This window comes from Oncorhynchus keta, chromosome 22 (genome assembly GCF_023373465.1).
Source record: "Oncorhynchus keta strain PuntledgeMale-10-30-2019 chromosome 22, Oket_V2, whole genome shotgun sequence".
Taxonomy (NCBI): domain Eukaryota; kingdom Metazoa; phylum Chordata; class Actinopteri; order Salmoniformes; family Salmonidae; genus Oncorhynchus; species Oncorhynchus keta.
Window position 1 is genome coordinate 11488923 of NC_068442.1, and position 144179 is coordinate 11633101.

Sequence of the window (144179 nt, forward strand, 5' to 3'; positions counted from 1 at the left end):
TATTCAACTTATAATACAGTTATTATACTGTAATAATAACCAGCATAATACAACAACAACAAAAAGGTAGGTGTGAAAGGTCAAACTTAAATGAATCAATCTCCACTCTACGCAATTATCAAAAATAAATCATCATCACGACTGCCTCTCACCTGCATAAAGTTAACACATGCAATACACCCTCTAGACATAAGATGCTATCATTTCATCAATCATATAAGATAATTGAGATTAATTTACACTATGACAGATCATCAATCTAGGAGCTCTACTGGCTTGGAGAGGCACTTCACACCATCTTACCTGTTGGTTTGTTGCCTCTCGTTCCCTTTCCCTCTCTGCCTGTCTGTCTGTTCATGGCTGTCACGCTCCTACCTTGATCAGAATAGCACCATACAATGTCTTAACATATGGAACACTCCTTTATGACCTATGATCACTGTGATGAAGTGAAAGACAACTAAGCTGAAACAACTCAAATTTGCCAGCTAGTTTTCCAGGGCTGGTGTGTGTGCAGTTGCCAAGAACTTTACTTACAGTCCTTTGCTCTCCTTTGAACAAAACTCCTAGGTCCTCTTTTTTCTCTCTTATTGATTGATGGCACATTGCTAACTTGCTGACCATATCATGAAGACTAAGACAGTGATTGTGCAAGTCATTCTGTAGCTAGCAAGTATTCTTGGCTTCACGTTCCAAGCAGCGGATGCCTGTTAAAAAGAAAAGTTCCTCAACTTTGTTGGGGGGGGGGGCATGTTACCGGCTTCTAACACTGCCCTCTGTATCACAATCTTCCACTGATAAAGTTAACCTGTGCAGAGAACCAAGGCAGTAGGGTAAATGATTCTCCAAAGCACCAGTCGTACACTAGACTAGCTTTGGACCTCACACATATTTTTCATACTCTACTGTTCCACCGAAGGTTTTAGAATGAAAACAAGTGATTCCACAAACATAGACAGAAATCAAATCAATGTAAACATGTATACAGTCCAGAAGTTGCATACCCATTCTCCACTGCAATTTAACATGCTTTCACCTGTGCTTATTGTGTGGATTCCAAGGGTGATTGTTCTTTATGGCTACTATACACATCTTACCAGAATACCAGAATCCACCCTTATGGTGTGATTCAATTCATGTAGAACTGTAAGAAAAATCTGTCTCAATGCCTCTGGCTCATATCCATAAGAAACTAGATGTTCAGATTGCCCCTCAATAAACCTGGTTGGTCAAACATAAGACATAATCATTATTTGATTTGATTTGAGAGAGAGTTAGAGAGAGAGAGAGAGAGAATGTGAATCAAGTAAATGATTCATGCAACATTAGGTAGATTACATCATCAACATGATCAGACAGTTTGGTTCTAGGCTCATCTTGAATTAATGTTTCAACCAAGAAAAAGAAAAAAGTATGTTTCGCCAGATCACCAAACCTCAATGCAAATTGATCTGAAGGTGTAGGGATAACTCACAAAATACACCCGGTATCCTGGAAGCCTTTGGGATTTATCCCTGTTTTCATTTAGCTGGTTAGTGTGATGTTATTACATCCGGCAGAGTAGAGATATTTATGGCTCTGTTAACCGGGAAGAGAGATGCCTGGACAGAGATCTCATCACAGTCATTGGACCTGACAGGGCATCCAACCAAATATAAACAAAGTCATGTCCAGTGTTGTTGCTTCAGTGGATAGTCCTAATTGTGCTTGTAAAGAAGGATGTTTGGAGGAGAGAGTAGCTTACCTTTAGTTTGAACCTATTTAGTCCATACCCCGTTAAAATGCCTGATTACTGTCATCTCTTTTGGGTTAGACAGAGTGAAACAAGCGATCCCTTATACATAAACAACATGAAGCTTAAGACGAGCCAATTTGAATGTCCTTCGACAGAAACATGGTACTACTGGGGCAATGTGTTATCTGAACTGTGTAAAAACTAAACCAAGGGGTGTCATGTCACACATGTCATGATCAAGTCAAGTCAAACCTGTGCAATTCAAAAGGCCACATCCAGGCCTACAGACCTAGACCTCACTTCCTCATCTCCTACCTTAGAGACTCGAGACTGTCAAGTACGATCTCAACTCCATGACAAACATAACCAATCGCCTCAGCAGTAAAAAAAAGAAAGAACTGAAGTAAAAAATATAATCTTTATGCCTTGCAAAAAAGTTGTATAAAAACAAGCATCTCAAGTGTAGTTACGTTAGATTGGTCATTGAAATCAAGAACGCCCATCTCATCAAACATTATCCTTGTAATGCAATATCACATCCATTCAATTAGTCTTTCCGCATTGATGTCAAATTCAATGTATTCTTAAACATGACCATGGTAGAGAAGACAGAACCACTTACACATGTAGAGATTATGCTTACAAACAGATGCTTTTACATCTAATATTCTGTCTAGTCTGTTAGGCAAGTTTGTAAGCCTTTCACGTCACCAAAAAGAAACCCTGTTATTGACGGAACATTTCTGGCCACACTTGTAGGATATAGATCATCCACAACCTTGTTATATTCAATTGGGAAAGAGGTTTTTGTTCTATCGATTTTTTATTTTTTTTAAAGATTCCAATAAGGACATAACAGCCATAGTTGAATGAATCTGAGCAAAATCAATCCTCATTATTTAAGTCCGAGTACCACAGCAATAATACACATCTTGAATTCCATTTTCAAAGAATGACCAAGAAACAATCAGATGATATCACATGCAAATTCAAATGAATAAATGGATGAACAAACACAAATCAATAAATAACCAGTTAAATAGATAAGTCAGCTAAATAGATGATAAATAATCATATAGATACAGGACATTGTTTAAGTCAATTTGTCACTCTGGTGTTTGCACTGCCGTCCGGTCCGCCAGTCTCTCTCTCGTGGACAGGAGGTGATGTTATTCCAGCCCAACCAATGAGGAGCATCCCGAACTTGCTCTGTAACCTCACCAACCGGGACAAAGTGTGGTATGTGGAGGAGAGGCTTGCTGAGGGGACACAAAGACTAGGCACCAGGATGGGGTGCCAAGTTGAGGGAGATGGGAGACAGGTGTCCTCAAGTGCTGTGTGCCTCCGTGAGGGCCGGGTCCATGGGTGTGGGTGCTTGAGTCCTAGGGGCCTTGGGGGCGAGGCTGCTGGGCCATTGAGGGGGACCTGCTGGAGAAGGTTGGTGTCTGGTCCTCCTGGAGGGCCGTCACAATGTTAGGACTCGGACTGCAAGAAAGACGGGAGGGAGAAGAGAAAAGAGCAAGAGAGGAGTGGAGAACAGGGAAAAAAGTCAAAAGGACATGTATGCCACTGGTGCTATAAAGTGCTCAGAAATGAACAAACAAACAAATGGGAGGGACAAAACTGTTCCCAAAAACAACAGAAATGGAAATTGTTCAAATTTCAGGAGGGGAAGAACATTCAAATATTTTGGGAGGAGAGTTGACTTGCTTAAACAACACTATGACCAAGAGAAGGAATAGTAGACAGGACATCAGTTACTTATTTGCCTGTAGGGATGATTGAGAGGCAATGAGATCTACTGTATGGGTGGGTTAATATAATAATAATAATAATATATGCCATTTAGCAGACGCTTTTATCCAAAGCGACTTACAGTCATGTGTGCATACATTCTACGTATGGGTGGTCCCGGGAATCGAACCCACTACCCTGGCGTTACAAGCGCCATGCTCTACCAACTGAGCTACAGAAGGGTTGTAGGGGGCTGGTTGGGGATTGTAGTGAGATGAACTGAGTTAGCTCTGTAGGAAATTGATCTAAGTAGAAGTAGATGATCTGCATTAAGTAGATGAAGCAAAGTGTTACTGGTGACAAAAGCTTCACGCAAAACCAATGCATGTGCTAACACTAATTATAGCCCTTATACTAAGCAATACAGTTTCAGTGTAGCTGTGTCATAAATACCAACACCTCGTGCTGTGAGTCAGAAAAATACACAAGTCTTCACGCCTTAATGAGTTTCTTAAGCTCAGGCTTCTGTGTGTGTGTGTGTGTGTGTGACTAGATGCCTGTTATGTAAATGTGTTTGATCCATCAAGTACAGTATAGTAGTGCGAATATGAACTAATATCTGTGGCTTAAGAACCAGCCGTGCGGGGCATGCTGCGTGTATCCTGCAGGCCCAAGTCACAAGGAGAGCGAGTGAGAGAAGCGGAAAGAGACAGGAGGTGATGTAGAGCTCATGCCTCTAGGACGTTACCTGTGGACTAGGGAGACTCTCCTTAGTGGTGGGGAGAGTGGCGATACTGAGGCAGAGGAAGCAGGCTGCTGACAATCTACAAGAAACTGATACATTAGATAGATATACAGAGTGGTGACAGTCAGGGTTTAGTGGGACAGACAAAGACATGGGTGGACAAGACAGGAGGAAAGACTTGTCAGGGACAAAGAGACACACGGGACTCGTCACGTAGTAACTCAACATGTCCGAGGAGAGGACGTCGGTTGTGGAACCTTTTGCTCTTTCAGAGTATAACATTAGAGCATACTGGCATTGTAGTGATTATGCTTTTAGTAGTCATGCTTGTAACCACTTTCAGCTGACTGGAATATCACATTCTGCAAGTTAATATCCTACTGTAATACAGTTCATTAATATAATCTGTGCACTCTTAAGTTTTTTCTTCTGATTTATTTGCCTAGAAAGTAAATGATTCGTGCTTTCTGCCGCCTGACATACCACAGTAGTTAATATTGTGTGAGAGAAGTTGTTTATGTTTCTATGAGAGAGAGAGAGAGAGGGAGAGAGAGAGAGAGAGAGAGAGAGAGAGAGAGAGAGAGAGAGAGAGAGAGAGAGAGAGAGAGAGAGAGAGAGAGAGAGAGAGAGAGAGAAAGAGCCAGAGAGAGAGAGAGAAAGAGCCAGAGAGAGATAGCAGGAGAAAGGGAGCTCGCTGTTCATTTTCCAAGGCCAATAAAGTACTTGTGTATCACTGAAAGACTGCTCGTTATTCAAAACCAGCCTCGTCTGACCCAACTGACAAGGCATTCCTCTGTCCATCCTTCGAGGAGGATGAACAGCACTGCTAAGGGGAAAAACACAGACACACATAGAACATTTACGCACAGTTTCAAATCCAGTACTGTATTTTTCTGTGCTGCACCAAAAAAGAGACATACAAACAAACAAAAACCTAATGGCGACTGTCAGTCACACGGAGCAATTAACTGCTGCTCATGTAAGCCTATGGGCTAAAAACAAAGCAGCATTTTTAGATCAGATAAGTGATAATATCATACACAATTGTAACACATTAATGAATGAATGACCCTGCAGTCTTGGGCTTTTATTTTATAGAGTCAAAGTGCAACCCATGTTATCCTATAAGGATTGGACCTGAATGTACATGGACATTCTTCACCTCAGATTGTGTCTATAAAAACATTTGACCACTGTAGGAGCCAAAAGCTAATAACCACAGAGAGGTGAGTGTAATTTAACTTGTTATCCATGGTAGGGACATGAGGGCCAAACAGCATTTGACAGGAATGACTCATTGGGAATTGTTAAGACACTGCCATCTGCAGGCACTACATGGCATGTGCATAGGGTTGCTTTGAACTGCTTGGGTGTTCTTTTCAGGGTGTTCTTTTCAGGGTGTTCTTTTCAGGGTGTGTTATCAGCGCAGTAGGTCTGGGTAGGTGGTTAGAGTGTCACAGAGAGGAGGTCACACTGGTTTCCATGCTGCTCTGAATGGTATATCTGCATATAAACCATGTATATTCTTCCTCCTGGATCTGACTGATCAAAGTCACATGCATGCCACAACAAAAAGCTATCAACATTGACAGAAAAAGCATCATAGATCAATCACTCAGTTTCTCTCTCTCTCTCTCTCACTTACTCACACACACACACACACACACACACACGGTTTTCTATATTAATAATAGACTCTAAGGACACAATGATGTCATGCTATAGTATGCTGTACATAGTATAGTGTAGAGAAGGGGCAATTGATTGTGGCACTGAATAGGGCTGTAGACTTGTGGAAGGGACTTCTGTCAAATGCTTTTTGCTCCAGATTTGATGACAATTCAAGAGTCATGTTATTATCATGGCTTGAACATGTTAAACAAACTAGAACGATTCCTTAAAATCATAAGACGCGGCAAAGGAGTCAACGTTGACCAGATTGGCCCACATTCAACAAATCTGATTTAACAAAGTGGATATTCGTCAAATCCGTAATGATTTATGTATTGTAACAGCCCACAATGTGGTTACTTAAGTCCAATTTGGATATATTTGGCTGTTTTTGCTGCATAACATGTAGAAATGGTCCCTCTTCAGGTTAAGAGGAAGTGACTGCTAAATGCTAACTTCCGTTTGTATGAGCTAGTAGCATACATGTCGCTATCATACAGAAATCGTTGATGGCAGTCAACGCTGTTTTTAACTGGAACCCAGTTGATTGGTAACGATGACATGTGTTGGTGTTGACATTCATACAAACATACTCCGATTTTTACCTCAACATAGTGTGAAATACAACGAGGAGAACCCCTGGATCTTTCCCCACGCGTTTCCGTGGAAATTCCATTGTTTTGGTCAAGTTCCATTGACCCCTTTACCGTGTCTATTTTGATGCCCTGAATTATAATATGATTTGCAGAGTCATCAAAACGGTTTCATTTCTAGACTGTGTCAGAGAGGTACTGTAAAGGCAGCCTACATAGTAAAGAAGCCTACCATAGAGAAATAGATATGGTGCCTTTCTCGGCTTTATATTTTCTGTGTCAAACATTCATAGGGATAGATAGACCAGAGATGAGCAACTTTGATGGGGGCGGGGGCCTGAGTTGCTTGCGGGTCTGCATTGCCCATCCCTGGGATAGACTGAGGAATTCCAATGGCTATTAGTGTCTGTGTTTCAACTGTGTAAATCATCCACTGGGTGGCACCCAATGAGACACACAGAACAGAGTAACAGTGTAGCTCTGCGCACAGTTTATGGATGGTCGGAAAAAGCAATGTGTATATTGACTACAAACAGACTTTGATTATACAAAGTGAATAATTAACATAGGCAATGACAACAACAGGGGAATTCAATTGCCTAACAATGGAAAATAGTGGACAATAATTAGGTTGTATGATATGAGGACTAGGCTACAGCACTTCACTTCTACTCTAAAAGCTTGCAGTTTATGTGCCAAGAGAGGAAGTAAAAACGTATGTCATACGGAATCACGGAATCTCCAAAATGTATAATTATCCTTCACTCCATCTTAGCTCATTATGCATAACAAATCCTCAGAAAAATTACTAAAACTTAACTTTATTTGTCATAAAAATGTCACATTTACTGGTATATTTCTAACATATATTTCATTTCTTCCCTAAATCCCTTCATTTACAGAAATGAGCCCAAAACTATAAACAGACTTGATTATTGTCCACAGATGGAACGAGCTGTGTTGGGCTCCTTCTCATAGCCAATTCCTGAGAAGAATGTCACAGTACTGCATAGTCATAGGTCAAGCCAGACACTGGAAACAGGAAACCAGTCTGTCCTCCTCCCTGTGTCCCACCCACCCACTTGGACTAGGGCTAGGGCATCTTGGAACTGTAGGCGTGAGGGACTGGGTTGCTGGGAGATGTGACCAGAGCAGAGGGGCGAGGTGCGTCTTTTTGGGTACGAGTTCTGACCGACCCCGGCGACAAGTGTTGCCAAGTCTTAGGAATGGGTGAGCGGTAAGGAGACACGGGGGCGGAGCTAGGAGAGTGCGGACTGGAGTCTCGACTGTTAACGAGTCGACAGCACTCTAAACTCAGCGACTCTGGGTCAATGATGAAGGTCTGAGTGCCCAGGGACCACTGGGGGTGACCCAGGGGAGGCAGAGAGGAGACCAGGGATGAGGTCTGGGAAGTGCCTCCGTCTGAGGCCGACCAGGGGTTGGAGGACAGGGGCAGCTCCAGGGAGGGAGGGCTGCAGAGGGTCAGGGAGGTGTTGAAGGTGTGGGAGCAGGTGGAAGAAGGGCTGTGTATCATGGTGGGACTGGGGGGAGCTGTGAGGGCGGCTCGTCGACTTACTTTGGGCGGGCTGCTCTTGATCTTGGGCAGCTTGGCGCCGCGGCCGCGGTCCCGGGTCTGCTCGGTGTCAAACTCCAGGTCCTCCAGGCGTTGGGTCAGGGCCAGCTTCTGTTGGATGGCCATACGGAGCAGGGAGTTCAGGGTCTTCTTCTCATCCTCCGCCGCAGCCAGCTGTCTCTGCATCTCATCCAGCTGAGTCACATACTCATCACACCTAGGAGAGGGAGGGAGGGAGGGAGGGAGGGAGGGAGGGAGGGGGGAGAGAGAGAGGGGGAGAGAGAGAGGGGGAGAGAGAGAGGGGGAGAGAGAGAGAGAGAGAGAGAGAGAGAGAGAGAGAGAGAGAGAGAGAGAGAGAGAGAGAGAGAGAGAGACAACACTAGGTCAATAAACTAAGAAACACCCTTGTGTAAGCCAGGGAATACACTCTCAAACAGTGAGATTGAATACACTCTCAAACAGTGAGATTGAATATACTCTCAAACAGTGAGATTGAATACACTCTCAAACAGTGAGATTGAATACACTCTCAAACAGTGAGATTGAATACACTCTCAAACAGTGAGATTGAATACACTCTCAAACAGTGAGATTGAATACACTCTCAAACAGTGAGATTGAATACACTCTCAAACAGTGAGATTGAATACACTCTCAAACAGTGAGATTGAATACACTCTCAAACAGTGAGATTGAATACACTCTCAAACAGTGAGATTTACCAGAGGCCTAACTCATCGTCTTTGCACAGTCTTTCACATCGGTGTTGTAATTGACTGCATGAGATCCCAGAATGCCACTCACCTGGTGGCGAACATGGCCCTGAGAGAGGAGAAGGTGGCGGCGTCCTCCTTCAGAGCCTTCAGCTCGTTCCTCAGCTTCATCATGGTCTCTGTCACCATGCACTTCTCATTCTCATACTTGCTCTTTAGATTAGCCAGCGCCCCCTCTGCAGTCTGGAATAGAGAGTGGGGTTAGGGTTAATTGTGTAGTTACTTTCATGTTATCAGATTATAAACAGTGTATATTAGCCACTTTATATCTCCAAACAAAAAAATAGGGCAAATTTAATGCACTATGCAAAGGAAAACTGATCAAACCTGTTGGATAATGCTGAGAACAGTGTGATGACTTTCCCAGGTACTCAGCCCTAGCCTAGTCCCAGATCTGCTTGTGCTGTCGCCAAACTCCTACGGTCATTGGCGAGACAGCACAAACACATCTGGAACTAGGCTAGGTACTCAGTTCTCTGCTCTTCTCACCTGTTTGTTGGCTTTGAGCACTAGCCTGAGCGTGGCAATCTGCTCCCTCTTGGTGCTGAGGAGGGACTTGAGCTTGAGGATTTCCTCCATGCAGGCCTCCTTGTCCTTGTCGAACAAGGGGGCCAGCTCCCGGGCGGCTGCCCTCTGTCGAGACAGCTGGAGGGAGCGGTCCACGGCTCTCTGCAGGTGTTTGATCTGATCCCTGATGATGGCGTTCAGGTTGTAGATGTTCATGGGCTCCTTACGCAGGTCTCCGCCCGCCTCGGGAGGGACGGAAGAGGAGGAGGGAGAGCCGTTGGAGCTGTTGATGACCGGGGAGCCAATGGGGGTGCAGATGGGGTTCCCCTGACTGCCTGGTGCTGGGGACTCCCTCCCTGTAGTCCCGTTGTCCCCACTGGGGGGGTCTTTGGAGGGTGAGTCCATGGGGCTCCGGGGGGCCTCTGAGAGCCCAGCGTTTACGGCGGCGAGGCGTCTAGCCAGGCGGGGGGAGAGGAGTGCCCGGGGATCCTCAGAGCCCTTGAGGCTGCCGCTGCGGGTGTTACGGCTCTGACGGTAGTAGTCCAGCATGACGCGGTTGGGCGTCTCATTGTTGCAGAGACACACGTGGTGGTAGAGCTGGGCCAGCTCCTCGCTGAATGTCACCAGCTCGTCCTGCGCCCTGTTCAGCATGTCGTGGCTCTCCGTGGCCACGCCCGTCGCCGCCTGTAGTTCCGCCTCCAAACGCGCCACCTTGTCGCGGGCCTCGCGGCAGCTCTTTTCCAGCCGTTTGACCTGCTCGTCCAGAGCTTGGACCTTCCCATCGCTGCTCCACTCCTCCCCCTGGCCCTCTACACAATGGTTAGATTTCTCCTTCAGAGCTTTTAGCTCCGCCTTTAGGTCGATCACCTCGGTTACCGCCACCTTGTACTTACACTCCAGAATCTCCATCCCGTGGATGTTCACCACATAGTCGTGGCAACCGGGCGCGGGCAACCTGTCGTGCGTCTCAGACTCCTGGGCGTCGGCCATCTCCTTGTCACTGTGGAGGCGCTTCATAGCATTGACGCGCTCGGTGAGGCGGTGGACACACTCGTGCTGCTCGGTCAAGGCACCCTGCGTGTGCTGCAGCTGGGTCTGGGCCTCCTGCAGGTTCATCAGGAGGCTGGACTTCTCACGCTCCACCTAGAGGACAGGAAGGACATACTGCAGGGTGAGGACCACTCAGACCATACCAGCATTACCACAGACACAAAGTTCTGAGGTTCACTTAACAGTGCGCTTCACTAAGTTCAGGAATAGTACGGTCAACTAAAAACACAGAATGATAGTGTATAAACGGTCAGGTCCAGTATACTGAAAGAGAGTCGCGGAAATACTGATGTCATTGCACTTCCTAGGTAAAGTACAAGGCTGTTGAGGCATATGGCAGTGAAGTACAATGTATCACGGCTTGCTTGTCACAAATTAAGCATTAACCCCCGCACGAGATTCCAGTAATTGAACTCATGTGCTGTTTAATGTCTTTTTGGTCAGAGGAGTGTGTCAGTCATCCGGTCCACCGAGTGCTGAGGCTTTGAAACCATATTGATCCCCAACGGCAGGAGGCCCAGGAACACAAATGTCAATGGGTTCAGCAGTACAGTACCTGCAAGCTAGTTCAATAAATAACCCTGTCGGACTATTGTGTGTGTAGGATGTACACTCTACAGACAGAGATAAAGAGACATCACAACACAGGCAAAGCACAACCTGTGAGTCGATTCATAGAATGTATCCATTGATCTGTAAGCATTCATGGCATCAGCCATCAGATCTCTCATTTTTCACCCATAGACTGTACAGTAGACTAAAACACATGCATCTCAGTGGATATCGTAAGGAATCATTACAAACCACTTTTATGCCTTACTTTTATATGTCTGCTATCTGAGATAAATAGAGTAAATCTAATGTAATGCTTGATGGAAACAGATCTAAATTACAACACAGTGAGGATGACAAATTAAAACCGCCCTCTCCTGAAAGCAATTAAGAGCCTGGTGTTGTTTACTTCAGCGACTTAATGGAACCTTGATTAATCCAAGAGGGGACATCCATTTGAAGACAAATTCAAACCTCTAGTGATACATTTTGCATCCACAAATCATTCATTTCCCCACTGACCTCAGCAAGAGAAACAAGTGTGGACCTTGGCATAGACTCATAGTGTCTGGAACTCTGTAGCAGGGATGCAACTCCATTCATCCTTGAGAAATTCCATCATTTGGTGTTTTGTTGATGGTGATGGAAAACGATGTCTGAGGCACTGCTCCAGAATCTCCCATAAGTGTTCAACTGGGTTGAGATCTGTTAACTGAGAGGCGCACGAGCACGCACGCGCGCACACACACACCTATGCTCCTTTGAGACCCCTCTTTCAAAGTCACCGAGATCTCTTCTTCTAGCCATGGTTGCATAAACAATGGGCAACTGGGCATTTTTCTACATGACCCCAGGCACGGTGGGATGTTAATTGCTTTATTAACCACACCTGTGTGGAAGCACCTGCTTTCAATCTACCCTGTATCTCTCATTTACTCAAGTGTCTCCTTTATTTTGGCAGTTACCTGTATGTACTGTATGTGCAGTATGTGTGTGTTGTCCTGTGTATCCTCCCTGTGCATATGTGTGTTGTCCCTCTGTGTTCTCTCCTTTCCCTGTGAGGGATTCTGTACGGAGCGTAGTAGCATTGCTCTGTCCCAGCAGCCCGTCTCTCTCCCTCTGCCTTCCACTCTCCTCTGGATCCACTGCCCTGACAGGCCTCCCCATGGCAGACGCCGTACACTCCTCCACGCCACCGCTCTGCCGTTCTACTCTTCCCTGTCTGCCAACATCCACAGATGTCCCTAAAATCTGCCAAATGAGCCCCTCTTGAGATGGAAGTCTTCAGAAAGACCAAAACAGCTCTGAAACGAGTTATTGTAAATCATACGGAGCGTGGTCACAGACTTATGGTCTGCTAGATAATAAAAGATGGACGACATCTGACAGGCTTTTTTGTTGTTGTCTTGTTCTCAAAATGTCACCACCTTGTGATTGGTTGGCTGCTGCCTGCAGTAGTGTGATGAAAGAGGCAGGTTGTTCGGTTGTCTAATCTGAAGGCTGACACTCCCATTCCCTAATGAAATGTGCTGTGGACAGAGGGGTTCGATAACCATGCCCTAACGCATTAGGTGTGCAGGCCAAATCGCTGGTTTTGTCTCTCTAAGTAAACCACATTGATTTGCTCAGAGCAAATGAGGAAGGTGGTCGGATGGAAGGGATTAAAAGACTCCCTGTTAACAACAAAGACCTAGGTACAACCTCCCAAGGACATTCACGTAGTGTCACAACAATCACTCAGCCTGGTACAAGATCTGCTTGGGCTGTCTGGCCAACTCCTATGGTCATTTTTACCTGACAACGACCATAAGAGGTGGCAAGACAGCACAAACAGATCTGGGACCAGGCTAACAATCACTCAGACATAGTAGTGAGAAGAAACCACTATGTTTCAGCTAGAGTAGAGACCCACCTGAAGGAGCTGCTGTTTGAGTTTCTGTATCTCAGACAGGTTGAGCTCGCTGAAGAGGTCTGACACAGGACCGTGCAGCCCTTCCCCCTTCCTGGGCAGCCGGTAGTCGGCGTTCACCTTAACCAGTCCCAGGTGGCCGTTACAGTCGCTGTTGCTATCCTCATTCCCATTGGTGCCATTGGGCATGGCTGTACCATTACTCCCAACCTCTTCTGTGGCAAACTTGAGCCCGTCGACCGTGGCGGTGAGTGCCAGGTGGGCTCCGGCCCCATATACACTGTCACTGAGGGTGATGTGGTGGGCCAGCTCCTTCCTCAGGCTGTTCTTCTGCTCCCTCTCGATCTTCAGGGCATCCAGGGCCTCCTCTAGCTGGGACTGAGAGATGTCCTTCAGACGCAGAGCATCTTCCAGCTGGCTGTTCAGCAGCACAGTCTCCTCCTCCAGAACCTTGATCTCATGCTTCAGACCCTCATACTCCACCTGGAGGAGAGGGGGAGCAGGGGACAGACAGAGGACAGGAGGAAAAGGGACACACAGATAGAGAACACACAGACAGAAAGGACACAGATAGAGAACACACAGACAGAAAGAACACAGATAGAGAACACACAGATAGAGAACACAGACAGAAATTAGACAGATAGAGAACACACAGACAGAAATGACATAGATATAGAATACACAGACAGAAAGAACACAGATGGATGACACACAGACAGAAATGATACAGATGGATGACATACAGACAGACAGGACACAGATGGATGACACAGACAGAAAGGACACAGGTAGATGACACAGACAGAAAGGACACAGGTAGATGACACACAGAGAGAAAAGACAGATAGATGACACAGAGAGAAAGGACACAGATAGATGACACACAGACAAATGACACAGATGGATGACAAGGATAATAAGTCATATACATTGTTAGTTGTTTTAAAGCCACAATCAGCAGATCAAACACTAACCAATCGTTATCCCCACCCCCATTTCAGTAAAAAGCTGAGGGATATGTAGCCACTCTCAAATTCATAGCCAGAGCTATGGATGCAATGACTGACCATCCATGATATCAACATATAGTTGTATCTCTGTTTTGAGGCTATATAGTATTCGTTTGTATTTACTCTGTTAATAAACATTGTAGTAAAATAAGTTTATATTTAGTGTTCTGATGGGGTACGAGAGTTGAACTAAGCTCATGGGGCATTTCTAAGTTATATTCTTCAAGAATCAATGGGTACATATCATTAATATATATGTCCAAAATATGTAGCAACTGCAGATTGCCTCTTTAAGGTCAGACAATAAGGAACTTGGATGAGCTGATTCAACATTTGAGTAACATCATTTGCTATGACTGTGTATGAGTCATTTTTAAGATGTATTGATGACTGTGCGAGGTAAACAATAACGGTAATGGCTGAGAGACAGGCGTGGCTGTCTGTACTGTGTGTGCACTAAACCATAACAGCAATGGTGTTGATGCTGACCTGGTTCTGTTTGAGTGTGGACACTAGTTTCTGGAGGGTGATGTTCTCCTCCTCCAGCTCGGTGTAGTCCTGTAGGAGACGGGCCTCTCTGAATTTACACTCCCTGATCTCCTCCCTCATCCGGCACCGCTGCAACTCCAGCACCTCATTACTCTGGGAGTAGAGAGGAGCGAGGGAAGGAAAGTGAGGGCAAAGTCAGGTCCTAATCTGCAAACAGTTGAACACATCAAGTACTTACTGTATAATCATTCACAAAACATGTTTAAATCACATAGAATCGTTTGACTGTGTGTAGATCCACTGCTGGCTGCCAAACTACCGCATCTTTACTGGGTAGTTACGACATGACGTAATTACTGTATATTAACTACAGTATGAACGTCTATGTGGCAAAACACAAACTAAAACAGTCTGGCATGTGTCGGCACTACTTTGTCTCTCTGTTGGCACCATAGTACGTGAATCAGTGGCACTTTGCTGCATGTTCTGAAACTCCTGGATGCAGTAATAACAGATGCCTTTGTTCTGCTGGATCTATAAGTTCAGTCCAGATACCTGGCCTCTTGTCTCTCTTTAATGCACCAAATCTAAATAGGCCACGCACACAGTATCTCCTCTGATGTGTTGATGCTAATCAGACTGAGACTCTGTCAAACAAATTGCCCCCCATTGAGTTAAAAGCGAAGACTCAGCACTCTCCTTTGCAGGGGGGGGGGGATCGCAGAGAACAGTAGCCATAGAGATCTGAACATGCTGTGGTGTATCAGATGATATATTAGGTGGGAGAAATTCTAGTAGTGACCCGAAAATGTCATAAATCTGGAGAATCGGTTAAAAGTCGGGAAGATGAGCCTCAGCAGCGAAAGCTCCGCGTTTTCATGTGGATGTCAACGCCAAGATACACACAAAAAGAAGAAAAGAAGACCACTTAGATATCAGAGCACTCTATCTCCTCTTGTTATCCCTTCCGGAAGACACCCACCCACCTCGAGACACACTATACAGCATTGTAGCGCAGCGTTGCAGCACTTCCCCCTGTTGCTACTCATCACGATGCAGCACTTCCCCCTGTTGCTACTCATCACGATGCAGCACTTCCCCCTGTTGCTACTCATCACGATGCAGCACTTCCCCCTGTTGCTACTCATCACGATGCAGCACTTCCCCCTGTTGCTACTCATCACGATGCAGCACTTCCCCCTGTTGCTACTCATCACGATGCAGCACTTCCCCCTGTTGCTACTCATCACGATGCAGCACTTCCCCCTGTTGCTACTCATCACGATGCAGCACTTCCCCCTGTTGCTACTCATCACGATGCAGCACTTCCCCCTGTTGCTACTCATCACGATGCAGCACTTCCCCTGTTGCTACTCATCACGATGCAGCACTTCCCCGGTTGCTACTCATCACGATGCAGCACTTCCCCTGTTGCTACTCATCACGATGCAGCACTTCCCCCTGTTGCTACTCATCGCGATGCAGCACTTCCCCCGGTTGCTACTCATCACGATGCAGCACTTCCCCCTGTTGCTACTCATCACGATGCAGCACTTCCCCCTGTTGCTACTCATCGCGATGCAGCACTTCTCCCTGTTGCTACTCATCACGATGCAGCACTTCCCCCTGTTGCTACTCCTCATGATGCAGCACTTCCCCCTGTTGCTACTCATCGCAATGCAGCACTTCCCCCTGTTGCTACTCATCGCGATGCAGCACTTCCCCCTGTTGCTACTCATCATGATGCAGCACTTCCCCCTGTTGCTACGTCGAGGCAACTTACCACGAAGACAATAGAATGGCAAAAATACATTTGGGAAAAACAGCTAACAAACAAACTCTTTGACATTACTGTTTATTGTATATGACCCCCGAGGGTTACTAATGGACAGTGTTTTCTCATGACATATTCGTCACAACGCAGGGCATAAGTCCAGGGGGATTACTGGCCAATGATCTGCCAGCAAGGGTCTATAGAGGCTGGGGTCTATCAGAGGCTCCTCCACACCCCCATAGGGTCAGGTCAAGGCCATAGGATCAGGTCAAGGCCAGTGCACCGTCAAACACCGGCACAACACAGCCACAGTGGTAAAGGACAACACTGAGGCCCATTCTACATCAGGGCCAGGATTCATTTCAACAATGCAGGTTAACAACTAGCGACAGGCCAGAGCTTATTTCATTTACAAACAGTATAATACACAGAGCCTACTATTAACCTAGTCTCTATCCTTTAGCCTCCGAGCCTAGAAAAACACTTTCTTCACTGCATTCCATTGGTTTTCCTAGATGCAACTACTGCTGAGACAGAAGCTGTTTGGAATCCACATGAAAGCAGCTGACTAGACGCAGTCAGAGACAAATGAAGCCCCTTGTGTAGCTGCAGCATCTGTCTCCCGCATTTAAAAAAAGAGACGGGCTTCTAATTGATATGCGGCGCACAGGCAAATGAGGTCTACACAGCAAGGCAACGGGCTAACCAACAGATCATCAAAGAGCCAAGGGCTGCCCTGGTCAGAGGAGGCAGAGACAGTGTATTGGCTTGGTTAAACTAGGCACAGTAAAAATGGGAGGCTGAGGGGCCGGTCATTTTAAAGAGCAACAGCCAGAATATCCTTTCATTCATTAGGAGGCTTTTCATAGGGCAGTACCAATGGTTTCTGGCCCAATTACATGTGTAGCCTATGTAATCTTTCAATATGTTTTAGACTTTGCTAATTGGTTAAATTATTTATAATCTTATACACCCGAGACAAATTATATTGGTCTTTTACAAAGATTTGAATCACATTAACTGGACTGACATGTTTTGGAAAGCTTGGTATGACAAGTGAAGCGGAAATAAACATTAACTGTGCGACCCCAGAGGTCCCTGCCAACAGCGCGTGGAGCAGCTAATCTAACTAGTGAATGAACTGCTGCGGCTCCAAGGCTGGGAGGGTACAGTCTGGCCTGCGCTGTGTGATGGGAGGCAGCCCGGCTCACTCTGGGACGCACATGTGCCGAGCTCAGGGCATTTCTCTTATTCCCTAGCTTAGCACAGGATTTGCCTTCCACAATGGGGTCGTGACCGCAGCAGCGTCTGACCCCGGCCAGAACCCCTCTGCGACTGCAGACACGCACGTAACCCCCTCCCTCCCTCACACACAGGCATGTACGCTTACGCACACACACACACACACACACACACACACACACACACACACACACACACACACACACACACACACACACACACACACACACACACACACACACACACACACACACACACACACACACACACACACACACACAAACACTCTGCATGGCCCCTATCCGCTCTTCAGAGTGGCCCTGTGACTGCTACTGTATCTAGCACAAACACCACCACCAATAAAACAGATCAGCAGGGAAGAAATGAAGACAAGCAAGATGCACCTCATGTTAATCTACAAATCTAAATGTGGGACACTACAGTACCGACTACAGGCTACATTGTGTACACAACATCACACTGTGGATTCACAGTAGCCCACAGTGTAAAAGTGAAACCATGTCCCAGCTCAAACTGTACTACAGCCTGATACTAGTCTGAGGTGTGAGTAAGTGACATCAGCGGTCAAAGGCCACTACTTCGCTGTTCTCCTGCAGCACGGCGTTGAGCCTCTCGCTCTCGTTGGACGCGTTGGACGCCACCGAGCGGCTCAGCTTCAGCTCAGTCTGCAACTCCAGCAGCCGGCCCATGTAGTAGGCCTCCTTAGACGCTGACTCCTGCAGCAGTGACTCCTCGTTGCTCTCGCCGTCCTCCGCCACTTTACGCTGGTTGGAGTAGGCCTGGCCAAACGCCTGGGGAGACAGAGAGGGAATAGATTAGAATAAAGAATAGATACAGTACTTGGTTAGAACGTAAATCGGTCTTGGAGAGGCAGAGGGTTAGCCGCGGTTAAGTGCCTTGCTCAAGGGCACAATGGTAGTGGTAGTAATGATCTGAAACCAGCAGCACTCAAGTAGCCAGTTCAGTCCACACCTTTAATGGCAAAACATCTTATACACTTTGGATATGGTTATGGAGAAGACTATGTCCCACCAGGGCCATTCTTATCACCTACAAAGCTCCAGGGTTGTCCCTCTTGGCATCAAGGGTATTGTGCGATGATATTTCAGCCCGTCTCAGATCAATAGACACAGTGTCCCCATTCTCCTGACACAGGTTTTCACACAGCGCTCCGAGCTGACTTGTCATGACAAAGGAATCCTGGCTTTGTGCTTGATTGAGGTGATCACAGCAGTGATCAACAACAGCAGAAACCACTCAGCCAATGACCCCTGGATACCGGCCATGTTCGAAAGGTGGATCCTGTTCACACCTGTAAAGGCCTCTACAGCACCAGGGTTGCATTCATTAGGAACCAAACAGAAGGAAACAGACTGAAATAGAGAGTGATTACGTGGCCTTGTCCACTAAGAAATGCTCATTTTTATTTACGTTGCATAGGCTACGATCTACAGGTAACTGCCAAAATAATGGAAACACTTGAGTAAATGAGGGATATATAGTATATTGAAAGCAGGTGCTTCCACACCACACAGGTGTGGTTCCTGAGTTAATTAAGCAATTAACATCCCAGCATGCTTAGGATAATGTATAGAAATGCTGGGCAGGCCATTCTTTTGGCTACCTTGGCTATGCCCCCATAGGATGACAATGCCCCCATCCAAAGGGCACGAGAGGTCACTGAATGGTTTGATGAGCATGAAGAAAATGTAAACCATATGCCATGGCCGTCTGTCATCAGATCTCAACCCAATTGATCACTTCTGGGAGATTCTGGAGTGTCGCCTGAGACAGCGTTTTCCACCACCACCAACATAACACCAAATGACGGAATCTTCTTGTGGATGAACGGTCTTGCATCCCTCCAATAGAGTTCCAGACACTTGAAGAATCTACGCCAAGGTGCATTGAAGCTGTTCTGGTGGCTCGTGGTGGTCCAACACCCTATTAAAACACTTTATCTTGGTGTTTCCTTTATTCTAAGCAGTTACCTGTAGGTCCCATGAGATGCGAATGAACACGTTCTACCTATTTACATTATGGCTTATCTTCCCACAGAATCCATGTAATGTAAGGTCAAGTGTAGAAGACTAGAGTATGAAATGAGATTAGATTGTACTTTTTGTCTACTTGCACAGAAATGATGCTTTGCAGGCTCCTACATGCACGCGTGCACACGCACAGCTTCTGCGACACTCCTACAGGCTCACTGAATAGCACGCAACACCATATCCCCCAGCAGGTCTTAGCCAGAACGATGTCGACGATGGGAGTTAGTACCTGCAGAGGCCTCAATGAAGCGCTTACTCCGAGACAAGACACCATCGTTTAGGAGGTGCAGAGGAACTTTTAAATTGTGGTGAGACTGAATAAATGTTATGGTTCTTGGAAAGACTTGGTTATACATTCATTTATCATTGTACTCTTTTTTATTTTTTATTGAGATTTCTTCATCCGAAATGAATATGTATTTTTTCAAACATTTGTGTATTGTACATAAAAATATAACATTTAGTTGTATTGCTAGGTGACTAGTTGTGCATGTCTGAGCGACAGAGTTCTGGACAGAGAGTTGGCTCCTCTCAGATGTAACAGTCTCAGTACCACACTCCCTCAAAACCATACCCAGATGGACGATTCCCCCAGAGAGCTTGAGATACTCTCTCTGATTGGTCAATTAATAATTCAGGAACACTGTTTCCACCTCATCGTCATCATCTCTCCAACATCCCAGAAGAGGAATGAATCATTCATAAGATATAAGCCTTTATTACTTGTAGTCATACTACCTTAAATTAACTTATTTCTCAATGCACCATTTTTCTACCACACTTAATTACTAATTGATTTCTGAGTCAACATCACAACTCAAAGTGTTGAATAAGCAGCGTGCAGCATTTGGAGATGTATTTGCAGACAGGGGTCATTTATTATGGTTAAATCCCTTGTGCTCCAGAGCAGATCTTAATGCAGGGAGAGCGCAATAGAGCTTCATGTGGATGAAGTTAAAGCTCCCCAGCAAAAGTTGTGTGTAACTAACTACAAGCTGATGATTTAGCAATTAAGTTACCAGGTTTGACCAGCTGTCGTGGTTTGTTGAGTTTGGCTATTCATGTGTGTGTGGAGGGGAATTGAGGGGAATTGTGTCTCTGCATTTACTGTACAGGGCCTTCGGAAAGTATTCAGATACCTAGACTTTTTCCACATTTTGTTACTTTACAGACTTATTCTTAAATTGATTTAAAAGAAAGAAAAAAAAGTGAACAGGTTTTTTGACATTTTTGCAAATGTATTAAAAATTAAAAACAGAAATACCTTATTTACGTAAGTATTCAGACCCTTTGCTATGAGACTAGACATTGAGCTCTAGTGCATCCTGTTTCCAATGACCATCCTTGAGATGTTTCTACAACTTAATTGATGTCCACCTGTGGTAAATTCAATTGATTGGACAGGAAAGGCACGCACCTGTCTATATAAGGTCCCACAGTTACCAGTGCATGTCAGAGCAAAAACCAAGCCATGAGGTCGAAGGAATTGTCCGTAGAGCTCCGAGACAGGATTGTGTCGAGGCACAGATCTGGGGAAGGGCACCAAAAAATGTCTGCAGCATTAAAGGTCCCCAAGAACACAGTGGCCTCCATCATTCTTAAATGGAAGAAGTTTGGAACCACCAAGACTCTTCATGTAGATGTGAGAACCTTCCAGAAGGACAACCATCTCTGCAGCACTCCACCAATCAGGCCTTTATGAGTAGCCAGACGGAAGCCACTCCTCAGTAAAAGGCACATGACAGCCCACTTGGAGTTTGCCAAAAGGCACCTAAATACTCTCAGACCATGAGAAACAAGATTCTCTGTCATGATGATGAAACCAAGATTGAACTCTTTGGCCTGAATGCCAAGCTTCACATCTGGAGGAAACCTGGCACCTTTCCAACGTGTAGCATGGTGGCAGCATCATGCTGTGGGCATGAGCATCATGCACATTTCTGAAAAACCTTTTTTGCTTTGTCACTATGGGGTATTGTGTGTAGATTGATGATTTTTTATGTATTTTTAATCAATTTTAGAATAAGGCTGTAACGTAACAAAATGTGGGAAAAGTCAAGGGGTCTGAATACTTTCTGAAGGCACTGTATATCAGTACTTTTCTGCTCAGGACTGTGTGTGTGTGTGTGTGTGTGTGTGTGTGTGTGTGTGTGTGTGTGTGTGTGTGTGTGTGTGTGTGTGTGTGTGTGTGTGTGTGTGTGTGTGTGTGTGTGTGTGTGTGTGTGTGTGTGTGTGTGTGTGTGTGTGTGTGTGTGTGTGTGTGAGAGTGTATGAGATAAGGAGGTTTAGCAGCAGAAGATGTATTCAACATTCATCCTTCCATTGACCGTTGACCACCTTCTGTGTCATACACACACACCGACAGCTGATCCCCATCCCATCTCTACGGAAACACAACAGCACGTCACGGTGGGTGGCGGTACAGGCTGGACATGCACGTGTGCCCACACACAATGAACCTGCTCAGAGACGAGAGGACTCTTTCATAGACAGAGAGCTCAACCATTCATGACTACTGAATAACTGGATTGAAAAGCCTCGGTCACGGTCATCATGGTCAATCAACCACAAACGACACAGTGTCACCCAATCAACCTTTACCGTCAGCATCACGACGACACTGATCAACTGGCTTGTGGGACAGGAGAGGATCCCTACGTGACATTTAGAATGTGTTGTCAATTTGTTGCCATTGACACTGATTACAGTATAAATCAGCTTTGTTTTCCCATCTGTTCACACCAATGCTTATATACACTAGATGACTGATAGGGGGCGCTGTGTTGAAGCCACCGCACCTCCATCTTGGCACTCTCCCACCATTGTAAAAAATAATTTGGAAGCTATAGAAATGCATTTATTAATGTCTACATTCGCTTTTGCCACGTTTAATATATTGTTGACATACTTTTAAAATTCTGTTATGTGAGGTAAACATACAAATAAAAAAATGTCCCTCATGTATCATTTTTAGAAATGAATAATGTTAATGTCACCAGTACAACAATAAATACTTCAATGCATGTAATTTTGTCCTTGAAGCATTTAATTGAAATACTGAAGAATTCCATTAGTATTCAATGGCCAATACATAGCATCAGCAATCCAGGGTTTATATACATAATTGGTTCACACCTTTACCAACAGCATGTGAACAAAACCCAACTTTGCACAGGTTCTAAATATTTCATTCTATTTCTCCAGCGAATCACATTTGCACACACGCAGAGCATAATCAACCCATAATCCCACACACTTCTGTCTGGCCACCACAAAAACATGAATTGATGTGAAGGTCTCTCTCTCTCTCTCTCTCTCTCTCTCTCTCTCTCTCTCTCTCTCTCTCTCTCTCTCTCTCTCTCTCTCTCTCTCTCTCTCTCTCTCTCTCTCTCTCTCTCTCTCTCTCTCTCTCTCTCTCTCTCTCTCTCTCTCTCTCTCTCTCTCTCTCTCTCTCTCTCTCTCTCTCTCTCTCGGTCCTTTGTGTCTCTTCTCCTCCCAGTGCACACCACAGAGTGATTCTGTAAGTGATTAGGTGGTAGGCCCCCTAGCTCCTAGAAAAAAAGCTGCAAGCTGGCATTGTTGCTTTTAGAGGAGGGCCTGTCAATATTCAGGCAGGAGGGCTCGGTTCTACAGGCCCCTCCAAAGTCCAGCTGGATCCCTGGAGCAGGAGCCTGGCTGGCCCCCACTCCGAGGCCCCTCTCCCCCAGACCCCTCAGGCCCCTCTCCCCCTGGCCCCTCTCCCCCTCTTTTGTCCCTGGAGGACAGAGGGAGGACAGACAGAATGGAGGCTGCCTGTGATTCAGAATCAGTGCTGCTCATCCATAGAGACAGGGGATCCTGGATGCATAATAGGAGAGGCAGATGGTTTTCAAACATCCCCCTTCAGAGGGAAGCTAGTCATTCTCAAAGCCTGCTCTTTCCATCTGCTTCCTGTTATTTTCTTTCGAGATCATCACACTGTAACACAGCTCAAACGCATGGGATGAAAACATGTTCCGGCTCCCTGTCAAGAGGCACCCTCTTTGACGCCCGGTTGTGACGCACAACATGTCTATACTGTAACTGTATGTGACGTCGGCATAGCGACATCTTCTTGCTCTGTCACATCAAACGTGGTGGATGTGAGGAGGTTTCAAGTTTAATGTCATATCCTGGGGTGAGAATAATAAGGGGTTAACGAGCAGGGTCCAGTACGGTATACTGCATTATGGATTCTTACCCTGAGGCCTTTAGGTCTGGCCCGTCTGCGATAGAATCCACAAAGACCTTTCTATAGATATTCATCCCTCGGGCAAAGGATGAGGAGCAGACAGATCTCCTGGCGACATAGGCTGGTGCACTGGTGTAAGGTGCGTTGTGGCTGCTGTGCGACCCTGAAATCCTTCCCCCCTGCGACAGATCCCGATTGGGAGGGGTGGGACAGCTATGGGACATTTTTAGACCCAGGGAGCTCAGCAGGGAGGAGACTGAACGACTTCTACAGTATATAACAGTGATTCATTTCCAACCTAACCTCCATGGTAGAGCCCTCTGTGACTTCCCTTCCGCTGTGATAGGATGCAACACACACTATAAAAACCCCAGACCTGTCAACAACCACCTCATTGCTTTGACTGGAAAAGCAACTTATAAACGTAACTACTTTTCCAGTGTCAGAGAGGTGAACTTGGTAGAGTAAGGTCAAAGGTAGGTGGATTGATAGTGGATAGATCAGCGGACTATGTAGATGATTTAATCCAGATTTATTTTGGACTCGCCTGTTTGGTCTTCAATTCAATGAATCTGGTTTTAACTGATTTTAAAACCTGGAGGATTTATTTCACAAATGACACCTAAAATATCCTTAATCAAATCACAGTGCCCATCCACCACTCTTATCTGCCTTGTAGTCCCTGAATGATGGAGACTGGGGGAAATAAAACATGTTTAGTGATGATTCCCGATATATTAACAGGAATTAGTCATGTAACCCTGACCGTATCGGTGAGCAGGGATGCTGTGCTTTACGGTACGGTAGATTGAAGCCAGTCTATAGAGTAGAGACAGACAGTGAGGCACTCTCCTGGCCAACATGATATCATTGTAAAGCGTCAATCGGGCACGTTTTAGCAAAAATATATTCTCCAAATTAAATGAAGCTGATGTAAATACATTGCATTCAATGGGGGGGAGGGGGGAATTAGTTTCACAATATTGATGCCTAGAGATAAGCATCAGAGATATGATGCATAAGTGAATATGAGATTGACGTATAGATATGATTCAACTAGTTGACACATACAGTATATCAATTGTATTCATGTCTGTCAGTTCTCCCTCCCTCCCTCCCTCCCTCCCTCCCTCAAGCTCTCTCTCTTTAATTTTTTGTATTTAACCTTTATTTATCCGGGGAAAACCCATTGAGTTTAAAAGGGTTCCCTAGGAACAATAAATCAACACGATCAGTCTCAATACAACACTATCAATTTACAATTACACATTACAACAAATCAAATTCAATCAAAACATGGTCCTTCTGTAGCTCAGTTGGTAGAGCATGGCGCTTGTAACGCCAGGGTAGTGGGTTCGATTCCCGGGACCACCCATACGTAGAATGTATGCACATACAGCGACTGTAAGTCGCTTTGGATAAAAGCGTCTGCTAAATGGCATATATTATTATTATTATTATTATTATTATTATATATTATCAATCAAAACAAGTGCAATTCTCCTTCACAACATTCCTCATCAAGTCCCCAACTGGCCGTTCGAGACCAGAGAGTCAAGCCTCCAAGTGGCCTGCAGGTCATTCCATCCGATAAGGGCACAATAACTAAAAGCATTCTTCCCGGACTCTGTGGAGACTTGTGGAACCTGTGGAGACCAGCCAGAACCAACCGTGTCTGATGGTGGGTCAGGTGAGGTGATAAAACGCAGTGCTGAGTGGTTTTAAAACAGAGGCTGCTGAGTGCATATAGATTATTTCAAGTACTGGGAGGAGCGATGCTTGAATAATCTTCCTCCTGTTTTAAAAAGTAAGACAGGATTTATTCCTACAAAGGAAACCGATCTTAATTCTCAGCCTCTTTGTTCATTTATCAATGTGTATATTAAAAGACAAGTTATCATCAATCCAAATTCCTAAATATTTATAATGAGGGACTTGCTCAATTTGGGCTCCCTTCAAGGTGCAAATACGCAGATCTTTAGGGTCAATTTTACGAAACCTGGAGAACAACACAAACTTGGTTTTATCAACATTTACCACTAATTTAAGATCGGCGAACGATTCTTGAATTGAATCAAAGCCAAGCTGAAGGTCGTTAACACAAAAAACGCTGGGCCTCAAGGGACCCCCCTTCAGGCTGATGAGCGGTCCTTTTGACTGCAACATTCTAACAGTGTAATTAATACATTTCATATATGCCATCGCAAAAATAACAATTTAGTTGTGTTTATGATGGTCTAAGCTAACATTATTTCAAATAACACATTAGCATTTTCATTAGTTTATGTTACTGTAGGCTATAGGTTACTGTAGGCTATAGGTTACTGTAGGCTATAGGTTACTGTAGGCTATAGGTTACTGTAGGCTATAGGTTACTGTAGGCTATAGGTTACTGTAGGCTTTAGGTTACTGTAGGCTATAGGTTACTGTAGGCTATAGGTTACTGTAGGCTATAGGTTACTGTAGGCTATAGGTTACTGTAGGCTATAGGTTACTGTAGGCTATAGGTTACTGTAGGCTATAGGTTACTGTAGGCTATAGGTTACTGTAGGCTATAGGTTACTGTAGGCTTTAGGTTACTGTAGGCTATAGGTTACTGTAGGCTATAGGTGTTCAATCAATTTTATTTGTGGAGTGCCTTTGTTACAACTATGAAACAGAAAGTGTTTATTAGGTTGAATTTATAATGACGAAATACAAAAAAATACCCCAAAATACCCCAAAAATACCCCCAAAATACCCCATCCACCAACAAGCATGGTCAGGAAGACGCGCGGTCAAATTATGAAAACATCAGAAGCCTAAACATCATTATAAGCACCAAGTGTGCTTGATAACTAGTGCAAAAGCAATAATGTCATTATAATGAACATAAGTGTTGATGTGACAGAATGGAGGTAACGCATCAAAATGGAGGTAACGCATGACTTCTCTGAAGCGATTCCGTGACATGGCTTCCATTACATGTATCCATTACATGTCTGACCAGAAGCTCTCCGTATACTGTACATGTTATTTCCACCAAATGCTCCATGGACATACAGGATTAAAACGCTTCCCGCTCATCAACAGACAGATCCCAGGTAGTGTCTCTATGTTCCGTGGGCGCCTTCAAGCCAATTTATGCTTGATCCCAAAATGTGGTCGGAGGCTTCGTGTGACGCAATTGCGGAGCCTCCAGAGGCATGCAGAGGTCAAATCAAGCTCCGTACTGCATCGCCGTGCACCTCTCAAATGTCGTAACAATGCAGAGGGCTCCCTGGCTCCGCATTGACATGACTGGTCGACGGTAGGTGGGGGCGGTACATCCTGTATAAACACAACCTCACTTCATTGACAACTTCCTTAACAATAGCTCGGCTCTGCTGCGCTAAGCGCAAGAAGTATGAAAGCCCTGACGTATGCGGAAGCTGCATTGCAGTAAATGCTGTCTGGCCATTTCAGATGTCAGATTGACCATGCAGTATAGTCCCTGAATGCTGTGGCATGTCCATGTCAGAGAAGCAACGAAAGCTGTCGAGTGCATTAATGTTGTCGTTTTTTGCTTGAGATGTAGGGCCTGCTCTTTCAGTGCTGCCATTTTTTTGTGCTGATAAATCGGCCTGTAGCATTGTCACAGGCTTGTCACCATCTAAATGGTGCCTTCCCTTCCTCTCTCCTGTCTCTGCTTCATTTGGTAGTGGCCGGGCACCTGCTCGGTGCGCACCGTTCTGGCTTTTTTGTGATTAGGCTTCGGAGATGTAGCGTATTCAGGCTGAGAAGAATCATCATCAGAAATGTCATGAATATTTTCTTCCCCCACCATCTGAGACATTTTCATTCAGATCTCGTAGCAGTGCTAACGCAGCATGTGCATCCACTCGTCTTGGTCTTCTTGCCATCGTCAATTATACACGCTCTCACTGTGTATTCCTAGTAGGCGAAAGTAGACTGATAAAACTGATTGGATTTGGTGGACTGATATAGGGTACATACCATTTTGAGATTATAATTAGAATATACCAATACAATAAAATGGCCCGCCCTGTTCTTCATTCACAATGAGTGATAACATTATGCATCGTTCACTTCCCCTCCCATTCTCCCTCTTTCTCCCCACCATACTTTACTTCATTTATTTAATCTGTTATACTTGTGAAATTAGTTTTGGTGAAGTTCAGGTTCAGTTGAGGCAATTATTGGGGTGATTATCAACTAGGCACCACACATTCCACTGAAGGAGCGGAGCAGGCCCTACTGTCAGGAGAAGGAGCGGAGCAGGCCCTACTGTCAGGAGAAGGAGCGGAGCAGGCCCTACTGTCAGGAGAAGGAGCGGAGCAGGCCCTACTGTCAGGAGAAGGAGCGGAGCAGGTCCTACTGTCAAGAGAAGGAGCGGAGCAGGCCCTACTGTCAAGAGAAGGAGCGGAGCAGGCCCTACTGTCAGGAGAAGGAGCGGAGCAGGCCCTACTGTCAAGAGAAGGAGCGGAGCAGGCCCTACTGTCAGGAGAAGGAGCGGAGCAGGCCCTACTGTCAGGAGAAGGAGCGGAGCAGGCCCTACTGTCAGGAGAAGGAGCGGAGCAGGCCCTACTGTCAGGAGAAGGAGCGGAGCAGGTCCTACTGTCAAGAGAAGGAGCGGAGCAGGCCCTACTGTCAAGAGAAGGAGCGGAGCAGGCCCTACTGTCAGGAGAAGGAGCGGAGCAGGCCCTACTGTCAAGAGAAGGAGCGGAGCAGGCCCTACTGTCAGGAGAAGGAGCGGAGCAGGCCCTACTGTCAGGAGAAGGAGGGGCAATGGGGGAAAACCATACAATAAATGACATGCCCTCATAAAACTGGTTATAACTCCAGTTCTGTTTGTGATATCAAGATTTTAACAACAGCAGTGTGTTATATAGACTTATTTAGGACAGAGGGGGGCATGACTTTAAATATGGCAAAATAATAAATGAATACATTCATGAGCAGTCAAAATGACTGCTTTAGCGGTTCTAGTGTTAATGGCCTGCTGCACTGAGGGGGCACAGAATAAATAAGAATGTGTCATCCGCATAGATATGTAGGCCCCAGTTACTGTTGTCCAGAGACAAACCAACATTATTAGTGAACAGTATTAGTGAATAGAATTAGTGAACAGTAAAGGGCCTAGTATTGAGCCTTGTGGCACTCCTTTAGACTGAACTCCATCAGCAGCTATACATTGACTTCTGTCATGCAAGTTTTAACCAGCTGCAGGCCGATTGGTCTAGACCAATTTCGGATCCGTAGCAGGAGTGCATGATCAACCGTATCGAATGCTTCCGACAGATAAATATAAAAGGGCAGCACAGTGCTGTTTCCTGTCTTGTCTAACTATGTCATTTTTGACTAGAGAAGCAGCCAAGATGGTGCTGTGACCTGGCCTAAAGCCTGCCTGGTGTGCATTGAGAATACAATTTCTATCTAAAAAGGACCGCAGCTGAGAATTTACCAAGAGCTGTAATATTTCTGCTAAACATGAAAGATTTGAGATTGGTTGATAATTATGAATTATCTCTATGTTCTAATCCCCCTCTCTCTTTCCCTTCTTAGCCTCCATCTGTCTCTCTCTCTCTCTCTCTCTCTCTCTCTCTCTCTCTCTCTCTCTCTCTCTCTCTCTCTCTCTCTCTCTCTCTCTCTCTCTCTCTCTCTCTCTCTCTCTCTCTCTCTCTTCTCTCTCCCACTTCTCTCTCCCACTTCTCTCTCCCACTTCTCTCTCCCACTTCTCTCTCCCACTTCTCTCTCCCACTTCTCTCTCCCACCTCTACAGACTGGATATTGGTGCATAGAAGTTAATATATTGCATTCAATGCAAAATATATGCGTCAACTGATTTGATGCATAAGTCAATACATTACATTTGAGGGAAAAAAGATGGTGATAAAGCTGAAATAGGTAAATTGGAGACAGACAGACAGACAGACAGACAGACAGACAGACAGACAGACAGACAGACAGACAGACAGACAGACAGACAGACAGACAGACAGACAGACAGACAGACAGACAGACAGACAGACAGACAGACAGACAGACAGACAGACTTATACACTCACATGTAACATTTGTAACACCACCCCAGAATTTAGTCAGTTGCCCTATCCATAATCTAACTAACAATGAATTAACTTTCCCCCCTTCCCACTGCATGGTAAAAAGTTAGGCCTCACTTGAAGCCTGAAATAGAGATACAGTGTTTTTGAGTGACATCAGTAGAACAGCTGAGGCTAGAAACACAATTCATGTATGGGATCGTTCAGCAGACGCTCCTGATGAATGCAAGCCTAAATTCTTCACAGTGAAAATGTGGTCCCACAGAGAACAAGGCCTTTCTACCATAAAAAGAACATGACCTACAGCCCTTACATAACCATGACGCCCTCGTGGACTGTGACTGAACTAGCTAACCTTATAGGGATGCCCTGTGTTGAGGTTCAGCTTCCTGGGGCAACATGTAGTGGCTTAATTCATCCTCAACATGGGCTCTCCCTGCAGTTACACATAAATGTAAAATTCTTAATATAACGACTTGAAACTCATGGCATTGTTAAAGAGTGTCCCCAGGAGGCCGTAGATTGAATTTCAGCATCATGTGATAACAGGGAGGGACTTAATTGTGGATCATAAGGGCTGTACTACTATGCCTGTTTCTGTAACACAAGACATTTCACTGAGCCTATCTGGTGTATGTGACAATAAAATATATGTATAAAAAATGAATAGTTAAAAAAGCTTCATGTACCAAATTGCACATATTTGTGAACGGGGGACTGTTATGAGAAGAAGGGGAGAATGGAAGAGAGAGAAGAGGGAGATGGATAGGGGGGATTAGAGAATAGATAGAGAGATAAAGAGAGGGAGGGGGATAGAGGGGAGAGAGAACGGGTGAAGGAAGGAGAGAGAGAGAGAGAGGAGGGACATAGTGAATACCAGGGCAGGTTTCTCAGATTTTTCATGGTGTTCTATTGTTTCCAGTACCTGTCTTATATTATCTCCAATGTACCGTCCACCTCCAACTCATTAATTACATGATGCATTTATATATCAGGCTCTCATACATTTTCATTCATCATCATGGCTCACATCAACACCATCATCCCGGAAACCCTAGACCCGCTCCAATTCACATAACGCCCCAACAGATCCACAGATGAAGGCAATCTCAATCGCACTCCATACCGCCCTTTTCTCACCTGGACAAATGGAACACCTATGGGGAATGCTATTCATTGACTACAGCTCAGCGTTCAACACCATAGTGCCCACAAAGCTCATCACTAAGATAAGGACCCTGGGATTAAACACCTCCCTCTGCAACTGGATCCTGGACTTCCTGACGAGCCGCCCCACGTAGTAAGGGTAGGCAACACATCTGCCGTGCTGATCCTCAACACAGGACCCCTCAGGGGTGTGTGCTTAGTCTTCCCTGTACTCCCTGTTCACCCACGACTGCGTGGCCAAACACGAATCCAACATCATCATTATGTTTGCTGACGACACAACGGTGGCAGGCCTGATCACAGACAACGATGAGACAGCCTATAGGGAGGAGATCAGAGACCTGGCAGTGTGATGCCAGGACAAGAACCTCTCCCTCAATGTGAGCAAGACAAAGGAGCTGATCGCAGACTACAGGAAAAGGAGGGCCAAGCACGCCCCCATTTACATCGACAGGGCTGTAGTGGAGCGGGTCAAGAGTTTCAAGTTCCTTTGTGTTCACATCACCAACAAACTATCATGGTCCAAACACACTAAGAAAGTCATGAAGAGGGCACAACAACGCCTTTTCTCCCTCAGGAGACTGAAGAGATTTGGCATGGGTCCCCAGATCCTCAAAAAGTTCTACAGCTGCACCATCAAGAACATCCTGACCGGTTGTATCACCACCTGGTATGGCAACTGCTCGGCATCCGACCGTAAGGCACTACAGAGGGTAGTGTGTAAGGCCCAGTGCTTCACTGGAGCCAAGCTTCCTGCCATCCAGGACCTATATACTAGGCGGTGTCAGAGGAAGGGCCAAACAATTGTCAAAGACTCCAGTCACCTAAGTTATAGACTGTTCACTCTGCTACCACACGGCAAGCGGTACCGGAGCGCCAAGTACCTAGTATGCCTAGTATGGTTCTCAATCAGAGGCAGGTGTCATTAGTTGTCTCTGATTGAGAATCATACTTAGGTAGCCTGGGTTGCACTGTATGTTTGTGGGTGATTGTCTATGTTGATGGCTTGTTTCAGCGCAGCTCGCATGAGTTTCACGGTTGTTATTTTGTTTAATGTTTTTGTATAGCGTTTCAGTGTTCAGTGTTTTCTTTATTAAAATTCATGATGAACACATATCACGCTGCATTTCGGTCCTCCGATTCTTCTCGCCTCTCCTCTTCAGATGAAGAGGAGGACGACCGTGACACTCTGCCAGTCTGCCAGGCTGAATAAATCCCATAATTAAACAACGAACGTGTACTCAGGCAGCGTTAGTCAGCGGGCAGCGTGGGATACATTAACCTCCAGTCAGTCACAAACAGGAAATAAATTAACATGCAGGATGTCGCATTTTCTCACTCATACTATTGGACCAAAATTAGTACAAACAAAAGCCTTGGGAAGAGGCATAGTACTTGATGTATTGAGTTCTGAGGTGTTTGAATTCAGCTATAGAAAACTCTGTCTAGTATTTCTAGGTGTTTAACATATACACATGCATCATCAACAGCAGACTTTCCAGACCAACAACATATATTTATGCCTATAGACAAGGGCATTCTATGTCCCCATGTGCCCAAAAAGTGATGAGCTTTCAGCATTCTGCCTCCTAAAACAGCAGAACACATAACGCATGATTAGGCTCTCCTCTGCTCTGCTCTAACCAAAATACAGGGGGTGGTCCGCCCAGGTCTTACCTAGTGTGCATAGACAGACTAAATACTACAGGTTATGTACGCCCGCAGGCCTCTTGCCTAAACACTCCCTCCCTCTGACAAAGGAACACGGGCTTTTATCAAACTGGAGAAGGAGTTGGTAATTGAAGAGACAGCTGTTTCCCCTGACGAGAGGGAGGGGTCAGAGCTCCAATCACCAATGGGGCCGACCAATCAGCTGCTTTAGGATTCCAAGAAGCCATTTCCTGAAATACACACACATACAAACCCACAACAACACAGCAACTGGGGAACGTAACACTGGTTGATGGAATGAGTTTGGCTGCGGATGTGTTCCGTGTGATGCTTGGACACTGTGCTATCTAAACTCCAAACGAGCTTCAATGCCATACAACACTCCTTCCATGGCCTCCAATTGCTCTTAAACGCTAGTAAAACCAAATGCATGCTTTTCAACCGTTCGCTGCCTGCACCCGCACGCCTGACTAGCATCACCACCCTGGATGGTTCCGACCTTGAATATGTGGACATCTATAAGCACCTAGGTGTCTGGCTAGACTGTAAACTCTCCTTCCAGACTCATATCAAACATCTCCAATCGAAAATCAAATCTAGAGTCGGCTTTCTATTCCGCAACTAAGCCTCCTTCACTCACGCCGCCAAACTTACCCTAGTAAAACTGACTATCCTACCGATCCTCGACTTCGGCGATGTCATCTACAAAATTGCTTCCAACACTCTACTCAGCAAACTGGATGCAGTTTATCACAGTGCCATCTGTTTTGTCACTAAAGCACCTTATACCACCCACCACTGTTACCTGTATGCTCTAGTCGGCTGGCCCTCGCTACATATTCGTCGCCAGACCCACTGGCTCCAGGTCATCTACAAGTCCATGCTAGGTAAAGCTCCGCCTTATCTCAGTTCACTAGTCACGATGGCAACACCCATCCGTAGCACGCGCTCCAGCAGGTGTATCTCACTGATCATCCCTAAAGCCAACACCTCATTTGGCCGCCTTTCGTTCCAGTTCTCTGCTGCCTGTGACTGGAACGAATTGCAAAAATCGCTGAAGTTGGAGACTTTTATCTCCCTCACCAACTTCAAACATCTGCTATCTGAGCAGCTAACCGATCGCTGCAGCTGTACATAGTATATCGGTAAATAGCCCACCCATTTTTACTGACCTCATCCCCATACTGTTTTTATGTACTTTTGCACACCAATATCTCTACCTGTACATGACCATCTGATCATTTATCACTCCAGTGTTAATCTGCAAAATTGTAATTATTCTCCTACCTCCTCATGCCTTTTGCACACAATGTATATAGACTCCCTTTTTTCTACTGTGTTATTGACTTGTTAATTGTTTACTCCATGTGTAACTCTGTGTTGTCTGTTCACACTGCTATGCTTTATCTTGGCCAGGTCGCAGTTGCAAATGAGAACTTGTTCTCAACTAGCTTACCTGGTTAAATAAAGGTGTTCTCAACTAGCCTACCTGGTTAAATAAAGGTGTTCTCAACTAGCCTACCTGGTTAAATAAAGGTGTTCTCAACTAGCCTACCTGGTTAAATAAAGGTGTTCTCAACTAGTCTACCTGGTTAAATAAAGGTGAAATAAAAATATATAAAAAAAATAAAAATGCTTAGATGATGAAGTTCGCATTTATCTTTTACAATAAAAGGTGAAATTGAGGAATACATTTGTGAAGACATTTACTTCCCATCAGTACAAAACATTATTTAGATGCTTTTCAGACAAGAATGCTGTTCAGATGCGTTTGATGCATCATACATTCTGTTGGTACTGTTGGAATCACATATTTGTACGCTGCAGAGACAACTCAACAATGATCACACACATGTGATCGTACGCGACAAAAGGGTAAAAAGCCCTATGCTCTTTTGTGACCCCTCTTTCAAAGTCACTGAGATCTCTTCTTCTGGCCATATTAGCCAAAATATTGGGCAACTGGGCATTTTTATGCACGACCCTTAGCATGATGAGATGTGAATAGGCTTGGGCGTGTACCGTATATACCGTATACCGGGGTATTTGGAAAAAGCCACGGGATGTTTTTCCAATACAGTCAATACCGTTGAAACTATTTATTTGAATATTTGTAGTTATTTTGTAAGTAAATACCTGAGGTCGTCTTGTGCAACACATTAGAACATTGCGTTCTTCATTTCACCTGACACATTATTATGTAGATTACAGTAGTCCCCAGTCAAGTGTCATGTGGTGTTTGTTTACAAGCACACAATGACGAGAGACCGGATACTTGTGAGTCACTGTCGTGCAGCATGTCGTGCAGCATGCGCCAGGTGATCTAATTACAGTATGGAATTCACAACTAAATGTTTGCCAGCTAACTATAACTATTAAGTTAACTGTCTAAAATGTGTTAAATGCTTTGCAGTTGTGCATTTAGTTTGCTAATTTGGTAGCTAGTTAGCTATCTAGCTAAATGGCTAGCTTCTTCCAAAATCAAGCATTCGCTTGGTAACAGCAGAGAATCCCCTCTTAGATCAAGAGCCTGGCTGGGTAATCTTCGTTTTGCGCGTGCATCAAACTGGGAGTAGAATGTTTTTGTTATTTGTATAGTTTAGGTCAGAAACTGTATAAAATTTTCGCAATGTGATCATTTAGAAAGAATTCTCTATGAGGATTCCTTAGTACTTGTTAGCATTTTGTTCGGATTCTGGTAAGTTTTTTTTAAAAAGTATTTTTATTTTTTATTTAAATAGCACCCTTTGTGTGCACTACCAATAATACTGTATATCCCGGGATGGCACAGGCACGGTATGGAAATCTGGATACCGCCCAACCGAAGATGTTAACTGCTTAATTAACTCTGGAACCACACCTGTGTAGACACACCTCCTTTCAATATATTTTGTATCCCTCATTTACTCAAGTGTTTCCATTATTTTAGTACAGTAGTTACCTGTACATCTATACATCTATTAATAGTTTCTGCTACCAGTAGCGGTGAGTACAATCCTTGGGCAGGCCAAACCAGAAAAAAAGCCATATTACAACCTATGTGTTGTGATAATAGCATTGTTTGCTCTATAACCTGTTAGTTCATTTGCCTTGCCACCGTTATATATAGGCCTAAATGCCGAGACAATAAAAGCACACAGCAGAATAAATTCAACCACACATTTGTTTCATCACAAAACATCTGTCCGTGGGAGTCCACAAAGCATATTGCATGTAACAAACAGTTACAGTGCATTCAGAAAGTATTCAGGCCCCTTGACTTTTTCCACATTTTGTTACGTTACAGCCTTATTCTAAAATTGATTAAATAGTTGTTTCCCCCTCATCAATCTACACACAATACGACATAATGACAAAACAAAAATAGTTTTTTCAGAAATGTTTGAATGCTAATTTACAAAAATAATGAAATATCATATTTACACAACTATTCAGACCCTTTACTCAGTACTTTGTCGTAGCACCATTGGCAGCGATTACAGCATCGCGTCTTCTTGGGTATGACGCTGCAAGCTTGGCACACCTGTATTTGTGGAGTTTCTCCCATTCTTCTCTGCAGATCCTCTCAAGCTCTGTCAGGTTGGATGGGGAGCATCCCTTGGACAGCTATTTTCAAGTCTCTCCAGAGAAGTTTGATCGGGTTCAAGTCTGGGCTCTGGCTTCCTGTTGGAAGGTGAATCTTCGCCACAGTCTGAGGTCCTGAGTGCTCTGGAGCAGGTTTTCATCAATGATCTCTTTGTACTTTGCTCCGTTATCATAGCCTTCAGAGCCTAGTGAAACATGTGTTCTTATAAACCCAGAGTTTTGACTGGCCACTATTTAAAAGAGGATCACAGCTTTCTGGTGATGCCATATTTATTGCTCAATTCTTAATATTAAACATTACATCTGGTGTAGCCTAACTGGCATACATAGGCGGCACGTGAGTTTCAATCTTTGGGGAAGCAACTCTATAATAAAGCATTGTATGCATAATCTAAATTGCAGACTTATGTAAGATAGCCTACTATTCATAATGTGATGAGTAGATTGGACAGTCATCATTTAGGATAATAATGTAACTCAGTCCATGTTTGCAAGAATGGACAACGCATGGCTGAGCCTGTACAGCATATAGAGTAGGCCGAGGCTATAACAGATACGTTTCTTCTTTCTTTGCATGTGGCCTGCTATAAACACATTTCATGCAATTCTACTACACTTTATATATGACTGGAGACATTAGCAGACTCCTTTCTATTAGGACAAAAGGTAGCCTACTCCGCTGACAGTGACAAACATATCAATACAAATGATGTCCATATAATAGGCCTACTAGAGGGGAGACACAAATAGAATATGACGTCCATCTAAACTGAAGGAGGAAATTATTGTGCAAAAACTAACTTGTAAGTAGCACTGTGTCAACAATGATAAATAGTGACTATATACTCACTGGGGGTATTTCTGATGCTCTCCGCTGGTGCCAATAAGACAGGCTATACTGTTGGTCTCTCAATTAAGTTGAGAATTTTGATAACTAAAAGACAGATTAGTCCTTTTCTTGTCTTCTCTTCACAGCAATAAACATAAGCTTTCCAAACTATGTTTTCCCGCAATTGTATTTTGAAATAATGATATGCCTGGCTTGGCCTACTTTTTACAGACAGCCGCAACTCAACAATAATCTGCCCAAATTGCACACAATTTCTTCCGACTACATGAAATGCGATTTTTAAAAATTCACTTAAATATCCTCTGTGGCCAAATCTTGCTCTAGTAGCCTATTTTGAATGACAGACAGGAGTAGGATAAATAGGCTATATCATTTTGGTAATGCCTTGTAGACGAGCTGCCTATGCTTGCATATTAAAGACGTAACTGCACGTAATCTCCATTTGCTATTCCAGTGCAGACTACAGATGACGTTTTGTTTTTGTAGGCCATTCTAATAAAAAAATGAATTCCACACAGTACCAGTCAAAAGCTTGGACACACCTACTCATTCCAGGGTTTTTCTTTATTCTTTACATTTACATTTACATTTAAGTCATTTAGCAGACGCTCTTATCCAGAGCGACTTACAAATTGGTGCATACACCTTATGACAACCAGTGGAACAGCCACTTGCATCTAAATCTTGTTGGGGGAGAAGGGGGGTGAGAAGGATTACTTACCCTTACTTACCCTATCCTAGGTATTCCTTGAAGAGGTGGGGTTTCAGGTGTCTCCGGAAGGTGGTGATTGACTCCGCTGTCCTGGCGTCGTGAGGGAGTTTGTTCCACCATTGGGGGCCAGAGCAGCGAACAGTTTTGACTGGGCTGAGCGGGAACTGTACTTCCTCAGTGGTAGGGAGGCGAGCAGGCCAGAGGTGGATGAACGCAGTGCCCTTGTTTGGGTGTAGGGCCTGATCAGAGCCTGGAGGTACTGAGGTGCCGTTCCCCTCACAGCTCCGTAGGCGAGCACCATGGTCTTGTAGCGGATGCGAGCTTCAACTGGAAGCCAGTGGAGAGAGCGGAGGAGCGGGGTGACGTGAGAGAACTTGGGAAGGTTGAACACCAGACGGGCTGCGGCGTTCTGGATGAGTTGTAGGGGTTTAATGGCACAGGCAGGGAGCCCAGCCAACAGCGAGTTGCAGTAATCAAGACGGGAGATGACAAGTGCCTGGATTAGGACCTGCGCCGCTTCCTGTGTGAGGCAGGGTCGTACTCTGCGGATGTTGTAGAGCATGAACCTACAGGAACGGGACACCGCCTTGATGTTAGTTGAGAACGTCAGGGTGTTGTCCAGGATCACGCCAAGGTTCTTAGCGCTCTGGGAGGAGGACACAATGGAGTTGTCAACCGTGATGGCGAGATCATGGAACGGGCAGTCCTTCCCCGGGAGGAAGAGGAGCTCCGTCTTGCTGAGGTTCAGCTTGAGGTGGTGATCCGTCATCCACACTGATATGTCTGCCAGACATGCAGAGATGCGATTCGCCACCTGGTCATCAGAAGGGGGAAAGGAGAAGATTAATTGTGTGTCGTCTGCATAGCAATGATAGGAGAGACCATGTGAGGTTATGACAGAGCCAAGTGACTTGGTGTATAGCGAGAATAAGAGAGGGCCTAGAACAGAGCCCTGGGGGACACCAGTGGTGAGAGCGCGTGGTGAGGAGACAGATTCTCGCCACGCCACCTGGTAGGAGCGACCTGTCAGGTAGGACGCAATCCAAGCGTGGGCCGCGCCGGAGATGCCCAACTCGGAGAGGGTGGAGAGGAGGATCTGATGGTTCACAGTATCGAAGGCAGCCGATAGGTCTAGAAGGATGAGAGCAGAGGAGAGAGAGTTAGCTTTAGCAGTGCGGAGCGCCTCCGTGATACAGAGAAGAGCAGTCTCAGTTGAATGACTAGTCTTGAAACCTGACTGATTTGGATCAAGAAGGTCATTCTGAGAGAGATAGCGGTAGAGCTGGCCAAGGACGGCACGCTCAAGAGTTTTGGAGAGAAAAGAGAGAAGGGATACTGGTCTGTAGTTGTTGACATCGGAGGGATCGAGTGTAGGTTTTTTCAGAAGGGGTGCAACTCTCGCTCTCTTGAAGACGGGAGGGACGTAGCCAGCGGTCAGGGATGAGTTGATGAGCGAGGTGAGGTAAGGGAGAAGGTCTCCGGAAATGGTCTGGAGAAGAGAGGAGGGGATAGGGTCAAGCGGGCAGGTTGTTGGGCGGCCGGCCGTCACAAGACGCGAGATTTCATCTGGAGAGAGAGGGGAGAAAGAGGTCAGAGCATAGGGTAGGGCAGTGTGAGCAGAACCAGCGGTGTCGTTTGACTTAGCAAACGAGGATCGGATGTCATCGACCTTCTTTTCAAAATGGTTGACGAAGTCATCTGCAGAGAGGGAGGAGGGAGGGGGGGAGGATTCAGGAGGGAGGAGAAGGTGGCAAAGAGCTTCCTAGGGTTAGAGGCAGATGCTTGGAATTTAGAATGGTAGAAAGTGGCTTTAGCAGCAGAGACAGAGGAGGAAAATGTAGAGAGGAGGGAGTGAAAGGATGCCAGGTCCGCAGGGAGGCGAGTTTTCCTCCATTTCCGCTCGGCTGCCCGGAGCCCTGTTCTATTCTTACTATTTTCTACATTTTCTACATTGTAGGATAATATTGAAGACATCAAAACTATGAAATAACACATTTTGTAGTAACCCAAAATAATTTCAAACAAATCAAAACATCTTTTATATTTGCGATTCTTCAAAGTAGCCATCCTTTGCCTTGATGACAGCTTTGCACACTCTTGGCATTATCTCGACCAGCTTCATGAGGTAGTCACCTGGAATGCATTTCAATTAACAGGTGTGCCTTATTAAAAGTTAATTTGTGGAATTTCTTTCCTTCTTAATGCATTTGAGCCAATCAGTTGTGTAGGGGTGGTATACAGAAGATAACCCTATTTGGTAAAAGACCAAGTCCATATTATGGCAAGAACAGCACAAATAAGCAAAGAGAAACAACAATCCATCATTACATTAAGACATGAAGGTCAGTCAATCCTGAACATGTTAAGAACTTTGAAAGTTTCTTAAAGTGCAGTCGCAAAAACCATCAAACGCTATGATGAAACTGGCTCTCATGAGGACCGCCACAGGAAAGGAAGACCCAGAGTTACCTCTGCTGCAGAGGGTAAGTTCATTACAGTTACCATCCTCAGAAATTGCAGCCCAAATAAATGCTTCACAGAGTTCAAGTAACAGACACTTCTCAACATCAACTGTTCAGAGGAGACTACATGAATCAGGCATTCATGGTAGAATTTCTGCAAAGAAACCACTACTAAAGGACACCAATAATAAGAAGAAACACGAGCAATGGACATTAGACCAATGGAAATCTGTCCTTAGTCCCAATTTGAGATTTTTGGTTCCAACTGCCGTGTCTTGTGAGACACAGAGTAGGTGAACAGATGTGTGGTTCCCACCATGAAGCACCACCATGAAGCACAGCGGAGGAGGTGTGATAGTGTTGGGGTGTCATGTTTCTTTAGACCTGTCAAAAATAACTAACGTCTTTATTGTGATGGTCTAGGCTATATTACATGGATTTATTAGAATTGTTCAAATGTAGACGTTCCAAAGGTGTGGAAGCAAGGAGATGCTAAACATGTTTATGTTAATTAAAGGTCAATTACCCTGATACTGGCAGTTAATTGCTTGATCACCGGCTCACAAAATGTCATGACCGCCACAGCCCTAGTTACACGTGGTCTTCGGTTGTGATGCCAGTTGAACATACTGCCAAATTCTCTACAATGACGTTGGTGATGGCTTATGGTAGAGAAACTAACATCCAGTTCTCTGGCAACAACTCTGGTGGAAATTCCTGCAGTCAGCATGCCAATTGCACACTCCCTCAAAATTTGAGACATCTGTGGCATTGTGTTGTGTTACAAAACTGCATATTTTAGAGTGACCTTTTATTGTCTCCAGCACAATGTGCACCTGTGTAATTATCATGCCATTTAATTAGCTTCTTGACATGCCACACCTGTCAGCTGGATTGGTTATCTTGGCAAAGGAGAAATGCTCACTAACAGGGATGTAAACATATTGAGAGAAATAAGCTTTGTGTGTATGGAACATTTCTGGGATCTTTTATTTCAGCTCATAAAACATGGGACCAACACTTTACATGTTGCGTTTATATTTTTGTTCAGTTATGAAACCAAGAGAGACGAAAGATACAATTATTTGATATGCTTTTTATTATTCTCTAACACAGTAGATTGTTCTCATTTGAACTTTAAACATTTAAAAGCTGGCATCTACTGTATGAATAAAGACCACTGTTAGCTACACATCCAGGATTACAAGCTAGACTTAATTTACAAATACATTTTAAAATGCAAATATATAGATCTCTATCTCGGTTTTGGTTTCATTTTAACAAGTCATATGGTTTACCCCGAGAATACCTGTGACCAATGCTGCCTTTATCTGTCGAGACTCAGTTCTGAGACTCAGTTCTTAAACTGAAACTTAACAAAACAAAGCATAACTGACTGTGTGTGGCGTGAATGCGTCTGCATTTACAGACATCAAAATCCTTCCCATAAACCATACTCAATGTCCTGTACAATGTCTCTTGTGCTTTTGTCATCAACAGGAAAAGCTTTACAGTAAATAGTAATACCTACACTCATGGTACCAAATCCGTAGCAGACACAACAACAATCTCATATTCAGTGTTTTCCCTCCCACCTTGTGTTGTCTGTAGTCTGTGTACACGCTGTGTTCATTTTAAAGGTCAGCCAGGAGAAAGCCAGTGTTTAGCTCCTCTCGTTGAAGCAATTACATTTGGCCCCAGTCTGCTCATCATCCCACCACTGATAAGAGGGACGCCTGGACCAGAGCCCAGAATGGCCATCACTTATTGATGCTCATTCTGTGTGGTCCAGCATTGGCACAGAGAGGGTGGGCACGAGGTTAGGCACAGGGATGTAATGATACTCTCACCTAAGCCAAGTAGGAGAGCATTCCTCCTTTCCACTCCTAACTAGAGCACCACAGCATTAACTCTAACACACATCACATCTGTGACAAACAAGTCAGAAGGTAGGATTGTATCTTATCTAACCTTTATTTAGCTTATCTCGAGATAAGATCTCTTTTACAAGAACTGGTTCAAAATGGCAGCAGAATCGTAATGGATGGGAGTGATATTATCACAGTCAAATCTTTATTCATTCAGAGGCAAGAGAAAGGGGCTAGATTGCTTTAGTTCATTCACTAACACATCCTTTTGTAACAGATTGTACCAGCTTTTTCTAACTGTGTCATGTGTATATCTCTCTCAGCTGGGAAATGTGCCCTAGAGGGGAGGAATGCTGACACTGCCACACACACATGTAACGGATGTGAAACGGCTAGCTTAGTTAGCGGTGCGCGCTAAATAGCGTTTCAATCGGTTACGTCACTTGCTCTGAGACCTTGAAGTAGTAGTTCCCCTTGCTCTGCAAGGGTCGTGGCTTTTGTGGAGCGATGGGTAACGATGCTTCGAGGGTGACTGTTGTCGATGTGTGCAGAGGGTCCCTGGTTCGCGCCCGGGTATGGGCGAGGGGACGGACGTAAAGTTATTCTGTTACATTGATGCTGTTGACCCGGATTACTGGTTGCTGCGGAAAAAGGAGGAAGGTCAAAAGGGGGGTGAGTGTAACAGATGTGAAACGGCTAGCTTAGTTAGCGGTGTGCGCTAAATAGCGTTTCAATCGGTTACGTCACTTGCTCTGAGACCTTGAAGTAGTAGTTCCCCTTGCTCTGCAAGGGCCGCGGCTTTTGTGGAGCGATGGGTAATGATGCTTCGAGGGTGACTGTTGTCGATGTGTGCAGAGGGTCCCTGGTTCGCGCCCGGGTATGGGCGAGGGGACGGTTTAAAATTATACTGTTACACACACACACACACACACACACTTCCTATGTTCATCCCTGCCATTGGTTCATTTGAGCGCGGCAGTGGTAACAGTGCAAAAGGGCCAGAACACAGAGATGAAGTGGGCTGGAAGGAGGAGAGGGAAGGAGGCTTTAATACAAGATGCCCTGTAAGGCCACTCCGCCACTGCCCTGACTCATCAGCATGATGCAATGGCAGCAACTCCTGGACCCTTTCCATCATCCTAGCTTCAATTACCCCAAGCGAGAGAGCGAGAGAGGCGACATGTCAAGCGCTAAAGAAGGCCGTGGCTCTGCTGTCCTACTGTGCCCTTCAGCAAAGTCAGCCTGTGTCAGTAGAAACCCTCCCCCTCATCTCCTCCTGCATGCTGTTGCCTATGGGCTGCTCTTAGAAGGTTTCAGATAAAGTACTTTTGCCATTGGTAAAAGCACAATAGAACAAAGTAAAATATGAAAGTAAGGCATAACGGCTAAGATACTCTTAACTACAACTGGTCTCACGTTGCATTACTGTCAGTTTTGTCCTAGTTTGCTTAATAAGTATAAAACATTTAGAATGTATTGCCATCCATGCACTACTCATAAAACATATTAGAACTAGAAACTTATAATACTGGCAAATACTGCCATACCATCCAAAATTAGAAAATGGTTGTGATATAATATTTTGGACATTTCACTAGAGCTGGGCGATATGGACAAAAAGTAATATCAGGATATATTTACCCATTTTGCTCAATAATAATGAATTATTGCTCTGCCCTCAACCTCCGGACTTGTCTCCATGCTGTTGTGCTGTTTGTTGCTGCTATTGTGAATTTTCCAGAACATGTGTGGCCATTATACATTTCAGGTTAGTCAGCAAAACTAGTGCACTCTATATGTGCCCTGGGCCATTAGACATGCACCTGTCTGGGGTGTGGACACGGCTGGTTATTCCTGTAACTGTGTTATGGCCAACTATGTACTGTTGCTATGGTTACACCTCTTGGGGTCTTTTCCAGAACATGGGTGTCCCTTCCAGTTGAGTTAGCAGGACGACATGTATGGTTATTTCTGTAAAGTGCCAAGGACTGTTACTATCGTCCTACATGCATGAACCTGGCTTAAGGTGAGTACATTTTTTAAACTATTGCTGTGGCTCTATCCATGCCCTAATATGAAACCAGATTAAACTTAGTGCAAGGCAATGAGATAACGATGGCTAAATGTCAGAGGGTATGATGCTTTGTTTTTTGAACCTTTATTTAACCAGGAAGGGCTCATTGAGATTTAAAATCTCTTTTTCAAGACCGTCCTGGCCAAGATAGGCAGCACCAAGTCAATACAAAAATTACAGACAAACAACATGAAAAACTACAAGTAATCTAGTAAAAACCATAGAATTCACAAGAGTATAACAAACTCAAAAACAGCTAATTAAAAACATTGACAGGTCAGGGAATCAGTCTCATGATCATTCATCACTGATTTAAAAATACCAATCAGGACAAGTTCTTCCAGTTTAAAAGTATTTTGTGAGGCGTTCCAAGACGATGGCGCAGAGTACATAAAAGCCCTTTTACCAAATTCAGTTCGGACATTTGGAACAGTTAGCAGGATAAAGTCCAGTGAACGAAGAGACGACCCACCACATTTCTGAACAATAAAAATGGCCAAATAAAAAGGTAGTAAACCCAAAATGGCTTTGGAAATAAATGTATAACAGTGCCTGAGCCTACGATTGACTGGAGAAGGCCAGCCAACCCTGGTATACAAAGTGCAGTGGTGCGTAAGGGTTTTGCAGTTTAAAATAAATCTCAATGTGCCATGGTAAAGGGTGTCAATTGATCTCAAACACTGAGCGGAAGCATTCATACATAAAATATCCCCATAGTCTAGTAAAGGCATAAATGTAGCCTTATTCCTAAAATAAAATCCCAATTTCATTCTCAATTTTTTTGTAAGTTGTTGAATATGCAATTTAAAAGAGAGGCCGTCATCAATTAAAATTCCAAGATATTTATATGAGGTTACAACCTCAATCTCCTTGCCCTGACGGGTCGTAATAGGTGTCAGTGTTGAGGATAAGCTTCAATTGACAACAAGGTATGTTGAATAGTATAAAAAGCAGTTTGCAAGTTCTGGAACGCTTTTGTAAGAGACGAGGCACAACAGTAAATAACAGTATCATCAGCATAAAAATGAAGTTACTATGAGTAAGGAGGAAAAATGTATAAGTAGTCTGCCAAGATTGGAAAGGGAGTTGTTTCATGAACCAGCTCGGCTTTTGTTATATTGTAATACAAGTAATAATAATCTATTTGAATACACGTGCTCCGGTATTTGTGAAATATGATTGACCGAATATTCCACAACACTACTTGGCTGTGCCAAACTTTTCGTTTTAATTTTACCAACGTCTTAGTTTTTTCCTCGCTCTACTTTTTCATTCAACTTTTTCATCCCGGACGCTTTATCTGGACATGGTTCTACAGGACCTCCACCAGCCGAAAAAGTTGTAATATTGCAGTCGCTGTACTCATTATATACAGTAGAACTGTCGTCGTATGGTGAGTGTAGTATCCTTAGAGGAGTATTAGATTGATGACTCATGACACGTAAGTACGGTTAAGTATTTAATTGTAACTTCATTCTCTAATGCACCTGGCAGCTACCTGAAGCCTTCATAAATCACGGTTATATAGGCAGACATAGGAAATGGCTACGGCTAGCGGAAAGCAAACCCCTGTCTTGAGTCAATACTGCCATCTATTGGTAAACATAAATAGGCCAGGTTACTACATTACCCCCCTTAAAAGCTAATACCCAACTTAATTCCTTTCTGAGCTATGCTGTTTTCATATTTACATTTTTTCAAACATGATTTCCATTAGGATCTTAAAAAGTCTGTTGGACGTCTCTCTCTAATAGAGCGTCTCAGAGGTGGTGTAGCTGACGCCACCAGCTCTTCACCCCTTGATGTTGAAACAAAGTCCTTTTGTGGAGACTTCACAGGAGGAGGTTGTCCCGGACTGGTGATCTCAGGAAGTTGAGCATTGTTGGTCTCAGGTGGTTTGTCCAGCTGCAACTTTGGGGAATGTTCCAATGTCCTGTCCTGCTTGTTTAAGCATTGATCCAGATCCCAGGATGAAACTGGAATTCTAGCTCAGATCTAGAATTCCGTCGACATCGTACGCTACGATTGAATCTTGACATGAACCCGATAGGTTTCTCTGCACCATTCTCCATCCGGTGTGATAGCACCGCCCCCACACCATACGATGAGGCATCACACGATAAGACGAGATCTCTGTCTGCTGAGTAGTGCACTAGCACTTCAGCTGATTGCAGTAACACCTTTAACTTTGCAAAAGCTTCTTCCTGTCTTTCTGACCATTTACAGGCGACATCCTTCCTTAACAGTTTATGCGAAGGAGCTAAGAGTGTAGAGAGGTTTGGGAGGAAGTGATTATAATAATTCAGTAAGCCTAGATAGGCTTTCAGCTCTGTAACGTTAGCTCACTTTAGCTTTGACAGTGTGTAACCCCTTGGCATCCACCTTGTGACCCAGGTACTGCACTTCATCAGCTAACAGCTAACACTTGCTCCTCTTCAGCCGGAGACCGGCGTCCTCCATCCTCCTCAAAACTTCACCCAAGTTTATGAGATGTTCCTCCTTGATGACTCCTGTGACAAAAATGTCGTTGAGGTAAACCACTACTTTGGGTATCCCCTGCAGAACTCCCTCCATGGTTCTTTGGAGGATAGCTGGTGCAGAAGATAGCTGGTGGATAAAGCTTCACATAAATACCTGAACATAAACACCCACAGAGGGATGTTTCTAAAGAAAATATTGTACTTTTTACTTCATACATTTTCCCTGGCACACAAAAGTACTTGTTACATTTGGAATGCTTAACAGGACTGGAAAATGGTTAAATTCACACACTTTTCAAGAGAACATCCCTGGTCATCCCTACTGCCTCTGATGCAGCAGACTCACTAAACACACATGCTTCATATGTAAATTGTGTCTGAGTGTTGGAGTGTGCCCTTGACTATGCGTATATATATTAAAAAATAAAATAAAATTGTGCTGTTTGGATTGCCTAATAGAAGTCACTTAAAATTATTTCTACTTTTACTTTTGATACTTAAATATATTTTTGCAATTACATTTACTTTTGATACTTAAGTATACTTAAAACCAAATACTTTTAGACTTTTACTCAAGTAGTATTTTACTGGGTGACTTTCATTTGAGTCATTTTCTATTAAGGTACAGTTGAAGTCAGACGTTTACATACACCTTAGGCAAATACATTTAAACTCAGTTTTTGATAATTCCTGACATTTAATCCTAGTAAGAATTCCCTGTTTTAGGTGAGTTAGGATCACCACTTAATTTTAAGAATGTGAACAATAGTAGCGAGTATGATTTATTTCAGCTTTTATTTCTTTCATCACATTCCCAGTAGGTCAGAAGTTAACATACAATCAATTAGTATTTGGTAGCATTGCCTTTAAATTGTTTAACTTGGGTCAAACACTTCGGGGAGCCTTCCACAAGCTTCCCACAATAAGTTGGGAGAATTTTGGCCCATTCCTCCTGATAGAGCTGGTGTAACTGAGTCAAGTTTGTAGGCCTCCTTGCTCGCACATGCCTTTCAGTTCTGCCCACACATTTTCTATAGGATTGAGGTTAGGGCTTTGTGATGGCCACTCCAATACCTTGACTTTGTTGTCCTTAAGCCATTTTGCCAACACTTTGTATGTATGCTTGGGATCATTGTCTATTTGGGAGACCCATTTGCGACCAAGCTTTAACTTCCTGACGGATGTCTTGAGATGTTGCTTCATATATATCCACATAATTTTCTATCCTCATGATGCCATCTATTTTGTGAAGTGCACCAGTCCCTCCTGCAGCAAAGCACATCCACAACATGATGCTGCCGTCCCCGTGCTTCACGGTTGGGATGGTGTTCTTCTGCTTGCAAGACTCCCCCCTTTTCCTCCAAACATAATGATGGTCATTATGGCCAAGCAGTTCTATTTTTGTTTCATCAGACCAGAGGACATTTCTCCAAAACATACAACCTTTGTCCCCATGTGCAGTTGCAAACCATAGTCTGGCTTTTTTATGGCAGTTTTGGAGCAGTGGCTTCTTCCTTGCTGAGAGGCATTTCAGGTTATGTCGATATAGAACTCGTTTTACTGTGGATATATCTACTTTTTTTAAGGGGTGGATCAGCTTAATATTGTGGAAAGATTGATGGAAGCAAAAATGTAATTGTCTTCACAGCAACCCTCCACAGCAACCCGCCAATGCCCCCACCATTTCTCCTTCACCCAAAACCAGATAGCTGATGTTCTGAAAGAGCTGCAAAATCTGGACCCATACAAATCAGCCGGGCTAGACAATCTGGACCCTCCTCTCTTTCTAAAATGATCTGCTGAAATTGTTGCCACCCCTATTACTAGCCTGTTCAACATCGCTTTCGTGTCGTCTGAGATTCCCAATGATTGGAAAGCTGCTGCGGTCATCCCCCTCTTCAAAGGGGGTGACACTCTAGACCCAAACTGCTACAGACCTATATCTATCCTACCCTGTCTTTCTAAGGTCTTCATCGACCTGGCCAAGGCTTTCGACTCTGTCAATCACCACATTCTTATTGGCAGACTCGATAGAGTTCAGTGTGTCAAATCGGAGGGCCTGTTGTCCGGACCCCTGGCAGTCTCTATGGGTGTGCCACAGGTTTCAATTCTCGGGCCGACTCTCTTCTCTGTATACATCAATAATGTTGCTCTTGCTGCTTGTGATTCTCTGATCCACCTCTATGCAGACGACACCATTCTGTATACTTCTTGCCCCTCTTTGGACACTGTGTTAACTAACCTCCAGATGAGCTTCAATGCCATACAACTCTCCCGCCATGGCCTCCAACTGCTCTTAAATGCAAGTAGAACTAAATGCATGCTATTCAATCGATCACTGCCCGTACCTGCTCGCCTGTCCAGCATCACTACTCTGGACGGCTCTGACTTAGAATACGTGGACAACTACAAATACCTGGGTGTCTGGTTAGACTGTAAACTCCCCTTCCAGACTCACATTAAGCATCTCCAATCCAAAATTAAATCTAGAATCGGCTTCCTATATCGCAACAAAGCATCCTTCACTCATGCTGCCAAACATACCCTCGTAAAACTGACCATCCTACCGATCCTCGACTTCGGTGATGTTATCTATCCTGTACGCTCTCGTTGGTTGGCCCTCACTTCATACTCGTCGCCAAACCCACTGGCTACAGGTTATCTATAAGTCTCTGCTAGGTAAAGCCCCGCCTTATCTCAGCTCACTGGTCACCATAGCAGCTTCCACTTGTAGCACGCGCTCCAGCTGGTATATCTCACTGGTCACCCCCAAAGCCAATTCCTCCTTTGGTCGTCTTTCCTTCCAGTTTTCTGCTGCCAATGACTGGAACGAACATACCTATATAGAAAAACACACTTTAAAAAATATATACCTTTATTATTCCCCGCAAACCCTACCACACTTTCCCCAATTAGAGTAAACTAATATACAATAACACTTAGGCTTCTACCTTTAGTTTATGCATCTTATACACATTTTACAGACACAATCTATTTTACAATAGTTAAGAGTTATATGTTGTTTGTTTTTAGATCTTCCTCTATTTCTGATGTCTAACCAGTTCTATTTGTAACTGTGCTATTTCACAAAATTTCAGAACCTATATACATTTTACAGATCCCGTATGTTTTACATTGGTTATCTTGTTATTAGTCCCACCCTTCAGCTCCATTCAACCCCTCCCATCTGTCTCTCAACATCATCCATTTTGGATTTCTATTTGTATATTTTCAACTGTGCTGTGATGCTTCACAAACAAATTGAACCTTTCTATTCTCATAGCTTTTACAGATTGTAAAATTAACATAAACATTTCTGGTAAAATAATTATTATATTATTGATTGATTGACTATGGTTTTTCAAATCACCCAGTATTCCGATCTGCAGTGTTAGTTCCAGGCAAATGTTGCAATTCTTCAGTCATTCATGGACCTGTGACCAAAATCGAGCTACATATGGACAATACCAAAATAAATTATCTAATGACTGCCTCCTCACAGCAAAATCTGCAGAGCTGGGCAGATTGCATCCCCCATATATATATATATATATAACATTCTATTGGTTGCAAGAATTTTGTGTAGTAATTTAAATTGAAAAATGTGAAGTTTTGAATCCAGCGTTGTTTTGCATAACAATTCATAAATCATGTGCCATGGAATGGGTAATCGCAAATCTCTTCCCAACTATTTAGCAATTTATATGGCACAGCTTTCAGTTTTCTGGTCCTGAAATTAAATTGGTATATGTTTTTAATTATCACACTTTTCTTTAACCATTTATGTTCTTTAATACAGGGCCGACATACAAGTTCCTTACTTTTTTCCCCTTCTACTTGCCTCTTCCATTTTTGTGGTAATACTGCAATTACTTGGTTGTAATTTTGGGTAGAGCAGACATTTCCATATGTCTGTGTCAAATCCGAAAACTATCATTTCGAAATCAAAACGTTTATTCTTTCAGTGTAATACGGAACCGTTCCGTATTTTATCGAACGGGCAGCAACTCTAAGTCTAAATATTGCTGTTACATTGCACAACCTTCAATGTTATGTCATAATTATATACAATTCTGGCAAATTAATTACGGTCTTTGTTAGGAAGAAATTGTCACGCCCTGGTCGAAGTATTTTGTGTTTATCTTCATGTTTGGTTCAGGCCAGGGTGTGGCATGGGGTTTTTGTATTGTGGTGTGTTTTGTCTTGGGGTTTTGGTATGTATTGGGATTGTAGCTAGTGGGGTGATCTAGCAAAGTCTATGGCTGTCTGGAGTGGTTCTCAATCAGAGGCAGGTGTTTATCGTTGTCTCTGATTGGGAACCATATTTAGGCAGCCATATTCTTTGGTTGTTTTGTGGGTGATTGTCCTTCGTGTCCTTGTTCCTGTCTGTGTTAGTTTTCACTAGTATAGGCTGTTTTGGTTTTCATTACGTTCTTTGTTTTGTAGTGTTTGTTTTAGATTTGTGTTACGTTTTTTGTTCATTAAACATGGATCGCAATCTACACGCTGCAGTTTGGTCCGACTCTCCTTCACCACACCTAGAAAACCGTTACAGAAATGGTCTTCACAAAGTTCGCAACGAGCCAGGTGGCCGAAACTGCTGCATATACCCTGACCCCTGTAAATAATAACCTCAAGTCAAAACCGTTACATCAAAAAATGGCACCCTAGATGGGATAGCTCAACATTGAAAACTAACCAAAGCAAATATTTTGTGTGGAATTTAAAAAATGGATTCACCCCAAGGAAATGTGCTCATCCATATCCTACCTGTCAATGGGAATACACAGAGCCATTCTGACCATCAAGCTGACAATACAAATCATATTGTGAATGGAAATAATGGAGTTGATTTGGGCCAGAGCCCTGGGAACCTGAATGCTCGGTCTGGACCACAGGCCAAAGGAGGTCTAACCAGTTACTCACTTATTGACATGGATCTGTGTGGAAGTACTGAGCTAGCCCTCCCTCTGACGCCCAACCTTCCTCCATTGTCTGGTTTATCTCCAGAGGTTGTAGTCTTACAACTTCAAGATGACATCCTTGATATTTCGTCGGACTCAACATCTTCAAACTCTAATCCACCATAAATTCAAATGTCTGAGTGAAGAGCAACAGAGTGCCATGGAATTCAGAAACTCACTGAGCACTCTAACCCACACGCTGACAGAGCTCAGTGAGAGTGGAAGACGGGAAATTATTGGTGTCATGGACAGGCAGTTTGACTACCAACGAAACCAACTCACTGCCACTCTCCAATGGCGCCTGCAACATCACCACACTGAGGTTCTCAAGGACGTTAATTCTGTTTTATCCCATGGTTAACACTGTAGACCACTTGCAGACAGAACTCTCTAATTGTGTTAAAATGTTGGATGAAGTGTCTGTGGACATGGCCTCCATTAGGCACAACTCCTTGCACAGAGTTTCTCTGGTGTCCACTTCTGTTCAGATCACTGTGGGCCAAGATGGCACCTCCGAACAGCCCAAGACAAGGCCATGATGCAGACCCCCCTTGCAGGATGCAGTCCACCATGCATCCTGGTGTTCATTTTCATGGTCCGATAACTCCCTCCCCCTGTACCTCCTCAATTCCTCCTAGCTCTTTTGTTCATGGTGATATGAGTAGATGTCATGTGGGGGCGATGCCCAATAAATTCCAATTTCCTTGCCACATTGATGATTGTGTTGCATGGGACAGCTCGAGACTGGTGGGATGTGGCACGTAAACAGCCTGTAAAAGGAGATCATCAGAAGGATTAGCAAGGGTTAGTGGTACCGGAGGAACGGCAGAGAAGACTGCCCCATTTGATCCCCAATCATGTAACTTTGTAGCTTCTGATTGGAAGAAATGCTTCTTGCTCAGATTGTATGGAAACCAGTAGCAATGGTGTGCGATATCAATCTGGACACCACTGAAGTACATGAAATCAATTCCCGACATGAAAGGAAAAGCAAGTTTCTTGGTTTGTAGGGTAACAGAAGGAATCATATCGGAGCAATTACACAAGCGGAACTCTACCTCACTCCATCCAAGTGGTCGTTTATCCCCTGTGTACTTATACCTGCGTTTTCTGTTTGTCTCTTGCCAGTTTGTCTTGTTTTGCCAGGTCTTACCAGCGTGTTTCCCATTTTGCAAGTTCTTGTTTTCTAGTCTTCCCTGGTTCTAACCTTTCTGCCTGTCCTGAGCCTGCCTGCTGTTCGGTCCCTTATTGACTCGGATTAGGAACCTCTGCCTGCCCTCGACCTGCCCTTTGCTATAATAAATATTCTGAGAACCTAACTATCCGCCTCCGGTGTCTGCATCTGGGTCTTATCCTGAGTCTTGATATCCCCTGAGGCTGTGACAGCCTCTCAGCCTCCATCCATGCATAAAACTGTTAAGAACCACATAGGACCTGTCAAACTCCAGGCAGCCATGTGGTAAATAAGGGTGTGTGTGTCTGCAAGGAAAGAGATGTGTCCTAGTCCTCTGTCTTCAGCTCTCCATAAAGCTAATGATTCATTAGGGCCTCATGACCTATATACTGGGCTGCCATGGAGTCAGTGGTTTAGTTCACTGAACTAGTGGTTTGATGATTTCGGGTGTTGTATTAAGTCCAAATTATATAATGTGCATTGCTATGTGCACCGACTTAAGTTAATATTTAACTTGAGTTCCTTTAAGTTGATTTTATGCAATAGTTCTTTATAAGAAGGGGGAGGAGGAGGAAATACATATTTTATGCTGGTATGACTGACGTGAGAGGTATTATTGTAAAGTGAAACTATCCTGGCCAGGTACTGGATATAAAGTAATCCTCTTTCAAGTGAAGTGAAAGAAGAGAGCCAACTGAGACACTACTAGAGGCAAACACATAATCAGGTGAGTGGACAAGTTTATTTACCAAGGGGACATTTCTTAATGTTTTTAAAGGTGCACTATGCAGAAATCACTCTATTTCCTGGTTGCAATTTTTTTTTAAATAGTTTGCCTCATTTCAGTTTGTGACAAAAAAAAAAATCATTATGTAGAGAATCATTGTACCATCTAAACCGTTGTGAAATATATTTTCCATAACCAATAATTGTCTTCTAAGCTGTTTGAAGCTAAAGGTAAGACGCAAAAATAAAACTTAAGAACAAGATGCATAGAAATAGCAAGCATAGAACATATCTACTGCTTCTTAGACTTGCTTTCAGTGAGAATTTAAGATGTATATCTCACATTTCAATATGAATTTGGTGTGTCGCCTAAAAAGTTACATATTGTAGATTTAATAGAAATGCAATGTATAGATTGGACATCGCAAACTTTTGTAGATAAATTGTGGATTTTATACAATACATTATACAGTTCAAATGTTATTTCATGGTAGTATCCTAATAATATGCCCCAGGATACATTCAATTTTGAGATCACTGGCATCCCAATTATTATTTGCGTCCTGAGTGAGAAGTGTTTGTATGTGTTTGCTGTTGATACAAGGTATGACAGCAATCCATGCTTGACCTGGCACTGTTTTCTGAGGCACAAATCCCATGCAAGTCATGTTACCTACACTATATGACCAAAGTATGTGGACATCTGCTCGTCGAACATCTCATTCCAAAATTATAGGCATTAATATAGGGTTGGTCTCCATTTTGTTCTAGAGGATTTGTTCGTTTTGAGATTTTAGCCTCTCTGTTATGTTTTCAGTTTAACCAGGCTAATGATGCATAAGTCATTGACTGGCAGACTGAGCCAACATGGGCCAAGCAAAGTTTTTTCCCCCCAGAGAATACACGTAACCAATGCTGCCTTTTATCTCTACATGGATATATACCCGTCATTAAAGTTTCAGTTCTTAAATGGGGCTTTGCATTCATATTCTAGATGGACTGAACAAAAACTAAGCTAAACTAGACTAAAAGATGACTGCGTTTTCTTGTTCCCAGAAATGTCACCAAACAACAATAGGATAGGGAGGGCCCTGAATGCCAGCCTGTTGTACCTGCTGTTATCTGTGTGCCTGACATGCACCGCCGATATTGAGATCGATGATGAGGAGGAAGACCTGGAGTATGAGTACAGCATGAAACAAGACAGACGCACCTGTGGAAGCGGCCAAACTGGTCAGTATCCAATCTGCAAGGACAAGAACCACTACGTCCACATAACGGATGAGTGTGGAGAGATAGACGTAAAAAAAGTGAGGGTGGAAATGCAGCTGATGATCCAGGACCGACGTGAGAAGATAAAGGAGATCGCACACGCTGCAATACACAGTGAGAAAAATGTGGAGAGGGAGAAAGCGGACACAGTGCTGTTACTGACTGAAATGGCAAGGATCGTTGAGAAGACCTACATGAAAGTAATTGAGGAGATTGAGAAGAACAAGGAAGCAGCAGCAACCTGGGCTGTAGAGCATATTCTAAAGCTATCACAGGAAATCTCTCAGCTACAGAAGAGAAGCAATGAGCTGGAGCAGCTCTCACACACTGAAGACCACCTCCACCTTCTCCAGATGTTCCCATCCCTTTGTACCCCACCGGCTACCATCGACTGGTCTGAGGTCAGCGTTCACAGTGATCCCAGTGTTGGAGCTATGAGGAGAGCTGTGAACAAGCTGAGAGAAGCACTCGATGGTGAAGAGAACAGGCTGTCTGCTGCTGAGTTGGGAAGGATCAAGAAGTGTGCAGTGAATGTGACTCTGGACTCTGATACAGCACATCCCAACCTCATCGTCTCTGAAGACGGGAAACAAGTGAGATTTGGAGATCTCCGGCAAAATGTCACAGACGGCCCTCAAAGGTTTGATGTTGTTGTTAATGTCCTAGGAAAGGAGGGTTTCTCCTCGGGGAGATTCTACTATGAGGTGCAGGTGGAAGGAAAGACTGACTGGGTTTTAGGAGTGGCACTAGAGTCCATCAACAGGAAGGGAATGACTATTGTGGAGCCTGACAATGGATACCTGGCTCTATACATGAGTGATGAGAATGAGTATATAGCTCTTGATAAGCTTCCTGTCCTCCTCTTTCTTAATCAGATGCCACAGAAGATAGGGATTTATATTGATTATGAACAAGGTCAGGTCTCCTTTTATGATGTGGACAACAGGTCTCATATCTATTCTTTCTCCAATTACGCTTTAAAACCTGCTAAACTTTATCCATTCTTCAGCACCGGCACTGACAATGATGGTAAAAACTCTGCCCCATTGGTCATTACCCAAGTCAATCAGAAACTAAGTATTCACTTCCCAACTTAAAAGTTTATAACAGGGAATGTTCTTTCATATATAAATGTTAAAGGAAACACTATGTTACATCGAATCATACATTTCGTTTATTTTTTGTTGTAAGTTTCAAATGTTTTCATATTTCTGCAGTTATCTCCATTCTGTCTAAATTAAAGGTATTGAATGCCATTAACTGAAGGTTTGTATTATATAAATCAAGTGTATCTGGAGAAATTAAAGGAACCCATTCAGTCACCAATTTGTCTCAATCTGAGTAGTTCCTCTTATGCAGACGTGGCACCACAAGATATTTTGTAATTAGGTCACATGGTTTAAAAAAAAACTCCTGTCCTTGGGGAGGATGAAAACCCTGTCAAACTGCAGCAACAGTGTACTTTACTTGTTCACAGACACAGAGAAACCAACATGATTGGACAATACATCTCACAGGGCTGAGCTCAATTTTTGCTGGTTTGCATCGTGTAGTCCTACCCTATGTAACTGTAGGCTTTTGTCAGTCTTTGTCAGCTGTTGTGTTTTATTGATTCATTCCAGTTAATAATTTTGTGTTGATAAAGTCTAGGTAGCCCAGTCAGCTGGAAGTTGGAACCATATTTGATCCCATTCACATTTTCTCAAACAAGTGGGCAATAAATACACACAACGTTACCGATGTGTATACCCTGGACATGGGGACAGAGCGCGTAATAGGCTCGACTATGTAGCCGCTGCTGAACAGACTGACAAATAGTCTAGTTTAGCAATTGTCCGTTTATTTTCAAGAGCGGATGTTTGGGGGCCGGAACATAATTACAAATAATTTGTACACTGCCAAATGACCCCAAGAAGCCCAAACGGATATGTTTGACTAAAACATAATAATTTCTAAACCTTGCTTACATTTTATATGATCGCGTGTCTCTATTTTATATATATTTTTAACTTATGGGGCTAAATAAAAGGACCTGTGGGCTGCCATTTGGGGAACCCTGCAATACTTCGTGTCAGATTGCACATTTTTAGGTGTATAGACTGCTATATTTATGTAAGTGTATTTGCTTGTGTCTGCCGATAGTGACGTGTTATCACCCTTGCTAAATAAATACTGGAGGAAAGTGGAGAGAGCTGCGATTTCCGTGAATTCGGATTAGTCAAGACACGCACAGAGCCTGCAGCAGCATTCCGATGTGAATTGAAAGTGAAAATGTGAGCAAATTGACAAATTGTCAAACTGGTATAAAAAAAGAACTGCACTTTGCCTCTTTTTAACGCTTTACGTCAATATATTTTATTAAACTAAATCAAAGATGGAGCGGCGCTGCAACACCTGACTGAAAAGTGCTGTGGCAAATGCCGCCCCTTCACACTTTATCTGGCAGTCCTGCTCTTATGTCTTATGGGCGGCAGGTAGCCTAGTGGTTAGAGCGTTGGGCTAGTAAAAGGTTACTAGATCGAATCCCCGAGCTGACAAGGCAAAAATCTGTCATTCTTCCCCTGAACAAGGCAGTTAACCCATTGTTCCTAGGCTGTCATTGTAAGTAAGAATGTGTTCTTAACTGACTGTGGTTACACCATCCCGAACCCTCTGAATGACACAACACGTTTCACCCTGACAATTCTACAGTATGTCTTCATCCTTAGAAATCTGTTGATACCCTAGGGCAGGGTTTCCAAAACTCGGTCCTGGGGGCACGTTTTGGTTTTTGCTCTAGCACTACACAGCTGATTCAAATAATTAAAACTTGATAATGAGTTGGTTATTTGAATCAGCTGTGTAGTGCTAGGGCAAAAATCAAAACGTGCCCCCAGGGGGGGCCCCAGGACCGAGCTTGGGAAACCCTGCCCTAGGGTGAGATGGAATCAGGACCTGTATCTACAAAGCGTCTGAGTAGGAGTGCTGATCCAGAATCAGTGCTACTTTTTAGATCATAATGAATAAGATTGGATGGGGGGGGGACCTGATCCTAGATCAGCACTCTTAATCTGAGATGCTTTGTGGATACGGGCACAGAACTCTAATGTGGAGAACCACACACAGATGTTCACTTTGTTTGACAAATCTGCATTAGCTGAGTAATTGCAGGGATGAGAGAGAGAGACAGCGTTGCTCTCTGGCAGCAGGCAGGCTGATTGACAGCTCCAGCAGACACACAGGGAAGCAGCTAATGGCTGTCTCACAAAGCAGGAGGCGTGAATGAGACAGAGGGAGAGTCTACAGTCTCTTTCCCACACGTGCCAGGACTATAGCGAGGAAGATGGAGTGCTGATATGGGAACGAGACTCACAGTTTCTAGTCTTCTGTGTACTGGGTGACTGCAAACAACCCAGTCTTCTCCTCACACAACACCAATCATTATAGGAGAGAGAGTTTACAGAGCAGTCAACAGAGCACCCTTGGAGTGAATGGGTGCGGGTGAGCCTTGGAATGTGGGTGTACTGTAGGCCCACACACAGGGGTGTTGTCATCAGCCTAACGGCTCATTAGGCCCATACAAGCACACTCTCTTCCTCTGTTTGTGTATGTGATGTAACAGCCATTATAAACTGGGTGGTTCCAGCCAAGAATGCTGATTGGCTGACAGCCGTGGTATATGAGACCGTATACCATGGGTATGATAAAACATTTGTTTTTACTGCTCTAATTACTTCAGTAACCAGTTCATAATAGTAATAAGGCAAATTAGGGGTTCGTGGTACATGGCCAATATTCGACGGCTAATGGCTGTATCCAGGCACTCCGAAATGCGTCGTGCCTAAGAACAGCCCTTGGACGTGGTATATTGGCCATGTACCACACACCCTCGGGCCTTATTGCTTAAATATCCTGCTGTCCATTCCATACATTGAATTATACCCTTGAATAAATTCATGTAGCAGCACCTGCTTTAAGATTTCCATCAACTTTATGTGCACCATACATCAATAACCACAACCTCACTTTCCACGACCAACTTAACAATCACACTTAGTGACAAGCCATCTCTGATAGGGTTGCTATAGTGGGTTAATTAAGTGGGTTAATCTGGGATGGGTTAACGGCTGTCTCATCCCATAGGTATTCCAGCTGGCTAGATGAGAGAGGAGAAGCCAGAAGCTCTGACCTGAAAAGTAAGATGGCACCAGAGAAGAAGGCAGACGTTTTACGTGCCCCCAACCGATTGTGTTTTTTTGTTTGTTTATTTGCGTTGTTTGTAACTTATTTTTTTTACTTATTTTGTACATAATGTTGCAGCTGCAGTCTCTTCTGATCGAAAATAACTTCTGGACATCAGGACTGCGATGACTCACCACAGACTGGCAGAATATTTTTTTTCCTTTAACGAGTCTGACGAGGCCGACGCGAACAATATACTGCTTTCTCGGGAACATGCCCAGATTCCCGTGATTTGCGTGAAGAGAAGTCGGAGAAATAGGGTCCGGAGGGCGGGCTGCCTTCTAAGAATTTGTAGGTGATCGAATAAACCCCCACTTCCTTCCATTCTGCTAGCAAACGTTCAATCTTTGGACAATAAAATAGATGACCTACGTGGAAGATTAAACTACCAATGGGACATTCAAAACTGTAATATCTTATGCTTCACAGATACGTGGCTGAACAACGACACTATCAACATACAGCTGGCTGGTTATACGCTGCACCGGCAGGATAGAACAGCGGCGTCTGGTAAGACCAGGGGCGGCGGACCATGCATTTTTGTAAATAACAGCTGCACGACATCTAAGGAAGTCTCGCGCTATTGCTCGTCTGACGTAGAGTATCTCATGATAAACTGTAGACCACACTACCTACCTACAGAGTTTTCAACTGTATTTTTCATAGCTGTTTACATACCACCATAGTCAGAGGCCGGCACTAAAACAGCATTGAATAAGCTGTATTACGCCATAAGCAAACAAGAAAACGCTCACCCAGAGGCAGCACTCCTAGTAGCCAGGGACTTAAATCCATTTTACCTAATTTCTATCAGCATGTTAAATGTACAACCAGAGGGGGAAAAAACTCTGGACAAACTTTACTCCACACACAGAGACAGATACAAAGCTCTCCCTCGCCCTACATCTGGCAAATCTGACCATAATTCTATCCTCCCGATTCCTGCTTACAAGCAATAATTAAAGCAGGAAGCACCAGTGACAAGATCAATAAAAAGTGATCAAATGAAGCAGATGCTAAGCTACAGGACTGTTTTGCTAGCACAGACTGGAATATATTCCAGGATTCCTCTGATGGCATTGAGGAGTACACCACATCAGTCATTGTTTTCATCAATAAGTGCATCGATGACGTCGTCCCCACAATAACCGTACGTACATACCCAAACCAGAAGCCATGGATTACAGGCAACATCCGCACTGAGCTAAAGGTTAGAGCTGCCGCTTTCAAGGAGCGGGACTCTAACCCGGAAACTTATAAGAAATCCCGCTATGCTCTCCCTCGACCCATCAAACAGGCAAAGCGTCAATACAGGACTAAGATCGAATCATACTACACCGGCTCTGATGCTCGTCGGATGTGGCAGGGCTTGCAAACCATTACAGGCTACAAAGGGAAGCACAGCCGAGAGCTGCCCAGTGAAAAGAGCCTACCAGACGAGTTAAACTACCTCTATGCTCGCTTTGAGGCAAATATCACTGAAAAATGCATGTGAGCACCAGGTGTTCTGGAAGACTGTGTGATCACGCTCTCCACAACCGATGTGAGTAAGACTTTAAAACAGGTTAACATTCACAAGGCCAAACGGATTACCAGGACGTGCACTGCGAGCATTCCCTGACCAACTGGCAAGTGTCTTCACTGACATTTCCAACCTCTCCCTGCCCGAGTCTGTAATACCAACATGTTTTATGCAGATCACCATAGTGCCTGTGCCCAAGAACACTAAGGTAACCTGACTAAATGACTACTGACCTGTAGCACTCACGTCTGTAGCCACGAAGTGCTTCGAAAGGCTGGTCATGGCTCATATCAACACCATTATCCCAGAAACCCTAGACCCACTCCAATTTGCATACCGCCGCAACAGATCCACAGATGATGCAATCTCTATTGCACACACTGCCCTTTCCCACCAGGACAAAAGTAACACCTATTTGAGAATGCTATTCATTGACTACAGCTCAGCATTTAACATCATAGTGTACTCAAAGCTCATCAATAAGCTAAGGACCCTGGGACTAAACACCTCCCCCTTCAACTGGATCCTGGACTTTCTGACGGGCTGCCCCCAGGTGGTAAGGGTAGGCAACAACACATCCACCACGCTGATCCTAAACACAGGCGCCCCTCAGGGTGCGTGCTCAGTCCTTTCCTGTACTCTCTGTTCACCCATGACTGCACGGCCAGGCACGACTCCAACACCATCATTAAGTTTGCCGATGACACAACAGTGGAAGGCCTGATCATCTACAATAACAAGACAGCCTATAGGGAGGAGGTCAGAGACATGTGGTGCCAGGACAACAGCCTGTCCCTCAACATAATCAATACAAAGGAGATGATTGTGGACTACAGAAAAAAGAGGACTGAGCACGCACCCATTCTTATCGACCGGGCTGTAGTGGAGCAGGTTGAGAGTTTAGAGTTCCTTGGTGTCCACATCACCAATAAACTAACATGGTCCAAGCACACCAAGACAGTTGTGAAGAGGGCAGAACAAAACCTAGTCCACATCAGGAGACTGAAAAGATTTGCATGGGTCCTCAGATCCTCAAAAGGTTCTACAGCTGCACCATCGAGAGCATCCTGGTTGACTGGTTGCATCACTGCCTGGTATGGCAACTGCTCGGCCTCCGACCACAAGCACTACAGAAGGTCGTACAAACGGCCCAGTACATCACTGGGGCCAAGCTTCCTGCCATCCAGGACCTCTATACCAGGCGGTGTCAGAGGAAGGCCCTAAACATTGTAAAAGACTCCAGCCACCCTAGTCATAGACTGTTCTCTCTGCTACCACACGGCAAGCGGTACCGGAGCAGCAAGTCTAGGTCCAAGAGGCTTCTAAATAGCTTCTACCCCCAAGCCATAAGACTCCTGAACACCTATTCAAATGGCTGCCCAGACTTTTACACTGCTGCTACTCTCTGTTGTTATCATCTATTCATAGTCACTCTACCTAAATGTACATATTACCTCAACTAACCGGTGTCCCCGCACATTGACTCTGTACCGGTACCCCCCTGTATATAGTCTTGCTATTGTTATTTCACTGCTGCTCTTTCATTACCTGTTGCTTTTATATCTTATTCTTACCCATATTTTGTTAAAATTGCATTGTTGGTTAGGGGCTCGTAAAGTATTTACATTTATTTTATTTGAATCAGCATCAAAGGCCTCAGAGTTGAGTAATAGTCAGGGATTCTACAGTATAACCAAAGGAGTACTCCTCCCAAGGTCATTACAGAATATACTGGCCTACAGCAATCTCCTAGTTCTCCTATTTCCCCTTCTCTTTCTTCTACTCTACAGAGGGATTGTGAAATGACTCAAATGAAGCATGAAGCACAACTGAATCCCACTCCAAGCTACTTCAGTCTGCCTACAACCATCCATGTTTAAGTTGAGGTTATGGACATGAGCACTTGTGACTTTACTGTGAGGAGGTAGGGTTGCAAAATTCCTGTACCGTTCCCAAGATTTCCTGGTTTTCCATTAAACCAGATTTGAGCTGAAGGATTCCAAATTTCCCTGCTTAGTCCCTCACATGTCCAGAAATCTTCCCAGCACGATTTCAGAAAAACCTGGGAATTATAGGAAAGCTAACAGAATTTTTCAACCCTGACTGTGAGTCTATCCAAGAGGGTTTTGGTTCATATCATATCAATAAATTATAACCAAAGCACTGTGTTACTTTGGGCCTCAACTTTATTATACAGTTGAAGTCAGAAGTTTACATACATCTTAGCCAAATACATTTAAACTCAGTTTTTCCACAATTCCTGACATTTAATCCTTGTAAAAAAATTGGTGTCTTAGGTCAGTTAGGATAACCACTTTATTTTAAGAATGTGAAATGACAGAATATTAGTAGAGAGAACGATTATGCTCAGCTTGTGTTTCTTTCATCACATTCCCAGTGGGTCAGAAGTTTACATACACTCAATTAGTAGTTGGTAGCATTTCCTTTAAATTGTTTAACTTGGGTCAAGCGTTTTGGGTAGCCTTCCACAAGCTTCCCACAATAAGTTGGGTGAATTTTGGCCCATTCCTCCTGACAGAGCTGGTGTAACCGAGTCAGGTTTGTAGGCCTCCTTGCTCGCACACGCTTTTTCAGTTCTGCCCACATATTTTCTACAGGATTGAGGTCAGGGCTTTGTGATGGCCACTCCAATACCTTGACTTTGTTGTCCTTAAGCCATTTTGCCACAACTTTGGAAGTATGCTTGGGGTCATTGTCCATTTGTCCACTGCACTGAACTCAACCCTACTCTATTCTGCTGTGCTACATTGTACTGCACTCTACTGTGCTCTGCTGTGTTGCGCTGTGATGTCCAAAGTTGTGAAACATGAGGAACTGGACTTTTCATTTTTGTAAATGTTTCAGTGAAAATTGTTAAAAGTGGTCCTTGTGCATAGCTGTATGGTTTATAAAAATTTGAAATCAATGTTTTTTGTTTGGCATACATTTTAAAGTGAAAAAATGTGGTCAATATTCTGTCACTGTGAAATTGCCCAGCACAAACAGCTGTAGGGCTCTATAACCAGTACAGAATCATACCGGCACAGGAGTCCAGTTCCTTTTCCAGAATAATTTCACTGCAGCAAGTAAGCTAGTCTCCTGGAAGCACCCCCGGCATGCTCCCATGGGCCAGCATTAGATCTTGACTTACTCATGCGAGAATCACAAGGGAGGACACAAAAATCACAGATATATTAATATACAAATACACTAAATATAACGTTAAACTTTAATAGGCCCCGCTGACAACATGATGACCAGACTGATTTGCTTTATCTGATGAAGGTCAAAGTTGATCAAACCCTCACAGAAAAATGTACCTTGTTCAGATAAGATGAAATGCCCCTTTTCAAATTTTCTTCACTTGCTCAATTTGTTCAACTTTATATGGTCTAAAGGGTAAGTAAGCTTTCTAACCCACGTGCATCAGTTATCACATTTATTCCCTATTTTTAAATGCCAAGTCATTATCTCTCCATCTGCAGGCCCCACGTCTCCTACTATTGTGTATGGTGCCTGTGGCCCACTCCCCTCTCCAGAGTCAACACTGTCACAATGTCCACACTGCAACAAAGACCTGACAAAACCCATCAAGATCCCTTTTTGTGGAGCATGACCGGTCAATTCCATCATCCACCCATCTGTATACAGTCATCACACACACACACGCACACGCACACACACACACACACACACACACACACACACACACACACACACACACACAACCACACACGCCCATGTCACGTCCCTCTCCCTTCATATTATTTCCACAGTCCAATCACCCAACCCCCCCGCACAGTCAATCCAAACGCCACAGGCCGAACACAAGGGCAGACAGTATATTATCTGTATACTTATTTTATGCTAAACCCTGGCCACTTCTGATGAGATTACAGGTCCTCCACTATACCTCCATTAAACTACAAGGTGGCAGCTTGAGCACACACTTCCTACCGAGCTCTGCATAGCAACTTTTGAAAGATAATGAAAAGTGTATTATTTTGAACTACCAAATTAATACTTTGATTGCTAAAAACACCAGGTTATTGATGATTTAAGATGATATTCTCCAAAATGTCACAGCGTGCTGACAAAAAGAAAAATCTTATGGCTACCTCCTCAGCTAGCAATGCTGTGCCATCATCCAATGTTGTTACACAGGAGGCAAATGCTTTGATTGACAACTGCCACAACTATACTGGTCTGACAGACTCTATGACACTTACCGTGTCAGACGAGGATTTTCCTTCTTTGCCTATAACCCCAAGCAAACCTCTAGCTTCCAAGAAAGGCATGTTTGATCTGGGCCCCGATGCTGCTGCCAATAATGATGTTATCGCCACTCTTTCCAGGCTCATCAATACAAGGTCCGATGCCATAGGGTAAATGGCAGTCAACAACGCAATGAAGATTGAGAGCTTAAAAAAAAACAGTTGACTTCGCATACACGGAAATCAAGGATGTTAAGGTCACCCACATTGAAAAGCGTGTCGAAAAGGAGGAGGGAAAGATGAACTTCTGCCATAGAACAATCGCGGAACTCGAAAGCTACTCAAGACGGTGGAATCTGAGACTGTATAGAGTTCCCGAGGCAGATGGGGAGAATGTGCGGCAAATGTGCGACTGTCATAGACTGTGCCTGGTGGCCAACATAAGTCTACCTACAGTAAATAGCTACCTCTGATGTGAGCAGATCCCACTCCCGGCTCTAAGGTGATTCAACTTTCGTTCTAACTGCACAAAACTACTGGAGCAATGGATATTTACTATTTTATTTGTTCTCTAACTTATGATATTTTTACCTGCAGTATAGGCAGTGAGCAAGCTCTTTGTTGTTACTTGTTCTGACAGTTATCTTTGTTACGCTAAACTATTCTCACTCAATAATGTATATCTACAGTATATGGTTTCTTTTCATTCTTACTTGATTTGTGAATGTTGTTTAGCTCATTAGTACTTTCTGTTCTATATTTCACTTTGTCGTTGTCTATAGTTTCACTCTATGCTAGCCGGTTAAGAAATAATGTAAAGCGCAAAGCCTTGTTTTTTTTATTTCCAAACACCTTAAAAGAGTTTTTTTTCAAGAGTCTCATTCAGTTTCTACCGATGTCAACTTCTGGAGATCTCAGTGGGGAAATGATGTATGGCTCTCTCATGGTTCTGAACACTCTGCTGGAGTTATCACTCTAAAGAATAATTTCAATTGAAGTATTTTGCACTCTGACTGTGACCCCTTTGGTCACTTTCTTTGTCTTGTTATCAACTGTAACAATAACATTATTATTATTACCAACATTTATAGGTACAATTCCAAACTTAAAAATGATCAGTTACTTGAATCTTTGGAAAAGCATATTCTCCATTGGCTAACCAAGTTCCCTAAGTTCTAAACAAGTTCCCTAATTTCCCTACTTTTTTTCACCTTTCTTTAACCATGTAGACTAGTTGACAACAAGTTCTCATTTCCAACTGCGACCTGGCCAAGAAAAGGCAAATGAGTGCGACACAAACAACAGCACAGTCCTCTGACAAATCAACTGTATATTTCGGTGTTCCTCAAGGTTCTGTTTTAGGACCACTATTGTTTTCACTATATATTTTACCTCTTGGGGATGTTATTCAAAAACATAATGTAAACTTTCACTGCTATGCGGATGACACACAGCTGTACATTTCAATGAAACATGGTGAAGCCCCAAAATTGCCCTCGCTAGAAGCATGTGTATCAGACATAAGGAAGTGGATGGCTGCAAACTTTCTACTATTAAACTCGGACAAAACAGAGATGCTTGTTCTAGGTCCCAAGAAACAAAGATCTTCTGTTGAATCTGACAATTAATCTTAATGGTTGTACAGTCGTCTCAAATAAAACTGTGAAGGACCTCGGCGTTACTCTGGACCCTGATCTCTCTTTTGAAGAACATATCAAGACCATCTCGAGGACAGCTTTTTTCCATCTACGTAACATTGCAAAAATCAGAAACTTTCTGTCCAAAAATGATGCAGAAAAATTAATCCATGCTTTTGTCACTTCTAGGTTAGACTACTGCAATGCTCTATTTTCCGGCTACCCGGATAAAGCACTAAATAAACTTCAGTTAGTGCTAAATACGGCTGCTAGAATCCTGACTAGAACCAAAGAATTTGATCATATTACTCCAGTGCTAGCCTCTCTACACTGGCTTCCTGTCAAAGCAAGGGCTGATTTCAAGGTTTTACTGCTAACCTACAAAGCATTACATGGGCTTGCTCCTACCTACCTCTCTGATTTGGTCCTGCTGTACATACCTACACGTACGCTACGGTCACAAGACGCAGGCCTCCTAATTGTCCCTAGAATTTCTAAGCAAACAGCTGGAGACAGGGCTTTCTCCTATAGAGCTCCATTTTAATAGAACGGTCTGCCTACCCATGTCAGAGACGCAAACTCGGTCTCAACCTTTAAGTCTTTACTGAAGACTCATCTCTTCAGTGGGTCATATGATTGAGTGTAGTCTGGCCCAGGAGTGGGAAGGTGAACGGAAAGGCTCTGGAGCAACGAACCGCCCTTGCTGTCTCTGCCTGGCCAGTTCCCCTCTTTCCACTGGGATTCTCTGCCTCTAACCCTGTTACGGGGGCTGAGTCACTGGCTTGCTGGGGCTCTCTCATGCCGTCCCTGGGGGGGGGTGCGTCACCTGGGTGGGTTGATTCACTGTTGTGGTCGGCCTGTCTGGGTTGGCGCCCCCCTTGGGTTGTACCGTGGCGGAGATCTTTGTGGGCTATACTCGGCCTTGTCTCAGGATGGTAAGTTGGTGGTTGAAGATATCCCTCTAGTGGTGTGGGGGCTGTGCTTTGGCAAAGTGGGTGGGGTTATATCCATCCTGTTTGGCCCTGTCCGGGGGTGTCCTCGGATGGGGCCACAGTGTCTCCTGACCCCTCCTGTCTCAGCCTCCAGTATTTATGCTGCAGTAGTTTATGTGTCGGGGGGCTAGGGTCAGTTTGTTATATCTGGAGTACTGCTCCTGTCCTATTCGGTGTCCTGTGTGAATCTAAGTGTGCGTTCTCTAATTCTCTCGTTCTCTCTTTCTTTCTCTCTCTCGGAGGACCTGAGCCCTAGGACCATGCCCCAGGACTATCTGACATGATGACTCCTTGCTGTCCCCAGTCCACCTGGCCATGCTGCTGCTCCAGTTTCAACTGGCCTGGGCCCTAGGACCATGTCCCAGGACTACCTGACATGATGACTCCTTGCTGTCCCCAGGCCACCTGGCCATGCTGCTGCTCCAGTTTCAACTGTTCTGCCTTACTATTATTCAACCATGCTGGTCATTTATGAACATTTGAACATCTTGGCCACGTTCTGTTATAATCTCCACCCGGCACAGCCAGAAGAGGACTGGCCACCCCACATATGCTCTCTCTAATTTTCTCTTTCTTTCTCTCTCTCGGAGGACCTGAGCCCTAGGACCGTGCCCCAGGACTACCTGACATGATGGCTCCTTGCTGTCCCCAGTCCACCTGACTGTGCTGCTGCTCCAGTTTCAACTGTTCTGCCTTATTATTATTCGACCATGCTGGTCATTTATGAACATTTGAACATCTTGGTCATGTTCTGTTATAATCTCTACCCGGCACAGCCAGAAGAGGACTGGCCACCCCACATAGCCCGGTTCCTCTCTAGGTTTCTTCCTAGGTTTTGGCCTTTCTAGGGAGTTTTTCCTAGCCACTGTGCGTTTTACACCTGCATTGTTTGCTGTTTGGGGTTTTAGGCTGAGTTTCTGTACAGCACTTTGAGATATCAGCTGATGTACGAAGGGCTATATAAATACATTTGATTTGATTTGATTTGAGTTACACATGGAATAAACCAACATACAGTCAATACTACAATATAAAAAGTATATGTACAGTGTGTGCAAATGAGGGAGGATAAGGGAGGTAAGGCAATAAATAGGCCATAGTGGCAAAATAATTACACTGGAGAAACACTGGAGTGATAGATGTGCAGAAGATGAGTGTGCAAGTAGATATTGGGGTGCAAAGGAGCAAAATAAATCAAATCAATAACATTATGGGGATGAGGTAGTTGGATGGGCTATGTACAGGTGGAGTGATCTGTGAGCTGCTCTGAGAGCTGGTGCTTAAAGTTAGTGAGGGAGATATTAGTCTCCAGCTTCAGTGATTTTTTTGCAGTTTGTTCCAGTAATTGGCAGCAGAGAACTGGAAGGAAAGGCGGCCGAAGGAGGAATTGTCTTTTGGGGTGACCAGTGAAATGTACCTGCTGGAGTGTGTGCTATAGGTGTGTGCTGCTATGGTGACCAGTGAGCTGAGATAAGGCGGGGCTTTACCTAGCAAATACTTATAGATGACCTGGAGCCAGTGGGTTTGGTGACGAATATGAAGTGAGGGCCAGCCAACGAGAGCATACAGGTCGCAGTGGTGGGTAGTATTGGGGCTTTGGTGACAAAACGGATGGCACTGTGATAGACTGCATCCAATTCGCTGAGTAGAGTGTTGGAGGATATTTTGTAAATGTAAATCTCCAAAGTCAAGGATCGGTAGGATAGTCAGTTTTATGAGGGTATGTTTGGCAGCATGAGTGAAGGATACGTTGATGTGAAATAGGAAGCCGATTCTAGATTTAATTTTGGAGATGCTTAATGTGAGTCTGGAAGGAGAGTTTACAGTCTAACCAGACAACTAGGTAGTTGTCTACATATTCTAAGTCAGAACCATCCAGAGTAGTGATGCTGGACGGCGGGCCGGTTTGGGCAGCGTTCGGTTGAAGAGCACGCATTTAGTTTTACTTTCATTTAAGAGCAGTTGGAGGCCATGGAAGGAGAGTTGTATGGCATTGAAGCTTGTCTGGGGGTTGGGTAACTTCTTGGTGACATGGGGCAGTATTTTCACGTCCGGATGAAATGCACGCCCAAATTCAACTGCCTGCTACTCATCCCCAGAAGATAAGATATGCATATTATTAGTAGATTTGGACAGAAAACACTCTGAAGTTTCGAAAACTGTTTTGAATCATGTCTGTGAGTATAACAGAACTTATTTAGCAGGCGAAACCCCGAGGACAAACCATTCAGATTTTTTTTGAGGTCACTCTTTTCAATAAGTTTTCATTGGGAATCCAGATTTCTAAGGGACCTTCTTGCAGTTCCTACCGCTTCCACTGGATGTCAACAGTTCTTAGAAATTGGTTGAGGTTTTCCCTTTGTGTAATGAAGACGTATGGTCATCTTGAACGAGGGTCACTTGAAGTGTACTGTTAGATAGAGGCGCATGACCAGAAAGCTAGCTACAGTTTGTTTTCCTCCTGTATTGAACACAGATCATCCCGTCTTGAATTTTATTGATTATTTACGTTAAAAAATAACTAAAGTTGTATTACAAAAGTAGTTTGAAATGTTTTGGCAAAGTTTACAGGTAACTTTTGAGATATTTTGAAGTCACATTGCGCGGTTGGAACCAGAGTTTTTCTGGATCAAACGCGCCAAATAAATGGACATTTTGGATATATATCGACGGAATTAATCGAACAAAAGGACCATTTGTGATGTTTATGGGACATATTGGAGTGCCAACAACAGAAGCTTGTCAAAGGTAAGGAATTAATTATATTTTTATTTCTTGAAAGGTTGAGTATTGCTTTCTAAAACTGAAGATATCTCCAGACTTCCTTATGCAGCCCAGTCCCTACATCTTGACAACAAAATATGTAAAGCGGTTGACCAGCTGCTTTTCAACGTCATCTGGAAAAAACACATTATATAAGGAAATCTGTCATTATGAACACATGAATATGGTGGACTAATGTTTTTGATTTTTCTACTTTGAATAATACCTTTTAAGATAAATTGGGCTAAATATTTCTTAAAGAATCCAACATCAATTTGTAATTTCATCCCTCATTAGATCTTCCCCCATTTTGGTGGCTTCAATTTTATGTTACTTTGTAACTATAACATTGATAAGATTCCTACAAAATGATCTGCTTCTCATAGACAGGTATTCTTAGCGTGTCATTAATATATAAACATCGTTTCCCCCCGCATAGGTATTTCATTTGGAATAATAAGGATATTTTGTATAGAAACAAGTTTTTATTTTTAAAGAACTGTTTCAATAATCATATCCTGCCGGTCAGTCAACTTTTTAATGCAGAAGGATTGTTACTCAATTATGAGGAATTTTTATCTCTACAATATCCCTGTTACACCTAGAGAGTTTACCATAGTCTTTGATGCTATTCCATCTGGAACTCTCATGTTGTTCAGAGGTGTAACCAGACCTCACCTTCTTGATCAACGCTGGCTTAATACAGTTGACTCACAAATAGGAAAAATGTGGTTCTCCTTGCTCCCTCAGAACAACAGATGTATACGTGCGGGGATATTGTTTCCATTCCTTATGTCACAATTTACTGGATTATATTTGTCAATAATATCTGTTGGGAAAAAAGTCTGGTTATTACCACACAAATACCTGCTTTTTAACAAAGTCAGAGATCTCTTTCAGAATGATCCATAAGTATTACCTTGCGAATCATTACCAGAAGAAACTCCAAAAAGACATTAACATTAATTGTACTTTTTGTGTTGAGCATCCAGAAACAGTTTTGCATTTATTTTGGCATTGTCTACATGTAAAAAAAAAATGATGGAAAGATATTCATAGTTTTGTAATTGTTCATATTCTTGATGACTTTTTTTTTTATGGGAGAATGTGCTGCTCGGTTTCCTTAACCATAATAAGAATAATTGACAAATTGACAAACGACAAAATGTAATATTCATAAATGTAAATTCACTAATACAAAATTATTCTGTGTTTTCTATAAGGAATTTGAGCAATACTGTAACGGTTCTCTTGTGGTGAAGGAGAGTCGGACCAAAATGCAGCGTGTAGATTGCGTTCCATGTTTAATAAACAAACGTAAAACACAAATCAATTACAAACACTACAAAACAAAGAACGTAACGAAAACCGAAACAGCCTATACTTGTGTAAACTAACACAGAGACAGGAACAAGGACACTAAGGACAATCACCAACAAAACCCAACACCAAACAGGCTACCTAAATATGGTTCCCAATCAGAGACAATGACGAACACCTGCCTCTGATTGAGAACCATATCAGGCCAAACATAGAACTAGACAAACTAGACATGTAACATAGAATGCCCACTCAGCTCACACCCTGACCAACCAAAACATAGAAACATACAAAGCAAACTATGGTCAGGGTGTGACAAATACATTAAGACCATTCAACATTCTTCTAATAAGAACGCTGTTAAAACAATCAATATGTGTTTCTTTTAAGGTCTTTGTATAGTCTGTAATTTGTTGTACCCCCAATCATATGTTGTCATTGTTTGTTTGAATACTTCTTGTATGTATGTATACTGGTCTTTCTGCAATAAAAAAATAATAACTACAAGGCAATGAGACCTCCAAGCCCTGGATCAACCTACAGCATGTGACTTCCATACTGAATTCTGGCTCAGATGATCCCTTTGTCAGACAGGCACCAGACAAAGGGAGGCTGAAACACAATTACTACATGATCTTGTTTCATCACGTCATGCATTGGTGGCTTTCAGTCAATAGCTGTTGCCAACCATTTTGAAGAAATCGCATTAAATCGCTGGTTGAGTTTTATGAACTATGAGTGCATGTTTCTCCCCATACCAGTATTAGTCACATTTTTGTCATTTGAATAATGATTTAGTCTAGTTATTGTAAAAAAGACAAAAACATTGGGCCATTTTTGTTAACTAAGTACCATTACATTTTAGTCACATCACATTTGTATTTCCTCATTAACATATAATACATTAACATATAGTACATGTAAATGTCTGACTTCTATGTGTTGTCCTACAAACAGATTTTTCTGCACAACATCCTTTCGCATGATTCTCTTCCCAACAGCCAACTTGGCAGAAGAACACATTGCTCTGCAGCAGATTTAAAATCACGCCCCTTGACATTGTGTAGCTATATTGTAAATCAAAGTTCTGTCATAAGTACAGATCTGATGCAGCAAACTAACTAGCTAGCATTATCAATCTGTTATTACCTGTGTGTGTGTGTGTGTGTGTGTGTGTGTGTGTGTGTGTGTGTGTGTGTGTGTGTGTGTGTGTGTGTGTGTGTGTGTGTGTGTGTATATATTGGTAGCATTTTTTCCCGTCAACTTGTGGGTGCAAACGCTGACTTCTCCAGTGGAAACGTTACATTTATTCTTGTTTTAATCGACATAAGTAAAGTGTCTTCAAACATCGCCCCTTTTTCTACTGGGAGATTTTACCACTGGGAGAGTAGCCATGGCGTGTGCCTTATTTACATACATTATTTGTAGCTGCCTGATGGAAAACGGTTGACGGGCAGAGAAGAGAGTTGACTCGTGAATGACCTGGGCAATGGTATTTATTTTACACCAATAACAGCATTGCAACACTGCAATGAGAAAGCCTTTACAATTCTGCTAATATCATGCATGCTTTTGATTGGACCAAACTAATATGACTGAATAGCTCTCAACATGTCCAAAAACCTTTGACTAGTCAGATCTTAGTTACAGAGAAAATGTTGTCACGTATCGTTTTCGTCAAACAAAATATTTTTTTTTTGTTAACTCATAGTTTTTTCTGGGTCTATTTAGTCAGTTATCATCTAGTCAATTGCCACTGAAAAATAGGTGTTTGAAATTAACACTGCCACATACTGCACATCATTAATTAATCAGCCCAACACAATGCATCTCAGGTATAAAATCAATGCATATTTCTCCCCCTTCCTCTCTCCAGGGGGGCAACTGACCTAAGGAAGGAAGGAGTTGCACGAGAGAGGTGAGAGACTTAGCAGGGGGGAGGGGGTATCCTCATGTATCAATTCTGGAGGAGGAGGAGAGCAGGGTAATAAAGCCTGTAATGCATCTCTCCTTTCTCTCCTCACAGAAAAGGCTGCCACATGTCCTCTGTTGGGACAGTGGGGAAGCTGTCCTCTACCCCACTCCTTTTTTAATCACTTATTCAACTGCAGTAGGCAGATTCAGCACAGCAAAGTAGGGTTAAGTATACTTCTCCATTATGCAGGACTCTTTTTCTTTTCACCCATTCACTAACTTTTCAATTCTCTATCCACCTGCCACAACCTGCATTTGAACTCTCAAACTGAGAGCACATTCAGTCAGATCTTCACTTAGCGAACAATCTGGATTCACCCATGTTGATCAACCAGACTTTGAAGACTGTACAGTTGAGTGGAGACAAGGGGTTATACAAGTCCACGGTAAATTATGAAGAAAATATCTTGCTCTCTGAAGTCCAGCTCCAGCCTGCTAACTAATGTGACTTTGAGCTGGTCTTCCTATGGGCTCTATAATTCATTTTGTGAAAGGCACAGTCAAGGACCATGCAGTTCCAACACACTCAAACTACAGGCCCAGAGAGCCTGGCTGTCTAAGAACATAACTACAGTATGTACAGAAATGGTTACTATGCCCACCACCAAGCGCAACCATGAATCATCTATGTTTAACATGGCATTCTGCTCCTCAGCTTCACACCTGAACTATTCTAGAAAAATCTCTCCTCCCTACAATAGTAAAAGGAGTCATATTTTTGCCTCAGACATCAGTTCTTACCATTGAAGCCTTAGATTTACAGTAACTCCTTATCTAAGGAAGACCATGCTTAGCAATCTTTTATGGAGAAATGCGTCTTAAGTTGGGCTTTACTCTTATCATTGAATCGTACACTCCTCTGAAATATTAGAGCGTATGCATGGCAAACAAGGTGACTTCTGAGACACTGCGTTCGCAAAACAGTGTGCTCTTCAAATCCTTGACGGGAATGAGTTGTGGCACATGGAACCTCTGACATTTCTCAGCTATTAAAGCCTTGAAAACATACTGTATTGTGACCTGCTAGGGCTGTGCTCCTCAGACATCAGCCACACGTCAGACCTGAACGTGTGTGACAGCATAGAGACAAAACGATGGGTTCCATCCTACATGTGACAGTGTCTAGGAATAGGGAGCCGTCGATGCCTAACAATCTGTTTCAAAAGCTTTTCTTAATTGAAGCCTGTGTATGTGATCTGCTCTACTGTACTGTCAAGTATATCTGTAGATGATTCTTGGCCCGGTTGACTTGCTGACAGAGTAATCATATCCATATGAGCACACATCCCTGGCTGTACAGCTCTTAATAATATGCTGTTGTAATGTTGTTTTCTTCCCTCCACTAGTTCTCTCTGATAGGTCGATCCTCTACCCAGAGACTGCAGTAAGGAGACAGAACTGGAGAGTAATATGGGCACCGTCACTGTGGAGAGGAATCCATCTGCAGCCCTGGAGACTGGCCTGTCACTAAAACACTGGCCAGTGGGTAAAATATTGACAACCCACAACCTACAACCCATATACTGTATAGTTACTGGGGAGTCACCCATAAGAGTAATGCTAGAGGCTTCCTGGCTGATTTGAGTGTAACAAGCACATATAGTAAAACAGCCTATTTCTGCTCTGTCCTTCAAGTACAGAACAACAACCATTAAGCAGCTGTCTGTGGAGAGCACTAAAATATATCTAAATTATAATCATAAATATACAGTAGGCTACTGACATTGAGACTTAAGGTTCCACAACGTGAGCCCTGTGTTGGTTTGGTCTTCCCAAAGACATAGTCATTAGTGTTTTTATGGCATTACCATAATGTCAAAACCAACGCGTCATTACCGACGTGTCATTAGCGACATCATGTTAGCCGATGTCATTCCCCAGGTGTGGGTTCACTCTTGAGTCATGCTGATTGTCCATAGGAATGTGTCAATGTGTGGAATGCAACAGCAGCTCTCTAGCACAGTGGGGGCTGGTGAGGCTGAGCCCTCTGCTCTGACTGACCTACTCTCTGAGACAGACACATCACTATAGGGCCCCCTCCATGCTAAGGCCCTGCCAACTCAGGACAGCTCAAATCTGGCCAGGGCCCCCAACCAAGCCAGAATGCTGTGGTCACTGTGCATACGTGTGCAGGGACCGCAAGGCTAAGTCAACACAGGCTATTGTTACACAACCGTGCTTGGATCAGAATAAACATCAACAATGATGGACACATATGGAAAGTCAAAAACAAACACAAGTCATTATTCCATGTCTAAATCAATAAGCAGACTTTACATCTACTTCTTGTTAATGGATGGACCACAGCACAGTTTTTTGTAACCTTTATTTAACTAGGCAAGTCAGTTAAGAACTAAGTCTGTGTGGAGCAGAGCTTTAGAGACACCGAGTGATGCTTTAACAACAGTGGAAAAACCCAGCCTAATGCACTGTGAGTTTTGCATTTTTCATCCGGGCTCATCCTCATTAAAATGACTCCACACCTGCCCCTGACAAACAGGAAATTAACTTTGTCAGGGTCAAAACTATACCGCAACTGTTCTCCAAAGGAAATAAAAATGTAAAATAAAGAAGGAGGAATGAACGTGTAACGTACAATTCCAATAGTGATGATCTATTCCATCAGGATAAACAATAGCTGTGGGATTGCAACTGCCCGCCACTCCATCCAGCAAGCAATTCCAATTTCCATTTGCAGTTCCCTGCATGTTAAGGACAGGCACAGACAATTCAGAGGAAAAGGAAGGTGAGAGTGTTATTATTGGTACGACGGGCTCCTCGCGCTCCATTTCTCTGTTTAATATTCATAGAAAGACATGAGAGAGAGGAGGGAAACAGCACAGGTTATCCTCCTGTGATGTTATATCACCTCCAGTGTTGATGTGTCCTCTGTTAGGCTATACCGTAGACTCTGAGACAGCCAGGCAGGGATACAAAAAAAACACTTGCTGCTGCTACTACTACATGGTAGGGAGGGACCAGCAGGGACAGAGGCCCATGTGGAACTATGTGCACAAACTAAAAGTCTATACTGAAAAAGTAGTAAAACGGCCTTCAAGAATATCATTAAAGTACAATTCGACAAGATGCCAGTGGTATTTATCAGTCAGCAAGTAGGCAGAAAAACAGAGTTCCACACAGGTCTAGATACAGAATGAGATATAGTGTGTGGGAGCCTAGCCAGGGCAGAGGCACAGCAGAGGATGACTCAGATTAAGCAGTGTAGCAGTGGAGGCGGAGGGATACAGCTGAAAATGGGCATTGCTATCTTACACAGTGAGGATTTAGGATATGGAGCTGGTGTACATCAGACAGTGTTGTCAGGGTGTGTCTGGTGAACTACTTCCCATGTCTCTAATCAATCACTGTGGATCATTCTTCCCTCTCTCTCTCTCTCTCTCTCTCTCTCTCTCTCTCTTCCTCTCTCCATCTTCCTCTGTTGCTCTGCCTCGTCATCCCACACATCATCACTCGATAAAGGATCCATAACAAACTGAGGTCAGTTGAGAGCTGGTGGAGAGCTGCTAGGCATTGGTATGTCTCTTTATTTCACTCAGATGAAAGAGTGGCATAAACACAAACACACTCATATAGTACAAACATCAGACAGTATACTACAAAAAAATGCTTTGAAATTCAATATTAGTTAAATCTGAATAACAAGCATGAATTAGAAAATCAACAGGAGGCCCAAATAATACTTCTGCAATTGGAGTGTTAGTCAAAGCAAAACACTGTTCATGCCATCCTTTGATGTCCAACTAGTAAAGCAGAACACATACTGTACAACTGGATGGTTCCAACCTTGAATATGTGGACATCTATAAGTACCTAGGTGTCTGGCTAGACTGCAAACTCTCCTTCCAGACTCACATCAAACATCTCCAATCAAAAATCAAATCCAGAGTCGGCTTTCTATTCCGCAACAAAGCCTCCTTCACTCACGCTGCCAAGCTTACCCTAGTAAAACTGACTATCCTACCGATCCTCGACTTCGGCGATGTCATCTACAAAATGGCTTCCAACACTCTACTCAGCAAACTGGATGCAGTCTATCACAGTGCCATCCGTTTTGTCACTAAAGCACCTTATACCACCCACCACTGCGACTTGTATGCTCTAGTCGGCTGGCCCTCACTACATATTCGTCGCCAGACCCACTGGCTCAGGTCATTTACAAGTCCATGCTAGGTAAAGCTCCGCCTTATCTCAGTTCACTGGTCACGATGGCAACACCCATCCGTAGCACGCGCTCCAGCAGGTGTATCTCACTGATCATCCCTAAAGCCAACACCTCATTTGGCCGCCTTTCGTTCCAGTACTCTGCTGCCTGTGACTGGAACGAATTGCAAAAATCGCTGAAGTTGGAGACTTTTATCTCCCTCACCAACTTCAAACATCAGCTATCCGAGCAGCTAACCGATCGCTGCAGCTGTACATAGTCTATAGGTAAATAGCTCACCCTTTTTCACCTGCCTCATTCCCATACTGTTTTTATACTGTTTTTATTTATTTACTTTTCTGCTCTTTTGCACACCAATATCACCAATATCTCTACCTGTACATGCCCATCTGATCATTTATCACTCCAGTGTTAATCTGCAAAATTGTATTATTCGCCTACCTCCTCATGCCTTTTGCACACATTGTATATAGATTGCCCATTTTTTTACTGTGTTATTGACTTGCTAATTGTTTACTCCATGTGTAACTCTGTTGTCTGTTCACACTGCTATGCTTTATCTTGGCCAGGTCGCAGTTGCAAATGAGAACTTGTTCTCAACTAGCCTACCTGGTTAAATAAAGGTGAAATAAAAAAATAAAAAACCAAAAATGCACACGAATGTAACCATGATGCATGTACAATTTATAGTGCTGAGCGATTTAATGCTTTTTGACGTCGGTTCGGTTTCGGTTCAATCATTTTTTTAATCGTTAAATGCACTCTCCATTATGTGGGTTGAATGCTGTAACAACACTGAATAAAACAATGAATAAAAGTTCCACGATGGTAGTGACTGCCCATTACTGCTTATCACTTATTAACCATCATTCATTCACATTACCTTCATAAAATATTTCAGTTGTTGTGTATATTACATTTATTTGATTTGATGACTTTACCATGTCGGTAACAATTTACTTGACACCCAGCGTCATAACACGTTATAACCATGTCATAATATGTCATAGCAGTTGACATAACTTGTCACAACCTGTTATTATATGGTCATGACACTGTCATGACTAGGGCTGTGGTGGTCAACGAAATTCCGGCAGTCTGTGATTGTCAAGCAAATAACTGTCGGTCTCACAGCAATCAACCGTTAATTAAAATAAACACATTTAGCATCTCCTGGCTTCCACACACATCATCACTGATGCTGACCTTTAGTTGTTCTCCAAATGTTGGTCTATATGTTTCGATTTTTAATACATTGTAAGGCTGCATGATGCAACTCCTAATGATGATTTGAAAAACGTCGCTTGAAAGGCATGAGCTCTGCTCTGTTTTTTTTTGCGCATGCTTTACACACTACATCAGTCACTCATTCACAATTTGACAAGCACGTGATAATATCTAGAATTTCACAGCGGCATCCCCTTTGCGTGGCAGTAATGCGCCCTAAAGAAAATCCATGCCTTTTGGCCATTGTGCCCTTCTCCCTGAGTGATGTGCGCTGCATCGGGTCTTTCTCACAGGCTACAAGTGAACACAGACAGATCGGGGACGCGCTTATTCAATTCCGAGGTGCATATTGAAGATATTGGAAGAACTGTCCACATTTACGTTACCTCGGCCAACTAGATGAGCAGGCCTAAGGAACAGTAAAAGCACTAGTCTATGTCAATCTACTACCCCCATAGTACAAAAGTTGACATATTATTCTATTTTGTGCGAGAAATAAATATTCCAAACATAGTCTGGGACAGTTGTGGGATGCGATAGATCCTAAAATAATACAACTATTAGCATAATTTTTTTTTTTTTTACACAATGACACAACAGATCAGAACGTTTAGCTTAAAATGTTGATAAACTATTGGTCTATTTCTTCACATAAGCGCAGCAATGCGCACATGGGCAGTAGGCTATAAGTGCAAATGTTCCATTAATGGAAAACACCATTATCAAAAGTGACTGCAAATGCAATTATGCATGTAATGCTTTTATTATAAAGATGCATTTTTTATGGTGAAATTCACACGCTGGTTATGTATGCCAGTTAGGCTCTACATCCCTTGTAAAGCAGATTATTGTGCTTAAGTTATTTGGCCAATTTAGTTGTGATACAAACCTTATTAAAACAAATAGGCCTATGGGCTAGGCTACATGAGGTGTGCGACTATGATTTGAAAAAGACGCAAAAAAAGGCATTGTTTCTTATGCTGGACATCATTCACAAGTGATAATAAATCATTAATAAGTGACAGGCTAATATTGTCACCCATCAGACTATTCTTGATTTAATCTTATCTTTACATAAATAATATACACAACCGTTCAAAAGTTTAAGGTCACTTAGAAATCTCACTTAGAAAACATTTTTTGGTCCATTAAAATAACATCAAATTGATCAGAAATACAGTGTAAACATTGTCAATGTTGTAAACGACTTTTGTCGCTGGAAACAGCTGATTTTTTAAAATGGAATATCTACATAGGCCTACAGAGGCCCATTATTAGCAACTATCACTCCTATGTTCCAATGACACGTTGTGTTAACTAATCCAAGTTTATCCAAACCCTTTTGCAGTTATGTTAGCACAGCTGAAAACTGTTATGATTATGATGGTAATAATGCTTCATGACAGTGTCATAAAGCGTATTTTCTACAAGTTATTTTAAATATGATGAAAAAAACATGACTGGAAATAATTCAATACAACCACAACAAAGGATTTAAGAAACAAACTTTCAATAGAAAGGAAACTACTTGGCAGGGAAAAACTAACTTGAATAAATCTGGGGTTTGACACTTATGTAGGTGTCATAACGAGCCATACAAGAACGCAATATATGTCACAACAGGGATAAATATATGGGTCATGACAGTGTTAGGACCATATTATGACAGGTTATGACAAGTTATGTCAGCTGTTATGACATATGACATGGTTATGCCCGTGTCATAAAGTGTTATGACACTGGATGCCAAGTAAAGTGTTACAATTTTTTCATTCAAAGTCATTCTCTAATCTCTATAGAACTGCTGCCTATGCTGTCTGACAAAATCCATATTTTGTAGTTCTTCAAAGTAAATAAGGCATACTTTTATGACTGATGAATAAATAACAACTATCAATCACTCAGATCATGTATTTTCAGGTAGAGATACCTTGTGAAGCAACATCGGCTCTCTATATCACACCACGATCGCAAATTCTTCTGTATCTTCCGTAGCAGGTGTAAAAGAAACACAGACCGGGCAAGTAGATGCACAATGGATTATGGTCAATGTAGTTAATTACCACGTTTTATGCACTAAACTATGTAGAATATTGGCCTGTTGGAAACTACAACTCCCTACTACATCGCACAGTTCAGGCTAGATCTGATTTATCTCTAAAGAAACTGCAATGTGCGCATTGAGCTCTTTGTTTAGTGTTGCAGTGATTTCACACGCTATAGTAGCTGACGTGTAAAGTGTTGAGTCATCTGTATACGTAGACACACAGGCTTTACTCAGAGCCAGTGGCAGGTCATTAGTAAAGATTGAAAAAAAAGTAAAGGGGCCAAGACAGATGCCCAGGGGAATGCCTGATTCTACCTGGATTATGTTGGAGGCAACCATTAAAGAACACCCTCTGTTAGACAGGTAAGTCTCGATCCACGATATAGCCATAACATATACGTATTTCCAGCAGCATACTATGATCGATAATGTCAAAAGCCGCACTGAAGTGTAACAAAACAGCTTAAACAATATTTGTATTATCAATTTCTCTCAGCCATTCATCAGTCATTTGTGAAAGTCGTGTTAATTTATTTACTGTAAAATAGCATTGTATCTGGTCAAACACAATTTTTTCCAAAAGTTTACTAACATTTGGTAACAGGTTGGTTGGTCAGCTATTTGAGCCAGTAAAGGGTGCTTTTCTATTCATGGGTAGCTGTCACGGCAGATTTCCTCCTCTTCGTCTGAATAGGAGTAAGGATCGGACCAAGATGCGGCGTGGTAAGTGTTCGTCATTTTAATGGAAAAACTGAACACTACAAAACAACAAAGTGACAACCGTGACGCTAATGAAACACTGTGCTAACAAGCAACATAACATAGACAATCACCCACAACGACAAAACAGGCTAACGAAATATGGTTCCCAATCAGAGACAATGACTAACACCTGCCTCTGATTGAGAACCATATCAGGTCAAACACAGAAACAGACAAACTAGACATACAACATAGAATGCCCACTCAGATCACACCCTGACCAAACAAAACATATAAACATACAAAGCAAACTATGGTCAGGGCGTGACAGTAGCGGAATGAACTTTGCTCCCCTCCAGGCCTGAGGCCAAACATTTCTTAAACACTTAGATTAAAGAGATGGCAAATAGAAGTGCCAATATCGTCCTCTATCATTTTCGATCCAAGTTGTCAGACCCAGGTGGCTTGTCATTGTTACTAGACAACAATACTTTTTAAAAAAATTTTTTGTTGCTGGCATGTTATGCCTAAATTTTCTAATCTTGTAGCTGGCAATATCAGTGGGTTTTGAATGGTGGAGCTGAGTTTGCCTTTTTGCCCAAAATGTAATTTAAGGTGCTCCAAAGCTTTTTACTATCATTCTTTATATACTTTATCTTTGTTTCATAGTACTGGCTCTGGGGAATAAAAATAATTATGTCATACATTAAACCAATGTGTGAAATTCCACAATTATATAAAATTAGGAACCTCTAAAACTAGATTGTCAATGTGTAAAATATAAACTTTCTTAGCCCAGTGCTAAGCTTAATGAATATTCAAATTAGGTTACAATGGAACTCTGTGATCGGCTGTCTCTGAAAAGCTGATGCTAAGAACTCTCTTAGCCCAGGGCTAAGTGCAGAGTTAAACGGGTTATAGATTCAGGACAGTAAAATACATCTTGATAACTAAGACTAAGTCGTTGGTACCCATGCACTGTACTGTAAAATATGACACTGGTTTAAATCTGATATAGAACTGGGCTGCTTTGCAAAGGGAATTTAATCCATATCAAACTGCCATTATTTCCATTATCTCCCTTCCCACGTCAACCGTTCTAGACTCTCGTCTCTGCTCCCAATAGCACTATAGGTTCTCCACCTCCATAATGACCTTGAACTTTGAGCTCTGTCAGCATCTGCTCTTCCCTTTTGCTTTATGCATTTGACCGAATGCATAAACACATAGTCATACATTTTTCAAACCCTAGCAAGTGGGGGCAGACAAAAGCAATACCTATGGAGTTTATGATATTCTTTACAGTTACAATTACTTTAGAAATGAAACTTTAGAAAAAGAGCTGGCCCAGCAGTGTTGTGGAAGTGGATCCAGGGACCTATCCAGACACTTCACAGATTCTTCATGAAAATGCTTAACGTGACACTTGGATCAATAGGCAAGTGAGCCACCACACAAACCATAGTAGACAGCAGCTCTGAAGCTCCAATTACCAAAGCATTCCTTAAATTTACTCTTGTACATACCTCATCTCTTGAGCAGATCTTTACAGTCCCACCAAAACAGTCTGAATGACAACTGACCCCATGCACTCAAACAATTACTAAAAGGCTAACTTTACTGTGATGCATTGCATATTTGCTTTGTGAAGGGTAACATTTGCATTAGAAAGCAACTAGTTTAAACAATACCTGCAGTGTGTGTGTGTAGCCACCCACATTGAGAGGATGGGAGAATAGGGAAATCACCTCAGTCTCTGACACAGACAGCAGTTAACATAATTCATTGCTCCGTGACTGCACAGGACATATGTACTTCACCAAGAGATAAATAACAGAGCTCATGCAGAGTAAGATGCAAAAAGTGGACTACGACCCCCCCACACCTTTTCCATACAAATAATGTGTGGATCATGTCAAATAAATTTACAAAACATATGGCAATAAGCTCACCCAAACGTAAATATGCGTGTAGGGGCCCTGTCTTGCCATTTCATGTAACCTAATATGATCTAATAATAGGTTTGGTGATTGAGCTGTACATAATATAATTTATCTGGAAAAGATTGGGGAAAGGCATCCTCTAGCATACTGTATACTAGCCTACCTCTTGTAATTGTTCCAACTCCTGCTTCAGCGTCTCCTGCTCCGATTCCAAATCGGCATACTGCTGCTTCAAAGTCTGGTTCTCTTCCAACACAACAAGACCGCATTCTGCCGCCCTGATCTTCTCTCTGTTCGCATCCGCAAGTTCCTGGGTGAGCCGCTCGACCTCCGCCCGGTACTGATCCACAGTCTCCCCGCATCCTCCACCGGCAGCCATCGCCCTCTCTCCCTGTCTCCAGTTTCGCCGTCCTCGCGTTGGATAGCCTACACAGAGGCGGAGGCTGGAGGATGCTGAAACAAACGCCGCGGAACCCACCCCTGTTAAATCTGGGGAAACCAGGTGGAATAGGCTATTGCAGAACAGCACCAAAATAAATGCTCTTTCTATCAGTGAAAGATTATTGTTATTATTAGCCTACTTCAACAGTGTTCGTAGTCTAATGATAAATGCCATTAGAGTATCTCTTCTTCAATTCTTTAAGATATTTTTTGCTTATTCACTGGGTACAGGACGCCATCTCTCGATTATTATGAGGCAAAGTGGTCCACGAAATTGCTTCCATCCGTTCTCCCGTGACGTCATTACACGTCGGCGCATCTCCAATACTGTGTGATCGCAGCCCAATAGTGTACTACTGCGCCCCGCAATTTGTTCCTGCAACCCTCGAGCATCCCATTGTTTCCTTAATTGAACAGTCTAACTGTCGCCCCGTTTTCCACTAGTACAGCAGGCGGGAGGCTGGAGCGACATTGTGTCCTAAATAACTAAAAGCTAGTTAGTGACACTGTGTGCTAGCTTGCTAGTTAGTTAGCACACCGTGTCGCCCCGCCTCCTGCCTGCTGTGTACCTGAGAAAACCGTGCCGAAAAATTGTCAAAGACCACAGACACCCGAGTCATAGACTGTTCTCTCTACTACCGCATGGCAAGCGGTACCAGAGTGCCAAGTCTAGGACAAAAAGTATTCTCAAACGGTTTTTACCCCCAAGCCATAGCGCCATACGACGCCTGAACAGGTAATCATATGGCTACTTGGACTATTTGCCCCTCTTTTTATGCTGCTGTCTGGATGTGTATGTGATGAGGTATGTAGGGCTACAAGGACATGTTGGACAAATCTAAAGTGGCACCATTTTGGCCCCATATAGTGCATTAATTTTGACCAGAGCCATGGTTTCTCCTGTTGTCTCATACAGTATAACAATGCTGTTATTTCCACTACTGCATGACAGGGCCATGCACAGACTTTTTGGGGGGCATGTGCTCAAGCTAATAAAAAAAGGCACCCAAATAATATTTTTCCTGCAACTGCGGTCACATACTCCTTGAGCAATTATTACAAGAAGAGGGGAAAGCAAGCACAACCTGATGAGTATAGTATTTTGCGAAACTATTTTGAAGTGGAATAAATGCGGCACATATTAACAATGACTAACACAATTCCAGACATAATAGAAGATTGTAAGAAATACTGTAGGCTACCATTTTCCAACCCAATTCTTTGCCACTATCGGCTATCCCAGTGGTCTTCAAATTGTTTGACCCCCTATCCCCACTCCCCAAAAAGGAGTGGTATACAACTTGTGACCCCCGCACAAGCACAACCACATGTCAATCACTGCGCAAATGTAGCCTGCCATTTCATACACAGGGATCCGTTTTCTAAACTCAAGATAGACTACAGAAAAAAATTGTGTTTTACAACTGCATTTGTAGCTTAAAGTAATTAATGTTGGCAGCCAAGATCAACTAGGGATATATGCATATATATATTATGTCACTTCTCTGGAGTCATAGGTCTTATTGTAGCAGAGGTTGTAAGTAGTGGCGATTTTAGCATGTCAATCTTGGTGTTGCAAACAAAAAAAGTATAATTTGGATGCATGTCAGCAAAGACACTACACAACACAAATTGCACTAACAAACTGTTAGGGCCTACATAAAGCTGTCTTAACAGCAGTCCCAACACCTTACAAGGGTTGCACATTTTGGGGAATATTCAGAGGTGGAAACTTTTCGTGGGAAATTAATATTAATACCATTTAAGTGTAAATGTTTTTTTGCATTGACTATATTTACCATATGATAATATCATGTTTCTGGAGACAGAAACATAAACATAAACCTTTTACCTTATCATAAGTAGACATAATTGCAAATTATTAAATCCTTCCAATAGAAATGTTAAAAAACTATTTAGTTATGAACTTGAACTTTAATTAAATTAGTTGACTCTTCTCATGGGATGATTTCACTGAAAAACAAAACAAAGGGAATATTGAATGATCCCAAATGATCTATCTCAACTCCCAAAAACGTTTTCAACATACATCTGTAAAATGATAGTCTAGAAACTAAAGCTTTGATTGTCTTCCTCTCAGGCTTCCATGTCTTCTCCCTGGACCTCCTCAATGTCCCCCTCTTGAACATCAGACTTTGAGGCCTCATCTTCACAGTCACTTTCCAACCTAGTTGAGGATGGCTCGTTGTCAGGCTCGAAAAGCCTCAAATTTGCCCAGATGGCCACTAATTTTTTATCCCTTGTATTGGTCAGCCTGTTGCGTGCTTTGGTGTGTGTGTGTTCCAAAACAAGAACCAGTTGCGCTCTGAGGCAACTGATGTTGGTGGGATTTGGAGGATGACGAAGGCAACCGGGGAAAGAGCCTCAGATCCACAAAGTCCCTTCCACCAGGTGGCTGATGAGATATGTTGGCACGACTGCCATATTGCATCTCCACCCCAAAGCCCTTGCTTGGATTTGAACTTTTCCAGACTGCCAAGAAAGAACCTTACCCTCATCCAGGCCAAGGTGGCGAGACACGGTAGTGTAGACACCATAGGCCTTGTTGACCTCTGCACCAGAACAGGATGCTCTTGCCAGCGTACTTGGGGTCCAACATGTGCACTGCGGTGTGTATGTGCTTCAGGCAGAAGTCTTCAGAACTGCTGTTTCCTCTGCTTGGAGCAACAGTGAAGTGGGCAGGGCAGTACGGATTTATTTTCTTACATCTGCAAGCAGAGTCTGAACATCAGATAAGATGGCACTGTCTCCCTCAATCCGTGCAATGGCTACTTCTATAGGTTTCAGGAGTTTCTGGCTGCTTACCACTCTCTTCCAAAATACATCATCCTGGAGGATCCTCATGATGGGACTGTCCATATCAGCAGACTGTGATATGGCCATTTCTTGGAGAGACTCCTTCCCCTCCAGGAGACTGTCAAACACAATGACCACGATGACACCACCCCAACAGGTGTTGCTGGGGCAGCTTCAATGTGGTGCTCTTATTCTTCTCACTTTGCTTGGTGAGGTAGATTGCTTCTATAACTTGATTACCCTTCACATACCTAACCCTTTCCATTGCTCTCTTGTAGAGTGTATTCATTGTTTTCAGTGCCATGAAGTCCTTAAGGAGCAGATTCAATGCATGAGCAGCACAGCCAATGGGTGTGATGTGAGGGTAGGCTCTCCAATTTAGAACAAGCAGCCTTCGTGTTTGCAGCATTGTCTGTCACCAGTGAAAATACATTCTGTGGTCCTAGGTAATATTTAACATTTTTTTCACCTTTATTTAACCAGGTAGGCCAGTTGAGAACAGGTTCTCATTAACAACTGCGACCTGGCACTGCCTACAGGTCATCTGCAATGTAGAGACCGGTGTGTCTGTCCCTTGTATCTGTGCTCTTGTAGAATACTGGTTGAGGGGTGGAGATTATGTAGTTAATTATTCCTTGCCCACGAACATTCGACCACCCATCAGAGATAACTGCAATATAGTCTGCTTTCTCTATGATTTGCTTGACCTTCACTTTAACTCTGTTGAACTCTGCATCCAGCAAATTAGTAGATAAATCATGTCTGGTTGGAAGGGTGTATGCTGGGCAAAGAACATTCAGAAATCTCTTCCAATACACATTGCCTGTGAGCATCAGAGGTGAACCAGTTGAATACACAGCTCGAGCAAGACATTCATCAGCATTTCTCTCACTACGTTCCTCTATTGAGTCAAAAAAACTTTTGATTCAAGGAGGACCATGAGCTGTTGCTATCGATAAGGTGTCTGATTCATCATTTTCACCTCAAATAGAAGTAGAGGGACTTTAGTCAGAGGTTGCTTGTTGTGAGTGCTGAGGGAACTTTATGCACTTGGCCAGATGATTCTGCGTCTTTGTTGCATTTCTTCACATATGATTTGGCACAGTATTTGCAAATGTACACAGCTTCTCCTTCTACATTAGCTGCAGTGAAATGTCTCCACACATCAGATAGTGCCGGTGGCATTTTCCTGTAAATATTAGGGGGGAAAAAATACAATTTCATGTACAGATAAATAGTTAAGCAGTTAGATTAAACAACTCCTCTGTAAGATAAATGTTTTAAAATGAAACATGTATGGAAACAGGTGAATTAACACTCCTCAGTTAGCAGGCTCAAGCAAGCTAAAACCCACATGGTAGCAAAAACTAACTAGCAGAAATTGTTAACAAGTTAGAAATGATTTAAACACACTTTGCTGGAGGCTACTATTTACTAGTTAACAAAAGATAATGTATGTCGTATAAAATATATTCACCCTACCCAGTATTGTAATCAAAACTTACCCGAAAGCATGTAGTCCTTGGCTCAGACAGTTTAGTAGTGTGGGCTCAATAGCATCTCATTAGTGTGCAAGATCTTGAGAATCAGCTGTACATGTGATGGAAGAGTGCACTTACTGTATGTCCCTCACTCGTACCCAAAACTCCTTTAAAACATTCAGAGGCCTCACCCCAAACTTCCTCGATGCTTTTGTCATTGGGTTCATGACAAGAGATGCATAGCACCCCGAGAATTGGCCTAGGAGTCATATTTTTCTGTTTAATTTTTTTCTGGGTTTTATTTTTAAAATCTTGTTTAGTGTTCTGGGGCCGCATGTCTTGTTCTGTGCTTTATTTATAATGCGTCTGCCGCAAATACAACCCCCCCGGACATTCCTACTCCATAGAAAACAACCCTAAGGGCAATAAAATAGAGTGGGTGTGGGGTCACCCTCTTTGAAATGTTCAACCCCCCCCACCCAGTTCAACCAGGTCCCTACACAGTAGCCACCCAAAATAGGCCTATCTGAGATATGAAAATGATCAATCAAATCGCCAGCCTATTGTTCTGGCAAAGATGAGTCAGTAGTAGATTGCTAAACTGCATTTTGTATGGGCTGATAAATGAAGGCCTAGCTGGTTTTTCCCAGGTGAAACGAGGAAATTAAATAAGTTATTTCTGGTCACTAATTTATTTTTTTATTTTTATTTCACTTTTATTTAACCAGGTAGGCTAGTTGAGAACAAGTTCTCATTTGCAACTGCGACCTGGCCAAGATAAAGCATAGCAGTGTGAACAGACAACACATAGTTACACATGGAGTAAACAATTAACAAGTCAATAACACAGTAGAAAAAAAGGGGAGTCTATATACAATGTGTGCAAAAGGCATAAGGAGGTAGGGGAATAATTACAATATTGCAGATTAACACTGGAGTGATAAATGATCAGATGATCATGTACAGGTAGAGATATTGGTGTGCAAAAGAGCAGAAAAGTAAATAAATAAAAACTGTGGGGATGAGGTAGGTGAAAATGGGTGGGCTATTTACCAATAGATTATGTACAGCTGCAGGGATCGGTTAGCTGCTCAGATAGCTGATGTTTGAAGTTGGTGAGGGAGATAAAAGTCTCCAACTTCAGCGATTTTTGCAATTCGATCCAGTCACAGGCAGCAGAGCACTGGAACGAAAGGCGGCTGAATGAGGTGTTGGCTTTCGGGATGATCAGTGAGATACACCTGCTGGAGCGCGTGCTATGGATGGGTGTTGCCATCGTGACCAGTGAACTGAGATAAGGCGGGGCTTTACCTAGCATGGCCTTGTAGATGACCTGGAGCCAGTGGGTCTGGCGACGAATATGTAGCGAGGGCCAGCCGACTAGAGCATACAAGTCGCAGTGGTGGGTAGTATAAGGTGCTTTAGTGACAAAACGGATGGCACTGTGATAAACTGCATCCAGTTTGCTGAGTAGAGTGTTGGAAGCGATTTTGTAGATGACATCGCCGAAGTCGAGGATCGGTAGGATAGTCAGTTTTACTAGGGTAAGCTTGGCAGCGTGAGTGAAGGAGGCTTTGTTGCGGAATAGAAAGCCGACTCTTGATTTGATTTTCGATTGGAGATGTTTGATATGGGTCTGGAAGGAGAGTTTGCAGTCTAGCCAGACACCTAGGTACTTAAAGGTGTCCACATATTCAAGGTCGGAACCATCCAGTGTGGTGATGCTAGTCGGGCATGCGGGTGCAGGCAGCGATCGGTTGAAAAGCATGCATTTGGTTTTACTAGCGTTTAAGAGCAGTTGGAGGCCACGGAAGGAGTGTTGTATGGCATTGAAGCTCGTTTGGAGGTTAGATAGCACAGTGTCCAATGACGGGCCAAAAGTATATAGAATGGTGTCGTCTGCGTAGAGGTGGATCAGGGAATCGCCCGCAGCAAGACCAACATCATTGATATATACAGAGAAAAGAGTCGGCCCGAGAATTGAACCCTGTGGCACCCCCATAGAGACTGCCAGAGGACCGGACAGCATGCCCTCCGATTTGACACACTGAACTCTGTCTGCAAAGTAATTGGTGAACCAGGCAAGGCAGTCATCCGAAAAACCGAGGCTACTGAGTCTGCCGATAAGAATCTGGTGATTGACAGAGTCGAAAGCCTTGGCAAGGTCGATGAAGACGGCTGCACAGTACTGTCTTTTATCGATGGCGGTTATGATGTCGTTTAGTACCTTGAGTGTGGCTGAGGTGCACCCGTGACCGGCTCGGAAACCAGATTGCATAGCGGAGAAGGTACGGTGGGATTCGAGATGGTCAGTGACCTGTTTGTTGACTTGGCTTTCGAAGACCTTAGATAGGCAGGGCAGAATGGATATAGGTCTGTAACAGTTTGGGTCCAGGGTGTCTCCCCTTTTGAAGAGGGGGATGACTGCAGCAGCTTTCCAATCCTTGGGGATCTCAGACGATATGAAAGAGAGGTTGAACAGGCTTGTAATAGGGGTTGCAACAATGGCGGCGGATAGTTTCAGAAATAGAGGGTCCAGATTGTCAAGCCCAGCTGATTTATACGGGTCCAGGTTTTGCAGCTCTTTCAGAACATCTGTTATCTGGATTGGGTAAAGGCGAACCTGGAGAGGCTTGGGCGAGGAGCTGCGGGGGGGCCGGAGCTGTTGGCCGAGGTAGGAGTGGCCAGGCGGAAGGCATGGCCAGCCGTTGAGAAATGCTTGTTGAAGTTTTCGATAATCATGGATTTGTCGGTGGTGACCGTGTTCCCTAGCCTCAGTGCAGTGGGCAGCTGGGAGGAGGTGCTCTTGTTCTCCATGGACTTCACAGTGTCACAGAACTTTTTGGAGTTGGAGCTACAGGATGCAAACTTCTGCCTGAAGAAGCTGGCCTTAGCTTTCCTGACTGACTGCGTGTATTGGTTCCTGACTTCCCTGAACAGTTGCATATCGCGGGGACTGTTCGATGCTATTGCAGTCTGCCACAGGATGTTTTTGTGCTGGTCGAGGGCAGTCAGGTCTGGAGTGAACCAAGGGCTGTATCTGTTCTTAGTTCTGAATTTTTTGAACGGAGTGTGCTTATCTAAAATGGTGAGGAAGTTACTCTTAAAGAATGACCAGGCATCCTCAACTGACGGGATGAGGTCAATGTCCTTCCAGGATACCCGGGCCAGGTCGATTAGAAAGGCCTGCTCACAGAAGTGTTTTAGGGAACGTTTGACAGTGATGAGGGGTGGTCGTTTGACTGCGGCACCATAGCGGATACAGGCAATGAGGCAGTGGTCGCTGAGATCCTGGTTGAAGACAGCGGAGGTGTATTTGGAGGGCCAGTTGGTCAGGATGACGTCTATGAGGGTGCCCTTGCACGCCTGTCTTTTTGCGCCAATGCTACTTATTGGTCATTAGTCAACAATCAAGACAAGCAACCTTTTGGTTCTGAAGCATTGATGATAATTTAACGACAACCTGTGGGCAGTGGGTTCAGAACCGCAATGGAAAAAAAACATGTATACAAAAAAAACATTTGGGAGAAATTATACCACCACTGAAAAGAGGCACTTTGGAGACTGGAAAGGCAAAGTGGCATGTGGAAGGGCAAAGTTAACTGTGCTCTGCAAAGGTAGAGCCCTATCTGTGCACGTTCCTGCTGCATGAGCTATATTCGGGGGCATGTGTTATGACACCGAGAGCAGCACAGGCAGATAAGGCAGGGATGAAAAGTTGAGGTGACGACAAACACACACACACACACACACACACACACACACACACACACACACACACACACACACACACACACACACACACACACACACACACACACACACACACACACACACACACACACACACACGCACGCAGATGTCAAAACAAGTATCATCAGAACACTTGTTAGACATTCACTATATTGATAGCAGGTCAGATTCTGACTTATCTTGGTTCAACAGTTAATTGTCTGAGCGAGGGCAAAAAACGTATGTCACTCTCAAGGCTGTTATCATCTTACACTCTCTTACCTTCCATGTAGGAAAAAAGTTGACATGAATAACATGAAAAAACTGTCACTCTCTTAGCTTCCATGAAGAGTTGCGAATAGATCCTATATGCAACTCTACATGGAAGCTAAGGGAGTGAGAGTTTTTCAGGGTATTTACAGTACTTTCGGAAAGTATTCAGACCCCTTGACTTATTCTAAAATTGATTAAATATTTTTTTCCCTTATCAATCTACATACGATACCTCATAATGACAAAGCAAAAACAGGACTTTAGAAAAGTTAGCTAATTTCTAAAATAAAAAAAAAACAGTATTCAGACCCTTTACTCAGTACTTTGTTGAAGAACATTACAGCATTGAGATTACAGCATTGAGTCTTCTTGGAGATCTGTCAGAGTGACCATCGGGATCTTGGTCACCTCCCTGACCAAGGCCCTTCTCCCCCGATTGCTCAGTTTGAACGGGCGGCCAGCTCTAGGAAGAGTCTTGGTGGTTCCAAACTACTTCCATTTATGAGTGATGGAGGCCACTGTGTTATTGGTGATCTTCAATGCTGCAGAAATGTTTTGGTACCCTTCCCCAGATATGTGCCTCGACACAATCCTGTCTCGGAGCTCTACGGACAATTCCTTCAACCTCATGGCTTGGTTTTTGCTCTGACATGCACTGTCAACTATGGAACCTTATATAGACAGGTGTGTCCCTTTCCAAATCATGTCCAATCAATTGATTTTACCACAGGTGGACTCCAATCAAGTTGTAGAAACATCTCAAGCATGATCAATGGAAACAGGATGCGCCTGAGCTCAATGTCTAGTCTCATAGCAAAGGGTCTGAATACTTATATAAATAAGTTATTTCAGTTTTTTAATTTGCAAACATTTCTCAAAACCTGTTTTCACTTTGTCATTATTGGATATTGTGTGTAGATTGCTGAGGATTTTTTTTGTATTTAATCCATTTTAGAATATGTCTATAACGTAACAATGTGGATATATATATACAGGACCAGTCAAAAGTTTGGACATACCTACTCATTCAAGGGGTTTTCTTTATTTGGACTATTTTCTACATTGTAGAATAACAGTGAAAACCTCAAAACTATACAATGACACATATGTAATCATGTAGTAACCAAAAAAGTGTTAAACAAATCACAATATATTTTCGATTATTCAAAGCAGCCAAACTTTGTCTTGATGACAGTTTTGCACATATGTATAAAATATAAAAATAAAGAAATTCTCTTCAATGAGTAGGTGTGTCCATACTTTTGACTGGTACTGCATATTCTCAGTTATGAAAAGTGTCTTGATACATTCTTGAGAATAATAAATAAGAAAATAAAGAAAACGTGAGTGTTCTTCATTTGTTACTTTTTTCACTTTCTACATTCACCTCTACTTGACTAATTGGTGCATTAGCATTGTGCTATATTATTAGGTGTTAGGTAAGTGCTAAATAAGATTCATGTTTTCCCTTCATATATTTTATGGTCATTTAGCAGACAAGTTTACTCCAAAGTGCGTTATACATTGAACTCATTTAGTTTGAGGCCCTTTCAGAAACCAAAACAGTCAATTATGAGGTTGCAAGCCATATGCTCCAACCATCTGCACCATTAGAACCATATATAGTAAAACACAACCGCACATGTGGACACTGCATTTAAAATCATCGAGAATGACATAACAAAACGTTTATATTGTGTCTGCATTTTGTAAGTATGGGTCAAAAATACACTGAACAAAAATAAAAAAGCAACATGCAACAATTGCAAAGATTTTACTGAGTTACAGTTCATATAAGGAAATCAGGCAATTGAAATAAATTGAGTAGGCCATAATCTATGGATTTCACATGACTGAGTATACAGATATGCATCTGTTGGTAGGAGCGTAGATCAGAAAACCAGTCAATGTCTCACGTGTATCATGCAGCTCGACACATCTCCTTCCCATTGAGTTGATCAGGCTGTTGATTGTGGCCTGTGGAATGTTGCCCCATTCCTCTTCAATTGCTGTGCGAAGTTGCTGCATATTGGCAGGAACTGGAACATCCTGTTGTACACATCGATCCAGAGCATTCCAAACATGCTCAATAGGTGACATGTCTGGTGAGTAGGCAGGCTATGGAAGAACTGGGACTTTTTCAGCCTCCAGGAATTGTGTCGAGATCCTTGCGACATGGGGCCATGCAGAATCATGCTGAAACATGAGGTGATAGAAGCAGATGAAGGGCATGCCAATGGGCCTCAAGATCTTGTCACGGTATCTCTGTGCATTCAAATGGCCATCGATAAAATGCAATTGTGTTCGTTGTCTGTAGCTTATGCCTGCCCATATCATAACCCCACCACCACCATGGGGCACTCTGTTCACAACATTGACATCAGCAAACCGCTCACCAACACAATGCCATACACGCAGTCTGCCATCTGCCCAGTACAGTTGAAACCGGGATTCTTCCATGAAGAGCACACTTCTCTAGTGTGTCAGTGGCCATTGTGTCAGTTATGACGCTGAACTGCAGTCAGGTCAAGAGTTTTAGTGGACATTCCTGTAGGCAGCATGCCAATTGCACGTTCCCTCAAAACTTGAGAAATCTGTGGCATTGTGTTGTGAGAAAACTGCACATTTTAATGTGGCCTTTTATTGTCTCCAGCACTAGGTGTACCTGTGTAATGATCATGCTGTTTAATCATCGTCTTGATATGCCACACCTGTCAGGTGGATGGATTATCTTGGCAAAGGAGAAATGCTCACTAACAGGGATGTAAACAGATTTGTGCACACAATTTGAGAGAAATACACTTTTTGTGTGTCTGGAAAATTTCCGGGATCTTTTATTTCAGCTCATGAAACATGAGCCCAACACTTTAAATGTTGCGTTCATGTTTATGTTCAGTGTAGTTGAAATTCTTGAAAATGTAGTTCTCCGAATTCCACAGCTGACCTGTCAATAACCCTAGCTCAATTTAAGATAAGGAGAGCCATATTTCAATAAAACAATAAACCCGTAGACAAAAGGCGGGGGAAGTGCTCTTACCAGCTTCATGTGGGGAAAAGTACATGTACTTATACCTGTACATCAAAGAAGTCCTACTATTTTACAGGGACTATTTTATTGTCACGTTGGTATGAATGATTCGGGCTATATGCGCAAGAATTCGTAACAGTTTATTATTTATTTTACCCAAATTACGGCGTATCATGTAAAGGCACGGGGACAAAGACTAAGCAAACACGTACACAAAACACAGGGTTGAAACCCAAAACAAAAGAGCGAGGAGTACATCGAATATATACACTCCCGCACAACACACAAGACGAGAACCGTAATAATCTGCGCAATCCACAAGGGCACAAAAGCCCAAAACACACAGCACAGGTACTCACACGCACCAACGGACATTGTAACAATAATGGACAGCACCATGGTGAACAAAGGGCACATATATACAAACACAATCAGTGGGAATAGGGGCCAGGTGTGCGCAATGAAAGTTCTAGAGGGATCCTTGACACTTATAGTCCTCGTGTTGAATCAAGGAGATGTTGGCCTACCCTCAAAAAGTTATTGCACAGGCTTGATGACGAGTTTGGAGGGTACTAGAAGTTGGAATGTGACGAAGTAAGCAAATTGGAGGGTCTACAGGAACGGTTCTTAATTAACATCAATTTACACAATATTTTCAGAACCACAGCCACATGAGAAATACAAACACAGTACAAATGTAGTCAATATGAATTAGATGTATTACTGAATTTATTTATGTATGTATATTTGTGTATTGACAATATCATTATAGAATTCCAGTCAACATATATGTATGAGTGGAGAGTGACCGATAAAAAAACACTAACATCTCATTCACTTTACTGAGCCATATTGTTGTATCTATGGATAAAAGCGTCTGCTAAATGGCATATATTATTATTATATTATTATATTATATATTACAATACTTAATGATCAATTAATTCATCATTTTCAATAGCTTCTGAGATAGTAGCACCATGACTCCATCATTATAGACACAGATGACAAAATACACCCCATTTACAAAGCTTTTAAGATGAATTTATTTTGTGTTCATTATGTGTCAAATAAGAGTGACTCTTGGGATAGAGTATAAATGTCGGGTCCAGAGGGAGCTCAGGGGATGATGATGCAGGTCTGACAACAGTCAATATGAATTAGATGTATTACTGAATTTATTTATGTATGTATATTTGTGTATTGACAATATCATTATAGAATTCCAGTCAACATATATGTATGAGTGGGTAGAAAAGGGAATTTATTTTGTGTTCATTATGTGTCAAATAAGAGTGACTCTTGGGATAGAGTATAAATGTCGGGTCCAGAGGGAGCTCAGGGGATGATGATGCAGGTCTGACAACATGGGTAGAAAAGGGAATGGAACCCCCCCGAAGTGGAGGTTTTGTAGTTGTTGGTACGGCCCATACCATGATGATGAGGCATTCAGTGGAAACAGAGAGATAGCCTCTTCAACCTGTTTTGTCATAAAAACAAATGAGATGATCATGTTATTACTGTCTCAAGCATGACTCGTGTATTGTATCTGACAGGATATTTGGCCCTTGCTGGTTTGGTTACGTAAAACTATAAACCCACCTCATAAAGAAACCCAGCTTTGGATATAGGTGTCTGGTCTCCGGCCATCATTTCTAAGTCCATTAGCATCTCAGTCTTCCTCCATTTGGCTCTGCGGTTCTGGAACCAAATCTGAAGATATCAGCAAATGAGTTGGCATGACAGCAAAGGCATTTTTTGTGTTTTTCAATTGATAACAAAACATGTATGTAAGCAGCTGATAAGGACTGTTTCTGTTTTCACCTGATAGCAAGCATGGAGAACAGTGATAACTCAAGATAAAAAATATATATATATAGCTATGGAGCTCAAGTGGTGGGGTGATGAATAAAGTGAAGTGTTTGATTCTCACTCAGATGTATATTGTAATATTTAATTGGAAATACTTGAACATTCAATCAATTTAAAATGTGCTCATATAAAAGCTCCTAGATATATTTCATGAGCATGTCACAGGTGTTTGGTGCTAGCGTACCTGTACTCTTCCCTCAGTGAGCTGCAGACGAGAGGCCAGCTTATCCCTTATGTGGACATCAGGATAGTGGGTCTCCAGGAACACCTTCTCCAGCTCCTCCACCTGACTTGGAGGGAAGCTGATCCTGGTCTGCCTTCTCCTCCTCTGCACTGTGCACACCAGACACAAGCAAAAGTGTCTTTATTATCATCATCATGACTTTCATCAGCATTATCATCATCTGTCTTCGATAATCATCATGATTATCATGAAAAGCTGCCTTTTTTTTGTGATGTCGTTCATCCTCAGATATAATTCCTCTTGCTTGATTACAGCAATATTGACTGTGTGACTTGTGGTAAATCTCACCATGAGGGTGGCAGCTGTTCCTCTCCCACTGGACTCTTCCTTGGTCCTGGCCCTCCTCTCGCCCTGCTCTCTCCTGAAGACCACTATCCTTACTGTGGATGCTGAAGTCCCCACTGTAGTCTAGGGAGATGCGGTCAATGTGACACTCTCTAGGGGGTAGTTTTGTGACTCTTGTGTTTTGGTCAGATGAAGTGTGGTCACCTTTCCAGTCAGTGACGATGTGCCCATGCTGTGGCAGCACCCTGTTATGACCAGTTCCTTCTGTGGACAGAAAAAAAGCCACAATATTGATTATCTTTGTCCTTAAAATATCTCCAAGAACTATTAGCCGAACTCAGATGATACACATAATGCAACTGTACACACATTACACTTTCGCGGAGTTGAGACAGCGTTAGCCATTTGCCATCCAATCCCTTTGCCTCATTGGAATGTGTACTCCATAAAAGGGGCCCACCCATCATAGTAACGTAAGTCAAAGTCAATTTAACACACACATTACCTGTATATACCTGCTGGTTTGGGTTTTCTTCATTTTGTCTGTTAACAGACCATCCACCTAGCCCCTCTCGCCTCTCTTCTCCCACTCTGGTTGGTTTTCTCAGGATCTCCTCAGTTGGTGTCCTCAGGATCTCCTTGATTGGTTTCCTCAGGATCTCCTCGATGGAGTGGGACAGTTTTTTGGGAGGGCTTGGGGCCTCCTCACTCGCGGTACTGTCCACCCACCTATCCAAAGTGAGTTGTCTATGTGAGCTGTCCTCTCTGCACCGTTTCTTTGGTCCTTGCACCGTCACTTGCATAGTAGTCATGCTTCCCTTTTTTAAACCCTTTGCACTTACAGGCTCCTGTTGTATGTTCGTGCCCTATTTCTCTCTTCAAAGCACCCAACTCCCTCCTTCACTCTTTCCTTCTTTCTGTCAGGTAAAGGGAGTAAGCTAAGTTGTCCTCCTCCTTTGTTCCTCGTCAAACAGATTGTGTTTGGCCAGTATCATATGATCATTAAGAGGAGGAGTAAAGTTTACTGTGTAATGATGCCTTTCTTGGTAATCCACGAACACTAATCAGTGTCCATGTTTCACTGAGCTGAGATATCCCAGCTACAATTTACCTTGTGACACCTTTTATATTTGACTACTTATTGTATGTTTTACTACCAGTGCAGTATGAACAGTTTTGAACGGACATACCAATCATTTGATACCGTTATCTACATGAGGATTTCAATCTGTATCTGAAGGTATATTTGATGATTAATGGTTGCATATTTATAATAAATGCAATCAATGTAATGTTTTGAAACTTGAGTAAAGAACATCTTGTGTTAGTACATATCATGTTGCAAGTATCACTGCTCCTCCTTGTCTACAGGTTTATTGTCTACATATCTTTATCTTTACTACTCTGGCCTCCACATGAACTCTCATACACAAACTTGCCCCACCTTTCAGGGACATTAGCAGATGCTGTTCGTGAGGGACTCCTTTTGTTAGTACAGAACACACTGGAGGTTTGAGTTTGTCTTTCTCTAGTGGTGGACAAAGGTACGGCAGACAAATTATATTTCTATTCTTCTGGAGGAAACTTTGGATTGGGTGCAGTGGATTCACAGTCCACATCAACATAATAATTCAGTTTGTGAAATATCAGAGAGTAACACAAAGCAATGACAAACACCTGAATGACCTTTTTGTCCCCAGATTTCCTTTGCAACAGTTTGCTATTTCATACAGTAACAGAGGACCTTTTGTGTTTTCATACTTTAGGTCATACATAATACTGAAAGCATCTGAGATTATACTTTACCACACTAGAGCAGTGAGCAGGAGGAAGAAAGGCATGCCCACACTTTTTTGGATGACACATTTTGTGTGTGTGTGTGTGTGTGTCAACTGTGCATAAGGAATTTCACAGAATGTGCATCTTATTTGAGTGACCCGAATTGGCTTGTGTGAGTGAGATGTGTCAAATTAATTTAAAAGAATGTGTGTCTGTGATCATTAGCAAATTAATGTGCGTATCCTGTGTGTCTGATGCTATTTCACACCTACATAGTCACCAACATAATCTAGACGTGCTATGAAAAGTCACTTGACTCTTTATAGCAGGGCTATCTGGGACTGCCTCCTGGAAGAATTCAGGTGTGTGAAGGCTACCTGTGCCCTGCATAACTTCATGAGGATGGACACGAGGCCCAGGAGGGGATCTGCAGCTCGACACCGTGTGCCAGAGGAGAAGTCTGCTGCTCTGCAGGATGTTTCAAGAATGGGGTCCAACAACACAGCAAGAGAGACAATCTGTGTGCGGGAGATCTTCACCTCCTACTTCTTCAAAGAGGGTGCTGTTCCCTGGCAACACCATTGACTACACTACGCACAACCAAAGGCTCTTTTAAGAGCCATTCACATTGCAATAAGAGTATTCTTCCCTTTACTTAGCTATGTCAACTGCAGTTTTTTTTTTTTACTTCTCAGGTGAGGGTGCTGTTTAGGTAAGGGTGGGATGTCTGTACAAAAACAAAACAGGCTATTTTAAATCAACAATATTGAAACAATACAGAACAATTAGACACCCTATAACCCACACCTACACATTCATGTATCAATCTGATTGATGTATTGTGTTGTTCAGTAAGCAGGCTCAGGTGTATAAATGTGGCTCCTTCCACTTTCAAAGAATAGGCAAGAGGGCCAACCATGGAGAACAGTAAAACACTTCATTATTTCCATAACTACGCTATATGTTTTGTCCTCGTGTGTCCGTTCATGTTTTTCAGCATAAAGTACTCTGCAGCCACTTAGTGTAGTGTGGACACGAGGTGAGAACACACAATCAGATGAACTCTGTCTCTTCAACTACCTTATTTTCTCGATAACAGTCTCTCTCCTTCACTTCATCCCTCTTTCTTCTCCCTAAATCCTCTAGGTTATATCAGCTGTGTCAGTGAACCCCTCCAAATAAAAATCAAATCAAACATATTTACATAGCCCTTCTTACATCAGCTGAACTGGCTACATAGAGGGCACAGCATGATCAGAGGTGAGAGGTCACTTGATCAGGTCATCAGAAAGTATTATTAAAATCAGCTTTACATTGAAATATAGATAGAGATGCAGTAGTCCCAGAGTTAATGATCCAAGGTCAGTTTTGCATTTCACCTCCTTATTATTATGATGACCTACAATGTTAGAATAAAACACAATGCTTAAACATGCTCTCTCCCCATCTGTCGCTCGTCTGCAGATATGTTTTGATGTGAGAGAGGATGCCAACCCCCAGTCCCATCATTTCCACCTCAACCGCTTAAGATAGCCCGAATGATATCTAGAGACACGATTATGTAATTGTGATGAACTGAGAGAATATTTGGGTTGCACTGTGATTCATTAATCATATACTGCCTTGAAGTACAGATTGAACTTGTATTCATAATATTTATAATGCTTGTATTTATAACACTTGGATGATCAACTTCTTTCAATAAAGCTTTTCACATTTCCTACTGCTTGAAATGTAGTCTCTCATTTGATTAAATACTACACCTATCCTGTTTATCAGATCAATGCAGATGAAGGGCATTAGATGTTGAGATGAAACAGTTTTAGAGTATTTACATGAAGCATAGGAAGTGTAGTGTACTGTTTTTAAAATTATATTTCTGTATATATGAATGACAAATCAGCCTAACTAGTTTAATCCAGTTTCTAGTCTATTAGTTACAATGTATAACCATTGATGTTCCAGGACCAAGATTGGTAAACACTGTTGAAGTGTAATTGTAATACATACATACAGACACAGCATCATACAAAGACTGGAATGTGATACTCCTGGTGGTATTGGATATGACTGAAAAGTAATCTTAAAGACATTCATACCTGAACTGCACCTTTATTTGCCAAGGTAGAGTACATGATCAATAAATATATTAAAATGTACAGGCTACCATGTGGGGATCTCATGCATGCTAATAACTACATGTACAGTGCCTTGCGAAAGTATTCGGCCCCCTTGAACTTTGTGACCTTTTGCCACATTTCAGGCTTCCAACAAAGATATAAAACTGCATTTTTTTGTGAAGAATCAACAACAAGTGGGACACAATCATGAAGTGGAACGACATTTATTGGATATTTCAAACTTTTTTAACAAATCAAAAACTGAAAAATTGGGCGTGCAAAATTATTCAGCCCCTTTACTTTCAGTGCAGCAAACTCTCTCCAGAAGTTCAGTGAGGATCTCTGAATGATCCAATGTTGACCTAAATGACTAATGATGATAAATACAATCCACCTGTGTGTAATCAAGTCTCCGTATAAATGCACCTGCACTGTGATAGTCTCAGAGGTCCGTTAAAAGCGCAGAGAGCATCATGAAGAACAAGGACACACCAGGCAGGTCCGAGATACTGTTGTGAAGAAGTTTAAAGCCGGATTTGGATACAAAAAGATCTCCCAAGCTTTAAACATCCCAAGGAGCACTGTGCAAGCGATAATATTGAAATGGAAGGAGTATCAGACAACTGCAAATCTACCAAGACCTGGCCGTCCCTCTAAACTTTCAGCTCATACAAGGAGAAGACTGATCAGAGATGCAGCCAAGAGGCCCATGATCACTCTGGATGAACTGCATAGATCTACAGCTGAGGTGGGACACTCTGTCCATAGGACAACAATCAGTCGTATATTGCACAAATCTGGCCTTTATGGAAGAGTGGCAAGAAGAAAGCCATTTCTTAAAGATATCAATAAAAAGTGTTGTTTAAAGTTTGCCACAAGCCACCTGGGAGACACACCAAACATGTGGAAGAAGGTGCTCTGGTCAGATGAAACCAAAATGGAACTTTTTGGCAAAAATGCAAAACGTTATGTTTGGCGTAAAAGCAACACAGCTCATCACCCTGAACACACCATCCCCACTGTCAAACATGGTGGTGAGAGCATCATGGTTTGGGCCTGCTTTTCTTCAGCAGGGACAGGGAAGATGGTTAAAATTGATGGGAAGATGGATGGAGCCAAATACAGGACCATTCTGGAAGAAAACCTGATGGAGTCTGCAAAAGACCTGAGACTGGGACGGAGATTTGTCTTCCAACAAGATAATGATCCAAAACATAAAGCAAAATCTACAATGGAATGGTTCAAAAATAAACATATCCAGGTGTTAGAATGGCCAAGTCAAATTCCAGACCTGAATCCAATCGAGAATCTGTGGAAAGAACTGAACACTGCTGTTCACAAATGCTCTCCATCCAACCTCACTGAGCTCGAGCTGTTTTGCAAGGAGGAATGGGAAAAAATGTCAGTCTCTCGATGTGCAAAACTGATAGAGACATACCCCAAGCGACTTACAGCTGTAATCGCAGCAAAAGGTGGCGCTACAAAGTATTAACTTAAGGGGGCTGAATAATTTTGCACGCCCAATTTTTCAGTTTTTGATTTGTTAAAAAAAGTTTTAAATATCCAATAAATGTCGTTCCACTTCATGATTGTGTCCCACTTGTTGTTGATTCTTCACAAAAAATACAGTTTTATATCTTTATGTTTGAAGCCTGAAATGTGGCAAAAGGTCGCAAAGTTCAAGGGGGCCGAATACTTTCGCAAGGCACTGTATATATGACTTGCATTCTTTGCACAAAGTTATATTATATTCTAGTCAATCCATAGGCTTCATTAATGTCATTCAGACTTTTGAAGTTGATACAAATGGCTATGATCTCTGAGTTTCATATCGGTTCTGAACTAATATGTATACCAAACATTTGGGTCCATACACAGATCTGCTAGATAGCTAGTTAGACATCCATAGGCATACGGGTATTGTTATCATCCACCACACAATAAGCAAGAACATAGCTAGCTACATTATTTTATCTATCTGCATTGCATGGCAAATATCAGCAAGAGAAGCTTACAAAATTGCACATTCAATTTGCAGTAAACGCTTTAGCTAGCTAGATTCTTTGCATCCACTGTTTCACAAGACGACAACCTGGTTTGCTGGTTGTTTCAGGAGTCCCTAAAACATTAAACAACCAGAATTACAAATTCATACTCGTCATGTCACAACACCCATAAAGCTAGCCATCTAGCTTGCTAAATCGTGATTTTCGTCAATTAACTTAATGATAAAAAAATATGCATAATCATTTGTTTCTACATTAACTAACATATTCCTGTCAACTGTAAATGTTTTGCATGATTTGTTATGATGTTATATCCACTGACATTTGCTTACATCATTGTATTTTTGTCAGCCATCTTTGCTGAAGAAAGTCTCCAGCCTTGGGTCGCATAGCATCAAATTCGTCATGGTAACCACTTGATATGATTGGTCATCTCCCGGTGGTCGCCGCTGGTGATTGGCATAAAGTTGGGAAAAGTTTATTTTTTGCCGCCTCCCATGCCACCTTCGCACCGCCCAATGGTTCCCTGCCCTCTCCACTTCTCACCGCTTTCCTTCCATTGAAATGAATGGGAAGCAGTGTTTCACAGCACGGCAACCTGTGCTAGTGTATCATGACGGTGCAAAGCACTGCATCTCAGGAAGAAGAAGAAGTGTCACTACAGTCCCTGGTTCGAATGCAGGCTGTATCACATCCAGACATGATTGGGAGTCTCATAGGGCGGCATACAATTGGCCCAGCGTCGTCCGGGTAGGCCGTCGTTGTAAATAAGAATTTGTTCTTAACTGACTTGCCTAGCAAAATAATAACAATTTCAGCAATCCTGTTCCATTAGCTAGTTGATCATCTACATGTTACTAGCTATACATGTTGTTACATTGCATTCGGAAAGTATTCAGACCCATTGACTTTTTCCTAATTTTGTTACATTACAGCCTTGTTCTAAAATTGATTAAATTGTTTTTCCCCTCATCAATCTACACACAATACCCCATAATGACAAATTGAAAACAGGTTTTTAGAAATTTTTGCAAATATAATATAATATCACATTTACATAAGTATTCAGACCCTTTACTCAGTACCTTGCTGAAGAGTGTCTTCTTGGGTATGACGCTACAAGCTTGGCACATCTGTATTTGGGGAGTTTCTCCCATTCTTCTCTGCAGATCCTCTCAAGCTTCGTCAAGTTGGATGGGGAGCGTCGCTGCACAGCTATTTTCAGGTCTTTCCTAAGATGTTTCATCAGGTTCAAGTCCGTGCTCTGGCTGGGCCACTCAAGGAAATTCAGAGACTTGTCCATAAGCCACTCCTGTGTTGTCTTGGCTGTGTGCTTAGGGTCATTGTCCTGTTGGAAGGTGAACCTTCACCCCCAGTCTGAGGTCCTGAGCACGTTGGAGCAGATTTTCATCAAGGATCTCTCTGTACTTTGCTCCGTTCATCTTTTCCTCGATCCTGACTATTCTCCTTCAATGCTGCAGAATTTTTGGTACCCTTCCCCAGATCTGTGCCTCGGCACAATCCTGTCTCGGAGCGCTATGGACAATTCCTTCGACCTCATGGCTTGGTTTTTGCTCTGACATGCACTGTCAACTGTGGGACCTTTTAATATAGGCAGGTGTGTGCCTTTTGAAATCATGTCCAATCAATTTAATTTACCACAGGTGGACTCCAATCAAGTTGTAGAAACATCAAGGAGGATCAATGGAAACAGGATGCACTTGAGCTCAATTTTGAGTCTCATAGTAAAGGGTCTGAATACTTATTTAAATAAGGTATCCGCTTTTTATTTTTAATACATTTTCAAAAATGTCTAAAAACCTGTTTTTGTTTTGTCATTATGGGGTATTGTGTGTAGATTGATGAGGAAAAATTAAATATGGAAAACAAAACGTGGAAAAGGGGAAGGGGTCTGAATACTTTCCAAATTTACTGTATAATTGCATTTATTTCTGTTATCAATCAAGGTGAGACTGAACATCGACAAGTCACAGGGGAAACAGAAGAGATACCGGAGGAGAATCAAGAAGGGGGATCAAATGCTTCGATATCCGGGGCAAATGACTTGGTTTGGAAGAAGAACAAAAGGAAGGCGAGACAGGGAAACCCTGCTGTTCTTTCACTCCTAGCTGGGGTCACCATCTGTTAAGATGAATATGAAAATCTCAGATAATAGATATTTGCATTTGCACACAAAATAACCTGAAGCTAGATTTAGTTTCTCCTAACACTGATATTTTTCTCTTTGTCTTCCTAGAGTCGGAGCAGTTGGACGGTCGACCACTGAAAGCCCTGATGCCCTACACTTCGGTTACGCCCAGTAGATAAAGTATGTTAAGCTTTGGTTGACATTTGAGAAAGCAAAAAATGGTAGTTATGCTGAGCTTATAAAAATATATCTCTTCAATGTACCTCTCCAAATTACTTTAGGACCAGCGACTGTCCGAGCCACCCAGGATGTGTCCCATCCACCAGAGCCAGTAAGTTCAGATCAGTCTGATTCTCTGTGTCGGAGTGGGGCCAGCTTGAGTTACTTTATACCTTCAAAACTGCTTATCTGCCATTGATAACACTGCACTTATCCAGCAAATTTTCTCACAGTAAAGTGCAACCTTGTTTACATCTTGTTTCCTACTCTGTTGCATTTAACTCTGCTCCTGTTCTCCAGGACTTGGGGGTTCTGCTTAACACCCAGACGTGGATCCACCGGATGTCCTCCATTACCAACCACCCTCCAACTTTTCATTGCATCATCGACAACACAAGAGGTTGGTGGTACCTTAATTGGGGAGGGTGGACTCATGGCAATGCCTGGAGTGGATTTGTATAAAAAAGTACATCAAACACATGGTTTCCATGCCATTCTATTTGCTCCGTACCAGCCATTATTATGAGCCGTCCTTCAGCTTCCACTGAATTCTACAGCTACTGTTATTGTCATGTTGTCACTAACTGCAAAGAAAGTTGTCTTGCTCTATCATACTGGATACATAATATGTGAGATACACAGATGAACTAAAAACATTAGCACTGCAAACACTCAGAACAGAGAGAGCAGCAGTGCCTGGACTTTGCAGTCTCCCTCTTCAAATTCCCCTTCCGAGACTGTCTGCTTGTTTTCTGAAGGAGTGACAGAAGGAACCTCCCACCCACTTCCTCTATTTCACACAACAGTATTCAGTATTTCAGTCGATGATTGCTTTGTGAGTGTACAAATAATATGTGGCAATGAATGTATGACACAGCTGTACTAAAAAAAAGATACGTTTATATATTTAAATCTTAAATATTGCCAGGTTGGTTTTAACAGCTGTTTCACAAGGTGTACATTGTTGTAAATTATAAGGTGTGTCTTGACTGGCCTGTGAGGATCCGGTTACAGTGGATCACTGTTCTACAGAGATCTCTCCAGATAAAAGAGAATGTTGTGGTGACTATAAGACTAAGATTTTAGTTGTCTAAGAGATCGTCGTAAATCCTAATACATTGCCTTGTAACTAGCTACGCCCCAGGGAACCCAGAGAGTGTGTCATAAAGACAGAAATGCCCTTTCTACTCTGGGGTATAAAACATGTGAGTTAAGAATTTACATACAAGTTGACCACGCGCTGCAGACGAGGTCTATGACTAGTCGTGACCCCGAAACGCAACACGAGGTTGAAGACAAAGAAAATCTCTGAACAATCAAGTATATGGTGGAGTAGCTATTCTAAGTACTGTACCTAGGAAGGTGAATTTAAGCATTAAATATTGTTTTAAAGTCATCGGTGGTCTACACGGCCCTCCTACCCACACTTGGAGCGTCAACACTGCTGATTAGCCTCCTCGGAAGCTCACTCTCACAGAACGAGTGCAAGGAAGCAGACAACTAAGAGAAAGGATATTGTGACACTGTGTGGACAATCGGAGACTTACACCAGGTAACAAAGGAGACGGCCATAGAGAGAACAAGGCGTCTGCCAAACCTTTCCCACTAAGCAGAACTCCGCCCATGAAGAGATATTCAATCGAGACCTTCAACACGTAAGTACATGCATTGCACTTTTGACCCATAAGAGGTTAAAAAAAAGAATCGTAATAGAAGACTACTGAAATAATATTATTTCAGTGTAGATAAAGGAAGGGTAGCTTAAAACATGCCATCCAGACAAGCCAGTGTAGGAATCAAGCGGACTTGCATATGAATGGAGTGGAAATTAGCTGGCTTTGATCTGTAAGGTAAGTAACTTTAATGTGCCAAGCAGACTACACATTTTCTTTGCTATTTCCCGAGAAGTAGCACATTTTAAGACATGGATTTCATGTTGTTGTAATGTTAACAAGGTTAAGGCAGTTACTGTACATACAATTTGAAATATTAACATGACATTAGATTTCATAACACTTCTATCACATATCTACAATACAAAATCCATGTGTACTTGTGTTTAGAGTGCATGTCTTATCATGTGTATGTGTGTCTGTGCATGTGTGTGTGTGTGTCTCTTCACAGTCCCCGCTGTCCCATAAGGCATAATTTGATTTGTTTTAAATCTGATTCTACCGCTTGCGTCAGTTACCTGATGTGGAATAGAGTTCCATGTAGTCGTGGCTCTTTGTAGTACTGTGCGCCTCCCATAGTCTGTTCTTGGAGATTGTGAAGAGCCCTCTGGTGGCATGTCTTGTGGGGTATGCATGGTTTTCCAAGCTGTGTGCTCGTAGTTTAAAACAGACACCTCTGTGAATTCAGCATGTCAACACTTCTTACAAAAAAATTGTAGTGATGAAGTCAATCTCTCCTCCACTTTGAGCCATGAGAAATGTAATATTATTAATGTTAGCACTCTGTGTACATTTAAGGGCCAGCCGTGCTGCCCTCTGTGTTCTGTTATGCAACTCTTTATCCACAATATAGCAAAGTAAAGCCATAACACATATGTTTTTCCATCAGCAGACTATGATCGATAATGTCAAAAGCAGCACTTAAGTCTAACAAAACAGCTCCCACAATCTTTTATCATCAATTTCTCTCAGCCAAGCATCAGTCATTTGTGTAAGCGCTGTGCTTGTTGAATGTCCTTCCCTATAAGTGTGCTGAAAGTCTGTCAATTTGTATCTGCATTGTATCTGGTCAAACACACTTTTTGTCTTAAAGTTTACTAAGGGTGGGTAACAGGCTGATTGGTTGGCTATTTGAGCCAGTAAAGGGGGCTTTACTATTCTTGGGTAGCAGAATTACTTTTGCTTCCCTCCAGGCCCGAGGGCACACACTTTCTAGTAGGCTAAGATTGAAGATATGGCAAATACGAGTTGCAATATCGTCCGTTATTATCCTCAGTAATTTGACAACCAATTTGCCAGACCCCGGTAGCTTGTCATTGCTGACAGACAATAATAATTTTTTCACTTTTTCCACACTCACTTTACGGAATTCAGAATTGCAATGCTTGTCTTTCATAATTTGATCAGTTATACTTGGATGTGTAGTGTCAGCGTTTGTTGCTGGCATGTCATTCCTAAGTTTGTGTCACGCTCTGACCTTAGTTATCTCTGTTTTCTTTATTATTTTGGTTAGGTCAGGGTGTGACTAGGGTGGGTATGCTAGTTTTTGTATTGTCTAGGGGTTTTGTATGTCTAGGGATTATGTAGGTCTAGGTAGTATGTATGTCTATGGTGGACTGATATGGTTCCCAATCAGAGGCAGCTGTTTATTGTTGTCTCTGATTGGGTATCATATTTAGGTAGCCATTTTCCCTTTTCTGTTCGTGGGTTCTTGTTCTATGTTTAGTTGCCGGTCTGCACTACTCATATTAGCATCATGCTTCATTTTGTTATTTTGTTTGTTATTTTGTTTGTTTGTTTAGTGTTCATTCTAAAATAAAGAAGAATGTACGCATACCATGCTGCACCTTGGTCTCCTCCTTACGACGGACGCGACAGTTTGATAATCTTGCCAATCAAACTGCAAGGAATTTCATAAATGTGTGAAGTGCAGGAATCACAACAAAACATATTGTATGACCTCTTATTCATTATATTAGGCCCAGCCTTTGGAACTTTGGTTTTCCTAGATGTGGCTACTATATTGTGATGACTACATCCGATGGATTTGGATACTGTTTTAAAGCAAATGTCTGCAGCGTTAGTAAAGATGAGATCAGTAAATGTTGATGATTTCATTCCTGTGCTGTTTTTAACTACCCTGGTAGGCTGACTGATAACCTGAACCAGGTTTCAGGCACTAGTTAAAGTTGTAAGCTTTTTCTTGAGTGGGGAGCTTGATGAAAGCCAGTCAAATCATCCAGAAAATATGATATCAAATACATTATGAAGCATTTCACACATGTTATCCAGATACTGACTGTTAGCACTTGGTGGTCTATAGCAGCTTCCAACAAGAATGGGCCTTGTGTGAGGCAGATGAACCTGAAGCCATAATACTTCAGCAGTATTTAATGTGATATCCTCTCTAAGCTTTATAGGAATGTGGTTCTGAATGTAAACAAACACCTTTTTCTATTTTCTGTAGATGATATAACCATGTATTGCTACCACTGTATCATCAAAGTTATTATCTAAGTAAGTTTCAGAGATTTTCAGAATAGGAATCGTTTACTTTCAAATTGATTTCATTAACCTTGTTTCTTAAGATAAATATGTTAGCTTGGTCTATTTTTTCGCACTTTTCTGGGATGCTTGATTGTTTTCATTGCTTTACTGGGAAGCTTAGAAGAAGTAGACATGCTCATGTTATTTAATATAGTGCAGTGTGAGCTGCACACTGGACTTCCTACTAGGGCACACCACCTCTGTGCTAACAGTAGAACCCTAGCTCAGATGCACATGATAACTGCATACAATAGCTGTAGGATCAGCAGAGGCATTCAGGGCAGTTAGAGGGACATCAATTAGGTTACTTACATTGTGTCTTCCAACACACCTGGGATAATGTACATTTGTTGAAGCATTATGACAACTTAGCGACACAATGGTAGGGATTCACTGAGTTGGGTTTGGGTCATTGATAAGTCATTGTCTCAACGCAGCCTTATAATGCTGTGAAGGGATCCAGGAACCCAAATGATTTGGGTGGATCCCATCCTCCTTATAAAACAAGCTTTGTTTCCATAAGGTATCAAAATGGTCAATAAATGTTACATCCACAGCGCTGCAGTAGTCACGTAGCCAGTTATGGAGGGATAAAAGTTTGCTGAAACGTTCAATGCCACGATTTAGGGAGGGCAAAGGGCCAGATATTATGGGGCGTTTGTTGGTGTCAAGTAGAGACCAACTCAATTCTTTAAAATCCATCTTCAGCTGTTCTGAGCTGTCCTTCATAATGTCATTGAATCCCACATGAACTATGATAGCCGCAATTTCTTGATGCAGGTTTAAAATGTTTGGGAGCAGCTTATTGATGTCCTATACTCATGCTCCTGTATAGCACAACGGTTTTGCTCGACGGACTGAGACATTTTCTCACCATTGAACTACCCAATACAACTGCCGGAGAAATTGGTGGAACCTTTCACAGGCCCGTGAGAAGCATGATAGCATACCCTTGCAGCTCCCGGCAATAGGTCCAGACCTCCCACGGTAGGCAGTGCCCCGTCAGATCCAGAGAGAGGAAAAGTTGCTGGACTCGACAACTAATCTGCTGCTGGAGTCAGCGTGGTTGGAGTCAGCACAGCAGTCACAGACACAGGCAGTCCCAGCGATGAAGGCGTAGGTAGATCAAGCACCAGGGCAGCAAAACTATTTCTCATGTCAATCTGCACCGTACCTCTCACCAAAATCCAAGCAGGCTTCCCTTGACACTTTTTGGGTGCGTCAGGACCATTCACAGTTGAGCCCCCTCAGTTTAGCTCAATACTGATTGGCTAACTTTTTATACTTTTCTTTTTCAAGGGAGGCCAGATTACATTTAATACAGTTATCCTTTGCTACAGTTGAAGTGTAAACAAATTAGATGCAGCCTGTACTTTGTACTTGTGTTTTTTGTACTTTGTGCTGCCTCACTGGTTCATTGGGTATTTGTTTTGTGACGCAGTTGCGTTCTGTGCAAATTATTGCCTTGTTCACTGTGTCATGACGTTGGCCTGGGGGTAGGTTTATGACAGTCATAAATACCTCTTCCCCCCTTTTTCCTCTCTCTACCCTACTGATGTTACATTTGCAAAACCCTTGGTTAACATAGAGATTCTGGGAACATCAGAAGGTGGGGGGAAATGAACTATATTCTGGTAATCCGACCAATTGAACATATGCGGTGGTACTTAATGAATATGATGTCAGTTCGGTAGTCATCTGAGACATTCTCATCAATGATAAGATGACATAAACTCTACAGTGGAAAGTCTACACATCAGAGTTATCGGATTCACATGGAATTGTTGTTTAATTTAAAAGTTTGAATATGAAATTATTCGGGATGGGATGAAATGTGATTTTTTTTGGGTTTTCATAAGCTAGAGCTCTGCTCAATCAGTGGCCCGCCCCTGTGAAGGGACATGGGCTATACAACTTTTCAAACACGCCCTCCTCTCCCTTCCTATATAAGCCCTTGACGACAATATAACCTCCTGTTCCGAGGAGGTGAGGACGACGGTCCAATGTCAGAATGGTTCAGATAATAACTACAGAACGAAGTCAACATCAGCGTGAGCTTTGGTTGCGAATGGTCGGAACTTTGAACTCTTATTCACTACAGAAGTGATACCTCCTAGCTGTTGAATTAGCAACAGCCGCAGCAAACGAGGGTTAGGAAGGAACAGACAGAGTTTCCTGTCTACCACACAACGACGTTACTACAACGTATTCAATTTACCAACAGAGACATTCTTCAAGGGAAAAAGGACTCGGTTGGGCAACACGGCCTTCCATCTACCACCAACCTACCGAAGCGCAGCTCAGAGTAAATATTTATTGCATTTTCCTTTTCCAAATGGGTGGTAGCACAGCTTCTCCCTTTGTTCGTCAGTCTTCCCGCTCTTTCACTCAAACCCAGCCTCTTTTCTTTTGTGTAACCAGCTGTCATATCTGTTCCACCCGCCAGGGACGTTTTCCTTTATGACGTAATTTGTAGTCAAGTTATGATTTAATTATGTATATGCGTAATTCTGTGTGATTAGTTAGGTATTTAGTAAATAACTAATTAAACCCAATTTTGTATGGCTGATTCAACTTGTGAGCCAGGGTTCGTGCAGATAACCAAGAATTTACAAATTTCAGATGAGACTGAATTAAGATTAATATTGACTGCTATTGATGTAAAATATTACTAGGTCTTTAAGAGTTTATTTGGAAGATAACAGCTCTATAAATATTATTTAGTGGTGCCCGACTCTAGTCAATTACAGTTACATGATTAGCTCAATCAGGTAATATTAATTACGGAGAAATTATTTTATAGAATAGCATGTCATATCACTTAATCCGGCATAGCCAAAGACACGACAACCGCCTCGGTGCCGCAATGGACAGCGTCGTCGAGACGATGGACCACTGGGAGAGACAGAGAGTCCCTCCAACGCCCTCGCCAGGAATGACAGGGCCCTGATCGACCACTATCGCTGCAGTTTGCGCGAGTATGTCCGTCGGGAGTTGACCTGCAGGGACACCACCCTCACCTCCGACCAGCTGGTGGACCTTTCCATTCGGCTGGATAACCCGTTGGCCATCCACGGACGTCCAGACAGGAGTCCGCTCCGATGCCCATGGAGCTGGGAGGTGCTGCGCTCAGGGAGACCGGAGGATGTACCGTCTTGTGCACCGTCTGTGGCCACAGAGGTCACACTGCCAGTCGGTGTCGGGTTGGTTCCTCTGGGGGTCGAGACAGCAGGCAGGGCACTCTGGCGTCATCCCAGGTGAGAAGGAACCATTCTCACCCAGAGCCCTCTGGCGTCATCCCAGGTGAGAAGGAACCATTCTCACCCAGAGCCCTCTGGCGTCATCCCAGGTGAGAAGGAACCATTCTCACCCAGAGCCCTCTGGCGTCATCCCAGGTGAGAAGGAACCATTCTCACCCAGAGCCCTCTGCTGCACACATGTATTTGTTTGTTACTTTTCCTGAGTTTTCCCCGCATTCCCAGCATAAGGCGTTCAACGATTCAGGCGTGGCTGGGAATTTTATAGACAGATAATTCGCCCATAGTTTATTGATCCCCATCGTTCCATTGGCTATGCCCTTCCCAGTTCACGCCTTAAACAGTTGACCATTAGGGTCAGGATTGATTAGGGAGGCCACCGCTCCTCTGGGCATGGTGACGCAGGGAGAATCAGTCTCTCCTTCATTGACTCTCCTGCGTTTCCCGTGGTGCTAGGCCTACCCTGGTTAGCTTGTCATGACCCCACTGTTTCATGGCAATGGAGTGCTCTCACGGGGTGGTCGCGAGAGTGCTCAGGGAGGTGCTTAGGGGTTTCTGTTGGTGTTACTACCGTGGAAAGTCCAGACCAGGTCTGCACCGTACGCATTCCCCCCGAATATGCCAATTTGGCTCTCGCCTTCTCCAAAAATAAGGCGACTCAATTACCACCCCGTCGACGGGGGGGATTGTGCGATAATCTTCTGGTAGAAGCTGCACTTCCCAGTAGTCACGTGTATCCCCTGTCACAGGCGGAGACGGTGGCTATGGAAACATATGTTTCCGAATCCCTGCGTCAGGGGTGCATTCGGTCCTCCAGCGCTAGCCTCCCTACACTGGCTTCCTATCAAGGCAAGGGCTGATTTCAAGGTTTTACTGCTAACTTACAAAGCATTACATGGGCTCGCTCCTACCTATCTCTCTGATTTGGTCCTGCCGTACATACCTACATGTACGCTACGGTCACAAGACGCAGGCCTCCAAATTGTCCCAAGAATTTCTAAGCAAACAGCTGGAGGCAGTGCTTTCTCCTATAGAGCTCCATTTTTATGGAATGGTCTGCCTTCCCATGTGAGAGACGCAAACTCGGTCTCAACCTTTAAGTCTTCACTGAAGACTCATCTCTTCAGTGGGTCATATGATTGAATGTCGTCTGGCCCAGGAGTGTGAAGGTGAATGGAAAGGCTCTGGAGTAATGAACCGCCCTTGCTGTCTCTGCCTGGCCGGCTCAACTCTTTCCACTGGGATTCTCTGCCTCTAACCCTATTCCAGGGGCTGAGTCACTGGCTTACTGGTGCTCTTTCATGACATCCCTAGGAGTGGTGTGTCACTTGAGTGGGTTGAGTCACTGATGTGATCTTCCTGTCTGGGTTGGCGTCCCCCCTTGGTTTGTGCTGTGACAGAGATCATTGTGGGCTATACTCGGCCTTGTCTCAGGATGGTAAGTTGGTGGTTGAAGATCTCCCTCTAGTGGTGTGGGGGATGTGCTTTGGCAAAGTGGGTGGGGTTATATCCTTCCTGTTTGGCCCTGTCCGGGGGTGTCATTGGATGGGGTCACAGTGTCTTTTGGCCTTTCTAGGGAGTTTTTCATAGCCACCGTGCTTCCACACCTGCATTGCTTGCTGTTTGGGGTTTTAGGCTGGGTTTCTGTACAGCACTTTGAGATATCAGCTGATGTACGAAGGGCTATATAAATACATTTGATTTAGATTTTTTTTTTGTGAATTACTTAGTAATAAATAAATAATTTAAGACAATTGATGTATGGATGACTCATAGTGAAGACTGGGTTCGTGCAGATAACCAACAATTTACGACGTTTGGAATGAGACTAACATGAGGTACAGTAAATAATTAATTAATTCGAAGACTAATTGATCAGATAAAATATCTGAAAAGTAATTTTAGGAAATGATAACTTTGTAATCTGAATATTTTTCATTGGTGCCCCGACTTCCTAGTTAATTAGTTACTTGATTAATCGGTTGATCGCGCACTAACTAACTAGTCTTCAGTTAATGATAGTAAAGACACGACAACAGTGTTGTTGGGATGGGTAATGTATTGATGCTCGAGTGTCTTTTTGAGTCTTATTTTTGTATTATTAGGTTTATATAGTTTTAAATGTTATGATTTCTTATTTGTGCTGTTCCAAATTGTCTGAATAAAAATGACAGTTAGTGCAGAATGGTGGATTTAGACAGATCAAGAGGTATGCTTAGATACACAGAAAAATAGACATATTTTGGACATTATGGCTCTAGATTCCAGGAAAAAGCTCAATTCTGCTGCTTTCAATATACTTTGTATCCCTCATTTACTCAAGTGCACTTACCTGTACATAACATTCTATGACAAACACATGCCATACAGAAATTAGCTGCTACACTCTAGTTCAGGGATTAAACACATCTCAGGGTCTAGGAACACTGCAACAACACTTGAAGAGCCTTGTGCTATCCTACAAAAGCTATAGTTTAGTTTCCTGTCAAGTCAAACAGCAGTTACTTAGCCATCTTCCATTACTGCACTGCTTTTGTCAACTCAACTGAGAGAGAAGTCACACTGTTCAGCGTTCCCTCACTGCATCTGCTCTCTCCATAGCTCTACCTTCAGGCCCGCTCCAAGGCGTCCGCATGGTCCTAAGCCACCCGCTGAACTTCGAGAACAAACACACTCTCTTTTCTCTCCAATCTGAGCAAGATTGACAGCGCTCTGAATAAATGAGGATGGGGAGGGGCTATTAAAGGTGGCCAGTCATATATTATATAATCAAGTGATTATCACTGAAGTGAAAGGAGAGAGCCAACAGAGACACTACTAGAGGCAAACACACGGTCAGGTGAGTGGACATGTTTATTTACAAAGGGGACATTTCTTAACGCCTGGATGGAAATGTAATGCATTGAGCAGGCATACCTATCTTTTGTAGATACATTGGGGCCGTTCTACAATACATTATACTGTACAAATGGGTACTACAGTAGAGTGTTACGGTCTCTTATTGTGTTATTGTTTCCAATAGTTAACCATTGTGAGAGACAGAGAAAGAGAGGTCGAGGTAGTACACTTCTTGTTGAGACGTTTCACTCATAACTCACAGGACCCAGCATCCCAGCTGAGTCCAGACTGGAGCCATGTCTCCAGAGAAGGAAAGCAATGGTCTCGAAAACGACACATTTGCTGTGAGTATGTACACATTTATTCCACTTCTGGAGGATTATGTTGACATTTTCTGCTGTGGCTATGAGTACAGGTTATGTTATTATTGGACCTATGGACACACACACTGTATAGGCAGGACATGTTACATGTACTGGCTTTAAGCCTGGAACTTTTAGAGATGTTTATCTATACAAATATTACATTTTGGGCTACATAGGTTTGCAAGTGCAACCTATTACATGTATAGGCAGGATTGGGTAGGTTACTTTCTAAATGGAATCTGTAACAGTTACTAGTTACCTGTCCAAAATTGTAATCAGTCATTTAACTTTTGGATTACCCAAACTCGGTAACGTAATCTGATTACATTCAGTTACTTTTAGATTACTTTCCCCTCTAGAGGCATTAGAAGAAGACAAAAATGTATGTTACCAATTGAACAACATCTATTGCAGGATAGACCAATGTTAAAGTTTACGTAGCTGGCCATATATGGATGTTACATTTTACTTTATGGGTTGGTTATGTAGGCTTCTTCTAACCCATCACATTCAACTACATATAATAATACAATTAAATTGCAAAGATTGTTTTTTGCAAACCTCCTTTCTGAATTTAAAAGTAATCTTCTACTTTTTCAAAAGTATCTGTAATCTGAGTGCAATATTTTTGCTGGTAACATAACAGAATACAGTTAATGGTTTTTTTTGTAATCCCTTACATGTAATGGATTACATGTGATCCATTACTCCCTGACCCTGTGTATAGGTTTTGACATAGATTAATGTGTAAACTCAAACAAAGAAACAAATTCCCTGTGATTTTCAGCCTTGGTAATATATTGATCTCTTCCTCTTACCAAACCACATAGCATAACACAGGTGGTGCTCTCCAGATTGCGTAAGCCTACCTTTGTAAAAACGGTCTAGAATAGTCATCATTTCCCAGAAGTCAGAGTGAATTCATAAGAACTGAGTGACTTGAGCACCTTTGAATGGGGCTTGTTTACGTGCATGCTATTTCAACCCAACAGTCACATGTATATTTTTAAATTAAAGAATTTGTACTCTTGGATGGGTCTGGTGAAGCAGAATGAAGGTGCTCATTCTTAGTAGGCTGAGAAGTGTTGTTTACTTATGGTACAGCCTTGATGATCACCTGAGCCTCAACATTCCAGTCCCTCATGCGTAACGAACATACTGTACGGCTCTCTGGTGCAAATCATTGACTGTGAAAAGTGTTGTGTTATCAGAAGTCATGTCTTATTGGCCAATTATTTGCTAATACCTTAAAATAAACGGTTACTGCTAACGCATGCCAACAGGCTACATGCATCTCTGAGGCAATCTATTCAGCTAACACTGATAGGCTAGCGTTGGTGCACAACTGTTACGGATACAGCTATTCTGTGTGTGTATCCTGTGTGTGTGTGTGTGTGTGTGTCTTTTCCCTCCTTCTCCCCTCCTCACAGGTGGCAATCATTATTCCCCAATAAGTCATCAATCAGTCGCTAATCAGAAGACACATCTCCTCCTGTTTCCATTACCCAATCACATCCCCTTTCCCTTGGTTTAAAAACCCATTCAGTTGTTTCCTCTGGAGCTCATTACCTCTGTCCTTACCTCTGTCATACAGTCTCTTGGTAGTTCTCTTGTTTGTTTTAGCACCTCCAGATCACTTTGTCCCCACCTGTGAGTATTGTTTGTGTTATGGTGTTTGATGGTGGGAAAAGGGGGAAAGAAGACAAGTTGTTGCCCATGGGCATACACTACCCGTAGGACTACTTTGTCTAAGAACACTAGGTAGAACTGGGTGGACCACCCAATGTATTTTTGGTTAGTTCGTTAGCTGTATAGTAGTAGGCTAGTCTAGCTTAGGGGTGTTTTGGGATATTTGTTTCTTTCCTTGGGTCCAGCTCAGCCCTTTTTCCTGCACCCCCTTTACCGTGTGTTTTCAAATAAACCCTGAGTGTTTGACGGTAATTGAGTTGTCTGTGGTTTTTCGTTCGCATTTTCACTTTGTCACTATTATAATTTGCATGAGTTGTGTTACGGGTCTCGTTACCATCCCCCCCTAGACTGCTGGGCCAAAAAGGGATTCGTAACTACTTTACGTGACATGGGATTCTAGAATGTCTTAATGTTGACTGTAAACAAACACACTTTCAGTAAATCATTGAAAACCCCTTTGGGTTGTATGCTATATTATGGGTGATATTACACCTGTGTTATGAGTTATATTATGCCATGCGTTATGGGTAATATTATGCCATGCGTAATATTATGCATGTGTTATGGGTAAGGTTGCAAACGGAGGGTATATTACTGTAAACTACCAGCATTTTGGTAACTTTCAAGGATTATATTTATTTATCACAAGACATCTACTGGCCCTTTTGGGTACTTCAGATTATCACAGGTGTCTGTAATTATCTCTCATCCTCTTTTATTTGATTTTACCTTTATTTAACCAGGCAAGTCAGTTAAGAACAAATTCTTATTTTCAATGACGGCCTAGGAAAAGTTGGTTAACTGCCTGTTCAGGGGCAGAACGACAGATTTGTACCTTGTCAGCTCGGGGGTTTGAACTTGCAACCTTCCGGTTACTAGTCTAACCACTAGGCTACCCTGCCGCCCCCTCTGTGTGGCCTTGTCACATGTAAAATATATAAAACAATCAAACAAGATGATACAAAATGTAATAATAGAATGACAAAGCTGGAAAACATGATCCAAAATATAAACCATCAACTTAGTGAATACCATTGGTGTTTAATATGAGGGTTTCAGCATGATATCCTTTATATATTTTTTTACACACTTATTTCTTTTAAGTCAAGTCTTTGTTATAAATGTTTTGCTGCCAAACTTGTGGCAAGTGAAACAAATCAAGAGTTTGCCATTGTTGATTAGATGTTTATTTTCTTTAATTAGGCTATTTTCTCTTGAACTTAAGTATGAATAACCAAAATTACCATAGATTACCTGCTAATTGACCTTTCGCTATGCCCCACCTCAGAATTGTGGGCAACCAATTGCAGTGCTCCAATGGATAGCAACTGTCGTCGAGTCGGACACCTCGCACAAGCTCACGTTTAAATCACATGAAAGCCAGGCCGTGGCAAAAAAAGTTTTCTTCAAAAAATAAATATTGAAATGGCAAAAATAATTTAAAAGTGCACCAGGAATACTTGCTACTGTGATTTCTGAAATGTAGAGCCTGTTGAGGGATTTTTAAATTTTTTAAATTCTAATTAACCGGGCGGGGCTGAGCGATGGGTGAATTACTAAAGATTTCGTTAACTTTGGTCAATTACTGATAGCTTTGTAACCCTAATTATGACTGATACTACGCTTTTGTTCTAGGTGATATTATGCCTGTATTATTCCTGTAGTATGGGTAATGTTATGCCTGTGAGTCAGCCCATTTGGGATTAAACAGAAGAAAATGCACGGAAACAGGGAGGTACTACCTGGATTAGCCAATAAGAGACGCACATTTTCCTATTCCGTTGCAGAATTAAATGTTTTCCATTGTCCTAATGAATGAGACGTTGCTATCTGTCCTGTAGATTCATGGGCATTTCTGTGAGCTGGAGAATGATGGAGAGGGCTCCGACCTCTCTGAGGAGGATGACAAGAACAAGCTGGCCTACTGTGTCACAGACGTCCCAGCCTGGTACCTATGCATAATCCTGGGCATGCAGGTAAATCCCTACTCTGTTTTATTGGAGGCCACAGGGTTCCCTTCTCACTGGTTGAGGTTGGAGAGGTTGGGCCTCCTTGGGATTCCATTGATTTGATCAGCCAATGTAATCAATTGGATGAACAGTCAAACTAACCTAGTTTTTGAGGATGAATTTGGCTGCAAATGAAAAATAAAATCACAAAGTCACATGAGGGCCTCAAGAATAAGATCTTAAGAGATTCAACTGTGAGTTTTGTTGAGGCTGATGGCAAGTACTGTTCCTGTACCTGTGATTTCATCTGCTCACCTTGGCCTCAGTATCAGTGGATGTAACAGTCATGAGTGCATCTCTTCTTCCTCTCTTACATCCACGTCCCCCTCTCCTCAGCATTTACTGACAGCGTTTGGGGGGATAATTGCCATCCCTCTGATCCTGTCTCAGGGTCTGTGTCTGCAGCACGATGGCCTGACCCAGGGTCACCTCATCAGCACCATCTTCTTTGTGTCAGGTGTGTGCACCCTGCTGCAGGTCACCTTCGGAATCAGGTGAGTGAAGCTGTGGTTGGTTGGATGTGGCTTTGGACAAATTATTCAACAGCAACCGAGTGTCTGTGAAAATAAATGGGGCCAAAAGCAGGGAGAAGAAGGTACAAGGGAGTCTATTGTTTATTTGGTCAATAAAGATTGACCTCGATAAGATATCCTGGGCAATATCAAGGTGGAGTCATCCAACCATGACACTGTATAAGGCAATCTACTAGTCATGAATTGCCAGACATCAAAGGGGTGAGGCGTCTCTTTGTTGTATTGTCATGTGGGAATCAAAACAAAGTACAATAGAATCCATGGCAATTTCCTGGAATTTTACTTAAGGCAAAACACAATATCTGATTTGGTTGTCATGCTTTCCAGGAGATCCAGCAGTAGACTATCGTTTATTGTAAAGATTGATTTTGCTGAAGCATCTGATTAGCTAGATTGTACAGTATGAGCTCTCACGTTTCTTTCTAAGCCTCTGTTGATATTCAGAGCCAGTTTTTCAGGTCAGTGTGCTGCATTAGCCTCACACCATAGCATATTCTCGACTGGGCACTGGGTCTTTGTGAAATTAAAGCCATCAAGAGCTGAATCTCTAACGGAAGAACTGGTAATGGAGCTCAGCTCCCCCACTCATACAATTCCAGGTCATCGAGCCTGAATTGGCACGGGGTCAATAGAAGAGATTTGCTTGGTCATATGCAGGAGGAGTGGTGAAGTATACAGTGCCTTCAGAAAGTATTCACACCCCTATACCTTTTTCATATTTTGTTGTTACAGCCTTGAATACTTTGGGAGTGAAGATTTGCTCGACAAGTCAGATAATACCGTAAATTTCATGGATTAACTCCGTGTGCAATAATGGTGTTTAACATGATTTTTGAATGACTACCCCCATCTATGTGCCTTGCAAAGAAGGTCACCTTTTGGTAGATGAGTAAAAATGTAATAAAAAAGCAGACGTTGAATGTCCCTTTGAGTATGATGAAGTTACTAATTACAATTTGGATGCTGTATCGATACACCTAGTCACTACAAAGATACAGCCGTCCTTCCTAACTCAGTTGATGGAGAGGACGGAAACCGGCTCAGGGATTTCAGCATGAGGCCAATGGTGATTATAAACCAATTACAGAGTTAACTGGCTGTGATAGGAGAAAACTGAGAATGGCTCAACGACATTGTAGTTACTCCACAATACTAACCTAAATGTCGAAATGAAAAGAAGGAAATGGGTATAGAATAAAAATATTCAAAAACATGCCTCCTGTTTGCAATAAAGCACTAAAGTAATACTGCAAAAAATGTGGCAAAGCATTATGTTTGGGCAGATCCAACACAACACATCACTGAGTACCACTCTTTATAATAAGACGAGTATATTTTCAAGCATGGTTGTGGTTGCATCATGTTATGAGTTTGCTTGTCATCGGCAAGGGCTCGGGAGCTTTTTGGGGATAAAAAGAAAATAAATATACTGTAGCTAAGCACAGACAAAGTCCTATTGGAAAACCTGGTTCAGTCTGCTTTCCAACAGACACTGGGAGACAAATCCACCTTTCAGCAAGACAATAACCTAAAATGCATGACCAAATACACACTGGAGTTACTTACCAAGATGACATTTAATGTTCCTGAGTGGCCTAATTAGTTTCGACTTAAATCGTCTTGAAAATTTCTGTCAAGACATGAAAATGACTGTCTAATAATCACCAACAACCAACTTGACAGAGCTTGAATAATGGGCAAATATTGTACAATCCAGATTTGCTAAACTCTTACAGATTTACCCAGAAAGACTCACAGATGTAATTGCTGCCAAAGGTGATTCTAATGTATGTATTGACTCAGGGGTTTAATACTAATGAAATCAAAATATATTAGTGTTTCCATTAAAAAAAGATGATAGAATGTTTGTTCCACTTTGACATTGGAGTATTTTGTGTAGATCGTTGAATTGTTTTCTTTACTATTAAATCCATGTTAGTCCCACTTTGGATCACAACAAAATTTTGAAAAAGTCAAGGAGTGTGACTACTTTCTGAAGGCACTGTAGTAGTCAAGCTTAATGTAGGTTAGGTTAACTGTGTTGTTTTTATGTCATCTATGTAATCTATACCCAGACCACGATGAGCTGATATAATCTGATAATACACTTTCAAGAATATACTGAATGGGCGGTTCTTAATTTCTGGTGGCATTTTAGAGAGCATGTCACTTAATGTTCTCAACTAATATGGCAGCTTAATGACTTGAAATAATTGTAACCATTATCAACACTGTGCCACCAGTAGGAGTAGTAACGACGGTAACATCAATGACACATTTGAGGTATTTGAGGCTTTTCTTAAACTGAGGCCTAATGTGATTTCATTAATACATTTACCTCACAATGCAATTTCCGTTCATTTAAATTGAGTAACACCAATGACACTTTGAATTTAGACACCCCATATCATCAATGGAATCCTGAAATGTATGACATACTAAAAAGGTGTGATTAGCTCATAATTTTCTTTAATATAGATCCCTCCCGCAATAACCGTTTGCCACTTCAGGGAATGCTCAAGGTCCTGGTAAATCCTTGTAATGAGTGATTTTCTTTCTTTTTTTTTACCCCCTTTTCTCCCCAATTTCGTGGTATCCAATTGTTAGTAGCTACTATCTTGTCTCATCGCTACAACTCCCGTACAGGTTGAAAGCCATGTGGCCTCCGAAACACAACCCAACCAAGCCGCACTGCTTCTTAACACAGCGCGCATCCAACCAGGAAGCCAGCCGCACCAATGTGTCAGAGGAAACACCGTGCACCTGGCGACCTTGGTTGGCGTGCACTGCGCCCGGCCCGCCACAGGAGTCGCTGGTGCGCGATGAGACAAAGATATCCTTACCGGCCAAACCCTCCCTAACCCAGATGACACTAGGCCAATTGTGCGTCTCCCCATGGGCCTCCCGGTCGCTGCCGGCTGTGACAGAGCCTGGGTGCAAACCCAGAGTCTCTGGTGGCACAGCTAGCGCTGCAATGCAGTGCCCTAGACCACTGCGCCATAATGAGTGATTTGCAAAGTCGTAAAACCAATTACATAAAACTAAGGGACACATATTATATTTGTCAAACAAATATGTATTGTAGTAGCCTTTGTTTTAGTGATCTATGCAATATAGTAAATACGTTTGTTTTACTTTCTACCATTCAAAATAATAGAGATGCCAACAAGCCAATTTGCTTGCCCTAACTACTTTAAACAATGCAAAAACATAATATTTTGCAGTATAAAGGACTTGCATTATGTTTCATCATTGATAAACAGTTCAATATATACAACGTTTGTTACTATTTGTAATTAGGGGTTTTCAAAATTTTTGTGATACAAAGTGGGATTAACATGGATTCAATTGTAAACACAACAATTCAACGATCTACACAAAGTAGTCCAATGTCAAAGTGGAACAAACATTCTATCATCTTTTTAGGGGTTCACAGCAAAGCTGACATGGTCAAATAACTCAAGCAAACATGATTGATTTAGTCCGAGCAAAACTAAGGGATTGGTTGAGTTATTGATAAATAAGCAAATCTGATTTTACATGTCCATTTAAACCCTTTGTAGCTCCACTCCACAAAGACTTACAGATGTAGGATTTGATCACTTAATTTGATCCCTCTTATTTTCCTGTTGTAGCAAACTGGTTTTAATTAAGATCCCTACATCTGTATGTAATGCTAATGCTCAAAACCATCTGCAATTCTTTTCTCCTCATGAACCATACATCAGATTCACTCCATAACATAAGTTGCTGCTTGAAATATGTCCGCACTGTAACTTGCATGCTAATGCTAAAAATACTTACAAATTATTCTCATGAAGCACAAATCACATTGACTCCAGATTTGGAAAATTCGAAACCGGAAATCCTGTCGGTTTAGCAGTCAGCACATTACAGCTGTGAGATATTATTTGAAGTATTTTGGAACTGAGATTTAAATCATTTACACAAATAGATTGACAAAACAAAGTCCCAGAATTCAAAGATGATCGCAATATACCAGTACACTAATGTTGAAAATATTTAACAAATCTTAACATATTTCGTCAAGTTTAGATTATATCAGATCTGCGCTTGCCAATACCTGCATAGCAGATGTTTTGGCAGTGTCAAATGTAGAACTGTGTTAAAACGATGGAATGTCAAATGTTGGCTAGCCTTATTTACACCTCGATTAGGCTGATATAATTCCTCATTATTTAATTGAATGATTTTCTATTTTTGTGTCACAATAATTCTCTATAACCTACACTTTCTGCGAGTGAGACAGGTGTGGCGCGATGTTCGATAACCCACGAGCAGCCACTCCAGTGTGTTTCATGGTTGCAAAAGACGGAGGATTCAAATGCCACCACAACTCAAGATCGACCCACACAGTGCTTTTGGAAAGTATTACAGCCTTATTCTAAAATTGATTAAATTAATTTTTCCCCCTCATCAATCTACACACAATACACCGTAATGACAAGACAAAAACAGGTTTTTAGAAAGTTTTGCAAATGTATTGATTTTTTTTTATATCAAATTTACATAAGTATTCAGACCCTTTACTCAGTACTTTGTTGAAGCACCTTTGACAGCGATTTATAGCCTTGAGTCTTCTTGGGTATGATGCTACAAGCTTGGCACACCTGTATTTTGAAGAGTTTCTCCCATTCTTCTCTGCAGATCCTCTCAAGCTCTGTCAGGTTGGATGGGGAGAGTCTCTGCACAGCTATTTTCAGGTCTCGACAGAAATATTTGATAGTCAAGTTAGGGCTCTGGCTGGGCCACTCAAGGACATTCAAAGACTTATCCCGAAACCACTCCTGCGTTGTCTTGGCTGTGTGCTTCTGGTCGTTGTGCTGTTGGAGGGTGAACCTTCGCCCCAGTCTGAGATCCTGAGCACTCTGGAGCAGGTTTTCATCAAGGATCTCTCTATCTTTCCCTCTATCCTGACTAGTCTCCCAGTCCCTGCCGCTGAATAACATTCCCAAAGTGTGATGCTGCCACCACCATACTTCACCGTAGAGATGGTGCAAGTTTTCTTCCAGATGTAATGCTTGGCATTCAGGCCAAAAAGTTCAATCTTGGTTTCATCAGACCACAGAATCTTGTTTCTCATAGTCTGAGAGTCCTCTAGGTGCCTGTTGGCAAACTCCAAGCAGGGTGTTGTGCCTTTTACTGAGGAGTGGCTTCCGTCTGGCTAGAGATGGTTGTCCTTCTGGAAGGTTCTCCCATCTCCACAGAGGAACTCTTGAGCTCTGTCAGTGATCGTCGGGTTCCTGAGCAAGGCCCTTCTCCCCCGATTGCTCAGTTTGGGTAGGCGGCCAGCTCTAGGGAGTGTCTTGGTGGTTCCAAACTTCATCCATTTAAGAATTATAAAGGCCACTGTGTTCTTGGGGAACTTTAATGCTGCAGACATTTTTTGCTACCAGATCTGTGCCTCTACACAATCCTTTCTCGGATCACTACGGACAATTCCTTCAACCTCATGCCTTGGTTTTTGCTCTGACAAGCACTGTCAATCTATTATGTAGACAGGAGTGTGCCTTTCCAAATCAATTGAATTTACCACAGGTGGACTCCATTCAAGTTGTAGTAACATCTCAAGGATGATCAAAGGAAACAGGATGCACCTGAGCTCAATTTGGACTCTCATAGCAAAGGGTCTGAATACTTATGTAAATAAGGTATTTCTGTTTTTTATGTGCAAATATTTCTGAAAGCCTGTTTTCACTCCGTCATTATGGGGCATTGTGTGTAGATTGATGAACATTTTTTATTGAATCTGTTTTAGAATGAGGCTGTAACGTAACAAAATGTGGAAAAGGGGAAGGCGTCTGAATACTTTCTGAATGTATTGTACACTACATAACCAAAAGTATGTGCACACCTGCTCGTCGAACATCTCATTACAAAACCATGGTATGGCGTATAAATATGGAGTTAGTGCCACCTTTGCTGCTATAATAGCCTCCACTCTTCTGGGAAGGCCTTCCACTAGAAGTTGGAACAAAAACAGCCCCAGAACATTATTCTTCCTCCAACAAACTTTACTGTTAGCACTATGCATTGAGGCAGGTAGCGTTCTCTTGGTATCCGCCAAGCCCAGATTCGTCCATTGGACTGTCAGATTGTGAAGCGTGATTCATCACTCCAGAGAACGCATTCCCACTGCTCCAGAGACCAATGGCAATTACACCACTCCAGCTGACGCTTGGCATTGCGTATGGTAATCTTTCGGCTTGTGTGTGCGGCTGCTTGGCCATGGAAACCTATTTCATGAAGCTCCTGATGAAAAGTTATTGTGCAGATGTTGCTTCCAGAGGCAGTTTGGAACTCATTAGTGAGTGTTGCAACCGAAGACATACCATTTTTACACGCTACACACTTCCGCACTCGGTGGTCTCATTCTTTGAGCTTGTGTGGCCTACCACTTCCCGGCTGAGCCGTTGTTGCTCCTAGATGTTTCCACTTCAAAATAACAGCACGTACAGTTGACTAGGGCAGCTCTAGCAGGGCAGAAATGTGATGAATTGACTTGATAAAAAGGTGACATCCTGAGACAGTGCTATGTTGAAAGTCAGAGCTCTTCAGTAAGGCCTTTCTGCTGCCAGTGTTTGTCTATGGATATTGTATGGCTGTGTGCTTGATTGTATACACCTGTCAGCAACGGGTGTGGCTGAAATAGCTGAATCAACTCATTTGAAGGGTATGTACTGTATTTAAGTTTATTTTGGACATAAATTTTGCAAAAGCTCTCTCCTTTCCTGACTTATTTTATGGATTAGAGCAGTTCTGATTACCCAAAGTGATAGTAAGGTATATGAAGCAAAAGCTGAGAGACCTTACACAGAGCACAGGTCACCTGGATCCATAATTATGCAGGCAAATGCTTGATGAATCATTATTCAGAAAAGCCAACCATCAACCTCGTCCCAGATCTGTGTAGAACATGAAGATGGCAAAAGAGCCAGTGTTGCTGTTTCATCTCTGGTCCAACCTGACCAACCATAACCTCCAACTACTACTTCACAAGACAAGTCAGTTTCTGATTATACTATAAAGGGGAAGAATTCCTTATGTAACAGTCTAAAGATTCTCGCCTGAACATCTATTCTCTGCTATTTGTGATTTAAGGTATCTGTCTTACTCTCCCCTCTATCTCCCATCTCTCTCTATCCCTCAGACTGCCCATTGTTCAGGGGGGTACCTTTGCCTTTCTAGCTCCCTCCATGGCTATGCTGTCAATGCCAGAGTGGACATGCCCTGCCTGGACCCAGAACGCTTCCCTGGTCAACACCACCTCTCCTGAGTACATAGATGTGTGGCAGAGCCGCATGCGAGAGGTGATTTTGTTTTTAACTAGTCAAGTCAGTCAAGAAGAAATTCTTATTTACAATGACTGCCTACCAGGGAACAGTGGTTAACTGCCTTGTTCAGAATCACAGATTTTTGCCTTGTCAGCTTGGGGATTCGATCCAGCAACTTTTCGGTTACCTGCTGCCTTTTAGTAATGTGATTGAAATATAAAGTGTCTCCTAAATGACAATAATGTAAAGAAAGAAGGAGAGCAATTTGATCATTTTTTGATAACCCTTGATACACCAGTCTCTAAACTCAGCTTTCAAAGATAATTAGTAAAAATCCAAATAATTGTAAAGGGTTTAAGCATTGTTTCTCATGCTTGTTCAATGAACCATAAACAATGAATGAACATGCACCTCTGGAATGGTCGTTAACAGCTTACAGACGGTAGGCAATTAAGGTCACAGTTATGAAAACCTAAGACACTAAAGAGGCCTTTCTACTGACTCTGGAAAACACCAAAAGAACGATGCCCAGGGTTCCTGCTCATCTGCGTGAATGTGCCTTAGGCATGCTGCAAGGAGGCATGACGACTGCAGATGTGGCCAGGGCAATAAATTGCATTGCTCGTACTGTGAGACGCCTAAGACAGCGCTACAGGGAAACAGGATGGAGAGCTGATCATCCTCGCAGTGGCAGACCACGTGTAACAACACCTGCACAGGAACGGGACATCCGAACATCGCACCTGCGAGACAGATGGCAACATCAACTGCCCGAGATACACCAGGAATGCACAATCCCCCCATCAGTGCTCAGACTGTCCGCAATAGGCTGAGAGAGGCTGGACTGAGGACTTGTAGGCCTGTTGTAAGACAGGTCCTCACCAGACATCACTGGCAACAACGTTGCCTATGGGCACAAACCCACCATCGCTGGACCAGACCGGACTGGCAAAAAAGTGCTCTTCAGTGACTATTCACGGATTTGTCTCACCGAGGCCTGTACTCTGGAGAAGGATCGATTTGGAGGTAGAGGGTCCATGTGTCACAGCATCATCAAACTGAGCTTGTTGTCATTGCAGGCAATCTCAACGCTGTGCGTTAAAGGGAAGACATCCTCCTCCCTCATGTGGTACCATTCCTGCAGGCTCATCCTGACATGACCCTCCAGCATGACAATGCCACCAGCCATACTGCTCGTTCTGTGCGTGATTTCCTGCAAGACAGGAATGTTAGTGTTCTGCCATGGCCAGAGAAGAGCCCGGATCTAAATCCCATTGAGCACGTCTAGGACCTGTTGGATCGGAGGACCATTCCCCCCAGAAATGTCCGGGAACTTGCAGGTGCCTTGGTGGAAGAGTGGGGTAACATCTCACAGCTAGAACTGGCAAATCTGGTGAGGAGGAGATGCACTGCAAAAATAAGGAGGAGATGCACTGCAGTACTTAATGCAGCTGGTGGCCACACCATATACTGACTGTTACTTTTGATTTGGAACCCCCTTTGTTCATGGACACATTATTCCATTTCTGTTAGTCACATGTCTGTGGAACTTGTTCAGTTCATGTCTCAGTTGTTGAATCTTATGTCCATATCAATATTTACAGATGTTCAGTTTGCTGAAAATAAATGCAGTTGACAGCGAGAGGACGTTTCTTTTTTTGCTGAGTTTACATATTGTATACACATTAATGTGTTTCACATGAAATAAAGATTAAATACTATTACTCGTGTTTATTGATGTGTGTTTGCTCATGTGGTGTGTTTGTATTCCTCTACAGCTGCAGGGCTCGATCATGGTGGGCTCTTTGTTCCAGGTGCTGGTGGGTTTCTCTGGACTCATTGGTTTCTTCATGCGTTTTATTGGCCCCCTTACCATCGCACCCACCATTTCTCTGATTGGCCTGTCCCTGTATGACTCGGCTGGAATGAGCGCAGGGAACCACTGGGGCATCTCCACTATGTGTGTAAACTCCCCACAAGCCTGCAGTTATCAACTGTTGAACGGGGCCCATATCCACAGTGTCTCAGAGTAGAAGATTTGTCATAAGTGCTGAGAAGAGAGACATTTTACTCATACTCTTATGGGTAAAAAGCTATGCATGAAGCCTCTTTAGTCATAAGACTCCCACCTAGACGACAGGTATTTAGGAGACCTCATGAGCTGTGAGAACCAGTTAAAGAAAAATCCACTCAAAAATGATATATATATATAAGAAGCAAAGTGTCACTTTCCACATCATCATGATGATGTGACACTTGACATTTTGGGACTGTATCAGCAGTGGACTAATGAAAACAATACCTAATGAGTGGATTTTGAGTGGATACTAGAAAAATCTTACCCATTCTAAATGCACCACTGGATGGCTCATTCTGCTTTGTGAACAGAGTTTTTCTCCTTCCTACAGGACAACTGCTCTGATCATCCTGTTCTCCCAGTACCTCCGACACATCCCTGTACCATTCCCCACATACAACAAGACCAAGAAACTCCACACCTCCAGGATCTACATCTTCCAGCTTCTCCCTGTACGTCCATTGGAAAATAAAGGACTAGATTCTATCAGATCCGCACTAGCCGACATCTGCACTGCGGTTGTTTTGGAGGTGTTGGGTGTGGAAATGCGTTAGAGCTGTCAATCCACAAGTGTCTCCCTGCGTGACATTGCTATTGGATGAAAAACTACACCCGACTTTATAGCCGACAAATCCCATGCAGCCATGTAAGAAGTTCATGAAGCTGCGCTACAAGTTCAACCACTGAAATGCGTGATGTTCTATTGTCTATACCGCAATTAGACTGATAGGCTATAAATCCCCCCCCATCCAAATTAACATGAGAACATGCATTAGCCAGTCATAATTTCGACAATCGATAGAGCCTACTCTCTCTTTCACCGTTTTGAACTTCTAACGTTTTAGGGATAATAAGGAAGGGAGTGGTTGGTGTCACACGAGCAGCCACTCACTGATTTGTCAGCTCATACTGCAGTTACACCTCCAACAACGCAAAACTATCCACTACCCTCGAGCTGATTGAATCGAGGCCAAAGACTCAAAGTTGTTCATTGTTCACTTATGGACCTTATATAGCCCAAAGTTTTCCCTGGTCAGTTCCTGTAGTCTGGAAACACTCCTGGTCCTGATAATGACTGGTGTAGTATTTGCATGTACAGTACTGTGTGTGACTTCTTCCTCAGGTGCTCCTTGGCATCACACTGTCATGGCTGATCTGTTACATCTTCACCATCTCTAATGTCCTGCCCTCCGAGCCGGAGCAGTACGGCTACCTGGCTCGCACAGACCTGAAGGGGGATGTCATAAGCCAGGCCCCTTGGTTCAGATTCCCATATCCAGGTACGAAGCACAGCTGCTCAGTGGGATCATAAGCAATAACTCCATAACCTGATATTCAGTTTTTCCTGGTACGGTCACATGGTCAGAAAAAACTCAGGGCTTATCACAATCCTAACCCAACCTTCAGTAGTTAGTGCTGTATGGGTAACTAATATGTATGGTTTATCGGTTATGGAACGTGCCTTCCGAAATTATTCAGAGCCCTTGACTTTTCAATATTTTGTTATGTTAGACTTATTCTAAAATTGATTTAAAAAAATCTTTAGCAATCTACACACAATACTCCATAATAAAATAGTTAAAATAAAAAACAGAAATACCTTATTTACATGAGACTCGACATTGAGCTCAGGTGCATCCTGTTAACATTGATCATCCTTGAGATGTTTCTACAACATGATTGGAGTCCACCTGTGGTAAATTGATTTGGAAAGGCACACTCCTGTCTATATGAGGTCCCACAGTTGACGGTGCATGTCAGAGCAAGAACCAAGCCATGAGGTCGAAGCAATTGTCTGTAGAGCTCATAGACAGGATTGTGTCGAGGCACAGATCTGGGGAAGGGTACCAAAAAATGAAGGTCCCCAAGAACACAGTGGCCTCCATCACTCTTAAATGGAAGAAGTTTGGGAACACCAGCCAAAGCCCAGCAATCGGAGGAGAAGGGCCTTGGTCAGGGAGGTGAACAAGAACCCGATGGTCACTCTGAGCTCTAGAGTTCCTCTGTGGAGATGGTTGTCCTTCTGGAAGGTTCTCCCTTCTCTGCAGCACTCCAAAAATCAGGCCTTTATGGTGGAGTGGCCAGACGGAAGCCACTCCTCAGTAAAAGGCACATGAAAGCCCGCTTGGAGTTTGCCAAAAGGCACATGAAAGCCCGCTTGGTGTTTGCCAAAAGGCACCTAAAGACTCTCAGAGCATGAGAAACAAGATTCTCTGGTCTGATGAAACCAAGATTGAACTCTTTGGCCTGAATGCCAAGCGTCACGCCTGGCACCATCCCTATAGTAAAGCATGGTGGTGGCAGCATCATGCTGTGGGAATGTTTTTCAGCAGTAGGGACTGGAACTAATCAGGATCTAGGTGAATGGAGCAAAGTACGGAGAGATCCATTATGAAAATCTGCTCCAGAGCGCTCAGGACCTCAGACTGGGGTGAAGGTTCACCTTCCAACAGGACAACGACCTTAAGCACACAGCCAAGACAACACAGGAGTGGCTTCGAGACAAGTCTCTGAATGTCCTCTGAGTGGTCCAGCCAGAGCCCGGACTTGAACCCTATCTAACATCTCTGGAGCGACCTGAAAGTAGCTGTGCAGCAACCTGACATGGCTTGAGAGGATCTGCAGAGAAGAATGGGAGAAAATCCCAAAATACAGGTGTGCCAATCTTATAGTGTCAAACTCAAGAAGACTTGAGGTGTCATCGCTGCCAAATGTGCTTCAACAAAGCACTGACTAAAGGGTCTGAATACTTATGTAAATGTGATATTTAATTTATATATTTTTTTATAAATGAGCAAACCTGTTTTTGCGTTGTCATTATGGGGTATTGTGTGTAGATTGATGAGGAGAAAAATGATGAAATCACTTTTAGAATAAGGCTGTAACCTAACAAAGTGGAAAAAGTAAAGGGGTCTGAATACTTTCTGAAGACACTGTATATGAATAGAAATACCCAAATGTATTGTATGTTAACTGGAACCCATTATTCTGATTCCAATCTCAGGTCAGTGGGGTTTGCCAACTGTGAGCCTGGCGGGAGTGGTAGGGATCTTGGCTGGGGTGTTATCCTCCATGATAGAGTCGGTGGGGGACTACCACGCCTGTGCCAGACTATCAGGGGCCCCTCCACCCCCTAAGCATGCCAACAACAGGGGCATTGGCATTGAGGGGATTGGCTGTCTGCTGGCTGGGGCCTGGGGCACGGGCAACGGAACCACCTCCTATAGTGAGAATGTGGGTGCACTGGGCATCACCAAGGTGAGAGGGGCTAGAGGCTGTTTTTAGATTTAGACTGCAATACAATTTTGAGCATATTATAGATAAATCAATGCTTTTTGGAATATGGAATAATATAAGTTATACAAGCTATTGGGTGTTATACAGTCTCAACAGACATGGCTATTTCTTTCTCTCTCAGGTGGGCAGTCGCATGGTGATCGTTGCTGGTGGGGCATTGATGATCATCATGGGACTTTTCTGTAAAATTGGAGCAATTTTCACCACCATCCCCACACCTGTGATTGGAGGAATGTTCTTGGTCATGTTCGGGGTCATTTCTGCAGCTGGAGTTTCAAATCTGCAGGTAAACGCAGTTGTCTAGGTTTATTTACACGTTGAATAGTACAATGGTCACTATAGAGACATTTTACATATGAAGGCTTTTTCAGTCATGTCTTACCTGTCATGTCTTACCTTTCAGTTAAATTGCCAGCAAAAATATTATAATCAGATTACTTTTATATTCAGAATGGATGTTTGTAAAAAAATGCATTGTTTTCTCAATGATATTCAATTCACCATTGAAGAAAGGCGGAAGTTTAAATTTGTTCCACCTGAGTCAGAGACTCAGGTGTTACGTTAGAGAGTTACGTTAGAAATTAAAATTTTGGACAAGTAACTTGTAACTAACAAATTACATTTAGAAAGTAATCTACCCAACTCTGCTTGTAGGGTTGCAAAATTCAGGTTGCTCATTTCAAAATAAGCAAGAAATCTGTGAATATGTTTTTGGTAGAATGTTTTGAAAGTTTTTAGAATTAAAACAACCCTAATGACTTTGTGGCGTTTCTCTGTCAATTCTTCTCTGCTTATCATTTGACAGTATGCAGACATGAACTCCTCCCGGAACGTGTTTATCTTTGGATTTTCCATGTTTTCCGGGCTTGTCATTCCAAACTGGATATTCAAGAACCCGGATGCCATAGCAACAGGTATCAGAGCAGATAACGCATGAAACACTATGACTAAGAAAATTCACAATTCCTTACAAATAAAGCTGGGTGGAAAAAGCTCAGCAGAAGAACAAAATAGAGGGCAAGTGGAGGTCATGTTGCTGAGATCTGAGATTCCGCTAGTATGTGACTTGGCCCAGTGTGATGAACTGTGTTATCTTTGTCAGGTGTGGTTGTGCTGGACCAACTGCTGCAGGTGCTTCTAACAACCAGCATGTTTATTGGAGGCTTCTTTGGGTTCTTCCTTGACAACACCATTCCAGGTAAGCTTCCACCCAGGAGGACCAGCCTGGTTTCATAGACTATATGAAACATCCGGGACACATGCTACGTTGGTATGATTACACAAGACTAATGGTTACTTAACGCAAAAACAAATGTATAGCAACCCAAAGGTTGCATGTTTGAATCTCATCATGGACAATTTTAGCTAATTAGCAACTTTACAACTACTTACTACTTTTTAGCTACCTTGCAACTACTCGAATCTCATCGCAGACAACTTTAGCATTTTATGCAGATTTTAACTAATTAAACAACAAAGAATATGATCTATATGATCAGTCTCTGTGTGTAAAATAAAGTGGTTAATGTGAACCTAACCTAAAAAAAATAAGAAAGCAACCCAATGTTATTTGTTGCCTAGACTTTACTGCAAATGACACTCAAGTCTTGAGAAAAAAAAACAATACGCTAATATTGCAGTTAACCATGACAGCCTTTATAATAGAATGCCTGTGACCACACACACACACACACACACACACACACACACACACACACACACACACACACACACACACACACACACACACACACACACACACACACACACATCTAAATAAAGCACTTGGGAATTTCTTAAATTTAACTAGGCAAGTCAGTTAAGAACAAATTCTTATTTACAATGACGGCCTACACCGACCAACGCGGGACCAATTGTGCGTCACCCTATTGGCGTCTCAATCATGGCCGGTTGTGATACAGCCTGGATTTGGACCCAGGGTGTCTGTAGTGACAACTCTAGCACTGTGATACAGTGCCTTAGACCACTGCGCCACCCAGGAGCTGTAGAAATAGAGTGAAACAGGCATTCTATTTTTTGCTCTATTATAGTGGCCACTATAGTAGGGAAAGGAAAGGGTCAGTTGTACAACTGAATGCATTCAACTGAAATGTGTCTTCCACATTTAACCCAACCCCTCTGAATCAGAGTAGACATAGATCAAGTGCACAAGGCTACATGTGTGCAAAAATAACATTCACTGAGTAAAACATTTAATAATCCCCCCTTACTCACACACAAGTGTTTACTGTCAAGTTCAAAACAACAAAAGCAATAACTTTGGGCTACACTGCACATAATTACGTTGTACACTTTCTGCCTTTGGACATCTGTTCTACAATGTGACAGCAGAGCATGATACCCTTTGTTGGCATAATTGAACTCTTTCAGGCAGAGAGTACACCTGGCATACCCCTTTTTATCCTCTGTATTGCGAAAGAGTGTGTGGTGTTCCTTTCACCTCTACAATGGCATCCAGTTTAAGCCAGGCCCAGCTCCAGCTACACATAACTGTTTAACAAGCAACACCTCATTTTCACCCAATTCTCTCATTCTGAAAATTAACCACATACTGTAGAGGGAAAACATTACTTCACATATAGTAGTTAGTTCGTTAGCTAGTTAACTAGTTAACAGTTCACAGATTGCCACGGTCCAGTAAGCAACTAACGCGTTATAACTTAAGGAATGGCAAGGAGTCATATAACGTTACCAGTTAATGCTATAATCAAATGCTTAGGTTACTAATGTTAGCTCATCTGATGTTGTAACGTTGTCTGACTTTATTAGCCAGCTAATTGTCACACCATAAACTCTATTTGATCAGTTAATTTGGCTAATATTGCTCAACATTTCTCTGGCTAGCTAACGGATAATTCGATCCAGCCAGCAAGATACTTAACAATGCTAACAATACTTGTTCCACCACACTTTCTCCCTCACTTCAAACTTCTGGTTACTTTTCTGATCAGATCTACACGAATCACGTAGGTCACCTATTTAGGTTTCAAAATTACGATTGACGCCGCAAGGTGACAGGTAACTGCATCCCTGAACTACTTAGAATGTTATCTAACCTAAACTTTATCCTAACCCTAACCTTAACCACTAACCCTAATGTTATCTAACCTAAACTTTATCCTAACCCTAACCTTAACCACTAACCCTAATGTTATCTAACCTAAACTTTATCCTAACCCTAACCTTAACCACTAACCCTAATGTTAGCTAACCTAAACTTTATCCTAACCCTAACCACTAACCCTAATGTTAGCCACGTAGCTAGCGTTGGCATTAGCCACCTAGATAATTAATACATCAGTACCATACAAACGTAACATTTCACTCATTTGAGTATCCCAGATTTGACTAAATTACGTCTCCAGTATGGGAGGATGGGGAACACTGTATCTATCCAACCGTTTCACATAGAGTAAAATGCACTAGTCCTCTTTCATGTCTACAATATCATATAGGCTGTTCTCAGTCTCTGTTATGGATGAGTTGAAGCATTCTACTCCACTGCTTTGGGCCACACAGGCACCCTGCGGGAGCGGGGCATCATGGACTGGAACAAGATCCCCCTTGATGACTCCAGCAACACTTTGGAGAGCAGTGAGGTGTACAACCTTCCATTTGGAATTAGCTCTTGTCTCTCCTCCTTCTCCTGGGTTCGATATGTGCCGTTCATCCCTCCAAATGCACCAAGCTCACAGGACGAGGCCAAGGTGGACTCTTTGGCGACCAAGCAGCAGCCTGTGAAGCCAGAGGTTATCAGATCAGTGGCCCTATGAACACTGTGCAGGACCAGACACGGGCTAAAACAACAACAATAAGCGAGGCAGCTCTCGTGACATGGTCCTCCCGTTCTGTTCTATTTTGTCGAATATTTTATACTCATATCTTGTAAAGATTTGATTATACATTTTCTAAATTAACTTTTGGCAATAATATTTTGCCATTTGTGTGGTGTACATACATTTTTGTTGTGATACATCTTTTTTTTTTTTTTTTTTTTTTACAGTAAAGTGTTGTAAAAATATACATTTTTTTTATGGAACTTGTATTTTACTGATAACACACTGTATAGGAACCATACAATAATTGGACTAAAATCACTTTTAAAGTTTCAAAAATAATAATATCTGTAAATATACTGATTTTTTTTCAGAACTACATTTCCAATTGTGTTCAGGGTAGCACTAGTAATAAACCATTCCAAGAGTTTTAAATACTAACAAAAATCTAAAAACTGCAATACATTTTAATCATATCTCAAACTGTAAAATTGATTCGGTGATACGATAGTACAAAGGTAGCCAATGAAATCATTCTTGACACTACCTATCATGATTAATGGAAAAGTTTTGAAAAATGGAGACCAATGGAGCCCTGCAAATGAAGACGACAATATGTATCAGTACAGTATCAATCCACAACATAGAGCTATCATTTATCTGTGAGGTTTTTCCTCAGCTGTCACTGTCAGGTCCTGCTTGATGGCTCTGTACAAGCTGAGAAAGAACTCTGCCAGTGGTCAGCACAGTGCACTCAAAGTCCTCTGGGCGATTGGAAAGATCAGAGATCAGGAGACAGATATCCAAGGAAAAATGTCTCACCTCAAAGAGTACATTCACATCCTCTATAGCGCTCTGAAAGGTGGGGTTCACCATTGACGTCATCTCTCTCTTCACTCTAACAGCTGGTGGGTAAAGGGCTGAATGAGGGAGAGAGAGAAAGAATGTTAACTCTTTTCTCTCTAAGTCTTGCCAAAGGTTTCATTGTGTGATGTGCTGTAGAGCATGTGGCTTGAACCATATTTATTGCATATTAAGATTTGTCTTAATGTCATACTCTATACATGATTTATAAACAGTGTGTGTTATTCTCACAGGGGAAACACAAAGAAATGGGTTGCTTTGTGTCACACTCCAATTCAAAGAGTTGCCAAATTGAATGTGGTTACACCTCTTAGCCCTATTAGTAATACCTCAGTCTATGTGAGGATGTGAAATTCTTTCTATATGAGTAAATCTAGTGAAACGTTATTCATGTAAAAGGGGAGGTGGTTGTCTTTTTGCTGTTTGAATAAAAGTCAGCCATGTCCAAATAGACCTAGTTGTGTCCTTAATGTAGAAAGTATGGAAGAGTACTTAAGTTATCTATTGAAAAACTAAAATACGTGAGGAACGTTTATCAGGACATGCCTAAGTACTGACAGAATTATAGAACTGTAGGCAACAAAACCACAAGGGGGAAACATATGGTTCTCACTATCACATCTAGAACAAACCCTTAAATCATTATGATGAATCAATTGCAATGTGTTATCTAAGGGACTTTTCATGGAAGCACAGTTGTATGGCTTGGGTCACTGTTTCTTGTCCACATTTTCACCCAGCTCGGGCAGGTCTACTGTCAGATACACTGTTTGAGCCTCTCTGCTTTCATCCTCTACTGAAGTAGTCTCCCCTGACATACTGTTACCATTAAGTAGCGACACAGTTCTAGAAATTTGGTAGCGAGCTGGTCAGCATAAGAACCGAATCAGCTTCAGTGTCTTACTGCAATGTGCCAGGAGATGGCATTCTTCTCAAACTAATGCCAGATGCCTCCCAGTCAATTCTATCACTGCCAGTCAAAAATGACTTTAGGGTTTGTTTGAAAATGCACTGAGACCATCAATGCTACCTTCAAATGTCCATTAGAAGACAGTAGACAACATAATATATAACCTTTCAAGTTAATTCCCTCAACTACAATTGCCACTGATCATCTGATGCTTCACATGAATGCATAAAGCAATAGCACACACATAGAAGTACAGTACAGTGAGTATATTTTCAAGATGAGCAAATATGATTCTCCATGAAAAATCACATATAGTTGACTGTTTCCGGAGTAATATACCTAAACCAATTAAGAACAGCATACTGCAACTTAAAGTAAACCAATATAACTCATAATGATCCTATAGTGATGCTTCATGGTGAGCTGAAAACTGCATGTCAGCACATCTTATCATAGCTACAGTACACAGTAGGCACTTCCCAATCTGGCTCCAGAGAGATCATCATCTCTTCAGATGCCATCTGTCGTCATTACAATACTCTATGCTTAGGATAAATTCAGTTGGTGAAACCCTCCTCCCCCTCCTGCCTCCACCACCCCTTTTAAAACCCTATCAACTCCCATCACTGAATTTTTGGACTGAACAAATGTCCCCTTATGCACTCACACTTCACCAAGCATGACCATCAAACCCATTGTCCATCTGTTCTTCATAGACAGCAGAATGATCACTGTAATTAGCCGCATGAAGCAGTAAAGACAATCCCCACAGTCTCCGGTAGAATCGTGACTTTATAGGACAAGCCATATTTGCTGTATCAAATCTGCACCGAAAATAGCACTGTGGAAATATGCTGGATCCGGCGCTGACTGAGCAAAATGACTCTGACAAATGACTTGTTTTTTCCATAATGGTTTTACTCGTTACAATACTAAATCCCCTGCAGACTGAACAACAACATTTCTGTATTAAACCTAGGAGAATACATGTGTCCAAAACAATATTCCATTGTGACCAGATTTGTCAAATATGTACAATACTCAGTTCAGATTACTCCAATAATGACTTTCCTCCATATCTACTGAGGGAAAAATGAAATATTTGGTGTGGATGGATGATAATGTTGTATGTTGTTTCTATCATTCTAGGTTATGAAGATTACTTCATCTCACACAGAGCCCCTCAGCCTCTGTACAAGCATTTCCATCGAAGGGAACATATTTTACACAAAGTTTCTCAGAGGTTAAACCGTTATGAGATACCAAATATTTGTGATTTGTGAACAATATTATATTGATTTAGTCTTCATTTATATGGTTCCCATCCACACGTGTAAACACTTTCCTTTCCTTTGTATTTCATTTAAAACAGGAGACTTCAAAGGGGGAATTTGGGGGAAATTCTGAGAGCTACACTTAATTGTCTCCCCTTTCCACTGTGAAGCTCTCCAAAACATTTAAATCCAAAGACACACAGACAACCCCTAATAAAGTTTGCTCAACATCCTGGTCTGATCCTCACACAGTTCTCCTCCTCCTCCTCCTCTGTTTCTGCTGCAGTGCCAGAGGCTCCACGAGGTTCCAGCCTCTCTCACACCCTCTCAGCACACAGGACACCAGGGCCCTTATTCATAAAGGACCCCCCCCCCACACACACACACACACACACACCTGTGCATTTATTGTAATCCTAGATCAGCACTCCTATTCTGAGAAACTTTATGAATATGTGTCCAGAACTCCAGCCAGCCAGACCTTCTGTCCTTTACTTAGTAAGGTCCAAGGTCTCTTCCTCCTACTTGTCTCTTCTTGGATCCTCCTCTGCTCTGTCCCAGCTTTCACACCTTCCTCTCATCCACCTGGGCCTGCATTCTGTTGTCTTGCTTCCTGAGAGTGAGATTAAGGGAAAAATAAGAGAGAGAGATAGAAAGAGAGAGATGCAGAGAGGGACATTACACCATACCCAAATTGACAGGCAAGAAAAAAATAAAAACAGTGTCATTTGTTTTCCTTTACCTCTTCAATGTCAGAGCTGCCCGGCCATGTTTAAATTCATGGCCCGTTCAAATCTATCACTTCAACTTAGTCCTGAACTCATCCTTTTCCTAGTTAAGGGTATTAACAACTAAAGCCTGTGAGACTGTTCTTGAAGCACTATTATAGGCTGTGATGCCTCAGTCCAAGGCCATTACATTGAATACGACTACATCTCCTGATGGGATCTGGGACTTAGGCCTGTTTCCTGGCACACTGGCCAAGGAGGAAATCCCAATTTTAATGGCCAAACAGAGCATTATCACATAGAACCTGGGTGATATGGCCAGGTCAGCTGTTATGCACACACATACACATCAAATCAAATCAAATCAAATGTTATTTGTCACATACACATGGTTAGCAGATGTTAGTGTGAGTGTAGCGAAATGCTTGTGCTTCTAGTTCCGACAATGCAGTAATAACCAACAAGTAATCTAGCTAACAATTCCAAAACTACTACCTTATAGACACAAGTGTAAGGGGATAAAGAATATGTACATAAAGATATATGAATGAGTGATGGTACAGAGCGGCATAGGCAAGATACAGTAGATGGTATTGAGTGCAGTATATACATATGAGATGAGTATGTAAACAAAGTGGCATAGTTAAAGTGGCTAGTGATACATGTATTACATAAGGATGCAGTAGATGATATAGAGTACAGTATATACGTATACATATGAGATGAATAATGTAGGGTATGTAAACATTATATTAGGTAGCATTGTTTAAAGTGGCTAGTGATATATTTTACATCATTTCCCATCAATTCCCATTATTAAAGTGGCTGGAGTTGAGTCAGTGTGTTGGCAGCAGCCACTCAATGTTAGTGGTGGCTGTTTAACAGTCTGATGGCCTTGAGATAGAAGCTGTTTTTCAGTCTCTCGGTCCCAGCTTTGATAGACCTGTACTGACCTCGCCTTCTGGATGATAGCGGGGTGAACAGGCAGTGGCTCGGGTGGTTGTTGTCCTTGATGATCTTTATGGCCTTCCTGTGACATCGGGTGGTGTAGATGTCCTGGAGGGCAGGTAGTTTGCCCCCGGTGATGCGTTGTGCAGACCTCTCTACCCTCTGGAGAGCCTTACGGTTGTGGGCGGAGCAGTTGCCGTACCAGGCGGTGATACAACCCGACAGGATGCTCTCGATTGTGCATCTGTAAAAGTTTGTGAGTGCTTTTGGTGACAAGTCGAATTTCTTCAGGCTCCTGAGGTTGAAGTGGCGCTGCTGCGCCTTCTTCACCACGCTGTCTGTGTGGGTGGACCAATTCAGTTTGTCCGTGATGTGTACGCCGAGGAACTTAAAACTTTCTACCCTCTCCACTACTGTCCCATCGATGTGGGTAAGGGGGGTGTACCCTCTGCTGTTTCCTGAAGTCCACGATCACCTCCTTTGTTTTGTTGACGTTGAGTGGGAGGTTATTTTCCTGACACCACACTCCGAGGGCCCTCACCTCCTCCCTGTAGGCCGTCTCGTTGTTGTTGGTAATCAAGCCTACCACTGTTGTGTCTTCCGCAAACTTGATGATTGAGTTGGAGGCGTGCGTGGCCACGCAGTCGTGGGTGAACAGGAAGTACAGGAGAGGGCTCAGAACGCACCCTTGTGGGGCCCCAGTGTTGAGGATCAGCGGGGCGGCCCGTCAGGAAGTCCAGTACCCAGTTGCACAGGGCGGGGTCGAGACCCAGGGTCTCGAGCTTGATGACGAGCTTGGAGGGCACTATGGTGTTAAATGCCGAGCTGTAGTCGATGAACAGCATTCTCACATAGGTATTCCTCTTGTCCAGATGGGTTAGGGCAGTGTGCAGTGTGGTTGAGATTGCATCGTCTGTGGACCTATTTGGGTGGTAAGCAAATTGGAGTGGGTCTAGGGTGTCAGGTAGGGTGGAGGTGATATGGTCCTTGACTAGTCTCTCAAAGCACTTCATGATGACGGAAGTGAGTGCTACGTGGCGGTAGTCGTTTAGCTCAGTTACCTTCGCTTTCTTGGGAACAGGAACAATGGTTGAAGCATGTGGGAACAACAGACTGGGATAGGGATTGATTGAATATGTCCGTAAACACACCAGCCAGCTGGTCTGCGCATACTCTGAGGGCGCGGCTGGGGATGCCGTCTGGGCCTGTAGCCTTGCGAGGGTTGACACGTTTAAATGTTTTCCTCATGTGGCTGCAGTGAAGGAGAGTCCGCATGTTTTAGTTGCGGGCAGTGTCAGTGGCACTGTTATTGTCCTCAAAGCGAGCAAAAAGTTATTTAGTCTGTCTGGGAGCAAGACATCCTGGTCCGCAACGGGGCTGGTTTTCTTTCTGTAATCCGTGATTGACTGTAGACCCTGCCACATACCTCTTGAGTCTGAGCTGTTGAATTGAGATTCTACTTTGTCTCTATACTGACGCTTAGCTTGTTTGATTGCCTTGCGGAGGGAATAGTTACACTGTTTGTATTCTGTCATGTTTCCAGTCACCTTGCCCTGATTAAAAGCAGTGGTTCGCGCTTTCAGTTTCACGCGAATGCTGCCATCAATCCACGGTTTCTGGTTTGGGAATGTTTTAATCATTGCTATGGGAACGACATCTTCAACGCACGTTCTAATGAACTCGCACACCGAATCAGCGTATTCGTCAATGTTGTTGTCTGACGCAATACGGAACATATCTCAGTCCACGTGATGGAAGCAGTCTTGGAGTGTGGAATCAGATTGGTCGGACCAGCGTTGAACAGACCTCAGCGCGGGAGCATCTTGTTTTAGTTTCTGTCTGTAGGCAGGGATCAACAAAATGGAGTCGTGGTCAGCTTTTCCGAAAGGAGGGCGGGGCAGGGTCTTATATGCGTCGCGGAAGTTGGAATAGCAATGATCCAAGGTTTTTCCCTGGTTGCGCAATCGATATGCTGATAAAATTTAGGGAGTATTGTTTTCAGATTAGCCTTGTTAAAATCCCCAGCTACAATGAATGCAGCCTCCGGATATATGGATTCCAGTTTGCAAAGAGTCAAATAAAGTTTGTTCAGAGCCATCGATGTGTCTGCTTGCGGGGGAATATATACGGCTGTGATTATAATCGAAGAGAATTCCCTTGGTAGATAATGCGGTCTACATTTGATTGTGAGGAATT

At 42.8% G+C, this 144179-nt stretch overlaps 4 protein-coding genes across 16 annotated transcripts; 2 read left to right on the forward strand and 2 right to left on the reverse strand.

Moving 5' to 3' along the window:
* Positions 1–2539: 2539 nt before the first annotated feature.
* Positions 2540–84272, reverse strand: bicd1a (bicaudal D homolog 1a). 4 transcript variants are annotated; one of them, XM_035798247.2, is made up of 9 exons: positions 83600–84270; positions 17960–18172; positions 14345–14497; positions 12846–13325; positions 9314–10474; positions 8856–9007; positions 8055–8268; positions 4218–4303; positions 2540–3220 (listed from the first exon to the last, which is right to left on the reverse strand). In XM_035798247.2, exons 1-9 carry the CDS (start codon positions 83813–83815, stop codon positions 3118–3120), a joined length of 2778 nt encoding a protein of 925 aa, XP_035654140.1. In that variant the 5' UTR covers positions 83816–84270; the 3' UTR covers positions 2540–3117. The 4 variants fall into 4 exon arrangements, with proteins under 4 accessions (XP_035654140.1, XP_052330736.1, XP_035654142.1 ...); XM_035798249.2 differs by having other exon boundaries at positions 3163–3220; positions 4218–4293; positions 83600–84269; XM_052474776.1 differs by lacking the exon at positions 4218–4303 and having other exon boundaries at positions 3075–3220; positions 83600–84269.
* On the forward strand, positions 53271–56013 carry LOC118401057 (pyrin-like). The gene is made up of 2 exons (XM_035798250.2): positions 53271–53420; positions 54476–56013. Exon 2 carries the CDS (start codon positions 54478–54480, stop codon positions 55786–55788), a length of 1311 nt encoding a protein of 436 aa, XP_035654143.1. The 5' UTR covers positions 53271–53420; positions 54476–54477; the 3' UTR covers positions 55789–56013.
* Positions 84273–96474: 12202 nt separating the features above from the next.
* Positions 96475–98595, reverse strand: LOC118400742 (aristaless-related homeobox protein-like). 3 transcript variants are annotated; one of them, XM_052474784.1, is made up of 5 exons: positions 98115–98595; positions 97814–97873; positions 97265–97413; positions 96811–96921; positions 96475–96688 (listed from the first exon to the last, which is right to left on the reverse strand). In XM_052474784.1, exons 1-5 carry the CDS (start codon positions 98419–98421, stop codon positions 96494–96496), a joined length of 822 nt encoding a protein of 273 aa, XP_052330744.1. In that variant the 5' UTR covers positions 98422–98595; the 3' UTR covers positions 96475–96493. The 3 variants fall into 3 exon arrangements, with proteins under 3 accessions (XP_052330744.1, XP_035653639.1, XP_035653638.1); XM_035797746.2 differs by having other exon boundaries at positions 96811–96909; positions 97613–97873; XM_035797745.2 differs by having other exon boundaries at positions 97613–97873; positions 98115–98593.
* Positions 98596–107219: 8624 nt separating this feature from the next.
* Positions 107220–138593, forward strand: slc23a4 (solute carrier family 23 member 4). Of its 8 annotated transcripts, none has more exons than XM_035798251.2 (14): positions 107220–107537; positions 115961–116198; positions 116382–116541; positions 120093–120227; positions 120597–120754; positions 127965–128124; positions 129867–130048; positions 130497–130617; positions 131289–131445; positions 133170–133423; positions 133584–133748; positions 134268–134376; positions 134565–134660; positions 137003–138593. In XM_035798251.2, the coding sequence occupies exons 3-14, from the start codon at positions 116494–116496 to the stop codon at positions 137254–137256; spliced, it is 1839 nt and encodes a 612-aa protein (XP_035654144.2). In that variant the 5' UTR covers positions 107220–107537; positions 115961–116198; positions 116382–116493; the 3' UTR covers positions 137257–138593. The 8 variants fall into 8 exon arrangements, with proteins under 8 accessions (XP_035654144.2, XP_052330737.1, XP_052330740.1 ...); XM_052474777.1 differs by lacking the exon at positions 107220–107537 and adding an exon at positions 107549–107732; XM_052474780.1 differs by lacking the exon at positions 107220–107537 and adding an exon at positions 107549–107732 and having other exon boundaries at positions 120651–120754.
* Positions 138594–144179: the final 5586 nt, after the last annotated feature.

Coding starts and splice junctions, on each gene's coding strand:
- LOC118400742 (XM_035797745.2), bottom strand. CDS start 98,421: ATGACTACTATGCAAGTGACGGTGCAAGGACCAAAGAAACGGTGCAGA. Junction 97,414..97,612: donor GAACAGCTGCCACCCTCATG/GTGAGATTTACC, acceptor TGGTGTGCACAG/TGCAGAGGAGGAGAAGGCAG. Junction 96,922..97,264: donor TCACTGAGGGAAGAGTACAG/GTACGCTAGCAC, acceptor TGATATCTTCAG/ATTTGGTTCCAGAACCGCAG.
- slc23a4 (XM_035798251.2), top strand. CDS start 116,494: ATGTCTCCAGAGAAGGAAAGCAATGGTCTCGAAAACGACACATTTGCT. Junction 133,424..133,583: donor GTGCACTGGGCATCACCAAG/GTGAGAGGGGCT, acceptor TTTCTCTCTCAG/GTGGGCAGTCGCATGGTGAT. Junction 134,377..134,564: donor CCCGGATGCCATAGCAACAG/GTATCAGAGCAG, acceptor TATCTTTGTCAG/GTGTGGTTGTGCTGGACCAA.
- bicd1a (XM_035798246.2), bottom strand. CDS start 83,815: ATGGCTGCCGGTGGAGGATGCGGGGAGACTGTGGATCAGTACCGGGCG. Junction 18,173..83,599: donor AGTTGGAACAATTACAAGAG/GTAGGCTAGTAT, acceptor CTGTCTCCCCAG/GCGTTTGGCCAGGCCTACTC. Junction 13,326..14,344: donor CCACACTCAAACAGAACCAG/GTCAGCATCAAC, acceptor CCTCTCCTCCAG/GTGGAGTATGAGGGTCTGAA.
- LOC118401057 (XM_035798250.2), top strand. CDS start 54,478: ATGTCACCAAACAACAATAGGATAGGGAGGGCCCTGAATGCCAGCCTG.